The 134,344-nt window shown below is 31.5% G+C and overlaps 8 protein-coding genes and 2 long non-coding RNA genes across 14 annotated transcripts; 9 read left to right on the plus strand and 1 right to left on the minus strand.

Annotated features, from left to right (window-relative positions):
• Positions 1-588: 588 nt before the first annotated feature.
• Positions 589-1,475, plus strand: LOC133038989 (NAC domain-containing protein 35-like). Its single transcript, XM_061117722.1, has 2 exons — positions 589-1,011; positions 1,101-1,475. The coding sequence occupies exons 1-2, from the start codon at positions 589-591 to the stop codon at positions 1,473-1,475; spliced, it is 798 nt and encodes a 265-aa protein (XP_060973705.1).
• Positions 1,476-14,422: 12,947 nt separating this feature from the next.
• Positions 14,423-15,303, plus strand: LOC133038990 (NAC transcription factor 29-like). The gene is made up of 2 exons (XM_061117723.1): positions 14,423-14,839; positions 14,929-15,303. Exons 1-2 carry the CDS (start codon positions 14,423-14,425, stop codon positions 15,301-15,303), a joined length of 792 nt encoding a protein of 263 aa, XP_060973706.1.
• A 212-nt stretch (positions 15,304-15,515) lies between these two features.
• LOC115725537 (uncharacterized) lies at positions 15,516-19,651 on the minus strand. 2 transcript variants are annotated; one of them, XM_061116866.1, is made up of 13 exons: positions 19,499-19,651; positions 19,235-19,353; positions 19,078-19,155; positions 18,163-18,303; positions 17,830-17,874; positions 17,583-17,749; positions 17,388-17,466; positions 17,227-17,312; positions 16,926-17,055; positions 16,664-16,796; positions 16,426-16,580; positions 16,137-16,335; positions 15,516-16,031 (listed from the first exon to the last, which is right to left on the minus strand). In XM_061116866.1, exons 3-13 carry the CDS (start codon positions 19,117-19,119, stop codon positions 15,799-15,801), a joined length of 1,410 nt encoding a protein of 469 aa, XP_060972849.1. In that variant the 5' UTR covers positions 19,120-19,155; positions 19,235-19,353; positions 19,499-19,651; the 3' UTR covers positions 15,516-15,798. The 2 variants fall into 2 exon arrangements, with proteins under 2 accessions (XP_060972849.1, XP_060972848.1); XM_061116865.1 differs by having other exon boundaries at positions 15,516-16,034.
• A 1,442-nt stretch (positions 19,652-21,093) lies between these two features.
• On the plus strand, positions 21,094-22,042 carry LOC133038704 (replication protein A 32 kDa subunit B-like). Its single transcript, XM_061116870.1, has 3 exons — positions 21,094-21,296; positions 21,604-21,714; positions 21,813-22,042. The coding sequence occupies exons 1-3, from the start codon at positions 21,195-21,197 to the stop codon at positions 21,921-21,923; spliced, it is 324 nt and encodes a 107-aa protein (XP_060972853.1). The 5' UTR covers positions 21,094-21,194; the 3' UTR covers positions 21,924-22,042.
• Positions 22,043-39,688: 17,646 nt separating this feature from the next.
• LOC115695706 (replication protein A 32 kDa subunit A) lies at positions 39,689-44,098 on the plus strand. The gene is made up of 10 exons (XM_030622773.2): positions 39,689-39,911; positions 40,216-40,326; positions 40,425-40,522; positions 40,615-40,656; positions 41,183-41,260; positions 41,803-41,875; positions 41,993-42,052; positions 42,134-42,213; positions 43,553-43,621; positions 43,754-44,098. The coding sequence occupies exons 1-10, from the start codon at positions 39,810-39,812 to the stop codon at positions 43,836-43,838; spliced, it is 798 nt and encodes a 265-aa protein (XP_030478633.2). The 5' UTR covers positions 39,689-39,809; the 3' UTR covers positions 43,839-44,098.
• Positions 44,099-64,216: 20,118 nt separating this feature from the next.
• On the plus strand, positions 64,217-67,793 carry LOC115695698 (AP2-like ethylene-responsive transcription factor AIL5). 4 transcript variants are annotated; one of them, XM_061116872.1, is made up of 10 exons: positions 64,217-64,544; positions 64,626-64,806; positions 64,924-65,025; positions 65,120-65,202; positions 65,658-65,666; positions 65,938-66,026; positions 66,108-66,181; positions 66,296-66,346; positions 66,454-66,530; positions 66,658-67,793. In XM_061116872.1, the coding sequence occupies exons 1-10, from the start codon at positions 64,412-64,414 to the stop codon at positions 67,401-67,403; spliced, it is 1,545 nt and encodes a 514-aa protein (XP_060972855.1). In that variant the 5' UTR covers positions 64,217-64,411; the 3' UTR covers positions 67,404-67,793. The 4 variants fall into 4 exon arrangements, with proteins under 4 accessions (XP_060972855.1, XP_030478627.2, XP_030478626.2 ...); XM_030622767.2 differs by having other exon boundaries at positions 64,629-65,025; XM_030622766.2 differs by having other exon boundaries at positions 64,218-64,544; positions 64,626-65,025.
• A 16,208-nt stretch (positions 67,794-84,001) lies between these two features.
• On the plus strand, positions 84,002-86,858 carry LOC115724432 (cyclin-A1-1). Its single transcript, XM_030653716.2, has 10 exons — positions 84,002-84,465; positions 84,609-84,945; positions 85,035-85,174; positions 85,260-85,352; positions 85,442-85,575; positions 85,666-85,741; positions 85,840-85,916; positions 86,001-86,184; positions 86,274-86,408; positions 86,492-86,858. Exons 1-10 carry the CDS (start codon positions 84,241-84,243, stop codon positions 86,561-86,563), a joined length of 1,473 nt encoding a protein of 490 aa, XP_030509576.2. The 5' UTR covers positions 84,002-84,240; the 3' UTR covers positions 86,564-86,858.
• Positions 86,859-88,738: 1,880 nt separating this feature from the next.
• Positions 88,739-91,039, plus strand: LOC115724636 (pentatricopeptide repeat-containing protein At2g35030, mitochondrial). The gene has a single exon (XM_030653968.2). The coding sequence runs from the start codon at positions 88,997-88,999 to the stop codon at positions 90,911-90,913; it is 1,917 nt and encodes a 638-aa protein (XP_030509828.1). The 5' UTR covers positions 88,739-88,996; the 3' UTR covers positions 90,914-91,039.
• A 5,969-nt stretch (positions 91,040-97,008) lies between these two features.
• Positions 97,009-98,726, plus strand: LOC133039038 (uncharacterized). The gene is made up of 3 exons (XR_009688579.1): positions 97,009-97,408; positions 98,011-98,076; positions 98,479-98,726. It is a non-coding gene; the product is annotated as an uncharacterized LOC133039038 (long non-coding RNA).
• A 7,728-nt stretch (positions 98,727-106,454) lies between these two features.
• LOC115714898 (uncharacterized) lies at positions 106,455-108,791 on the plus strand. The gene is made up of 3 exons (XR_004011143.2): positions 106,455-107,482; positions 107,573-107,643; positions 108,367-108,791. It is a non-coding gene; the product is annotated as an uncharacterized LOC115714898 (long non-coding RNA).
• Positions 108,792-134,344: the final 25,553 nt, after the last annotated feature.

A 134,344-nucleotide genomic window follows, 5' to 3' on the forward strand; every position in this document is an offset into this window, starting at 1 on the left:
ATTAACCAAACATGAGTGGGGTGGAGTGCAACGTCGAGCTAGTTCCAACAATTGAATACAGTAATATAAGCCCATTAAAGGAGAAGAGAATGACATGACATCTTACTCTGAAAATTTAACAATTACAGATAATTGCACCATGGTTCCAAAAAGTAAAACAGCAAAATGATCCAAATGCTTATCGCACATTAAAATTATTTAATCTGTATCCCAAACAGGAATACGTATTATATATATTTAAATTTGTTGTGCCTGGGTAATGACCGAGTGTTTTTCTCTTTTCTCTTTTTTTATTGTTTTAAAAAATTAAAAAAAAAAAAGATATTTTCTATGAAAAAGATAATTATATTTAAATTTAAACCTAATATATGTTAAGGAAAAAGAAACCTATTCCTAATCAAATGAGAGTTTTTGTCCTATATATATATAACTAACTAAGACATTAAATGAAAATGAAAGTGAAGACTGAAGACAGTGAAGAGTAGTACGTGGCTAATTACTTAATTACATTACTGATATTAGCAAAGCAAGCTGGTTCTTTCTTCTACCAATCCAAATCACAACACACAACAAATTAACCAACCATCAATGGAGACTATGACTTCTGTTCCTGGGGTCATATTTTCCCCAAATGATCAAGAGCTTCTTCAATTTTATTTGACTAATAAAAATTTTAACCCTCATTTACTCCCACTTAATCACATTCAACAACTTCATTCGATTAATGACTTTCATCCAGATGAGTTAACAGCCTTATATCCGCCCATCAACGAAAATGAGTGGTACTTTTATTATCCCAATAATAATAATAATAATAATAATAATAAAAAGAGGTCGACTCGAAAAGCTAAAGGTGGAACATGGCATGGAAATGCAACAAAGAAGAAAATATTTGATGAACAAAACAACGAAATAGGTGTTAAAAGGACTTTGGATTTTAAGGATTTAAATAAAACACTTACTTATTGGAAAATGACTGAGTATCAATTGACTCAATCTAATCACCCACAGGTAACTACCTACTCCTACTTAAATCACTTTATATTATTGTTTTTGCATAATATTTAAACAAGTTATTAATTTTAATTTATCTTTTGCAGCAATGCAATTGGATGTTATGCAAGATTTATAAAATGAAATCAAAGGAATTGAAGAATAAAATCGAAAACGAGTATAAAGAGCAAAACGCAAAAAGACAGAAATTAATGGAACCAAATAATGAACAAGGATATCAGAAGGAGGCCGTGACAGAAGAAGTAGTACGAACAGAGAATGAGGTTGTCGCAGAAGAACAAGAGCCAACCCTTGATGAGCCAATCTGTCAAAATAGGATCGCTGCAGCGACGCAAGACATTGATGAGCCAAAGCCGAAACCGAAAAAGCAACCGCCAAAGAATTCCCGTTATGATGTAGTATTGAAGGGTTTTTATGACCGACCATCAATTCGAAGCAAGACAACAAGAACATTCCGCTGATAAAATTGGCAATTTATTAACAAAACAAAAGCTAACCAATCACAATGAGAACAAGAGTATAGAGAAGCAAAGGGAATGAAATTTAATGTAGTAGACGATCTTATTAATTTTTTTGTTTCTTTTAACTTTATTATTGTTATTGAAATGTAATCACTAAGAAATTAATCATTCATGCTGTTATTGTTTGTTACTTTTCATCCATGTAAATCAATAGAAAAAAGAATACAAAAATTTTCATTACAGAATAATAATGTAAATTACAATATCTCAAAGTATTATCTCTACTGTAATAATTTTTTATTTTGTAACAGAAAAGGAAATTGAAACATAAGATTATATTACTTTTGTGACTCACAAACATTGGTACAAAAACATCATCATGTAAAATCCAATAACAAAATGGATTTGCCTTAATTTTGAGCTAATCATAATTAATTTGACCAAAACTATCAGCAAAGCAACAACATTCATTGGTTGCTTCTTAATTGGAAATGATCATTCAACAATGGCAGTAGTAGAAGTAGTAGTCCTCCTTTCCAGCAAGGACTCCAAAAAAGGTGAACATAATTTAGTGAGGGGTGGAAGATCATGACTTGATCCAAAACAGAGCCATCAGCAGAAAATGCAGCAGCTGTCATTGCCTTCTTTCTGCAAATGATCAAATAAAGAGTTTAAACTATAACCAAAGACTAAACAAAGCGATAGAGCTGGACATATTTTAAAAAAATCACTTCAGTCTTCAAAACAAAGGACACAATGGCAGAATTAACAATAAAATATAGAATAAAGCAAAGAAAGAGCATACTTGTAGGAACCCACAGAGTGACACAGCCAACCAGAATTCTTAACAGTCTCACCAATATTCTTCTTAATCTCATCATGAGAAACCCATATCTGCAACATCACAAAATTAAATTGTATCATGCTAGAAGGTTCTCATTAAAAAAAACTACAATATTTCAAAACAACAATAAAAGCCTATTCATCATCATCTCCCTCAGCGGACTGAAGAGCTTCTAGTTACATTCATCCTGTGCCAGGGCATGGTAGCAATGTCCTAATTCTTTATTGATATAACTAATCCAAAAACTAAAAGCCTCTCCAATTAAGGCTACCAAAATGAGACAATGAGATGGAAAATCCTTAGTAATCAGCCTCAATTCTTTATTTTCTTTTATTTTTTCGATAAAAAATCAACCTCATTCTTCGATCAACTGCAATTTGTATATTTTGGAAAAGATTAATGGTACAAAAGTGTAATATATTATCCCCATTACTCTTTATATTAATGTACTTTGACTAATATTTACATTTGACCTGGTCAATCTTATGTTAATAATGGGCTCCAAGACTTTATTGTCATGTTACTATTTTTTTTTTTTATATATATAAAAGAATACTATTAATGTTTTCTTTAAAAAAAATTGTGTATAAAATTTAAAATAAATGCTAAGAGGCACCGGGGGTATTTTTCTATATGTATATTGTTATTGGTCTAATTAAATATCAAGTCTAATAAATTATTTATATATATTTTTGAACAATTATATTTTTTTTTTATCATTTAGTATATTACGTTGTTTGGTATATAGTACTATAGTATATGGTTTTGTTTTAACCGTATTTTAATTACATATGATTTGGTTGACTGCGTTTAGAATTTTTTTTTTTAATCTTTTATCTTTTTTTAAAAAAACCATTAATTAATAATTATCCTAAGAGTAGAAAAAATATACAAAAAATAAATTAAAAGGCAAAAAAGATATGTAGTTTGAAAATTTCTGTTAAATTTATATAAACAAAGCATCTCCAACAAATAGGTAACATAATTAAAAAAAAAATTAAAATAACCAAATATTTTACAATTAATTTTGAAATTATAGAAAATTAGTACCATAGAGAAACAATGGAAATGGAGAGAAACACAATGAACAAAACCCTAGAAAAACATTCACCGACAGAGAAAGAGATCGCGAAAATAATAAAAAAGATGAGTTTTGATCTGAGACAGTGGTTGGCCGGGAAAAATAACGTGGTTACTAATAAAAATAATAATGATGTTGAAATGGTGGCGGTGGTGAAGGGCGGTGATGATGATGAAGATAATAATGATAAGAATGAGGAAGCAAAAGAGTTAGATGTGTCATTTTTTGATGGTTCCATGTCATTTGTTGAATCGTGTTCTTCTTCGTTGTCAGTGGTTTCATCTACCAAATCATCTTTTTCACTGTCGCGCGCAAGCGGTGGCTGCCACCATGATTAAATCTGCTATACTTCGAACACTTGGGATACCTCAAGGGTTTCTTTTAGATTTGTATTATATATATAGTTAGGGTCTTTTTCTTCTTTTAGTTTTTAACCATCCTCGTAGGGTTAGGGTTAATACTACTTGTGTCTAAGGATGTAATACTATTAATTACTATGAATCTATGGTTCATAATCATAGGTTTATTTCTATATAATAAGATAAATATAGTTTAAAATAAAATATTTATATCATATTTAATTTTTTAGCTATATAATTGGTTTATTTTTTTTTTTAATATTTTAATATCATGGCCACAACCAATGAAGGGGCAGATCAAGCCATTCAACTCGAGCCAAACAAATTAATTAACAAGCCATTTTGAAATAAATCATTTAATTAAAGACTCCAACCAAACCCTAATATTTAATTTTTATACACTATAATTTTTTTATATATAATTTGACTAAAAAGGACTAAAATATTAGTGACAAAAAATCAGAATTTGTTGTAACTAAATATAATTTTAATTTGTAACTAAAATAAAATTAAAAATAATTTATATCTAAACACGTTGACTAAAAAAGTTATCATGTTTTTTAGTGATATATGATATGATTTAAATATCTTTTTAATTATTGTTTTTTTTTTTTTTTTTTGAAACAAAGCTAATTCAAAAATTAATTGATGACTCCAAAATATTCTATCAATGCACTGATGCTCGATTGGTTGAGCAAAATAAGTATATTTAAAATAAAATAAACTAATTTTGAGAAAAAGATGTTATACTCTTCAATTTCAAATGTGTTTTTGATAATAAAATATCACGAAATTTCAAATAATATCAATTAACTAATTAAATATATATTATTATAACTGATTCTATATATGTAGCTAATTAATAACATAAATTTTTTTATTTAAAAATTACTCAAAGCCATCTCTGTCAACAATACCATGGCAAAAAATTATCACTTTCATAAAAAAACTAAAAATGGAGAAAGGGCTGATTCGTTTTCAATTTTACAATCTACAAATCCAGAATTTTTGAAGAAAATTATGGCAAGGTCAAACTCAACATCATCAGATTTTGACAAAGATAATTTTAGAAAGCCTATTGCAATTCCATTTAAGTGGGAGTCTCAACCTGGAATACCGAAAATACCCTCGACGCCACCTTTTTCGAAGTATGATTATTTGGACGACGACAATGATGATGATAATGATGATGATCGAAACATGAAGGAGGAGAATGGCTTGAGTTTGAGTTTATCTTCTATTAATGATCAATCTTTTTCATTACCATTATCGCGAAACAATAATGTTGTTAACGGTAATAGTAATAGTAATAAAAACAGTAATAATAATCTATTATCGTCTTCATCTGATGTTGCTATATTGAAAACTAGTTCAAAGTATCAAACTATCCCTAGAGGATGCATTAGAGGCTTACTTTAGATATTCTTTATTTTTAGTATTAGATTAATATATAAATGTTATTTTTTTGCTATAATTGAGCACAATTCATATTTATAATATTTTAATTTTATTTGTTATTTTGAAATTTTATATTTTATATTTTTTTTTAAGCGGACAAATTTTATATTTGTTTCAATATTTTTATGGTAACATTATTTCACAATTTATTATACATGAATTTAATCAAATTTATTTTAAAAAATACGTTAATATTAAAAACTAAGGTTGGGCTTCTACTCAGATTTGCCCTTTGGTGAACTTTTGCTGTTTTACCTCAAACCATATTCCATTAAGAACTTTTGGTATGGTTCTCATTGAAAATAGTCTAAGGGCATATCTGTAGCATTATTTTTGGAATGACAAATCTGTAGCTAATCTCGGGAGATCGACGATAAAGATTTAGTTCTTTCAATCTTACTCAAATTAATAGTTGCTTTGATAGGGCTAGTAGCTAGTAGTGCGTGGGGCTTGGACTTAATACCAGGTCTCTGTTTTTTTCTTTGTTTTTTGATGCAGAGATAGTCATGAAAAATCAATTTTGGTTTAGACCATTCCTCCTCATTTGAAATCAATTCAAATTTTGTAAAATTCTTCTGTAATAATAAAAAAATAACAAGCAAGGGGACACCAAATGGTGCTAGAATTTAGTTAGATACTATATATAGACGATTAAGTAAGTAGATAACAAGGAGTTGTATGTAAATTTCATCACAATATAAAAAATCATACCTTTTTGGACTATACATCCACTTTGTACTATATCATAAGTTCACATAATTATGCATGTAAAACTTTATATAGTCAAAGGCTATTCTTCATAAACTTTATATAGTCGAGGGGAGAGGGAGGAAGAAGATTTCCATTTATGGATCTGTTTGGGGCAAAAGGAAAAAGGAAAGTCTCAGATTTAGGAAACACAAAAAACGTATAATCAATATAAAAATGTTAATAAAATGTATTTATGAAAAAAATAAAAAGTGTTTTATAAAGGTGGAAAACACAAATTAAAAGCGTAAAAACGTGAAAAAATTAGGAAACTAGCGTGTTTTACTCTTTTTTTTTTCTTTTTTAATTGTTTTAAAAAATAAAAAAATAAAAAAGATAGATATTTTTTATGAAAAAGAAACCTATTCCTAATCAAATGAGGGTTTTTGTCCTATATATATATATAACTAACTAAGACATTAAATGAAAATGAAAGTGAAGAGTGAAGAGTAGTACGTGGCTAATTACTGACATTATTCTTTCTTCTACCAATCCAAATCACAACACACAACAAATTAACCAACCATCAATGGAGACTATGACTTCTGTTCCTGGGGTCATATTTTCCCCAAATGATCAAGAGCTTCTTCAATTTTATATGTCCATTATTGCAATTGTGTACACAAGAACTCCAACAATGTTGTTACCGGTGTTTGCCTAGCTACTACATTTTGTTGAGTTAAGTGTTTTAGTTGTATTTGAGTTGTTTCACGATTGCATTGTAGTTCATCCATCATTATCAGCACTAGTTCAGCAAAAGTGCAATCTCTTGATATTAATTCTCTACTTATTTCGTAATCAACATAGTACTTATTGTCATCTCAATGACCATTGTTTTGTATCAAAATTTGCAGAGGTTCCATACATGAAACTAGCGTATCAGTTTTTCAATATTGTTAAACAACTATTTTAATACACGAGAACAACATATAAACAACTGTTCCATAACAGTGATCAATATATGACCTTAAATGTATCACTATTTTTTCAAATGTGAATTATTTGCACCAATTTATTTAGATCAACAAATTTTTGGTATGAATTTGCTTTGATCTGCTTCAAAAACACTAAATAACAACCTATTATGAAGAAAAATATTTAAAGTATTAGTACCTTATATATATATATTTTTTTTTCAGATGATTTGAAGTAGTTAAATAGTGCATAATAAATTTGAACAAAAATCAAAAACTGTAACAGTCCCAGGTAGGTGTTAGCTAATCTTCCTTCAAAAATTTCTTCCCAATCTAACACACTAATAATAATAATAATAATAATAATAATAGTTGTGATTAGCAAATAGATAAGAAATAGAAATGCAAGATATTATTAACTTGTAGCACTACAGAATATAATCAAGAATTAATTTTATAGAAAAACAGTTTAAAGAAAACTATTGTGACATTCAATGAAAGAAAACAATTAATATTAATAAAACATAAAAACAGAGACAAATGTGAACACCACTGCAATTCTAAAATAAAATAATAGTTCAAGTGTCAAGCCATGTACTTAACACTCTACTTATGTTTTTGAAAGAAGAAGCTCATAAATCTAACTAAACCAAAATTTTGACTATCGAAACTGTAGGATTTTTACTGTTTTAACCCTACACCAACAAAGCTTATAATATCAGTCTTAAGGTCAGAATTGACCTTTCCTTGTCTAAGTAAAACTTAGACCAATACGACCCCGTATTAACCCCACGACACCAATCTTGATGTCGTATGAATCCTTTGATTCAAAGACTCAATAGAAGAGTCTAGAATCCCAAACACTCAGACACTTTTCACTCACACACTCACAAACTCGAAACCCTAGCAGAGCAAGTTCTCTCTGAGAACTTGCTCGATTCCAAACCCTAGCACCCCAGAAAACCCAGAGAAAAATCACACACACTTAGATTTAGATTTAGTATAATGAAAAACAAGAGTGAGGGAGAGAAAACACCAGATTTGTTTCAGAGTTCACCCCAAAATTAGGGCTACGTCTCTGTCAAGCTCGTCTCAGAGATTAGCTTGATATCCACTATCAACAATGGTGCAGTACAATGATTTTGGAGCTTCCTGTCACAAAATCGATCAGGTAAGACTCGATTTTGTTGCTTTTACAAGTTTATTGTTTTCTCTCTTTCTGTTCTTTGAAAACTGAATCTGACTTTGTGTTCTTCTTGTGCATGTACTTCTCCTTGCTCAATAATCCTCACCACGAGAGTTTTACTCTCAGATCTGGACCAGTTCTCTCTGGATCTTGGATATGAGAGCTCGAGGCTAGGGTATAACCTTCATCTCTTCTCACTTTCTCTCTGTTCTGTATTCTGTGTTGTAGATCTAGGTTTTTCTGCTTTGATCTGTGTATTTATAATGTTGTAAAGTCGGTTGATCAAGATCTTAGGAGTTAGTTACACTTTCAGTTGTAACTAACTGCTAAGATTTGATCCACTAGAGGCGAAGCCACCCTAGGACTGTTTTTGTTTACTTGTATTTTATTTCCTTTTGCTGATGTGGATATATACTGTAAAGGAACTGGTTATAAGTGGATTTTAACCAACAATTTCCACCTGAAATCCTCTTATAACCAGTTCTGATGTTTGTTTGTTTATCTCTGAGAGTCATAGCTTGATAGGTCCTACTTTTAGTCTCCTTTGTCGATTCTTAACAAGTTCATACAATGTATGAACTTGTTAAGAGTCACAATTTTAGTTCCCATGTCTGCTGGGTTATCCTCAGTAGGCACCTTCTCTATGTCTATCTCACCTTGTGTCACTTTGTCTCTGATGAAGTGATACTTGATTTCTATGTGTTTTGTTCTGTCATGGAACATAGGGTTCTTACATAGAAATATGCAGCTCTGGCTGTCTGAGTACACAGTAGGTACTCCTTTAAGTAGATTAAGTTCTTTCATTAGCCCTTTTAGCCATATAGCTTCCTTTATAGCTTCAGTTGTGGCCACATACTCAGCTTCTGTAGTTGATAGTGCCACAACAGGTTGAAGTTGAACTTTCCAACTTACACAGTTACCTCCAATTAGAAAGAAATAGGCAGATGTAGATCTCCTATTGTCTCTGTCCCCTGCATAGTCTGAGTCACTATAGCCTTCAATTATAGTGTTAGCTTTCTGTCTATTGTAGGTTAATCCAACCTTAGTTGTCCCAAGTAGATACCTGAATACCCATTTCATGGCTAACCAGTGAACTTTTCCTGGATTAGCCATGTCTTTGCTAAGTACACTCATAGCAAATCCTAAATCAGGTCTAGTACTTACCATTAAGTACATTACAGACCCTACAGCATTAGAATAGGGTACATCCTTCATAGTTTCAATCTCCTTCTCTGTCTTAGGGCATTGTTCCTTAGAGAGAGTATACTGGCTAGTAATAGGTTGCTTAACAACCTTAGCATCTCTCATTGAGAATTTATCTATGATTTTCTCAATGTAATCTTCTTGTCTAAGCACCAGTTTTCCTTTATCTCTGTCCCTTAATATAGAAATCCCAAGGATCTTGGTAGCATTTCCAAGATCCTTCATTTCAAATTCTGTCTTAAGTAGAGCTTTAACCATATCAACCCTAGTCCTTTCTTGACTTATAATAAGCATGTCATCTACATAAAGTAGTAAGTAGATGACATCTTTTATAGAGTCTCCTTTGTAGTACAGACATGTGTCATGGTAGCTTCTGTTGAACCCATGCTTTAACATAAAAGCATCAAACTTTCTGTTCCATTGTCTAGGAGCTTGTTTGAGTCCATACAAGGACTTAACCAACCTGCAGACCATATTCTCCTTCCCTTTAATCTCAAAACCTTTAGGCTGTTCCATATAGATCTCTTCTTCTAGGTCTCCATGTAGAAAAGCTGTAGTAACATCCATTTGATCAATTTCCATGTCAAACTGATTAGCTATAGATAGCATTATCCTTATGGTCTTGTACTTGGCTACTGGTGAGAATATCTCATTGTAGTCAACTCCCTCTTTCTGTGTAAAACCTTTGGCTACTAACCTAGCCTTAAATCTTATAGGTTCACCTTCAAGTATCCCTTCTTTATGCTTGTAAACCCATTTGCAGGCTATTATTCTTTTCCCTTTAGGCCTTAGAACCATTATCCAGGTCTTGTTCTTCTTTAGAGATACCATTTCTGAATCCATGGCTTTAAACCATTTCTTTGCATTAGGCCCTGTCATAGCTTCTTCATAGGTTTGAGGTTCTGTACTTAGAGATTTCATAGCAGTCATGAAGGCATATGCTATGTCTTCATTCCAGATATTGAAACTGTACTTAGGATTAGGTTTAGGTGTCCTCTTTTCTCTGTCTCTGGTCAATTGGTAGTCATCTAGAGCTTCAGTGGGTTGAACAACTTCGCTCATCTCCCCGTTGCTCTTCTCCTTCGCTCCTTCTCTGTTGGAGCTTTCGATTGTTCCACCCGATCCCGATCGTGTTCACTTCACCGGTTCCACCTGATTTATATCAGGTTCTTCTTGGTCATCTAGCTTCCATAGAGTAGGGTCAAACTGTATAGTACCTGCATGGTTAGTGTCTACTGTACCTGCAGGATTAGTTTTAAGCAAACAAGGAAATTCATTTTCTTTGAAAATAACATCTCTGCTAATTATAGTTTTGAATCCACCTTTGTCTCTTAGCCAAATTCTGTAACCCTTAACTCCTTCAGGATAGCCTAGAAAAACCCCTTTAATAGCTCTAGGTTCTAGCTTACCAATACTTTGGTGCACAAATGCACTACAACCAAAAACTCTTAGGTTTGAAAGATCTGGTGGTTTACCAGACCACCTTTCCTCAGGTGTTTTGAATTCAATAACACTTGAGGGACATCTGTTTATTAAATAAGCAGATGTCATAACTGCTTCTCCCCAGAAACCATGGGACAAACCAGATTGTATTAGCATACATCTGGCTTTGTTCAGAATGGTTCTGTTCATTCTTTCTGCAACACCATTTTGTTGTGGTGTTAGCCTAACTGTTCTGTGTCTTTGAATACCTGTTTCTCTGCAAAACATGTCAAATTCATTGTTGCAAAATTCCAGACCATTGTCTGTCCTTAGGTTTTTAACCTTTCTGTTAGTAAGATTTTCAACAAGTGTTTTCCAATGTTTAAACCTTTGAAAAGCATCATTTTTATTTTTCAGTAAGAAAATCCACACTATTCTAGAAAAATCATCAACTATAGATAGAAAATAGGTATTACCTCCATGAGTTGGAGTCTTTTCAGGGCCCCATAAATCTGAATGTATATAATCTAATATACCTTTAGATTTATGTGTCCCTGTTTTGAACTTCAGTCTATGATGTTTTCCAAGTATGCAATGCTCACAAAATTCCACTTTGCTGATTTTGTCTTTGCCTAGTAGTTGTTGTTCATTCACAATCTGTAAACCTTTTTCTGCTAAGTGTCCAAGTCTGTTGTGCCATAGTATAGCTTTAGCATCTTCAGGACTTTGTAAAATGTTGTTCTGTCCAACAGTATTGTTGCTTCTAGCTATAGGTTCCCCAATCATGTAGTATAGGCCTTCTTTCTTAACTCCTTTGATGATAGTCATAGATCCTTTGCATATTTTCATTTGTCCATCTTTGATCTTGCTTTCTATTTTTAAATCATCAAGCACACTTAGTGAAATTAGGTTTCTAGATAAATCAGGTACAAATCTTACCCCAGTTAGTGATCTAGTGACCCCATCATGCATCTTAAATGCCACTGTTCCTGCCCCTTTAATTTCACAGCTTTGGTCATTCCCCAGAATCACTTTTCCCTTAGTTGAGTCCCTGAAATCAGTCAAAATAGATCTGTTATTAGTCATATGAAATGTACAACCTGAGTCAAGTATCCAATCATCTTTAAAAGATGATCCTGCAACATAAACTTCCCCATTTTCATAACAGTCACTAAAGTTTGCATTTTGGTGATCTGTTTTGTTCTTAGGATTTCTGGACTCTGAATTGTAATCAGTTCTTTGTCCATTAAACTTGTTCTTTCTGTTTTTATTCAAGAAATAGCAATCTTTCTTGAAATGTCCAGGTTTCCCACAGTTGTAACAACCATCTGTGTCTTGTGGCCCTTTAGAATTAGATCTACCCTTGTTCTGTCCTCTGTTTGGACCCCTGCTATGGCTTTGACTCCTCCCTTTTCCATGCCAAGACTTCTTCTGAGTAGATCTGCCTCTACTCAGATTTAGTTCACCATTAGAGCCACCATTCCTTTCTGATTTCATCTCTAAGTCCTTAGATTTTAAGGCAGAGATGACCTCATCAAGAGTGATTGAGGTCCTTCCATACTTAATTGCTGTTTTAACTTCTCTGTAAGTTTCTGGCAATGAATTAAGTATGATGATGGCTTGGTTTTCATCACTAAGAGCCTCATTCTCCCCTGAGTTTGCAAGCTCAATGTGCATCCTCAAGAACTCATCAAGATTTTGATCTAAGGACTTGGATTGGTTCATTTTGAACCCAAAAATCCTTTCCTTAAGATAAATCTTGTTTGTCAAAGATTTCTGTTGAAATTGCTCTTCTAGCTTTTTCCAGATCTTTGATGGAGTCTCTTCCTTATCTACCAATCTTATTATTGCATCTGATAGATTGAAGATTAGAATTCCAGTAGCAGTTTCTAGATATTCTTCTTGCTGTATTTTAGAAGTTCCTTCTGGCCATTCAATAGGTTCATCTAGCACCCTTAGTAGTTTCTGTTGAGCTAGAAGTGACCTAATTTTCCTTCTCCAGATCCTGTAATCCCCTGTACCATCAAATTTATCAATGTCAACTTTTATGTTACTCATTTTAATAAAATTGATAAGGAACAGATAGAGTTTTAGAATTTCTCAGTTTTGTAATTCTGAAATTTGAGTTTTGAATCTGAGTCTTGATCTTCTTGCTGTTTGAGTGTTGTTCTTTTTGTCAATCTTTCTTTCAAGATTTTCTTGCAAATTCCTTCCTGATATTTTTCTTGATTCTTTGTTGATCTTCCTTAGCCAAACCAGGCTCTGATACCACTGTAGGATTTTTACTGTTTTAACCCTACACCAACAAAGCTTATAATATCAGTCTTAAGGTCAGAATTGACCTTTCCTTGTCTAAGTAAAACTTAGACCAATACGACCCCGTATTAACCCCACGACACCAATCTTGATGTCGTATGAATCCTTTGATTCAAAGACTCAATAGAAGAGTCTAGAATCCCAAACACTCAGACACTTTTCACTCACACACTCACAAACTCGAAACCCTAGCAGAGCAAGTTCTCTCTGAGAACTTGCTCGATTCCAAACCCTAGCACCCCAGAAAACCCAGAGAAAAATCACACACACTTAGATTTAGATTTAGTATAATGAAAAACAAGAGTGAGGGAGAGAAAACACCAGATTTGTTTCAGAGTTCACCCCAAAATTAGGGCTACGTCTCTGTCAAGCTCGTCTCAGAGATTAGCTTGATATCCACTATCAACAATGGTGCAGTACAATGATTTTGGAGCTTCCTGTCACAAAATCGATCAGGTAAGACTCGATTTTGTTGCTTTTACAAGTTTATTGTTTTCTCTCTTTCTGTTCTTTGAAAACTGAATCTGACTTTGTGTTCTTCTTGTGCATGTACTTCTCCTTGCTCAATAATCCTCACCACGAGAGTTTTACTCTCAGATCTGGACCAGTTCTCTCTGGAACTTGGATATGAGAGCTCGAGGCTAGGGTATAACCTTCATCTCTTCTCACTTTCTCTCTGTTCTGTATTCTGTGTGTAGATCTAGGTTTTTCTGCTTTGATCTGTGTATTTATAATGTTGTAAAGTCGGTTGATCAAGATCTTAGAGGTTAGTTACACTTTCAGTTGTAACTAACTGCTAAGATTTGATCCACTAGAGGCGAAGCCACCCTAGGACTGTTTTTGTTTACTTGTATTTTATTTCCTTTTGCTGATGTGGATATATACTGTAAAGGAACTGGTTATAAGTGGATTTTAACCAACAGAAACCCGCCATTTGTTCCTTTAAGAAGTTCATTGATACCAATGTCAAATCTACATATAAATAAATAGAGCAGAAAAGAGTTAAAAAACAAAACAACTCCACCCACCATACGAGATTTGGTCAACTTAAATGGGTCTGTAAATGGGTCAGCTCAGACTGAATACAAACCAAAAGATATTTGTTGTGCCTGCCTGGGTAATTACTCTTTTTTCTTTTTTACTTGTTTTAGATATTTTCTATGAAAAAGATAATTATATTTAAATTTAAACTTAATATATCTTAACCAAAAAGAAACCTATTCCTAATCGAATGAGGGTTTTTGTCCTATATATATATATATAACTAACTAAGACATTAAATGAAAATGAAAGTGAAGACTGAAGAGTAGTACGTGGCTAATTGCTTAATTAATTACTGATATTAATTGGAAGAAGCAAGCTGGTTCTTTCTGCTACCAATCCAAATCACAACACACAACAAATTAACCAACCATCAATGGAGACTATGACTTCTGTTCCTGGGGTCATATTTTCCCCAAATGATCAAGAGCTTCTTCAATTTTATTTGACTAATAAGAATTTGAACCCTCATTTACTCCCACTTAATCACATTCAACAACTTCATTCGATTAATGACTTTCATCCAGATGAGTTAACAGCCTTATATCCGCCCATCAACCAAAATGAGTGGTACTTTTATTATCCCAATAATAGTAATAATAATAATAAAAAGAGGTCGACTCGAAAAGCTAAAGGTGGAACATGGCATGGAAATGCAACAAAGAAGAAAATATTTGATGAACAAAACAACGAAATAGGTGTTAAAAGGACTTTGGATTTTAAAGACCTAAATAAAACACTTACTTATTGGAAAATGACTGAGTATCAATTGACTCAATCTAATCACCCACAGGTAACTACCTACTCCTACTTAAATCACTCTATATTATTGTTTTTGCATAATATTTAAACAAGTTATTAATTTTAATTTATCTTTTGCAGCAATGCAATTGGATGTTATGCAAGATTTATAAAATGAAATCAAAGGAATTGAAGAATAAAATCGAAAACGAGTATAAAGAGCAAAACGCAAAAAGACAGAAATTAATGGAACCAAATAATGAACAAGGATATCAAAAGGAGGCCGTGACAGAAGAAGCAGTACGAACAGAGAATGAGGTTGTCGCAGAAGAACAAGAGCCAACCCTTAATGAGCCAATCTGTCAAAATAGGATCGTTGCAGCGACGCAAGACATTGATGAGCCAAAGCCGAAATCGAAAAAGCAACCGCCAAAGAATTCTCGTTATGATGTAGTATTGAAGGGTTTTTATGACCGACCATCAATTCGAAGCAAGACAACAAGAACATTCCGCTGATAAAATTGGCAATTTATTAACAAAACAAAAGCTAACCAATCGCAATGAGAACAAGATTATAGAGAAGCAAAGGGAATGAAATTTAATGTAGTAGACGATCCTATTAATTTTGTTTGTTGCTTTTAATTTTATTATTGTTATTGAAATGTAATCACTAAGAAATTAATCATTCATGCTGTTATTGTTTGTTACTTTTCATCCATGTAAATCAATAGAAAAAAGAATACAAAAATTTTCATTACAGAATAATAATGTAAATTACAATATCTCAAAGTATTATCTCTACTGTAATAATTTTTTGTTTTGTAACAGAAAAGGAAATTGAAACATAAGATTATATTACTTTTGTGACTCACAAACATTGGTACAAAAACATCATCATGTAAAATCCAATAACAAAATGGATTTGCCTTAATTTTGAGCTATCATAATTAATTTGACCAAAATTATCAGCAAAGCAACAACATTCATTGGTTGCTTCTTAATTGGAAATGATCATTCAACAATGGCAGTAGTAGAAGTAGTAGTCCTCCTTTCCAGCAAGGACTCCAAAAAAGGTGAACATAATTTAGTGAGGGGTGGAAGATCATGACTTGATCCACTGAATATACTCTCCCACGGTCTCTCCGAGGGTCTCGAAGGAGCTGTTGCTTCCCACAACTCATCATCCTTGCTCTTCAACTCAAACTCGGGTAGCTCACCATACACAGATGCATATCCAAGTTGTTCTACTTTATACCAAAAATCATTAAATTAGTTAAAAATCATTAAATCTTATAGTAAAAACATGTTTTATAAAACAGAGTAGAAAGAAGCAAGGAATTAATGTCCACCTGTTTCCTCAATGGTAGCAAGGTTTTGTTGTCCAGTTAGGCTAAGTTCATGTGTTTCGCTACTCTGCGGGTCAAATACAACAAATTCGTGATCACCATCTACATACACAAGCAACTCTTGAGATGATGGCTTGCCTGCTTTGAATATATTTTTAGTTTGATTATTTGCTTGAATAAAACCAAGTCCTCCCCCCTTGGCCTGCAATTTATTATATCAAAACTTGTGTTACCAATCTTCACCAACACAATTATAATCAAAACTGAGATAAGAAGACAATAATAATAGTACCTTCCTTACAGACCAAGTAGCCACAGGAAGTGGATCTGTGACATTGAATAATAAGATTACCCCATCTCTTCCTTTAAGTACTGTTGTCTCATTATTACACGATTTACTAACAACAAGAACTGCAAACATTGATGCATCAACAGCACAAGCTACATCTACAGAAAAAAAAAACCAAAAACAACAATATTAATTACCACACACACAATACATATTATCATTGGAGAGCTTGTGTCCGTACCTTCTACTTGAAGCTTGTATGACCAGGATACAGAGAGTTTCGACATACTACATACTGACAGCTGTGGTTGTGAACCTTCGGACACACTCACAAGATAGTCTGATTTTCCAGCAAACGATAGAGACCTAATTGGCTGCAAATACAGATACAAATACACACAACAATATAAACATGTGGTGGTTGGAAATTTTGCAAGCATGCCCCAAATTTCAGACCTTCCAACAAACAATCAAATGGCAAAGAGAGCGAAATGAAAATTTACCTTCTGAATTTCTCCGAGTACAGCAACAAGGACATTGTGTTCAGGGTCCCATAATGTGATAACAGTTTCTGCTGCAACCGCCAAAACAGAGCCATCAGCAGAAAATGCAGCAGCTGTCATTGGCTTCTTTCTGCAAATGACCATATAAAGAGTTTAAACTAAAACCTAGGACCAGAAAAAGGCATTACTACAAACAAAGTGATGGAACTGGACAAATTTTTCAATAATTACTTCAGTCTACAGCACAAAGGACAGAAGGGAAGAATTCACTATCTATAAATAAAGCAAAGAAAGAGCATACTTGTAGGAACCCACAGAGTGGCACATCCAACCAGAATTCTTAACTGTCTCACCATTCTTCTTAATCTCATCATGAGAAACCCATATCTGCAACATCACAAAATTAAATTGTATCATGCTAGAAGGTTCTCATTAAAAAAAATGCAACATTTCAAAACATACCTTGAAGTCGCCACCATTTGATGTGCTAACAGCCATTCGGCGACTAGGATGGAAAGCAACTGAAGAGACACCAGCATCCCTGTAAAACAAGATGTGCATATATTTTACATATAAATAAGAAATTAAACATTTACAATGAAATAAACTTTTCATATGCAATATAATCAGAATCATAAAGTTGAGCCAGGTACGAACCTGTGAGGTTCATAAACGATTGTGGACAAGCTAAAATTTTTATTCAATGTATCAGATTCCCAAAACTTAAGACAAACAAGACTCCCGATTCCATCTTCAGGAAGCTTAACATCAGAAGTACACACTGTAGAACCATCTTTGGAAATAGCCACTCGAGTTACTCCCATCTGCAACCCCAACAAAAAGTTAATCAAACAAACGATAATATGACTAGCTAGAAAAGCAATTAAGCAAATCAACAACTTACAGTCACTTCATCTACAGGTTGATGATTTCTCTCACAGACTTGAATCTGAAATAAATCAAAACTGACAATAAGTCTTATGCATTGCCTGTGACCGACAATCAATCATATGTAAGGCACCTAAATTTCCTGGATATAATAAAGCACCAAATTCTATTATTCATAAACAGTAATGCTTTTGTTCTTTTTTAATAAAAATAAATAAAGGCTAAGAAACAAATTGGGGTTATGCATGAGGCACCCTAACCATTACAAACCAAGAAAAATGAAGATCCTTCATTAGGGATAATTGACATTTATTAATTGAAATATCACAAAAAAATAGATTGGGCTCACCTCAGAAACTTCACGGTCTTCAAGCAAGCTGTACAATTGAACGCAATAGTTCTCTGCTCTTAATGCAACCAATCCAGCAGAGTAATCAAATGCAAAATTGCTACATAAACTCTCATTTATCTCGGGATGTGAGACGGGAAGCTGGAAAACACAAAAGACAACTCCTAAGCTTAATATCATACTTAGTTCTCAACAATAAATTCAGTAAAAAAAAATGTAAAATGAAAGGGAAAAGCGTGTGCACTTAGTGAGAAGAAACAATCGTTTAGAAAAAATATTAAGTTCAGCTATGCATTTCTGATATAGAAGGCACCATATATCTTTCGATAATATATTTTTATATGAATATATATTTTAATATTGGAACTCTCCATTTCAAAAAAAAACAAATTGAAACAAAGGCTATTCAAATGTTGTCATATCATTGGCAGATCAAGAACTCTTCCAACAATAAAATCCTATTCATCATCATCTCCTTCAGCGGACTGAAGAGCTTCTAGTTACATTCATCCTGTGCCAGGGCATGGTAGCAATGTCCTAATTCTTTATTGATATAACTAATCCAAAACTAAAAGCCTGTCCAATTAAGGCTACCGAAATGAGACAATGAGATGGAAAATCCTTAGTAATCAGCCTCAATTCTTTATTTTCTTTTAGTTTTTCGATAAAAAATCAGCCTCATTCTTCGATCAACTGCAATTTGTATACCTGGGTGTTGTGGTCTAACAAGAAATTGGAAATACCAATAAGTTTCTAGAAGTTACTGTTTATGTGCCTTTAACAACTCAATACATGAATTATCCTTCTAAACACTAGGAACACTACATTAAACTTGAAGTAAATCAATTGGAATAATACAAAGGTCAATCACAATTTGACATGTTCAAGGAATTCAAATGGATAATAGAAACCAACCTTGATCCCTGATATAGACTTCAAGATTTCCATTGAAGGCATTTTCAATATATGAACGTGATTATCTGCACAAGATATCTACAAAACCTTATTTTAGTATTGTGCGCCCTTACACATAGCACAATTTTATATTTCAATTTACTTGAAATTTCCTTACAGAGGAAAGTGTGGGATCTGGAGAATCTGTGAAATACAGAAGCGGAGATCCAATCCTTGGTAAAAATTTCTTTTTCCCTGTTTCTAGCTGCCAGACAACAAGTACACCTTCCCTACCACCTAGATAATAAAAGTGTATCAGAAACAAGGTATATACAGCCACGTAAAAATAATAACCCATAAAAGAAACTGATTTTTGAATATAAATAGTAAGATAATTGTCACATACTATTGCTCAGCAGTCATTATAGTAAGATTTGTGCACCTGAATATAAATAGGATCCATCAGACGAGAACGACAGGACATTAACTTGAGAAGGGTGCCAATGCGTGGAGCAACAATATCAGAATGTGCTCGTAGAGCCAACCCTTGCTGCCAATGAGAAGGAGACTATTACAGCGTGGCAAGAGATTGATGAGCTAAAGCCAAAACCCCAAAAGGTGCCGCCAAAGAATTCCCGTTATGATGTAGTATTAAAGGGTTTTCGTTTTCGTGACCAACCATCAATTCGGAACAAAACAACAAGAACATCCCGCTGATGAAATTGACAATTTATTAGCAAAACAAAAGCTAGCCAATCACAATGAGAACAAGATTATAGAGAAGCAAAGGGGATGAAATTTATTGTAGTAGACGATCTTATTAATTTGTTTGTTTCTTTTAACTGTATTATTGTTATTGAACTGTTAAGTGTAATCAGTAAGAAATTAATCATGCATGTTGTTATTGTGTTTGTTATTATTCATCCATGTAAATCATTCATGCTATTATTTAATTAAATAAAGATTTATTTTTTATTTATATATCAAATAATTTTAACGTTAAATGAAGTAGCAAAAAACGATCAAGTCAATCATCCGCTTTTTACTGTCATGATCCAAGTCATCCACGATTATATTACTGTTTTCTTATCGTTTAACCTTGGATCGACTTCTCTATATAAGTCGTATCAGAACAACAAAAAATACATCCTTTTCAACATCAAAAAAAAAAATTCTTTCTTCCTTATGATTTTTCTCAGAGCAAAACATATCATATACAAAGCCTGTTTTATCTTGGAGACGTCGTGGTTGTTAGACTGTCGTGCGCACAAAAATTTGTTCGATATATTGAGTTAACTTTCTCTTATGGAAGTCCAAGTAGTTCCCACAATTATTGGACATAATTTGGATGAAATCCTGTCTACCTACAATGGAAGAAACGTGATTAGCTCCTTCTTTCTTGGCTCTGATTGTCCATGATTAAAGTCGTTGTTGCTTCGGTTGCCAATTATTATACCTCATTTGCAGTATGGAGAGCTCTTGAATAGAAATTCTCAAGTTAATCCCTCGCACGATTACTCCAACTCAAAGGCCAAATTTCTCATGTTTAGAAAAGTAATCTATCTATTATTGATTATGTTGACAAAATACAGTCTCTTACAAATGCTTTTGCGATTGATGGCTCTTCTCCAAGTAATTAAGACATTGTACTTCAATTTTTAAATGGTCTTGAACCTGATTTTGATATGATGATCTTTGGCATCACCTCTCGAAGTGACTCCTTGCCTCTTGAAAAGGTTCAAGCTTTGCTTATGTTTCATAAATGTCGCTTGGAGCATCACAACAATATGATTGATCTATCATTGAAAATGAAAGCTAATCTTGTATTAGGTACACTTAGCTCGGGATACAATTTAGTACATGTCAAATTTGAGGGTACAATTTTGTATATTTTAAAATTTAAAAATATAATTTAGTACATATCAATCATCATGTGAGTAGAATTGAATAAAATTTATTAAAAATCTTTAAATTTAACAATCTCAATATATCAAAAAATACAATTTTATAGATGTGAAAGTTGTGTTTAAGAATCCTAATTAGCCCTCATTTAAAGGTTTTGTTTGTTCCTTGCTCGATAAGCCGAAACCGAAGCTTTCCCCATTTTGTCGTGGTTGAGGGTTTATACGTAGCTAGCTATGTACGGCAGCCAATTCGATGGTAACGCCGCCTTCTCCGGCGGCGGATTCATGCCTTCTCAGTCCGTTCAAAATCCCGACTCTTCATTCTCTCCCGCCAAGGTGACCTTTTCCTCTATCTCTCTCTAACTCTCACTTAGTCTCTGTTTCGTTCTATATAGGATGGTGTGTTGTTGTTGCTTTACATTTGTAAAGAATTTCTACTATTTCAACTCTTTTCTCAACTGCACTCGTACAGGTTTAGGGCTTTGTATGCTGTAGTGTGTTTGGTTGCTGTAAAAATCAAGAAATTGATAGCTAGTTATATATTGGAGCAATTTTGTTGAACTGAAATTAGAAGAAATTGAATGTGGGTGGAGATGCTGCTGCCTAAATTCATAGTTTGATAAGCTTTTGAATTCTGTTGCAGAATCGTGATGTTCAAGCTTTGCTTCCCGTGACAGTGAAGCAGATAAGCACTGCATTTGTTCCAGGAAGTGAAAAATCAGAATTTGTTATTGATGGTGTGGATGTCAACAACGTGGGTTCATTCCCTGATTTTCATTTTTCAATTTTTGTTATAATAAAGTTTTATTTTTAGGGTGTTTTTATCTTGGATATTGATTTCTTTTTAATTAGGTCAAGCTAGTGGGAATTGTGAGTAGCAAGGTTGGAAGGATTACTGATGTCACTTTTGTGCTTGATGATGGGACTGGACGTATTGATTGTAACAAGGAGGAGAATGGCTAGTTTGAGTTTATCTTCTATTAATGATCAATCTTTTTTATTACCATTATCGCGAAACAATAATGTTGTTAACGGTAACAGTAATAGTAATAAAAACAGTAATAATAATCTATTATCCTCTTCATCTGATGTTGCTATATTGAAAACTAGTTCAAAGTATCAAACTATCCCTAGGGGATGCATTAGAGGCTTACTTTAGATATTCTTTATTTTTTCTATTAGATTAATATATAAATGTTATTTTTTAATTTTGAGCACAATTCAATCATATCGTTAATAGAATAAATTTATTAGTGCTTGCAAAGTTAATGTTCATATTTATAATATTTTAATTTTATTTTTATTTTGAAATTTTATATTTTATATTTGTTTAAGCGGACAAATTTTATATTTATTTCAATATTTTTATAGTAACATTATTTCACAATTTATTATACATCAATTTAAACTAAATTATTAAAACTATAATAAAATTGATAATTATATAAAAATATTAATCTTCCTTCAAAAATTTCTTCCCAATCTAACACACTAATAATAATAATAATAGTTGTCATTAGCAAATAGATAACAAAATACAAATGCAAGATATTATTATTAGCAGCTCTTGTTTGATAAAATCAGACTTTAAGAAGCAATCTATAATCAAGAATTAATTTTATAGAAAAAAAGTTTAAAGAAAACTATTGTGACATTCAATGAAAGAAAACAATCATCAATATTAATAAAACATAAAAACAGAGACAAATGTGATAACTTTACTGTCAGCTATTGCAGATTATTAATTTTTATTTCAGTCTGTACAAATGAATTGATATAGCAAAAATGAGTAGAATATTGTTGCTTTTCCTTACTATACTATTCATTGAAACAATAACAGTATCAATACGATATGAACCATGTTCTTCAATATTTACATTAACCTCGCCACTTCGAGCTTTCCATCTATAACCACACACTAATCAAATTTAGCAAAAAAAAAAAATGAAAAACAGAGCATAATATAAAGAAAGGTTTTGTGTCTCTGTATATATATAGGAAATTAACCAAACATGAGTGGGGTGGAGTGCAACGTCGAGCTAGTTCGAACAATTGAATACAGTAATATAAGCCCATTAAAGGAGAAGAGAATGACATCTTACTCTGAAAATTTAACAATTACAGATAATTGGACCATGGTTCCAAAAAGTAAAACAGCAAAATGATCCAATGCTTATCCCAAACAGGAATACGTATTAGATAACTCCGATATAGAATCTACGCACGCTCACCGCGGATACGGGGAGCCAATTGAATGTCCTTGGGCATGATCGTCACTCTCTTGGCATGAATGGCACACAGATTGGTTTAAGGCAAGAACAGCGTGGCTCTGAAACCTCAAATCAGTCTACAACAAATACAATATTAGTTTAAGGCTGAAACAACTTCAAACTGAACTGATAAATAAGGCGCTGGAATGCCAATTTCCGGATCAAGAGCTCACTGCTCTTCTGCTACTTCCTAATTTCACTATTAACCAACAACCCTTTTTAAATAGTCTCTCCAGTTGGAACTACTCAAAATTCAGTAACATACTCATACATACACACACACACACAAACTAGAAGTATATTGTATTTGTATACAAGTTAACAATTTGGAATGAACTCAAAATAAGTCAAAAACAGAAAAACTATTGTTAGCCTACATTAAAGAAAATATTGAACCCACTTCTTGTTCTTCTTCACAACCACCCTTCATCCACACTCATCCTTTGATTCTCTACTTTGTTCGAGAACACAAAATACAATGCTAAGTAATCATGAGAACACAAAATTATTATCAAAGGAACTGATCTTACTAAAAATTAGAAGCAAAAACAATAGAAAATTCTAGAGAAGGCAACAAATATATATATTTAAATTTGTTGTGCCTGGGTAATGACCGAGTGTTTTTCTCTTTTCCTTTTTTTTTTTTTATTGTTTTAAAAAATTAAAAAAAAAAAAAAGGATATTTTCTATGAAAAAAATAATTATATTTAAAATAAAACTTAATATATCTTAACGAAAAAGAAACCTATTCCTAATCAAATGAGGGTTTTTGTCCTATATATATATATATAACTAACTAAGACATTAAATGAAAATGAAAGTGAAGAGTGAAGAGTAGTACGTGGCTAATTGCTTAATTAATTACTGATATTAATTGGAAGAAGCAAGCTGGTTCTTTCTTCTACCAATCCAAATCACAACACACAACAAATTAACCAACCATCAATGGAGACTATGACTTCTGTTCCTGGGGTCATATTTTCCCCAAATGATCAAGAGCTTCTTCAATTTTATTTGACAAATAAAAATTTTAACCCTCATTTACTCCCACTTAATCACATTCAACAACTTCATTCGATTAATGACTTTCACCCAGATGAGTTAACAGTCTTATATCCGCCCATCAACGAAAATGAATGGTACTTTTATTATCCCAATAATAATAATAATAATAATAATAATAATAATAATAATAATAATAATAAAAAGAGGTCGACTCGAAAAGCTAAAGGTGGAACATGGCATGGAAATGCAACAAAGAAGAAAATATTTGATGAACAAAATAACGAAATAGGTGTTAAAAGGACTTTGGATTTTAAGGATTTAAATAAAACACTTACTTATTGGAAAATGACTGAGTATCAATTGACTCAATCTAATCACCCACAGGTAACTACCTACTCCTACTTAAATCACTTTATATTATTGTTTTTGCATAATATTTAAACAAGTTATTAATTTTAATTTATCTTTTGCAGCAATGCAATTGGATGTTATGCAAGATTTATAAAATGAAATCAAAGGAATTGAAGAATAAAATCGAAAACGAGTATAAAGAGCAAAACGCAAAAAGACAGAAATTAATGGAACCAAATAATGAACAAGGATATCAGAAGGAGGCCGTGACAGAAGAAGTAGTACGAACAGAGAATGAGGTTGTCGCAGAAGAACAAGAGCCAACCCTTGATGAGCCAATCTGTCAAAATAGGATCGGCTAAGCCGACGCAAGACATTGATGAGCCAAAGCCGAAACCGAAAAAGCAACCGCCAAAGAATTCCCGTTATGATGTAGTATTGAAGGGTTTTTATGACCGACCATCAATTCGAAGCAAGACAACAAGAACATTCCGCTGATAAAATTGGTAATTTATTAACAAAACAAAAGCTAACCAATCACAATGAGAACAAGAGTATAGAGAAGCAAAGGGAATGAAATTTAATGTAGTAGACGATCTTATTAATTTTTTTGTTTCTTTTAACTTTATTATTGTTATTGAAATGTAATCACTAAGAAATTAATCATTCATGCTGTTATTGTTTGTTACTTTTCATCCATGTAAATCAATAGAAAAAAGAATACAAAAAATTTCATTACAGAATAATAATGTAAATTACAATATCTCAAAGTATTATCTCTACTGTAATAATTTTTTGTTTTGTAACAGAAAAGGAAATTGAAACATAAGATTATATTACTTTTGTGACTCACAAACATTGGTACAAAAACATCATCATGTAAAATCCAATAACAAAATGGATTTGCCTTAATTTTGAGCTAATCATAATTAATTTGACCAAAACTATGAGCAAAGCAACAACATTCATTGGTTGCTTCTTAATTGGAAATGATCATTCAACAATGGCAGTAGTAGAAGTAGTAGTCCTCCTTTCCAGCAAGGACTCCAAAAAAGGTGAACATAATTTAGTGAGGGGTGGAAGATAATGACTTGATCCACTGAATATAGTCTCCCACGGTCTCTCCGAGGGTCTCGAGGGAGCCGTTGCTTCCCACAACTCATCATCCTTGCTTTTCAACTCAAACTCAGGTAGCTCACCATACACAGATGCATATCCAAGTTGTCCTACTTTATACCAAAAATCATTAAATTAGTTATAGTAAAAACATGCTTTATAAACAGAGTAAAAGAAGCAAGGAATTAATGTCCACCTGTTTCCTCAATGGTAGCAAGGTTTTGTTGTCCAGTTAGGCTAAGTTCATGTGTTTTGCTACTCTGTGGGTCAAATACAGCAAATTCATGATCACCATCTACATACAGAAGCAACTCTTGAGATGATGGCTTGCCTGCTTTGAATATATTTTTAGTTTGATTATTTGCTTGAATAAAACCAAGTCCTCCCCCCTTGGCCTGCAATTTATTATATCAAAACTTGTGTTACCAATCTTCACCAACACATTTATAATCAAAACTGAGATAAGAAGACAATAATAATAATAATAATACTTTCCTTACAGACCAAGTAGCCACAGGAAGTGGATCTGTGACATTGAATAATAAGATAACCCCATCTCTTCCTTTAAGCACTGTTGTCTCATTATTACATGATTTCCCAACAACAAGAACTGCAAACATTAATGCATCAACAGCACAAGCTATATCTACAGAAAACAAAAAACAAAAACAACAATATTAAGTACCACACACACACAATACATAATTACATATTATCATTGGAGAGCTTGTGTCTTTACCTTCTACTTGAAGCTTGTATGACCAGGATACAGAGAGTTTCGACATACTACATACAGCCAACCAGAATTCTTAACTGTCTCACCATTCTTCTTAATCTCATCATGAGAAACCCATATCTGCAACATCACAAAATTAAATTGTATCATGCTAGAAGGTTCTCATTAAAAAAAAAACTACAATATTTCAAAACAACAATAAAAGCCTATTCATCATCATCTCCCTCAGCGGACTGAAGAGCTTCTAGTTACATTCATCCTGTGCCAGGGCATGGTAGCAATGTCCTAATTCTTTATTGATATAACTAATCCAAAAACTAAAAGCCTCTCCAATTAAGGCTACCGAAATGAGACAATGAGATGGAAAATCCTTAGTAATCAGCCTCAATTCTTTATTTTCTTTTTATTTTCAATAAAAAATCAGCCTCATTCTTCGATCAACTGCAATTTGTATATTTTGGAAAAGATTAATGGTACAAAAGTGTAATATATTATCCCCATTACTTTTTATATTAATGTACTTTGACTAATATTTACATTTGACCTGGTCAATCTTATGTTAATAATGGGCTCCAAGACTTTATTGTCATGTTACTATTTTTTTTTTTTTATATATAAAAGAATACTATTAATGTTTTCTTAAAAAAAAATTGTGTATAAAATTTAAAATAAATGCTAAGAGGCACCGGGGGTATTTTTCTATATGTATATTGTTATTGGTCTAATTAAATATCAAGTCTAATAAATTATTTATATATATTTTTGAACAATTATATTTTTTTTTATCATTTAGTATATTACGTTGTTTGGTATATAGTACTATAGTATATGGTTTTGTTTTAACAGTATTTTAATTACATATGATTTGGTTGACTGCGTTTAGAATTTTTTTTTTTTTAATCTTTTATCTTTTTTTAAAAAAACCATTAATTAATAATTATCCTAAGAGTAGAAAAAATATACAAAAAATAAATTAAAAGGCAAAAAAGATATGTAGTTTGAAAATTTGTGTTAAATTTATATAAACAAAGCATCTCCAACAAATAGGTAACATAATTAAAAAAAAAATTAAAATAACCAAATATTTTACAATTAATTTTGAAATTATAGAAAATTAGTACCATAGAGAAACAATGGAAATGGAGAGAAACACAATGAACAAAACCCTAGAAAAACATTCACCGACAGAGAAAGAGATCGCGAAAATAATAAAAAAGATGAGTTTTGATCTGAGACAGTGGTTGGCCGGGAAAAATAACGTGGTTACTAATAAAAATAATAATGATGTTGAAATGGTGGCGGTGGTGAAGGGCGGTGATGATGATGAAGATAATAATGATAAGAATGAGGAAGCAAAAGAGTTAGATGTGTCATTTTTTGATGGTTCCATGTCATTTGTTGAATCGTGTTCTTCTTCGTTGTCAGTGGTTTCATCTACCAAATCATCTTTTTCAATGTCGCGCGCAGGCGGTGGCTGCCACCATGATTAAATCTGCTATACTTCGAACACTTGGGATACCTCAAGGGTTTCTTTTAGATTTGTATTATATATATAGTTAGGGTCTTTTTCTTCTTTTAGTTTTTAACCATCCTCGTAGGGTTAGGGTTAATACTACTTGTGTCTAAGGATGTAATACTATTAATTACTATGAATCTATGGTTCATAATCATAGGTTTATTTCTATATAATAAGATAAATATAGTTTAAAATTAAATATTTATATCATATTTAATTTTTTAGCTATATAATTGGTTTATTTTTTTTTTAATATTTTAATATCATGGCCACAACCAATGAAGGGGCAGATCAAGCCATTGAACTCGAGCCAAACAAATTAATTAACAAGCCATTTTGAAATAAATCATTTAATTAAAGACTCCAACCAAACCCTAATATTTAATTTTTATACACTATAATTTTTTTATATATATATAATTTGACTAAAAAGGACTAAAATATTAAAATATTAGTGACAAAAAATCAGAATTTGTTGTAACTAAATATAATTTTAATTTGTAACTAAAATAAAATTAATAATAATTTATATCTAAACAAGTTGACTAAAAAAGTTATCATGTTTTTTAGTGATATATGATATGATTTAAATATCTTTTTAATTAATGTTTGTTTTTTTTTTTTTTTGAAACAAAGCTAATTCAAAAATTAATTGATGACTCCAAAATATTCTATCAATGCACTCATGCTCGATTGGTTGAGCAAAATAAGTATATTTAAAATAAAATAAACTAATTTTGAGAAAAAGATGTTATACTCTTCAATTTCAAATGTGTTTTTGATAATAAAATATCACGAAATTTTAAATAATATCAATTAACTAATTAAATATATATTATTATAACTGATTCTATATATGTAGCTAATTAATAACATAAATTATTTTATTTAAAAATTACTCAAAGCCATCTCTGTCAACAATACCATGGCAAAAAATCATCACTTTCATAAAAAAACTAAAAATGGAGAAAGGGCAGATTCGTTTTCAATTTTACAATCTACAAATCCAGAATTTTTGAAGAAAATTATGGCAAGGTCAAACTCAACATCATCAGATTTTGACAAAGATAATTTTAGAAAGCCTATTGCAATTCCATTTAAGTGGGAGTCTCAACCTGGAATACCGAAAATACCCTCGACGCCACCTTTCTCGAAGTATGATTATTTGGACGACGACAATGATGATGATAATGATGATGATCGAAACATTAAGGAGGAGAATGGCTTGAGTTTGAGTTTATCTTCTATTAATGATCAATCTTTTTCATTACCATTATCGCGAAACAATAATGTTGTTAACGGTAATAGTAATAGTAATAAAAACAGTAATAATAATCTATTATCGTCTTCATCTGATGTTGCTATATTAAAAACTAGTTCAAAGTATCAAACTATCCCTAGAGGATGCATTAGAGGCTTACTTTAGATATTCTTTATTTTTAGTATTAGATTAATATTTAATGTTCATATTTATAATATTTTAATTTTATTTGTTATTTTGAAATTTTATATTTTATATTTTTTTAAGCGGACAAATTTTATATTTGTTTCAATATTTTTATGGTAACATTATTTCACAATTTATTATACATGAATTTAATCAAATTTATTTTCAAAAATACGTTAATATTAAAAACTAAGCACATTTACATTTTATTTTGCAAAAATACGTTGGTTGGGCTTCTACTCAGATTTGCCCCCATCCGTGTGCTAGCGTTGGCACGAAACAGAGCTCGAGTCTCCGTTGCAAGCATCCCGGAGGTTCGCAGGTAGTGTCAAAATTGTTTGGTGAACTTTTGCTGTTTTACCTCAAACCATATTCCATTAAGAACTTTTGGTGCCTCGATCTTCTGCCCAAATGTCTATTCATGAATGAGCCACCAGTGGTAAGTTCTTATTTTATATTTTTATTTGAATTTTAAAGATAAATGAGTTGACACTGTTACTTCTTTTTTCTTCATATTAACCTTAATAGTAACTAGATTTTCAAAGCCAAACCAGATTTATAGCTCGGGAGATCGACGATAAACATTTAGTTCTTTCAATCTTACTCAAATTAATAGTTGCTTTGATAGGGCTAGTAGCTAGTAGTGCGTGGGGCTTGGACTTAATACCAGGTCTGTGTTTTTTTCTTTGTTTTTTGATGCAGAGATAGTGATGAAAAATCAATTTTGGTGTGTTAGCTTTTGAAGTTTGAGTCTTTATGACTCAGTACAAGTACTAGCTTTACATTAATTGTAAACAAATGGCAATTACAGTTAGTTAAATATGATTTGTAGGGTTTAATAGAAAAAAAAATGTCAATTCTTGAATTTCAATTTCTAGTTTGACAAAAAGCAATATTGTTATTACTCTATTACATGTTAGAGTTGCAAATTCTATGATGCAAAGTAAATTTGAAATAATTTACTCAAATGAGTTTACAAGAGAAGATGGTCTAGCTGACAAGATTGAGGCTTTGGCATAGTTTGAAGAAGTTGATTTCACAAATCTTGTGAAGAAAGCATCATTTAAGTACAAGTCTCCTTTTGATCTCCAATTCTAGTTCTTCCACTGTTTATGAGCTACATCTCTATGCTTTGTAATCTTATTAAGAAAAATTAGGAGCATTTTTATATTACTACTACTACTCAAATATTATTGTATTCAATTACTATCTTTTTAATTCTTTGTCTTTATAATTGTATTGTTGGCTGGCTATTACATGCTTCAATTATAATGAATAATTGAATTTTAATGAAATGTTGGTTCATATCATGATAAATTATTGTCCAATTTAGTTTCAGATTTTGTGACAAATTTGGTACTTAATTTTAATGCAATGTTGGTTCATATTTGTATGTGATATGACTTCCTCACCATTTTCGTTTTGTTTTTATTAGCACCCGATGCATAGCATATGATTTTTTTTTTAATTTTTGAACATGCTTGCATTCAGAGGGAGTCTCTTCTCAGCAGTTAGGGAACACATATTCCTTTCTTTATTTAGGGATTAATATGGGGTAACTCAAATTAAAATTGAAAACAATATAACCTCAAAAAATAGAAACAACATAACTTCGAAATAGAAACAATTAGCATTTAACCTCATATTGTTATAAAATAATATAAAATAATATAAAGTAGATGAGAAGAAAGAAGAAGAAGATGAAGAGAGAAAGAGAAAGTGAATGAGAATTTCTGAGTTGTTTATTCCAATAGGGTGAACCCCTATTTATACAAATACAAGAGTGAGATATTAAGAAACTAAAAAAAAGGGAAACTAAGGAAAAGAGGAATGTTGATTACAACTCATGGTAATAAATAAAAGATTTGGACATCCACATAATTATTAATATTTATAACACTCCCCCTTGGATGTCCATAATAGCTGCCTTATTGAAAACTTAGTCAAAGGAAAAAGAGTATAGTGTAAACTAACTCTCTCCCCCTCATTTGGGCATTTGTGGAGATCTTCTAATCGACGAATTTCGATCTTGTCTGCCGTCTTTTCAAATGTTGATGTTGGTAATAACTTTGTGAATAAGTTTGTAAGATTGACACTTGATTGAATATGTTGAACACCAATACGCATTTTCTTGAAGCGTATAAAGAAAAATTTCGTGGAATGTGTTCTAACTCTATCTCCTTCAATGTACCTCCTTTTAGTTGAACGATGCAAGCAGTATTATCCAAAGAAAATTGCTTGGGTTGATACTTCTTTATTGAGTGCAATCCATATGTTTCCCGAATATGCTATGCCAATGATCTCACTCACACACATTCTCTACTTGCTTCATAAAATACAAGTATGTTAACATGATTTATAGTTGCCTCGTTAAAAACCTTGCCAGAAAAACCCGGGGGGACAAAATCTGAGCTAGGGAAAAGAGTACAATATATATTTCATATTCATAATTATTTGTAAGTTGCCTCGTTAAAAACCTTACCAGAAAAACCCATTGGGACAAAACCTGAACTAAGGGAAAAAGAGTGCAACATGAATATGTCTCCCCCTCATGCACATATGATCCATAATTCTTTTGGTGATAATAGATCTCATAAGATTATTGTTATCACTTTTAAAATATCACCATATATAATCTTTGATCATATATTTTCTATAACTCTTCCAGAGTATGCATGGACTTCTAAATTATAGATGAGGGGTTCGTGGAACATTAGTCTTTATCCAACTAATTGTATCATTCATGTGTGTACACAACTTTGTTCATACGAAAATTTAAAATTTCAAGTAGATATGAACATAACACATTAATGGTACTACAAATTTTCATTTGTGACAATGATGGTACTCCAAGACCATATATTTATTCCATCTTGTTTTATGATCTTAATTTCCATATCAAATGACCATATATCTATAATTCTTGATACATATGAAGTACTTCAGGACTTCAATACTAATGAACAAACTTTATACATTAATATTTCTTGAAATACAAAAGAAATAAAAGTTTGTTCTTCAATTAATCAAAAACTCTTCAAGAGTCTATCACAACGTATAATTTACGTATTTATATTGCATAGACAACCATAAGTATTTTTTAAATAATAATTTACTTACATGTCTTTATTTCATACAAAGATCTCTGTCATATAGTGCGCGCGACTTTGAATTTATATCACTTAAGACATGTATTAAATTCTTCTAGAATTTTTAGATAAGGCTTATTTTAAATTCTCACTATATTAGGAGCTCCAAATAAATAACCTTTTGTTGCAACATTTATGTGACGCTTATAAATCCTCATAAAATATATTCCAGGCTATAATCAAATCATGATTATATTTTCTCAATATTTAAGCCTTACTTCAATCAATCTCATGTCTATGCAAACTTTGTACAACAATTCATTATGTACAAATACATATATGCAAATTTCTCATTAGAAATATTTATTTGCACACCCTACAGGTCTTACTTCACTTTATGTGAGTAAATTTGCCTGGATTGCGTCATAATATTTTGGCCAAAAATCAAAATGTATGTCGATGATTCTCGACAAATCTAATACCATGATCCTTGCTATCTCATGTTAGTTTATTGCATATGCAAACATTCAATATTTATTGTCGAAAAAAATTTCAATAAATGATAATTTCCTCCCATATTGACATAACTTATAGAGATCTCTTTAAATTACATATTTTTCAAATATGTTTATCATTTATAGGTACCTATATAGAATCACTTCAGGGATTCAATTATGATCAAATGTGTTATGTCTAACTTCTCTTGGGAGTCTTTTCGAGTACCGTTTTCATCACGGTTATCATTTTAATACTTTATAAGATTAAGGTATCTCCATGAGTACCTCTAGATTTAACAACTTCAGGGCAAATCAAATGAACATTTATTAATAATTTCTACATTGTTCATTTACGCTTCAGGCGTTTTCAACTCATTCTATCTCAACTTTGAATAATATTAATTTGCAGTTGGTATATATCATTTTGAACTATATTGTTCTTATATACTTTGTGCAAGGATCATTTTTCAAAAATTATCATCGATCCCAACTGCTTCTCTCCCCCTGATCGAGAGAATTTTTTAAAAATTGTGATATCTAATAATATTAATATACCTGTAGGGATTTCAGTATATCACAATGAATCAATATTTGTTTAAACTCATATATACTATATGACATTGAACTTCAGGTTCAATAAACTTCAGTTTCAAGTTCAATCCTTATGAACTTAATTCATTTCTAAGAATGAGTCATACGTGTATAATTAGAAATACATAAATTTACACATTTTGTAAATGCATGATTATATAATCTTATCACATCGATAAGAAACTATGCAATAAAAATCTAACAATGGCTCAAGATTGTTAAGAAAATATAATTTAAATATTTTCTATGTGCAAATATATGCACATTCTTCTTTTGAGCCTTATAAATAACAATGAGAAGAATCTTCTGGTTCTTCAACAAAATTTAGTCAAATTCTTTGACAATTTATTGCATATGATTGATCATGTCAAAATAATTCAATTCATGAACTTCAGGTTCACTATAATTTGTATTTCAATGAAACTTTCAAAATGTAATGTAAATTCATTACAACATAATCATTACAAGTTTCATTTTTATATACACGAATAATATAATTATATTATTCTCCAAAACATATACACTCTTCAGGAATCACTATCATCAATTCAATAATGTGTATAATTTAAAAGATACATGACAACTTCATCATGTTATTGTAATGGTCAAATAGATATCACCATAACATATCATTCATTTTTCCTGATATCTTTCTAACAAGTCGTCTAATTTATTAATAGACTATTCATCAGTCTAATTATCATGACTTGATATATTATATATTTAAATGTACAACAAGTACATATAATAAGTTATTTATTATCACTTTTATAACTAGATAAAAGTTACACATCTAGGTACATACAAAGACATTTTACTACTCAAAGTAGCAATTGTATGTAAAACTTCTTCAGGAAGCTTTTCAACTAATCATTTTGTGATTCTTTATCACTTTGATTATATTGGATCACTAACAAATATTAGTAAATTATATATCCACTTTTGGGAATATGCAAACTGAATTATATGGTAACTATATATTTACATATCATGTACCAACAATAGTTTGAAACTATTGATTTCAAGAAATAATAAAATATGTATATATTAATTTGCTTCTGGCATTACCAATATATGTGAAATCTATATTCTTTGAAATAGAATTTCATGTCTATTCATTCTCTTTAGGGAATGATATTTAAATATTCTAAATGTACAATAAATTTGTACAATTCACATTCCATTCAATAATCAAGTATACTTTTATCTTGATTATAAGTATGTCCGTACTACAGGTACGCGACCACTATTATTCAATTCCACACATGATATATAAATTTCATGCACTTTGATTATGTGTGGTATCTCATCTTTTAGTTGTTTCCACTTTTTCTGGAAATATTTGATTTATAAATAATGTCATTGATTATTTAAAATCATTACATTCACTTCGGGGAATGACGTTGAACAAGTAGAACATTATTATAAATTTCTTAAAAATTTATTACTTGTTCATTCATAAAATAATATAAGAAATTATTCAACAATTTCTTTTACGATATTTCAAAGAATATATGAATGCAATTTTTGCATAGTCTCCAAGATGTATGCAAAATTTAATCTTTAATATATGTCAGATTCAATAATTTCCAACATTGCAAGTAATAACAATGTATAATAACATGACTAATACGAGGAATCTTTAAAAGTAATTGACTTCAATTCGTATCATTCTCTGCAGGGAATGATGACCAATAAATACATGCCTCATGTATTTAAATAACATTAGTCATGCTCATTGTTATTCTTATACTTTGATGTTTCAATGCAATTTTCTTAACATTCTTTTTGGATATTCAAAACCCACTATAAAATTGCATCAATAATAATCATTTTTAATGATTCTTTAGTTGTATTCACATAAATACAATCATTTTTTTTTTTGACAAATATAAAACATTTACTTCAGGAAATGTTTGTCAAAATCTATATCGATATTAGATTACTTTTCATTGTCCTCAAAGAATACAAGAACATATATATAAATATGTATTCATCTCTTTCATTATATATCCATCAACTATATAATGAATATTACGTTTGCATAATCTTCAGGATATATGCAAGATTTTATTGAGGACGCATAATCATCAGGATATATGCAATATTTTATCGAGGATGCATAATCTTCAGGATATATACAATTTTTTTTTATCGATGATGCATAATCTTCAGGATATATGCAATATTTTATCGATGATGCATAATCTTTAGGATATATGCAATATTTTATCGATAATACATAATCTTTTGGATATATGTATAATTTATATAGATTTTCTCTATCATATCATAGGCACACATATATTGTAAATATTATGAATGATAAGAACATTATATATACATGAAATCAATAATAAATATATAAAAACATATATATACATATATAATATATAGATATATAGATAAAAATAAAATAAAAAAAAAAAGATCATTGAAATTGTTTCAGTCAGATGAGTATATATATAAATATATATTTAGTGTATCGTGACTTTGAAACAATTCAAGAACTTTAACAAAATACTTACATTGGATCTTAGGGAGAGACTCATGCTTGAAGCTTGGGCAGAGACTCATGCTTGAAGCTTGGGTAGAGACTCGTGCTGATAACGTGTTATAAAATAATATAAAATAATATAAAGTAGATGAGAAGAAAGAAGAAGAAGATGAAGAGAGAAAGAGAAAGTGAATGAGAATTTCTGAGTTGTTTATTCCAATAGGGTGAACCCCTATTTATACAAATACAAGAGTGAGATATTAAGAAACTAAAAAAAGAGAAACTAAGGAAAAGAGGAATGTTGATTACAACTCATGGTAATAAATAAAAGATTTGGACATCCACATAATTATTAATATTTATAACACATATATATATGTAAAATAGAAACAAATATTATAAAAATTGAAACAACTCAAATTAAAAATAGAAACAACTTAACCTCAAAAAATGAAAACAACATAATCTCGAAATGGAAACAACTATTATTTAACCTCATAATCTCAAAAATAGAAACAATTTAATCTCGAAAAATAGAAACCATTTAACCTCGAAATAGAAACTATAGTTTGTGAAATAAAGACAACTAGCATTTAACATCATATATATGAAACAAAAACAAATATAATTGTATCATGCTAGAAAAAAAATAAGTAGATAACAAGGAGTTGGTATGTAAATTTCATCACAATATAAAAAAATCATTCGATCTTTGTACTATATATCATAATTTTTCAAAGGATTCCAAAACCATCCGATCTTTTTTTACCTGTGAAGATAAGTTACACAACTCGTGAGTTTCACATAATTATACATGTAATTAATATCAATGTTTTGTTTATAACAAAATGTACCTGGAAACTTTATATAGTCAAAGGCTATTTTATATAGTCGAGGGAGAGGGAGAGGGAGGAAGAAGTGGGTTGGGGTTTCTGAGGAAGGGAAGGTATCTGTTTGGGGCAAAAGGAAAAAGGAAAAAGGAAAGTCTCAGATTTAGGAAACACAAAAAACGTATAATCAATATAAAAATGTTAATAAAATGTATTTATGAAAAAAAAAAAAAAAAAAAAAAAAAAGATAGATATTTTTATGAAAAAGATAATTATATTTCAATTCAAACTTAATATATGTTAAGGAAAAAGAAACCTATTCCTAATCAAATGAGGTTTTTGTCCTATATAAATATATAACTAGCTAAGACATTAATGAAAGTGAAAGTGAAATTGAAGAGTAGTACGTGGCTAATTGCTTAATTAATTACTGATATTAATTGGAAGAAGCAAGCTGGTTCTTTCTTCTACCAATCCAAATCACAACACACAACAAATTAACCAACCATCAATGGAGACTATGACTTCTGTTCCTGGGGTCATATTTTCCCCAAATGATCAAGAGCTTCTTCAATTTTATTTGAATAATAAGAATTTCAACCCTCATTTACTCCCACTTAATCACATTCAACAACTTCATTCGATTAATGACTTTCATCCAGATGAGTTAACAGCCTTATATCCGCCCATCAACCAAAATGAATGGTACTTTTATTATCCCAATAATAATAATAATAATAATAATAATAATAATAAAAAGAGGTCGACTCGAAAAGCTAAAGGTGGAACATGGCATGGAAATGCAACAAAGAAGAAAATATTTGATGAACAAAACAACGAAATAGGTGTTAAAAGGACTTTGGATTTTAAGGACTTAAATAAAACACTTACTTATTGGAAAATGACTGAGTATCAATTGACTCAATCTAATCACCCACGGGTAACTACCTACTCCTACTTAAATCACTCTATATTATTGTTTTTGCATAATATTTAAACTAGTTATTAATTTTAATTTATCTTTTGCAGCAATGCAATTGGATGTTATGCAAGATTTATAAAATGAAGTCAAAGGAATTGAAGAATAAACTTGAAAACGAGTATAAAAAACAAAACGCAAAAAGACAGAAATTAATGGCAGAGCATGAACCAACTAATGATTACGCAGTTGAACAAGAGCCAACTCATGAGAATTTAACAACATGTCAAGAACAAGGATATCAAAAGGTGGTCGTGCCAAAAGTAGTACGAGAGCCAACTCATGAGAATTTAACAACATCACAAGATCAACAATATCAGAATGTGCTCGTAGAGCCAACCCTTGCTGCCAATGAGAAGGAGACTATTACAGCGAGGCAAGAGATTGATGAGCTAAAGCCAAAACCCAAAAAGGTGCCGCCAAAGAATTCCCGTTATGATGTAGTATTTAAGGGTTTTCGTGACCAACCATCAATTCGGAACAAAACAACAAGAACATCCCGCTGATGAAATTGAAAATTTATTAGCAAAACAAAAGCTTGCCAATCACAATGAGAACAAGATTATAGAGAAGCAAAGGGGATGAAATTTATTGTAGTAGACGATCTTATTAATTTGTTTGTTTCTTTTAACTTTATTATTGTTATTGAACTGTTAAGTGTAATCAGTAAGAAATTAATCATGCATGTTGTTATTGTGTTTGTTATTATTCATCCATGTAAATCATTCATGCTATTATTTAATTAAATAAAGATTTATTTTTTATTTATATATTAAATAATTTTAACGTTAAATGAAGTAGCAAAAAACGATCAAGTCAATCATCCGCTTTTTACTACTATGATCCAACTCATCCACGATTATATTACTGTTTTCTTATCGTTTAACCTTGGATCGACTTCTCTATATAAGTCGTATCAGAACAACAAAAAATATATCCTTTTCAACATCAAAAAAAAATTCTTTCTTCCTTATGATTTTTCTCAGAGCAAAACATATCATATACAAAGCCTGATTTATCCTGGAGACGTCGTGGTTGCTAGACTGTCGTGCGCACAAAAATTTGTTCGATATATTGAGTTAACTTTCTCTTATGGAAGTCCAAGTAGTTCCCACAGTTACTGGACATAATTTGGATGAAATCCTATCTACCTACAATGGAAGAAACGTGATTAGCTCCTTCTTTCTTGGCTCTGATTTTCCATGATTAAAGTCGTTGTTGCTTCGGTTGCCAATTATTATACCTCATTTGCAGTATGGAGAGCTCTTGAATAGAAATTCTCAAGTTAATCCCTCGCACGATTACTCCAACTCAAAGGCCAAATTTCTCATGTTTAGAAAAGTAATCTATCTATTATTGATTATGTTGACAAAATGCAGTCTCTTACAAATGCTTTTGCGATTGATGGCTCTTCTCTAAGTAATTAAGACATTGTACTTAAGTTTCTAAATGGTCTTGAACCTGATTTTGATATGATGATCTTTGGCATCACCTCTCGAAGTGACTCCTTGCCTCTTAAAAAGGTTCAAGCTTTGCTTATGTTTCATAAATGTCGCTTGGAGCATCACAACAATATAATTGATCTATCATTGAAAATGAAAGCTAATCTTGTATTAGGTACACTTAGCTCGAGATACAATTTAGTACATGTCAAATTTGAGGGTACAATTTTGTATATTTTAAAATTTAAAAATATAATTTAGTACATATCAATCATCATGTCAGTAGAATTGAATAAAATTTATTAAAAATCTTTAAATTTAACAATCTCAATATATCAAAAAAATACAATTTTATACATGTGAAAGTTGTGTTTAAGAATCCTAATTAGCCCTCATTTAAAGGTTTTGTTTGTTCCTTGCTCGATAAGCCGAAACCGAAGCTTTCCCCATTTTGTCGTGGTTGAGGGTTTATCGTAGCTAGCTATGTACGGCAGCCAATTCGACGGTAACGCCGCCTTCTCCGGCGGCGGATTCATGCCTTCTCAGTCCGTTCAAAATCCCGACTCTTCATTCTCTCCCGCCAAGGTGACCTTTTCCTCTCTCTCTCTCTAACTCTCACTTAGTCTCTGTTTCGTTCTATATAGGATGGTGTGTTGTTGTTGCTTTACATTTGTAAAGAATTTCTACTATTTCAACTCTTTTCTCAACTGCACTCGTACAGGTTTAGGGCTTTGTATGCTGTAGTGTGTTTGGTTGCTGAGAAAATCAAGAAATTGATAGCTAGTTATATATTGGAGCGATTTTGTTGAACTGAAATTAGAAGAAATTGAATGTGGGTCGAGATGCTGCCTAAATTCACAGTTTGATAAGCTTTTGAATTCTGTTGCAGAATCGTGATGTTCAAGCTTTGCTTCCCGTGACAGTGAAGCAGATAAGCACTGCATTTGTTCCAGGAAGTGAAAAATCAGAATTTGTTATTGATGGTGTGGATGTCAACAATGTGGGTTCATTCCCTGATTTTCATTTTTCAATTTTTGTTATAATAAAGTTTTATTTTTAGGGTGTTTTTATCTTGGATATTGATTTCTTTTTAATTAGGTCAAGCTAGTGGGAATTGTGAGTAGCAAGGTTGGAAGGATTACTGATGTCACTTTTGTGCTTGATGATGGGACTGGACGTATTGATTGTAACAAGTGGTGAGCTTTCTCAATCTTTTTCCATGCTTTTGTTCTTATTGTTTGTGCATTTAGTTAAATTAATTTGAACTTGCTGCCTTGTGTTTGTGTAGGTTTCATGAAGCCGTTGATACAAGCGAAATGGAGGGAATCTCGTATGCAATCTTTGTCACCAAACTCATTTCATGCTCTTCCTACTTATATTTGCATTTTATGCTATTGCTAACTTAATCTTGATATTCAGACTTTCTTTTTTAGTGTGGTTTATTTGCTGTTGTAAATTGATTCTTAGAATTCTTAGAGACTGAATGAAAAAGTGAAAATGTATCATAGGATTCAGTTGAATAAAACATTGTGTTATCCTGTATCAGGTTTTATTGGAACAAGCTGGTTGAGAAGAACTTAAAAATTCTTCTATGTTTAAATATGCTTTTTGATCCTAAATAACATGGCACTTCACACATCTGAATACCTGCTGGACTTTTTGAAACTTTAAACTAGTAGGCTGAGAAGAATGTTAGATTTATTCTGTGTTTCAATGTGCTTCTTTTTTGTCCCCTAAATGCATAGAACTTCGTAAGTTTAATCAGAGTTATAACTGATTTGTCTGTGGAAATATGTGTGGATCAAGTTGTCATCTCTCTCTCACTCTCTTTAATTGATTTTCTCTCTTATATTTAGGGATGGGATGTATGTTTGTGTGCATGGACGTTTGAAAAGCTTCCAGGGTAAAAGAACCTTAAATGTATTCTCCATTAGGTAAGAATTCTTTCTTCCATATCATTTTAATATCATATTCTTAAAATATTTCTATTGGTCTTTGAGGAGAGCTGTGCACGGTAATATGATTTATATGGCTCCTTAGTGCAACAAGTTGGGGGATAGGCGATGTGTCTAGATGTGCAATTTTGCAAGGACTTTATGATTCATCTTAAAGTTTATGAGTGTTTGTTTCAACAATTTTTGAAAATGAACTTATTGTTTTGGTGTCCATGTTTCGGATTGCATGAGTTGGGATGCTTTGATAAAATTCATGCTGTGTAGCATCACTCTAAATATTTATGGAATATATTGAAACATGAAAGTAAGACGGAAGCCACTTTGGTGGCTCTTTTTCTTTTGCATTCATTCATGTATAGGAGTTTATATATCATGTCCATGCTACTTGCTACTTGCTACTTGCATGCCCCTGTGGTAATTCTGTTAGTGTCCATCTCCTTTTATATTTAAATTTATTTGTCATTGGTTTTTGTTTCTGGTTTCTTATTAGCTTTTCAGCACTATTTTTATGTTGTTTTCAGGCCCATAGAGGACTACGACGAGGTTGCATACCATTTTATTGAGTGCATATATGTTCATTTTTACAACAAGAAGGTCAGAGCATTAGTCTAAGACTCTTCTTGATTGAAAATTAAAACAAGGTTCTTGTGTAGTTGCTTCATTTCGATGTGGTCTTTTGCTCCAGTTTCTGATGCTATCTATTTGTAACAGAAAGTACAAGCACAAGGTAGTGCTCCTACTCAGCCACAGGCGGCTAATTCAATGCATCAGGTAAGATCTCCAATTGTGAAATTCAGGTGGTTGAAATTCACTGGTTTCGTTAACTTGTGCTTTGCATTTGTTCTTCTTCAGTCATTTGCACCGTACAGTGCTGATGGATCAAAGTCAACTGAAGAAATGGTGTTAGATATTTTGCACCATCCTTCATGTCTGTGAGTACCCTTCTATTAACTTTGAAGTTTGAACACTATATGTACACCTTGTATATTATGTTGATAATATGATTAGTTAGATAATATTGTTTCAAAAATTTTATTCAAGCTGTGCTGCACTTTCAAGAATGTGGTTTATCAATATTGTTTTTCATCTTGAACAAGTTTACATGATCTTTCCTTAAAATTGGCAAATCCTCTGTTCTTTTACTGCTCCTCAGGATCATACATGCTCTTGAATTATGCAAATTCAGGCAATTGTATCAGACTCAGTACAATATCGTTATTATGAAGAGATATTTTTGGCATCTTATACTTTAGATAGTAAATTATTTCTTTCTCTAGGCCCTTTACATTAGCAGCTGGTAAACAAGATATGAATGGGTTTGTAGGTACTATTTTCTAAGAATAGTCTAGTTAGATAATCACACTAGAATAAATGAATTCCCTCACAGATTTATTATTAAGTTCAGCAATTTTTCAATCCCAAGCTTCTTTCAAGAGGCTTGTTCTAATCTTTTGAGAGTATTGGGTCTCTCCCCATTAAGTCTAAACTCTCACTAATTTTCTCCAAATCCTCTCTAACAGATCTCCTAGGAAAATATACTCAAAACATTTGCCACATGAGCGGCTAAAAGAGAATACAACTCAGCCAATCAATACACTTTACAACTGCAAAGTACATGAACTAGCTTTTCGTAAGCCTAAACAAGTTATCCAGACCTTTTATTTGGCAAACAAATCGGAGCTGAGGCTTATCAAAGTTACTCGAGCAAATTAGAAGCTATTGTTGTTTGAGTTTAGATTATTTTAGGCTATGGTGAATGCACACAAAGGATGCCTCAGAAAGGCTCTATATTTTCGCTGGAATAAATCTGAAACCTTAAGGATGATGTATGAACATGAGTTTGATATTCTGAAACCGAATATCCACTAATATTAAAGCAACTCTTTGTCCTAACTAGACTTAGGAATCATATACATCAAAGAATGATAATGACTTTAGATTATCTATGTCACTCTATCTTGTCATAGTATTTTTAACAAGATTATTCTCTGCAAAGAGATAATTTGTGCTATATAACCACTTGGGTAGTATATTCAAGTGTCCTTGGACATAGAGATGTACAAGTCAGGGAAGGTGATGAGCAATTACTCAAATTAGTGCTCCTTTTCCAGGCCTTTCTTGTATTCTATCTCCCAACCCCCTATATGTCAGGCTTTAAAGCTGAAACCTTAAAATTGCATCAATACTTTTGTTTGGGGTATTTTTCTTTCTTTTCTTGCTAAATCACAATTGTGTTGTATTCTTAACTGTTTACATTGAATTACGATGTAGTGCAAGGGAAGAGGGAGCTAGTGTGAAGCAGATGCTTCAGCAACTGAAAATTCCAGAGATTAAGCTCAAGTCTCTCTCTCTCTCTCTCTCTCTCTCTCTCTCTCTCTCTCTCTCTCTCTCTCTCTCTCTCTCTATACATCTTGGTTGGTTAAAATAACATCATTATCTCAATCTGACAATCTGATATGATATGGACAACAGGTTAGCCATTGAAAACCTTGTGAGGGAGGGAAACATATATTCAACAGTTGATGACGACCACTTCAAGTCAGCCATAAACGGTTGAGTAATGGCGTATCAGAACACTCACTGACTGTTATGACAACCTCAGACTGAATTAGGTTCTCTTTCTCTCTCTCTGGATTCTTTGTCTGTTTTAACACTTGTTTGTATAGTTGACAATTACAGTTGTGTCACTACTGAGCTCACTATATTTTGGGATTTGGGTCAACATCTTATGCGGCTTATTAGATAGAAATAGAGATATTATCAATTTACTGCCTTGTTTTTCACCCTATTTTATGAATGAAATCATTTTTCATTAAAGGAACCAACACTTTTTGGTATTGAGTTGAGTGTAGACCAAAAACAACAATCTCAATTAAAGGAACCCAAAATGAATTTCATATGATCTTATTCCACTTCATATTCATACTTTAACAACTTTTTAAGCATGATAGAAGTAGCCGCAATCCATCCAAATTTTCACACATTGATCCTCTTTTTTTGTTTTTAGGTTTTTATTTTTAATAAAAAATATATTGTGTATCAAGAGTCGAGACAATTAACATTTTTATGGAACAAAAAGTTTATTCACATAATTTCCTTAACAAATGTAATCTCTTCACCCTTCAAAAATGAGTCTCTCACATCGTTGTTATTTTGGATATCTACACCTTATAGTTTGGGCTACTTACAAGGAAAAAAAAGGGGTGAATTGAAAAGTATCTCTTTCATTTATTAATTAATTAAATTTACTTCTAATTTATACTTAATTAAAACATACTTCTTTTTATATGTACTGTACTTAAAATACTCTAAGATAAGTCACATAGAGAGTATTTTAAAATGTTAAGAGCAAAATTAGTACAATATTTTAATAAAGAGGTAAAAATGATGGACTTTAAAAAATAAGATAAAAATAAAAGACAACAATATAAAAGAGGTACAGAATCTAATTTCCTCGAAAAAAAAGTAGTTTTGATATGCATATAAAGTTGATTGTACTAAATATGATATTAAAAAATAATAAAAAAAAAATCTTAAAACTATGAGATAAATCTACTATAAAAAAACTAAAAAATTTATGTAAATTTTATTTTTATATAACCAAAACTAATTTTTTGATGAAGAAGTTAGTTTCTTGATGAATTAATTTTTCGATAAAAAACAGGTTTTCATAGATAAAAAGGAATATCATTAAAAAAATAATTAGGCTAATTAGCAATTTTTTTCTCCGAACTTTGACATATATTAAATTATGTCTCCTGAACTTTGTTAGATTTAAGGACTTTTTATAAAAATCTTCTTTAATTATTATAAAACACATATAAGTTTGACCGTGGAAAAATTATGAAACCCACCCAATTTCATCCATTAATTACTATATATATATATATATATATAGAATTATTCTACTTTGTTTTCTAGTGAGTTTATTTATATATTTATTATTTCTCTATTTTTGGGTATCTTATGTTTAGTACTTTCAAAATTTTGGTATTTAAAAAAAAATAGTTAAAATTATTTGTAAATTTTTAAAAAAATTTAAATAATTTATAATATTAAAAATAAAATTTAAATATTTTATAGTGTACGATTGCTTTTTTTTATTGGAAATAAATATTTAAATTTTATTTTTGATATTATAAATTATACAGATTTATTTAAAAATTTACAGATAAACTTAAATAGTTACTATGCAATTATAGAAAAAAAAATATTAAACTGAAAAAAAAAATTAAATATCAAAACAAATAAAAATCTACTAAAATATTCTTTTTTAAATTAAACTTTTATTAACAAGAACCAGAGTTTAATACAAATCAATAAAAAAGATGAAAATTTCTCAATTTAAGCTAATTCACTATCCACCCTAAGTGCATGCACAACTAATTCATGAGAAACAGACATGAACTAGGGATGCATCAGGAAAACTGAAAAGCAAACTTTATAGCAAAAAAACTAAAATCCTAGTTCATTACAAAAAAAAAAACTAAAAAAGCATAGCTCATTACAAAATAAAGAGCGTTTTTAAAAAGCAGAAATCAAAGCTAAACAATCAGACTTTACATAACTAAAAAGAAGAGCAACGTGTAAAACCAATCCAGCACTACTACTAAGGCTAATGCTCCTGCTTGGCTGACTGAGAAGTAACCAATAAGTTTAGATCTTCTGCAATGTGAATTTTTCACCTTTGAAGTATAGATAAACAATTTACAAAATACCAAAAACAGATAAATGAGGTAAGGATTACTAAAATACTTCTTTTAGAGGAGTGTATTACATAAATCTCATGTTATTTTTTTATATTGTTAAAAGAGGATCCAAAACATAAAAATATAAATAAAATAGAAAATGGCAATTGCTAATGCAAACACAGTCCCGCCGAACTCTCTGCCTATCTTATTGCTTTTAGTTTCACTTTTTTTATTTATTATGGTGGCGTTTGGTAACACTTTTTTAATTAGTTTTCTATTTTTAAAAGTGAAAAAGTGAAAATATTTTTCAAAAACATGTTCTATAAAACTGTTTTTACTTTTTAATTTTATAATTAGAAATCAAAATTTTAAAAACAAAAAAAAAAGTCACTTTCAATATTTTTTTAAACAGTTTTTTTTCGTAATCAGTCTTTTGGATTACGACCAGACCCGGACCAAATCTCCTCCCCACGGCCCTGGCGCTGAACCCGGCTTCTGATCTCAACCCAAATCCGACCCCGGACCTAGACCCGACTTAAATAAAATAAAAAATAAAAATGAATTTTACAAAACACACTTTTGTTTTCTGTTTTTAAAATTGAAAAAACAAAAATTGTTACAGAACGCATTTTTTGTTTTTCAAAATTAAATTTTTTAAAAACAAAAATTTTACTTTCATTTTGTGATTAAAAAATTGAAAAACAAAAATATTACCAAACGGTACCTATTATTTATAAATAGTTATTCCCAATTTTGATTGTTAATTTGTCATATTATTGGATTGGATTTGTTTGATCAAATTGTGACTTAGTCCAAAACCAATTTTTAACTCTTTTTCCCAATCCGGGTTTTAAGGCTATGCTATGTGTGGCGTGCTGCCCCATGGCACACCCACACTAGGGCCATTTTGTAACATGAGCATGCCTTGGTGCTTGATCATTAGTCAAGTCTCGCACCAAGCACCTCATTGGGGTATTTTGTAACATGAGCATGCCTTGGTGCTTGATCATTAGTCAAGTCTTGCACCAAGCACCTCATGGGGGTTGGGAACCTTTTGTTGTTTAGCTTTCTTTATTTGTATTTCCTTCACATATGTCTACAGAGCTAAAATCATCTATGTTCCTGGAAATCCCTTAAAACCCCAATAAGCTCTTTAGGGGGGGGTGACCAGGTGACTTATGAAGCACCTTGTCACCAGCATGATAGGGGCCCAGCTGTGTACTCCCTTGCCCTATCAAGGCCATATATTAATAAAACGATGTTTATCCATGCTTCTTGTGTATGCTTCTATATGGTCTTTGTGATGCTTGTTTGTTGCCTTTGTTGGGCCATTGCGTGCCATTTGTCTATATGTTTGCTTGTGGGTTGTGTGAGATTGGTCCTTGGGGGACGCTTTGTGTTTGCTTGCTCATGCTTCTTGTTTGCACTCAACATGTGCGAGACATGTAGTGTGCCTAACCTTTGAACTTGTTTGCCTGCAGACGCGTTTAGGCTGACTTGCTAGCTCGGTGTGCCAGCAGGTGCCGCACGTTCCACCTACTTGGGGGTGTCCAAATAGGCGGCCCGTGACAGTTGGTATCAGAGCCAAGAGAAAAGGGAAGCTTGGTAACACGACATAATGGTGAGCAACACCCAAAGGATTCAAGAGCTTGAGAGGCGCATAGGGGAGTTAGATGGCCTGGACGAGAGGGTCAGGGATCTAGCCCCTAACAATCAGAACTCAGGGCCAACAGTGACACAACAACAAGTTGCCTCGTTGGCTCAAGACTATGCAAACTTGTTGGCCAGGGTAGCTGCGATCGAGAGAAGAGATGCTGCTACCGGAACATCAGGTGCACCTCAGATGGAGGATCGCATCAAGGCATTAGAACAAGCAATGCAGGGCATGCGGTCGCTATCACCGTACTACAAAATGGGCGGTGCATTACAAGACTCTCTCAATGATACGATCGAGGATTGTAATGTGTCCGTCACCGCCATCCGGAAGAATTGGCGGGGATGTCAACCAAGCTAAATCTTACCATGATAGCGACAGAGCGTGCAAATGCCGGGGGCACGGAGGTATGGAGTATGGCCGACCGAGAGCACCCGAGCCCAAATGCTATGGAGGGGCGAGGGATGCCAAGGAGCTCCAAAACTTTCTGTTTGACATGGAGCAAGATTTTAGGGTCGTGCGGACCAGACTGCGAAGAAGCCAAGGTAGCAACAGCTACCATGTATTTGTCCGGGGACGCCAAGTTGTGGTGGAGGACGAAATATGAAGATATTCAGAATGGTAAATGCACCATCGACACTTGGGAAGATCTCGAAGGAATTAAACGCCCAATTTACGCCGAGAGAATGTCGCCACCCGGCTCGACGTCGGCTTAGAGAGCTAAAGCAAGTCGGGACGATCGAGACTATGTGAAGAAGTTCTCTGGATTGATGCTCGACATCAAAGATATGAACGAAGTCGACAGACTTTTCTACTTCCTTGAAGGACTCAAGCCATGGGCTAAACAAGAGCTGCAAAGGCAGCGTGTGGCAGATCTCGCCCTTTGCTCGGCTGCAGCTCGAACGATCGGCCCGACTACACCTCTGAGAATTCGCAGCCAAAGAAGACGAATCCTCAGACCAGTGCCAACAATGCCGCAAGCAAGAAGTCAGGAAAGCAGTGGCCGAGTAAAAGTGGGGGAGGAGACAAGAGGACTCCTGAATCTAGTTCCTCCTCCAAAAGTGATGCTGCAACGGGGAAGAAGCCCCTTAAGTGTTGGCTTTGCCAAGGCCCACATGGTGGCGGCCGCTTGCCCCCACCCGATCCCAAGCTGAGTGCCATAAAGGCATCCATTGCTCAAGAGGAGCAAGGATGCGGGGAAGAGGATGAGGATGAAGACTGCGCGCACATGAGCGCTGTTCGATTAATGGCTGCTCTTAAGAAGCATGGCGTCGGAGGGAAGAAAGCCCTTGGGAAGGGGTTGATGTTTGTGGAGGCCACTTTAAACGGTAGAAGGTGCCAAGAGTGTATCGATTGACACCGCGCAACACACAACTTCATCTCGTAAATTGAAGCTAAGAGAGTGGGCCTAAAGCGGGAGAAAGATGCGGGTCGCATGAAGGCGATCAATTCCAAGGCCATGGCCACAAGCGGAGTGGCCGAAGGTGAATGTTAAGATTGACGGATGGGAGGGACAACTTGACCTCGTAGCGGTTCGCATGGATGACTTCGATGTGGTGTTGGGAATGGAGTTTCTAGCAGAGAAGGGGGCCATTCCAATTCCAGCAACAGGGAATCTCCTGATTATGGGTGAGAATCCTTCAATGGTACCCGCCAAAGTGAGATGGCCCCGTAAGTCAAGGCTGCTATCGGCCCCTACAACCGAAAAGGGGCACCGAAGAAGAAGAGGCCAACATTTGTCATCGCTCCCACCGTGTACGACGAAAAAGTGGAAGAGTCCACTCCACCTGTAATCAAGAAGGTGTTAGATGAATTCAAGGATGTGATGCCAGACGAGCTTCCAAAGAGACTGCCTCCTAGGAGGGGAGTTGATCACCAAATTGAGCTGGTGCCAGGTGCAAAGGCCCCGCCTAAAGCAAGATATCGAATGTCTCCTCCGAACTTAAAGAGTTGAAGAGTCGGCTAACGGAGATGCCGGAGGCAGACCATCAAACCCTCAAAGGCACCTTTTGGTGCCCCCGTGTTGTTCCAAAAGAAGAAGGACGGGACCTTGAGACTATGCATAGACTACCGCGCCCTCAACAAGGTGACTGTGCGCAACAGATACCCCATTCCCTTGATCGCGGATCTGTTTGACCAGCTAAGTGGAGCGAAATACTTCACGAAGTTGGACTTGAGATCAGGATACTATCAAGTTCGTATCGCAGAAGGGGATGAACCAAAGACGACTTGTGTTACTCGGTATGGGGCGTTTGAGTTTCGCGTCATGCCGTTTGGGTTGACTAATGCGCCAGCCACATTCTGTACACTGATGAATGAAGTCTTCCATGATGTCTTAGACAAGTTCGTGGTGGTGTACTTGGATGACATCGTGGTCTACAGCGCCACTTTAGAAGAGCATCAGGAACACTTGACAACGGTGTTTCGGAAGTTGAGGAAAGAACAGTTGTATGTAAAGCGCGAGAAGTGTTCTTTCGCTCAGAAAAGTATCAAGTTCCTGGGTCATATTGTGGAACACGGGAAAATCCGTATGGACATGGAAAAGGTGCGGGCGATCCAAGAGTGGACGACCCCAACCAACGTGAAACAACTTCGCTCGTTTCTCGGTCTAGCCAATTACTATAGAAGATTTGTGGAGGGCTATTCGAGAAGAGCGACACCCTTGACAGAGTTATTAAAGAAGGGTGTTACATGGACGTGGTCTGAGAAGTGCGAAGAAGCTTTTCGAAGTTTGAAAGAAGCCATGGTCGAAGATCCTGTATTAGCCCTGCCTGATGTATGCAAGCCTTTTGAAGTACAGACTGATGCGTCAGATTATGCTTTAGGAGGGGTACTCGTGCAGGAGGGCCACCCCGTGGCATTTGAGAGCCGCAAACTTTCCGAAGCAGAGAGGCAGTACACTGCGCAAGAGAAAGAGCTCTTGGCAGTTATTCATTGTTTACGGACGTGGAGGCATTACTTGCTGGGGTCAAAGTTTGTGGTGAAGACGGACAATACGTCGTTAGTCATTTCCTCACACAGCCAAAACTGACTCCCAAGCAGGCCAGATGGCAGGAATTCTTGGCAGAATTCGACTTCTACTTCGAGCACAAGGCTGGACGTCTTAATCAGGCAGCTGATGCCCTTAGTCGTAAAGCCGAGTTGGCGGCGCTAAAGGTGTTAGCGGGCATGTCAGCTAGCCAAGTGGGTACACCAATCAAAGAGCGCATCAAGGAGAACTTGGAGAAGGACCCAGTTGCAAGGAACATCATGACTCTCGCAAGAAAGGGAAAGACAACTCAGTTTTGGGTAGAGGATGACCTCTTGTAGGCCAAAGGTGGGCGGTTGTTCGTTCTAAAGGCAGGCGATCTAAGGAGGACGCTGCTGAGTGAGTGTCATGACACGTTGTGGGCGGGTCATCAAGGGTGGCATAGGACACATGCCCTTTTGAAGCATGGGTACTATTGGCGCGAATGCGGGAAGATGTGGTGGACTACACAAGGACCTGTCTCGTCTGCCAACAAGACAAAGTGGAGAGGCATAAGACGCCAGGGTTGTTAGAACCTCTATCGGTCCCAAACAGACCATGGGAGAGTGTCTCGCTTGATTTCATCTCAGGTTTGCCGAAGACTGGGGACTTGAATGCAATCTTGGTGATTGTGGATAGATTTTCAAAGTATGCAACCTTCATCCCGGTGTCGAAGCGATTGTCGGCGAAGAGACAGCTCAACTTTTCTTCAAGCATATTGTAAAATACTGGGGAGTACCCCAGAATATAGTAAGTGACCGAGATCGAAGATTCACAGGGACCTTCTGGTCCGAACTATTCAAGCTTCTTGGGTCACAGATGAACATCTCCTCGAGCTACCATCCACAGACAGATGGGTAGACAGAAAGATTCAATGGGATGTTGGAGGAGTATTTGCGGCACTTTGTCAATGCCAACCAGAAGAATTGGCCGCAACTACTAGACGTAGCTCAATTTTGTTTCAACTCTCAGAAGAGTTCTTCATCAAACAAGAGCCCTTTTGAAGTTGTGAACGGACAGCAACCACTGTTACCCCACACAGTGGATGAATACCACGGACGGAATCCGCGGGCCTTTAATTTTACAAAAGACTGGAAGAAGAACACAGAGATTGCCCAAGCATATTTAGAGAAAGCTTCACGAAGAATGAAGAAGTGGGCAGATCAGAAACGCCGACCGCTGGAGTTCAAGACAGGTGACTTAGTGTTGATCAAACTGCGGCCAGAACAATTGAGATTCCGAGGGGACAAGGACATCAGACTCGTACGCAAATACGAGGGCCCCGTTCCGAGTCATCTCCAAAATTGGCCTAGCATCCTACAAAGTCGAACTACCTTCATGGATGAAGATACACCGGTCCCGCACGTCGACAACCTCAAGCCGTATCATGAAGATCCGGAAGATCCAACGCAACCGGCCTACCGGGGACGACATCGGCATTCAACGACGCGAAGCGAGAGAACCGAAGAAATCCTTGCCGAAAGAACTGCTCGTGTGAAGAAAAAGAAGAGAAAAGAGTACCCGGTCAAATGGAAAGGCCTTGCCGATGACGAGATCGACTGGAAAAGGCGGAGGACTTGCGGCGGTTTATACGAAGATTGAAGATCATGCAGCAGGTTCGTCGAGGACGCCGAACAATTAAGTGGGGGAGAATGTGGCGTGCTGCCCCATGGCACACCCACACTAGGGCCATTTTGTAACATGAGCATGCCTTGGTGCTTGATCATTAGTCAAGTCTCGCACCAAGCACCTCATTGGGGTATTTTGTAACATGAGCATGCCTTGGTGCTTGATCATTAGTCAAGTCTTGCACCAAGCACCTCATGGGGGTTGGGAACCTTTTGTTGTTTAGCTTTCTTTATTTGTATTTCCTTCACATATGTCTACAGAGCTAAAATCATCTATGTTCCTGGAAATCCCTTAAAACCCCAATAAGCTCTTTAGGGGGGGGTGACCAGGTGACTTATGAAGCACCTTGTCACCAGCATGATAGGGGCCCAGCTGTGTACTCCCTTGCCCTATCAAGGCCATATATTAATAAAACGATGTTTATCCATGCTTCTTGTGTATGCTTCTATATGGTCTTTGTGATGCCTGTTTGTTGCCTTTGTTGGGCCATTGCGTGCCATTTGTCTATATGTTTGCTTGTGGGTTGTGTGAGATTGGTCCTTGGGGGACGCTTTGTGTTTGCTTGCTCATGCTTCTTGTTTGCACTCAACATGTGCGAGACATGTAGTGTGCCTAACCTTTGAACTTGTTTGCCTGCAGACGCGTTTAGGCTGACTTGCTAGCTCGGTGTGCCAGCAGGTGCCGCACGTTCCACCTACTTGGGGGTGTCCAAATAGGCGGCCTGTGACACTATGCCCACCTTCTTATCCTTAAAAACTATTTACATATATTTTTATTTATTTTATTTAACAATTATTTTATAAAATAATATTAATCCTAATTTTTTTTTTTTGGGAGTTATATTTACACCCCATAAAATTATAAATACACCTCATTATTAAAAAAAATATAAACTTAAATAATTTTTAAAAGTTACTCTTAATATTTTTTTAAAATTTTTTCCTCACATTATTTTATGTTAATTTCAATACTTATTTTGATTTTATTTTTATAATTTTTTCTAACTCATGTATATATTTTTTTTATTTTTTTTTTAAGAAAATTTCATATAATTTTTTATTTTTAATTTTTTTATCATAATTTTTAAAATGTAATTTAATTTTGTTTGATAGGTATATTTTCTAAGAATATAAATTGAAAGAAAAAAGTTAAAAATACTTAGTAAAATTAAAGATATAAATTTTATATAAAATAAAAATTATTAAAATGGAGTGTATTTTGAAATTTTTGGGGTGTAAATAAAATTTCCCTTTTTTTTTTGTGGGATATGACACATTTTAGAATATCTTTAAAATACCCCCATTTATATTACCGCCTCCCCACTCTCTTCTTCTCTCTTTGTTATAAACAAAAAAAAAAAAAAATTAAAGTGGGCATCGGCCCATCGGGTATTTTACAATTAGGATTAATATTATTTTATAAAATAATTGTTAAATAAAATAAATAAAAATATGGTGATTCTACAATACACTCCCCTAAAAGGGATGTACTGATACACCCTTGACTTGTTTCGGTATCCTGGAAAAAATTTTAGTCTAATTATTTTTCATATTTATGTACGTTATAACTATTTCAGATAACCTATAAAATTTTGAGAAATTTTGAATAATTTATAATATAGAAAATAATGTTCAAACAGTCTATTTTACACGCGTATAAAATAAAATAGTCACGCGTGCAATACACTGTTGGAACGTAATTTTCGGCGTGTTAAACTTTTCCAAATTTTTTAAAATTTTGTAGAATTTCTTAAATAACTATAACATACATGACCATAAAAAAATTGACTAAAAAATCATTTCGGGTGCTAAAATAGATAAGGGTACATCAATATATCTATTTTAAGGAGGTGCATTGTAGAATTTCCCGTAAAAATATATGTAAATAGTTTTTAAGGATAAGAAGGTGGGCATAGCATAGCCTTAAAACCCGGATTGGGAAAAAGAGTTAAAAATTGGTTTTGGACTAAGTCACAATTTGATCAAACAAATCCAATCCAATAATATGACAAATTAACAATCAAAATTGGGAATAACTATTTATAAATAATAATAAATAAAAAAAGTGAAACTAAAAGCAATAAGATTGGCAGAGAGTTCGGCGGGACTGTGTTTGCATTAGCAATTCCCATTTTCTATTTTATTTATATTTTTATGTTTTGGATCCTCTTTTAACAATATAAAAAAATAACATGACATTTATGTAATACACTGCTCTAAAAGAAGTATTTTAGTAATCCTTACTTCATTTATCTTTTTATAAGTTAAATCCTTACCTCATTTATCTGTTTTTGGTATTTTATAAATTGTTTATCTATACTTCAAAGGTAGAAAATTCACATTGCAGAAGATTTAAACTTATTAGTTACTTCTCAGTCAGCCAAGCAGGAGCATTAGCCTTAGTAGTAGTGCTGGATTGGTTTTACACGTTGCTCTTCCTTTTAGTTATGTAAAATCTGATTGTTTAGCTTTGATTTCTGCTTTTTAAAAACGCTCTTTATTGTGACTCAAAAAAAAAAAAAACGCTCTTTATTTTGTAATGAGCTATGCTTTTTTAGTTTTTTTTTTTTTTTGTAATGAACTAGGATTTTAGTTTTTTTTGCTATAAAGTTTGCTTTTCAGTTTTCCTGATGCATCCCTAGTTCATGTATGTTTCTCATGAATTAGTTGTGCATGCACTTAGGGTGGATAGTGAATTAGCTTAAATTGAGAAATTTTCATCTTTTTTATTGATTTGTATTAAACTCTGGTTCTTGTTAATAAAAGTTTAATTTAAAAAAGAATATTTTAGTAGATTTTTATTTGTTTTGATATTTAATTTTTTTTTTCAGTTTAATATTTTTTTTTCTATAATTGCATAGTAGCTATTTAAGTTTATATGTAAGTTTTTTAAAAAATTTGTATAATTTATAATATCAAAAATAAAATTTAAATATTTATTTCCAATAAAAAAAAAAAGCAATCGTACACTATAAAATATTTAAATTTTAGTTTTAATATTATAAATTATTTAATTTTTTAAAAAAATTTACAAATAATTTTAACTATTTTTTTTAAATACCAAAATTTTGAAAGTACTAAACATAAGATACCCAAAAATAGAGAAATAATAAATATATAAATAAACTCTATAAAAAACAAAGTAGAATAATATATATATATATATAGTAATTAATGGATGAAATTGGGTGGGTTTCATAATTTTTCCACGGTCAAACTTATATGTGTTTTATAATAATTAAAGAAGATTTTTATAAAGCAAAAGAAAGAAGAAGAAGTGAAGTGGGTTATTTTCTTTTGTATGAATTGAATGAAAAAGAATCATTTCTCACGTTCACTACCAATTTTAATATTATTACTTCATCATCAACTCTCACATGACCTTCTCTTTTTAATAATGTTATCTTATTAATTAATTCTACTATTTCTCATTTTAATTTTATTTTATTTGTCATGATTATATTGTTTTTTTGATTAATATTATATTTGGTACATTCTGTGTGTGAGTTTATAAAATTTCAAATCATTTGAAACATGTGTCTCTTTATGTAGACATGTGGGTCCTATATATATATATATATATTTATATATATATATATATATATATGAGATTGATGTAATTCTCTTAGCCATATGAATATGATTGATTAAACTTTTGTTTTCATGGGACCCTACCTACCTTCAATATTAATTATTTTGAATCAAAATTATTCTTCTCTTTGTTGAGTTTCTCTATTTCTTTTAAAAAAATAAATATTTAGAGTTGAAAATTAAAATTTATTAGTTACTCAATGAGCAACCAAAGTATTTTTAAAGTACATTTAGAAAGTTATAATATAATTTAATTTGTATATAATGGGACATGTTTATCAAATTATGTAATTACATTATATCTGTATAATTACATTGTCTATTTTTCATAATCCTGTGAAAATTTACACTGTATAATTATTTTTATTTAAATACTAACTACTAAAAATATTATTTTTTTTTCTCTAATTACTAATCTTATATATATAATTTGATTAAGTAAGAAACAATTTATATAGCTAGATCAGATATATTGTGGTCCACAGTATAGAAGTTGCTCCACTGCGAATAGGACAAAAAAAATAGTGATAAATAATGAAGAATATTATAGAGTGATTAAGAAGTAAATAAATAAATAATAATAATAATAAGTGAGATACTTTGTGTTAAAAATAAAATAATGAATGAGCTTGAGAAGACCACACGTGCCATGGCATTGTTCACGTGCGTCACAACTTCTGCCGTGAAATGAGATTCACCACACAAATTAATTATATACACTACAAGTCTACAATATTCTTTATAACTTAATATTATTGTGCTTAGGAATCTCAATCAGGCCGGGCCGGTATTACTTTGACCCGACCCGAAATAATATGTATCGGGCTGAGCTGGGCCGGGCCGTGAGCCTGATAAAAGCCCTAATCATTCGGGTCAAAGTCGTCCTGTTGGGCTCCCGAGGGCCAAACCTGGCCCGCAAAAATAATCCAAATTGTTAATCCTAATTGTGTTGGGTTGTGAGAAAAAATAGTTGTAGCAAAATTATAAAAAAAAAAAGAACTAATTGAATATTTAGTAAATTTTAAATTTTAAAATATTGTGAAATGTTAAGATTCTATTATAATAACAATAATGTTATAATCTGGTTCATTATAATTATAATTATGAAAAAATTATAGTACATAAATTTTTTATTTTATATATAAGTTTTTAATTATTTTCTCTATAAATTTGTATGCATTTGGTAAAAGTAATTAATAATATTTTTAAATTATACTTTTATTACTTGTAAGAAAAGTTGTAGTTTATAAAAAACGGTAGCTTGATGTAGTTTGTTAATGATAAAAATAAAAATATAAAATAATTTTTAAATAACTATAACATACACGATCATTAAAAAAAAACTCATGATTACCAAACTAGATAGATATCGATTGGAACACACTTTTAGAGGAGTGTACTTTCCTATTAGTATATAGAAGTAAAATTTATATGAGTTTTAAAATTTTGGTTAGTTAGCAATTTTTACTCCTGAACTTTCGAGCTTTACCTATTTCGGATGATGCTTCTCAATTCATTGTCTTCAAGGTTTGGTGTAATTTAGTTAGAGAGTAAACGTAATTTGAATTTGGAGTGTAAAGGTTGTTTGCTGAACCACATTCTATGATCACTTGACATTATTTTGTGTATTGATATATTCTTGTTCGAATTTTGGTCTCCATATAGAAGATATTTGCTCCATTATAATTCTTTTTAAGAAGATAAATTGTCAAGATTCTACCTAAATTCTATCTCAAAAAATTTTTTGGATTATGATACAGGCTTGTCACTCAGAGAGCTGCATAGCGATGGTAAGAAGATAGAGAACATTGCTTGCCAATCTACTGTTCGAATTAAACAGTGTTGTGGAAATAATGGAATATGCTCTCATGAGGTTCTTCGAGATGGAGCAACTAATTCTGATTTCAAGATGGTTAACGATAAATTTACAAGAAAGGTGATATTCTTGTGTTCTTTTAGACATGAACTAATGTCTAATCCTAAAAAATACAAAAAGTACCAACTGTTTTGGAACCTTTTATATTTAGAATGGAATTTTAATGGAATCTTGTATTGCCTAACTAACTTTTATCATGTAGACTACTACTACACTACTTTATTTACTATACTACTACTACTATTTTTTTTGGTTTTTAATGGTTGAACATATTTTGATTTTCAGTGTTCACAAAGATCTTCAGGTATATTTAAAGTCAGTTAAAAATTAATACAACAATATATAAGACCCAACATCACTATTCTCTCCAAAGTACACCATTAAAACCACATTTTTTTATGAAACATGCATCATTTAAACTCTCATGGTGTTGCAAAAGTGAACAAGACCAACACAAGCATGACATTGTCTCTTTTGAGAAAGGAAATATAACAACCGCAGAGCGCAGCCGTAAATAGGTTACTCCGCTATCTATGAATTGAATGTTATTATGAATTACATAGTTCAAGCTTCCATCAGTTATGACCTAAAATCTATGACCTAAGGTGAGGTCTCCATAAATGTATGGATCATAGGATCATAGGAATGACTTTGAAGGATTCCATAAATGTATTCACCAAACCAACCAACCAACATATATATATTTTAAGAACTAATTATATAATTAATAAATATGTTCACATGCTCTAGAAGTTTATAATGACGACCCTAAATATTATACCTTACCTAATTTGGATTAATGTTTAATAATATATTTGATTGTTTCCTTATTAATTGTTTCATATAAATGTGATTTGTGGATTTTACTAATTATATTTTACGTCAACTACGTACTATTATTCATGATAAAACATATACGTACGTACACAATTGGTATACGTAAACAAATATTTGACAAATTATTCGGAATCAATTAAATAAAGATAATAATAATAATAAAGTATTATTATATATATGCCACGTCCAATTACCTATATATATATAACACCAAAATGTTAGTTTCCATATATATATATATATATATAAATATATATATATTATGTCTCCATATATAATGTTGTTTGTCAAAACTACACAAATATATACTATTTATATGAATTTTCCTATGCTATATAGGTTAGCATATATACAATTCTCATACACGCTAGGTAAGTTGATTTAGCATGTACATATATATGCAAACATATTCAGTCTTATTCTTCATTATATATATAAATATATATATAAATTTATACAATTTTTTTACCAGACCAGACAAACATTATATATATATATATGTACTTTTAGTAAGTATTTTTATAAGCGGGTAATATTAAAAAAAATTGAGTTTTTATATTTAATTTTTTTATATAATTAAGAAAATATTTCATTTTTACAGTATATATAAATTTGTTCCATTTATAGACTAAAAAAAGTTTTCCAGTTAAAAAGATAAAAAGGAGTTGAGTTTGATTTAATATTTTGTATATAATTAAACATATTTTTTATAGTGTAAAATTAAATATTTTTTAATTAAGTAATTAAATTAAATATAAAAATTAATTTTTTTTTATAATTTATTATTAATTATTAAATTAAAATTGAATTAATATTTTAAAAATTAATAATTATAGTTAAATTTATTTAATAACTATTTATAAATAATATTCGTATTAAAAAAAGGGACAATGACTAAGTGTATCCTCATTTATTAATAATTAGTAAAAATTTGATATCTACTTAATGATATATGTATGCATAAATAGTAATAAGCGACATATTAATAGAAATATAAACTTGATCCATTTGAGTTAAGCAATAATATTATAGGGTGATTTTACAATGCACCCCCTTAAAATAGATGCATTGATGCACTTTCTACTTATTTTGGCATCTAGAAAAAAATTTTATTCTAATTTTTTTCATATTCATGTACGTTATAGCTATTTAAGATATCCTACAAAATAATTTAAGAAATTCGGAATAATTTACAATATTATTAAATAATGTTCAAACAGTCTATTTTACACGCGTATAAAATAAAATAATCACACGTGCAACACATTATTTGAACGCAGTTTTCGACGTGTTAAACTTTTCTGAATTTCTTAAAATTTTGCAGGATGTCTTAAATAAGTATAATTTACATGACCATGAGAAAAAATTTGACTAAAAAATTATTTCGGATACTAAAACAGATAGAGATGTATCGGTGTATCCCTTTTAAGGGGATGCATTATAAAATTTCCCAATATTATATATTAATCTTAAACCTAATTTGGGTAAGTAAGAGTCACACCCCAAATCTGTATCACATGATCAGATAACGAAGCAAGACTATCAATATATATTACTGTAACTAGAATATTATATAAAAAGGAAAACAAACACCTTTCATATAATAATTATTGATAATAAATTATTATAGCTAACTGTTGTCATAGAATCATACTCATCAACCTATATATATAGCTACCACACGTAATTACAATAAGTATATATATTAATTAGTATATGAGAGCAAAAATCCAAGATAATACATGCATGCATGTGTGTGTTACATATATATAAATGTATAAATATATTGCAAGATGGCATATAGGGGTTTGGAATCTTATGAAACAAGGTGACACGTGTGAAAGGAAACCGTATGTAAATTCACACGTGTCATGAGGATGACATGCAAGCATGTGGTCTCCATTAGGAAATCTATCCTGTTTGTGTGAATTACCAATTATACCCCTGGTTATTATCAGTTAACGCGGCTTGATCACGTGACTACGTATCTACAATACTACAACTACGACTATTTATGTCCTCCAATCTTTTTTTTTTTTTTTTTAATTTAAGTGTTTATATATTACAATTAGGGCCGGCTCAAGTATTGGGCAGCTTGGGCCATTGCACAAGGCCCACATTTTTTAAGACCCAATATTTTTTTTTTAAAAAAAAAGGCATATTTTTTTCTTTTTTTTTTCCTATTATTTATACATAAATAAAAAAAAATTAATTGAAAATTTATGAAGCAATTTTTTTTTTTTAAAAAAAAAAGCTAATAGAATTGTAGTTTTAATGTATATGGTTTTTTTTTTTTTTTTCTAAAGAGCTCAATTTTAAAATTTCGCACAAGGCCCCAAAAATGCTTGGACCGGCCCTGATTTACAACATGTTTTATATGGGACTCGAACTCAAAACCTCTAACACACCTACCTATGGCCACTTGAGCTCAAGTGATTATGTCCTCCAATCTCCATTACTCTTATCTTTGCTCTCAAATTTTGGATATTATAATTTATAATTAAGCTCACCCTACTCTCCTCTTCAACCAAAATTACTGCACTATTAACGGGTCAGCTTTGAGTTGAAATGGGATGTAAAATAATAAGAATTCTTAATTCGTCTTAACCTAAAATTGGCCCCAAATACTCCATATATTATTATATAAAAAAAAATTATTTTTAGTCATAATAAAATTTATTACTAAATTAATGTTGAAAAATTGTGAGTAATTATAAATTATTATTCTTATATTGTGACTAAAAAATTTGTGGCTAAAAATATTACAATGACTAAATGTATTTTTAGTCACAATACTTGTCGTGATGATCTAAAACTAAATTAATAACAATTTATATCTAATACTATATTTTTAGTCACAAGTAACATTTCATATTGAGATTAAAAGTCACATTTAATCACAAAAAATCATATTGTCATTAAAAAATTATCACCAAAAATAAATATTTTTTTAGTGAAAGTTTTTTTAGAATAAATTAGTTTTTTTTACTTTCATATTTGTAAGTTATTAAAAAAAAACTTTAATATTTGTAGAATTTTACCTTCTAAATTAGTATTTTTATTAAAAATGTTCTTCAAATTATAAAAATAATTATAAATTTCAAGTTTCGATCATATTTAGTTTATTTTTAAAATAATTTATTATAATATAGCTACAAGCTATATGTATAATTATATTATGAATTTATTTAATTAATTTAAACTAGTTGTAACTAAGTATAATAATTTTAAATATTCAAATATTAATTCTAAATTATCGCAAATAATATTAGATTAGCCTTAGATCAATTATCATTAAGAAACTGTCAGAAAAAAATAAACAAATGTAACCGAAAAAGTTCTAATTATTTTCAAAGTTTGAGGAGAATTTTTTAAAAAAAAAAGTTAAGAGGCAAAACTTGTATAGAGGGTAAAAATTATATTTATTTATATTTTTAATCATAATAATATTTATAAATTAACATTCACAAAAATATGATATATTCAAAATATATTATTAGTTTAAATAAATTATAATTTAAAGTAATATTAAATGTATTTTAGTTAATACTTATTATGAGTAAAATAAAAATATTAATTAATTATGAGTATTTTTTTTTGTTGTGGTAAAATAATATTCAATTAATCACATTAAAAGGAAAGAAAAAAAAGTTATATATAAGGTGTAGAGTGTAGACTCTTTTTATGTTTTGGTAAATAGAAAAGGGTATTAAACTTAAATAATTATTTAGTTTTATAATATAAATATATTGTATTTGATTAATAGTGATGAAATGATGAAATTTTCCGTAATGGTATGGTGATGTTGGGACATAGATTCTAAATGGTACAAAATATAATGATAGCATGTATATATGTAGGTCCTTAAAAGAGACCTATGATTTTTTTTGGTCAATCTTTGAATCAAATTTGAAAAAGGATATTTCATTTCAGTACATGCATGTCATGTCCATTCCCGCTAAATATATATACAATTTTTTATTTTTGTTTAGAGATTATATTATGAGCTAGTTTTTATTACAAAAATCACACTAAGTAGTTTTGTGATCTCTAATAAGAAATATTAGGTAATTAATTGTGTGAAGTCTGAAGATTTTGAGACTCTGCAATTTTATATTTATACAATTAAAACCTATAATGAATAGTTTGGTACTAATTATATCAATAAGATGAATTTTGTTTTGATTTGAGGTAATTTTTGGATGGATAAGCTTCTGAGAAATTTTTCCGAAAGTACTCTGTAATTAAGTGTGTTTGACTTAAAGTAATTTTAGAATAAGTAATCTCCTGAAAAAATTTTAAGAAATGTGTGGGTGAGACAAATCTAATGAAAACTTGAGGTGGGAATATTACATAAGAACAACAAATTATATATAAGTTGCCCTAGTTACATGTTTTATGTTTAATTAATGAGAGTGAAAATGGAGAAAGGAAAAGAAATTGGGGCCTGGGCCTAATGACTATGGATGATGATTTGATTGGTCAAAGCTAGTCAAAATGTCAAATATAAGAAAAAAGAAAAGAAAAGAAGAAAAAGGACACGCGGCACACACGTACGGGCCAAATGACATAATTACTTTTAATTTACCATTACCTTTATTAGCTGTTCTAAGGTATGGGACGACTTCATTAAGCTAAAATTAACTTTTGGAGTTTTTATGAATTTTGTCTTTTTTATTATTATTATTATTTTTAATTTTAATTGTTATTGAAATTATAATAATTCTAAACAGTAATAAAATTTTAATTTTTATACCTTTCTTGAAAATTTGATGGTTCTGAAAATAAAAAAATATAAATTGAAAATTAAATCCTAATCTTTTAACTGATGCTCTATATATTAAAGACCAATTTAATTTATTATCTTATTTTTATTATATTATTTACCAATTAACAATATATTTTTTTTCTTCACAACTTCAATACCTAAATATATTTTTTACGGAATAAAAAGAAAATCACGTATTACAGATTTCTTTTTTAATTTTTTAATAATTTTTGAGACTACATGTCAATTATAAAAATTTTGTACCTCAACTTAATTACTTTAATTGAATTATGGGTAACACTTTGAGAGTTCTTGTTTAAGATGAAACTAAGTTGGCCAAACAAAAAAAATAAAAATAAAAATAAAAATAAATTCCTATCACTACATAACACGTCATTTAAGACCTAAGTGTTAAGAGATTACAATGTGGAAGACAAACTTAATTAATTGATTAAATTTGTGTATTATAAGAGCTTAAAATGACATTAATAATAATAACATTACTTATTATAATAATTATACCAATCACTACACTAATTAAACTCTCTATTTCTCTCTCCATTCTTGCTTCCCTACATTCATACACATGACATTATACATATATCTATCTATTCAAATAATAAAAGCCTATATAGTTAAAGAAGGAATGAATCCATTTTCATACATATATATTTACTTTTTTGCTAAAATGAATAAATGGATGATCACCCCTTTATTATTTTGGTCAAGATCAAGAGAGAGAAAAGAAAGACAAACTCACCGCATAGTCATCCCATAAAAAGCTTCCACTTTGCCCCCTCTCTCTTTCTATTTTATTTTATTTTATTTAATTAAGTATTTTATGAAGTTAAAAATAAATAAATAAATAAACAAACCCTCGAAGCCCGTGTAACCTTCGGAACTATTCTCTTCTCTCTCTCTCTCTTCTTCTTCTTCTTCTCTATATATCTTAGGGTTCAAACTTCAACAAAAAAAAAACTCTTCACAGTTCACAACAACACACCTGAGACTGAGATTACTATATCTAAAATCCATGGTTTGATCATATATATTTCCAAAAACACAACAAAAAACGACAATGGATCATTCTTCTTCTTCTTCATCAACTCCTCATCATGACGATCACCATCATCAAAACTGGCTAGCTTTCTCTCTCTCCAACCATAACCCTCTCTCTCTCTTCCAAACCTCCTTCACTACTCCCAATAACCGTTAGTATTTCCTAACTACTTCTCTCATTTTTCTCATTTTATTTACTTATTTATTTATTTATATTTATATTTTTGTAACAGTAGAAGATCATCATCATCATCAAGATGCTTCATCAACAGATCTCGCCATGTTCACCGGTGCAGCACCGAAGCTGGAGAACTTTCTCGGCGGAGGACCCACCACCGCCTCCTCTCCAAATAGTAATAATAATAATCAGTTTAACGGCGTTGATCAAACGGCGGTAACGGAAGCTGATGAGCTGTATGAGTCGGAGCTTAAGACTATTGCCGCTAGCTTTCTCCATGGTTTCAACTCTCATATAAATAATAATAATAATAATAATATTATGAGTATTATTACTAATGATAGTAATCTCAGTTGCCAGCTGGAAGCGCCGCCGTCTGCGGTGGCTCCGGTGTCGTCTAAGAAGACCGTTGACACTTTTGGTCAACGTACCTCTATATACCGTGGTGTTACTCGGTAAATATATATATATTTTTAAATGAGAAAATTCATTTATTTATTTTTTTTAAAAAAATGTATATATTTTTTTTTAATAAAATTACTATTATAGACATAGATGGACTGGTAGATATGAAGCTCATTTGTGGGACAACAGTTGCCGAAGAGAAGGCCAGAGTAGAAAAGGGCGACAAGGTAATTTCTTTTATTATTATTATTATTTATTAATTATTTTAAGAGGGGGAACAGTTTTGCTAACGTGCGCCTTGATAACCGGGTCGGTTCGGGTCGGGTACAATAGGTCGTTATGTAATGACATAATGGTGTGATTGGGAAATGAGTCGGTGAATGTGACAAAGAGCTTTTGTCTTTATATATATCCCGGTTTAAATGGGAGTTATTTAAAATCCACGAAATATTTAATAGAGAATATTTTTGGTAGTGAATCAACGGTTCAGATTGGATCTCGAAAGATTGTTTTAGATTTCATCTGAGCCGTAGATTTGTTTATTTATTTATTTATTTATTTTTATATTGGGGAAATGATGATGATGATATGAGAAAGATTCTGATTTTTGTTTTGTTTGTTTTGTATTTTTGGACCAACTTAATCATTGGTGAAATGGATATGGAACTTATCTCATGATCAGTTTATTTGGGTAAGTAAATATTCTTTCTTTCTCTCACTCAATCTTTTCATTAATATTTCTAAACCTTAAAATCAAAAAATATATCCTAAATTAGCTATAGTGATTAATATATTTGTTGTTTAAAGAATCTTCTTTCAATATTCATTCTCAACATATATCATTATTATTTAGTTCAGATCGATTATAACCATTATTTATAAATGTACTTGTTCAATTTTACATAATCATTTTAAAAAAATATATGATATTAATTATTTATTTTACAAAATAATATTTATAGGTGGATATGATAAAGAAGAAAAGGCAGCAAGAGCTTATGATTTGGCTGCCCTTAAGTACTGGGGTCCTACCACCACTACAAATTTTGCAGTAAGAATATTTTACAATATATTAATTTTTTTTAATATATATTATATTTGAATCTAAATTTAATTTTGTTAATTAATTAAGGTGTCTAATTACGAAAAAGAATTAGAAGATATGACGAACATGACTAGGCAAGAATTCGTTGCTTCACTTCGAAGGTAAAAAAGAAACCCAATTTGCATTTTTTTTTTATATAATATGAAATAATAATAATAATAATTACATTATAAAGAATTGTAATTAATAATGATTTTTTATTTATTTTTTCTCAGGAAAAGTAGTGGATTTTCTAGAGGAGCTTCAATATACAGAGGCGTCACAAGGTATATATTTTTATTATTATTATTAATATTAATGAAAAGTATTAAAATAACTTTATTAGTAAAAAATAAAATCCCACTAATTAATCGATGATTAAATTAATTATTAGGCACCACCAACATGGTCGATGGCAGGCAAGAATTGGAAGAGTAGCAGGAAACAAAGATCTCTACCTTGGCACCTTTAGTAAGTTTATATATATAAAACATAAATTATAATGATTTTTTATTTATTTAAATATATTTTAAAACTATACTCTTACTACATTATTATTTGCTAACTACATTTTTCTTTTTTTAATTTTTTTTAAAAGGCACACAAGAAGAAGCAGCCGAGGCATACGACATCGCGGCGATAAAATTCCGAGGCCTAAACGCCGTAACAAACTTCGACATGAGCCGTTACGACGTTAAAAGCATAGCCAACTCCAATCTCCCCGTTGGAGGAATGTCAAACAACACCAAACTTTCCAAAACCTCACCCGAACGGGCGATTGACAACCTATCATCGCCCGCGTCATCCCTCGTCGCCTTCTCCTCCTCGGCCACCAACAACAACAACAACACAACACCCCAACAACAACAACAACAACAACAACAAATCTCCTCCAATCTAAGCTTTACTCTTCCCATCAAACAAGACCTAACAACAACGACAACATCGTCAACGGATTATTGGTCAAACATTTTCGGTTTCCAAAACCCTAACCCTAGTAGTACTACTAGTACTACTCCTTCCTTATTGTTGGGCCATAATAGTCACAACCTCTCGGCCACAACAACTAATGCAACAACAACTACAACAACAACAAGTAATGGAGGGTATTATGGTAATTTCATCGAGTCAATTTCTAATAATAATAATAATAATAATAATACTAACTTGGGTTATGGATCAGGATTAAGTAGCTGGATTAGTAATAGTAATCATAATATTAACGGAGGGAGTAGTAATAGTAGTAATGTTCATAATCATCTTCATCATCATCATCATCATCATGAAGTTGTTCATGCGAAACAACCTAGTCTTTTTCAAACACCAATATTCGGCATGGAATAATAATGATGATGATTTTTCTCGCACACTTGTTGGAAAACTACTGGCACGTGGGAATCTGTGGTGTTTGAATTTGCATGGAAAAGGGAGCTAGGGTTGTTGTTGTTGTTATTGTAATAATAATAATAATAATATGGTGGAAACTGACAATATTCATCATAATATTATTTTTCATGAGAGATGAGAATGTAGTAGTGAAATAGTACTAACTGAAGTTGGGTTCTTTTAGGGACCATGTTTTTACTTTTTTATTTTATTTTTTGCTTTTTCTTTTTCCTTTAGTTTCATTACTAGATCTAGTGACATTATTATTATTCTAGGTGTTAAGGAAAGGAATCCTTTTTGTAATCCTTAGTTTTTTTTCATATATATTATATAAATGCACCTTCTTCATTTATGTTGTTTATTAATTATCCCAAAAAAAAAATCAATGTGAAAAAAATTCGATTTTTTATGTTATATATTAAATAAAAATGTGTAAAATTTAATATTAAATTGTATTAATAATATTACTCTCACACCTAAGTTAGCATGAGTTATTAATTAATTCATTCATTAGTTTGACTGACTTGAAAAAATAATATATTAATATATAATTGTAATATAACACAAGATATAGAAAAGAAATATGATAATAACATTGGTACAATATTAATGATAATGTACAATTTATCATAAGATAATAATAATAATATAATATGGAATTACAAGTAGTACTGGTGGCCCTATATCTTCAGATTTGTGAGAGTTGTGAGGAAAAATGAACTATTTAATTAATTAAGTGTGAGTTGTATTAGTTGGATTCTTCTTTAAAATTTGTGATATTAATTTCATGAGTAATATTTTTACAAATGCACTCGAGTGTATTGACTCTTTTCTTTTTCTTTTAGAATATTTATGCATGCATATATGAAAATTTACAATATTTATATCAAAATAGTTTAATTACTTAGGCGGGAAAGAGGTATAAATAAGTGGTAGATCATTTTATAAATGGGACCAATATATATATAAAGACAGAGACAAAGTTATAACTCATAAGGGCGTGCATCAAGTACATATAATCAATTAAAGATGAATATGCATATATGGTACCAACTTAATTATAAGTTTTTCTCTCTTCAATAAAGTTTTCATTCATATAAAAATAAATAATAATTAATTAATAAACCTTAATTAGTTTGCTTTTGCTTGGAATATTTAATTATATTGATTGATCAAAGCTCCTTTTTTATTATTTATGCACCACTAATTATTATTGGTATATATTTTCAGTATATTATATTGAATTAATATAGGTCAAAAGATATAGTAATGAGCAATGATTGATACTTGTATTTACACTTAAAAAAAAAAAAAGTAATATTTCAAAATTGAGTAATAATAATAATTAATTAATGAAATAATTCATGCAACCTTACTTAATCAATTTAGTCATAAAAGGGCGTTTTAAACTAGAAGAAATGGAAGCTTTAGCTCTAGCTAGCCTGGAGTCTCAAAACTCTTCTTCAACTTCAACCTTTAGTGCATTCAATTGAAACCGATTCTCTTTTGGTTGTTCATGGTTTGAAGAAGTTAGCTATTGATCTCTCAGCTTTTTATGCCATTCTCAATGATATTCACTTTTTTGTGTTTGATTTTCCACGAGAATAGATCTCTCATGTTTTTAGATTTGCTAACAAACGAAACCCACTTTGTTGGCTAAGTTTGCTCTTATGGACTACAAAAAATCTTACTTTTAGTCACAACAAAACTTGTGACCAAAAGTAATTCCTACGTTGTGACTAAAAAGTCCGTGGCTAAAATTATTAGTCACAAAAAATAAAATTTATTGTGACTAAATGTGTTTTTAGTCACAATACTTGTTGTGACTAAAACTAAATTAGTGACAACTTGTAACTAAATATTATGTTTACTTACAAGTAACTTTTTTGTTGTGACTAAAAGTCACATTTAGTCACAAAAATGTTTTGTTGTGACTAAAAAGTTATCACTAAAGATGGTCTTTTTTGTAGTGGGTAGATACGGAATATATTTAATTGGAGGAAATTCCACCTTCACTAATATGTAATTTATTTTCAAATTCATATAATAGTCTTTTCTTAAAAAAAAATATAATGTATATATATAAAGATCTAAATTCATTATATATTATTATATGATAGATCTAATTACTTCTCTTAAAATTTGAGATAAAGTAGATAGAGTTTCATCTGAAAAACTAATTGACAATAAAAGGAATAGTTTATTTATCATATATATGATAATTTATTTCTACACACTAACAGTTGAGATTAACTCTAATAATTTTAAGTTTCTTATAATTACATAATTCTGTTACTGTACAAAAGAATAATAATACTAAATATTAGAATAACTACAAATTAAAGAGGCAAAAAAAAAATACATTATTTACTAATTAACGATGTACATGATTGACTAATTAATAAAAAAAAAAATTAAATGTAATTAATATTATAAGTGGAATATATATATCTTAAATATATGACGAACAAACAAAAAATACTATAAATACTATTATACTATACATTATTTAAACAAATGTGAATTAATATATGTATATATATTACTGACTATATTTATATATAAATAGGAATCATGTTAATCAATGCTATAAATATATATATATTAAAATAGCATAAGTTTTAAATGCTATAAATTCTGTAAATTATAACATTAGAAAGCTAAAGGAATATTTGCAAGAACTTTTATAATTATATATGCAATATATATAATTAAATAGGGCTCAACTCTTGCTGATCCATCGAGTCAAAGCTTTTGACCAAATAAAGTGAAAGAAACCAAAAAGCAAAGATAACAAACTTTAAAAATAATAAATAATAACAATATATATATAATGGGACAAAGAGCAAAACACATCAACATTATAACTTGTTGTATTTTGTACGTGAGCTTTTTTCTTTTTTTGATAGATTTATATTCACACCAATATGTGAGCTTTTTTCAATATTAACAACTCATGAGTTGAGATTCATAAACCTTTTTTTTAGAAAAAAAAAAAAAAGAAAAGAAAGAAAGAAAGAAAGAAAGGCTGTGTGTTTCTCTTTCTGTGTCTCTTGCCCTTTAATATATATGTGTATATATATATATATGATGGTGTGTGTCATTACAATTTACTTTTGTTTTTATATATTTATAGCTTTCGGCGCCTATATATGTATGAGATCCACAAGGGCCACTAATTTAACCATTTCTTCCATTTTTCTTTGACCATTAATATTGTTTTGACTAGAATCATAGATATACAATTAATTCTTCATTAATATATGGCAATAGGTGTGAGTTTTATTAATTTCCTACTGTTAATATAATTAAGGGTGCGTTTGAAAAGCGTTCAAACCACAATGTAATTGGATTTGTGTTTAATTGGAGGTAATTACACAATTTTACATGTTTGTCTGATCATGTAATTACACTGTAACTGTGTAATTGGAAGTAATTGAGAGGTTCCAATTACACTCTCCAATTCTCATGGCCCCCCATGAGAATTGAATGTAATTACTGTGTAATTACTAAAAACTTTCCATATTAAACATTAGCTATTAAAAAATATTATTTTCCTATGTAATTACTAACTATTTTGCCAAACAAGATATTAAGAATTCATGTGTAATTACCACCTCATATCCAAATACACCTTGCATTTTAAAATATAGTGTAATTACTAAACTGTGTAATTACCACCCTAGTAATTACCCTACTTAGTAATTACACAGTTACTTTCAAACACACCCTAATTAATTCGATGAAGAAACATGACTTGTAGCTATATGTTCAAAAATATTAGTGTAAGAATATATATATATATATATATATTCAAAAATAGTTTAGAGAAATTAAGAAAGAATTTTGACCACCGGTTTATAATTAGTAAAAAAAAAAACCTTGATTTGAACAAGAACTCCTTTCACAAAATTTTGTAGCTATTAATGATGAATACATGCATTTTGATAGAAATTAAGATACTAATATTTCCATATGCATATATTTAATAAACATTTTATCTATATATATAATATATAATATTCTAAAATCAATATATTTATATCTAAGTCATAACAACTATATATATTCATGCTGTAATTGGTTTTGTTCTTCTTGTTTTAATATTATATAATAATTTATTATGAATATTAATCGTAACTAATACTTTGGGGAATGTAATAGATAAATCATGGGTACGCAATATTGCCTATTAATTAATTAATTAATTACAGAAATAATATTGTAAAAATGAAAAAGAAAAAATATATTCTTCATTGAGATATACATACCAAAACCCCTTTGATTGATTGTACGTACTTATGTAATCATAAATCTCTTTTCTTGTTTGTCTTTTTTTTATACAAGCACATGCCATTTCCTGAAAAGGCTACCTTATAACAAACAAGTATATTAATCAAAAATATATACTCTAATACATAATACCTTATAATTAATTAAAACAAATAATAAATATGTTAATGTAAATAATTATAATAATCAAACATCAATTTGCATATGTGACTAAGCATTGACTATTGTATCTTAAATTATTCAAAAATAATTAAAATTAATGTGGAATTAATACTTAATTACCTATAACTATATAATACTGAAAACATTAATTATATAAAAAAATGTGTTATAATAATCTCTCAAATATTGAAATAAGGACAAAAATAATACTCAATTAATTATTCCCTTAATTATATTATAGCTTTGGCTTTTGTTTTACTCTCTTATATTCTCTTTAAACTATATATAGGGTAGTAGTAAGTAATGGGGGACCCTTTTCTTTTCATTATTTTGGGAGTTTAGTCTCAATCCTTGTTTCCCTTTTGTCGGCCACACCACACCACACCTTCATTATATATACACACAAATATATATATATATAAACCTATATAAATACTCCTTCACTTAACTAATCTTCTTTGACCAAGGCTTACACACGATTAATTAATATATATATACATACATATATATAATCAAACAATATCTTAGTTACTCAGTTTCCTTATTAGCTAGTGACCACAATATTTAAACCCTTATATGATGAAACATATACACACATATATAATTATTATATATACGAGTGTTGTAGTGTGTAGTACATAATATACATTATATTAAATGATAATATATATAGGGTTATGTCTTGATGAATATGAACAAGAACTCGTGGATGAAGCAAAGCACATCACTAAAATTATAATAATTATAGTTATCTCAAAGTGTTATATATTATTTTATAATATAATAAGTGTAGATTAAAATGTAGTAATATATATTATTATGTGAATAATATGTATTAGGTGTTTGGTAAATAAATTGTGTAACATATAATTTATTTAACCTAAAATTGTAACCTACACTTTATAACATGGAGAAGAGTTACAAAATTAATTGCTTTTGTAACTTCTTTTGGTTGATCATAATATTGTGTAATAAAAGAGATGTTACACAATTTGATGATAGGATTCAAATGGTTTGAAATATAGTTGTTACAAACTATATTAATGCTCATTATATGAGAGAAATGAGATGGTGAGTTTGAATTCTAAGTGTGATCACCTAAACACTATATAAAGGAGTCTAATGTGCTCATTTGAGAGAGATGAAGTTTTCTATCAAAAAAAGCACATTGCTAGAAAACCCTAAGACTTGATAATTCCCAAAGCTATTTCCTAGAGAGTTCCCTTAGTGCTTAGAGATAGGGAGAAATAAGCTTTTGGACAAAGGTGTAATACCTTGTTCAAGTCATGGTGATCCCCACTAATCTACACTCAAGGTTGTGAGTGAGTGTTTATATATATTATTCTCTTGTTATATATATACATATATTATATTACATGTGTTGTAATATTCTCTTTTACCTTTCATATATATATGTAATATATATAGTGTATATATATGTATTGTAACATATATTTAATCAATCTCTTATTTTAATTCTTGTATTATTTTACAATAGAGTTGTAATAAATCTTGATTTTCTTCCATTGTTATAAAATCTCTAACACAAAGTACCCTTTTGCTCTTTGCTTTCTTAATTTTCCTAGCTATATACTACTTTACCTATGGAAATTCTCTATGTTTTTTTTTAATCTTTTTTAAAGTAATTAATGGTGTTTGATTGTAATTATATATATATATATTTAGTAATGTTTATGGAGTTTGATTATATATAATAATAGTATTGTTATTTGGTATTAATAGTAACTGGCCATTTTTATAGACATGAGATTTTATAAATAGTTAGTGATATTGTTTAAGATCATCTCGAATGGATAGTGTATATTTTGGGTTAAATTTGACTTAAAATATATCACAAAACTATATTTGACCCAATTTTTATATTTGTGCTCTAATGCACAAGGTACAAATTAACTATAAAAGTCAATAATATCACTAAAACTTATTGAAAATATACAAATAATTAATTTTATTTATATTATTTTAATAACTTATAAATATAAAAAAAAAATTATTAATGAATAGTATTAATGAGTGGCAAATAGGTAATTAAAAAATGTGATATTTATTGTGAGCTAAATTTTGGCACATGCTATTTTTGAAGACATTGCATTGTATACTCATTTTATTTTATTTTTTTTAATTTTTACCTTCATTTCTATATTCTTTAAGATAGACCTACTTTTATAAATAATTCTTATTATACCCCTTGGGTTAATGTAAATCATGTGCTACACTTAAGTGGAGGGTAAAGGTATATTAGACAATTCACTCACAAAAGTGAGTAGATTTTAATGAAATATAATATAATGATATTTTTTATTAATGAATACAAAAAAGAGGTATTCATCACCTTATCCCGCTATCTTTTGTGCTAAATTTGGCATAATTTTTAGCTTATGCTAAATTTAACACACATTTTATATCACAATTGAAGTTAATTTTCAACAAAATCTATAACCTCTATAAAAGTGAGAATAATTTTAGGCTTTTACTATGTAAATTACACAATTAACCTTCATCAAATATTAAATTACAAACTCTTTTTTTTTTGGATGAACAACAAACTATTAATATTTTTTTATGCTTTCAAAAATAAAAAAATTATATTATAACCCTCTAACTTACATCTAATTAGGAAAAGGATTTATTTATTATTTTATTAAATAAAAATAAATAAAAAATAGAAGTTTACTTATACATGTATAAGTGTATATAAAATATTAATTTTTTTTTTTTTAAAAAAAAAAACTAAATATTTATATCATGCATAAAAAGTGAAAATATTTTTGGATATCCACTAATTGAATTACATAATTAGCCTTCAACACATATTAAATTACAAAAAAAAAATTGATAAAACAAGTAGCACATTACACTACACTACTTCTTAAGGTTAATGCTAAATAAGTTTGTCATCCAATTGACATTTTGTCTTATGTGAAATATTTGTAGAGGTGATTATTTTATCAAAGTCTCTCAATTACAAATATAATTTTAAATTAATAAGGTTTCTTTATTCTTTTTTAAGTGAATATTTTACCTTTGATAATTATATAATTAATATATATACTAATAATCATACCATATAATAAATGAATTTATTGGTGTATATAATTAAATTGAGACAATATTTATCTATAATCTATAACTGTAATAAAATTGTTAATAATTTTGGAGTTCTATTTACATATGTATACTTCATTATTAAAAAAAATTAAACTTAATAAAAACTTTATGTATTATTTATTTTATAAAATTAATTAGGTATTTTATGTATTGATTATTTTTCTTTTAAAAAAAATCTAAAATATTCTATTTTACAAAAATAAAATGTGTGTAAAATATCCTAAATATTTTTAAGAGTCACAAAATTAATAAATAATTTTGGCCATTGTTAATTTACAAAAAACAATGAAGACTAAGAACATCTCAAATGGAGATGCAAATAAGTAATGCAAATATAAATATAGCTTATTATGTCAAAAGTCTACTCCAATGGTGTGTCAAATTGTGATACAAATATCTCACATAATAAAAAGTGATCTAAATTTGGATCACAATATAGTATAATGTAAAATTTGCATTACAATAAATGCTATGATTTTATAATTACTATTATGCTATTTTTAATATTTTATTATAAAAGTTTAATTAACATGTTTGCATTATTATTTTATATTTTTAATAAATTGTTAGATGAATATTTAATGATATATTATATTTTGCATTAAAATTTATAATAATACATTGGACCATAATAGTAAAAATTGATGCAAAAATGTCACAAAACCATTATTTGTACCAAATATAAATTAATTTTTACATCTTTCATTGAAGATGGTAAAAAAAAAATCAAAAATTTATTGAAAAAATATTTGAACTTTCGCACGTTAGACCCAACTAGTATTCTAAAAAATAACAATATACTATAGTTATAGGTCTCTAGAGATGCTCTTAGAACTATTTTCTTTATTTATATATAACCTATTAATTACATTAATAATAAAGAGAGGGCTAGTTAGTGTTTTTTAGCATTAATTTTTCTTATATTAAATAATTAAGGCCACACGTGCAGGCTGACTCAGAAACTCAGCAACGCGTGCGGTTGAGTATGTTGGAGACTTGGAGGACTTATATATATTTATGATCCTTTCATAAAAGACAAATAAAAAAAAATTATAAAATTAAGTCTAATCTTATCATAACTTAATTACTTTAATAAGGTAGGGCTTTAAATTGATGAATATATATTATATACATTATACATATGTACTATGTGTTTATATAGCTGGCTATATATATGCATGTTAAAATAATGAATAATGAGAAATGTTAAAGGGCAAGTTGTGTTTAAGATTATTACAAGGTATCATAATTATATTATTATAGAACATCACTAATTATTAGTTTTATTTGATTAAATTTTTAGTTTTGTTTATAGCTAAAAATATAAGTTTAATAAAAGATTTGACTTATATTTTAACTATTTTGATAATTATATAAAAGTTTTTTTAATTAAAAATTCTTCTAATGGTGTTTAGATATTATAAGAAAAAAATTAAATAAATTAGAAAGTATGTAAATTATTCTAATTTTAAAAATAGTTTCTTAAAAGTAATTTTAGAAGTACTTTGTAAATTAAGGTCTTCTAAATTAAAATATATATATTTTTCTATCTAAATTCTCTCAAAAGTATATTTTTAACTGTACCAAAATAAAATTTAAGGCGATTATTTGGTACGTCGTATTATATTGTATTGTATTATATTAATAATATTTAATATAATACTATATATGTTTGGTATTGACTTGTATTAATAGATTGTGTAAAGTTATAATATAATATTAATAAACTAGACCCCAACACCGACTCCGGGTCGGGTCTGGGTCCTGTCCGATCTGGATCTTATCCGGTCCGGGTCCCAGATTGGGGTCTAGGGTTCGGGCTCCAGTCTGGGTCTGGGGTCCAAGTCTTGGGTCCGTCTTCGAAGTAGCTGGGTCTGGATTCGGATTATTACTTTAATGTAGTTTTGTTGTTATATTGTTTAAAGAAAATAGTGTTTTATGTAAGTATATATCTAAAATAAATAGGTTACTAGACATGTTAGGGGCCCAAATGAAGCCCAATAACAAGCCCATGGTTAAGATTTGCTTCAGGCCATCATCTTATGACAACATATATGGTGCTCATCATCTTCATATAAATATAATAACACTTTGAAGCTTATAATTTATTATTTTATTTATTTTTTAAAAAAGTTGAAGCTTATCTTTGAATTTTGAATTGGTTATATTTTTAATTGGAATATTGAGTAAAAAGATATTTCATTCTATTTTTAAAAAAAAATTAAATTTATTGTTAATTACTATTAATAATAAGTAGACATCGAAGTTAGCTTTATCATTGTATATTGATGACTATACATCTATATATGGTGTTTAACAAAGAGGCCGAAAAGTTGGGCCACGATGGTGGTGATGGACTGGGCTTAATACCAAAACAAAAAAAAAAAATTACACTCTATACCTTTTTTATATTGTTCTCTTTTATTTTTACCTTCTTTTTTAAAATCTATCATTTTTACCTCTTTTTTTTAAACATTGTACCAATTTTGCTCCTGTCACTTCAAGATACTCTCCATGTGATTCTCTTATGTAAGGGTATTTTGGGTACAATACATATAAAAAGAGGTATGTTTCAAATAAATATAAAATTAGAGGTAAATTTGATTAATTGATGAATAAAAAAGGCATTTTTCAACTTACCCCTATCATATATTGCTTTTAATGCCCTTAATCCCTATGATCTCTTTAATCCCCCTCTCCATACCTTCGATCGTATTATTGCTAAAGGAAATAGAAATTTTAGCATATTGACTTGTTGACCTAACCAAGAGCAAAAATGATCCAAACAATCCCATAAGCCCCTGGCCTCCTTAGTTGTAGCTTTACCAAGCAAAATAAGATCATCTGCAAATAAAATATGAGAAAAATTTAGCCCATTTCTGTTGAGTTTTATACCTTTAATGGTCCCATAACTTAAAGCAGCTTCAAAAAGTCTAGATAGAATTTAAGTAGCCTAAACAAATAGATAGGGAGAAAGAGGGTTACCTTGTCTGAGGCCACACTTTGGGAAAATCTTACCCACAGAACTGCCATTTAAGCACACATTTAGCGTTGTAGTTGTAATATACTAAGAAACCCATCTTATGAAATGGTTTGGCGCTTGAAAGGTCTGCAATACATGATCCACAAACTCTCACCTAAGTTTATCGTAGGCTTTAACCAAATCAATTTTGATTGCGAAGAAGCCTTCACCTTCCTTTTCCTCTTGAGCGAATGGATAATTTTTTGGATAAGCACATTGTTGTCTTGGATGTTCCTTCCTGGTACAAAAGTTGTTTGGGTTAAGCATATAATATGTGGAAGGATCGATTTAATTATATTAGCAATGATCTTCTAAGTAACATTGTAAAGAGAAATATGCTTAAACTGGGAAACTTTCATAGGATTTGAGACTTTGGGGATGAGCACCACATTCGTATCATTGATTCCTCTATGCATAACCCCAGAAGTGAAGAATCCCAAAACTGAGTCACAAAATTCTTTTCCCACTGAATTCCAATAATACTTAAAGAAGAGGACCGACATGTCATCAGGCGTTGGGGCTTCATCACCACTCATAAAAACCAAGATTTGTCTGATTTCCTCTCTATTTAGGACCAAGGATAAGTCATGTTGCTCCTAACTAGAAAAGTGGTCCTTAACCAAATCCTTGAGGATAGCAAGATGAGCATGGTTAGTCCCAGCAAAAATGCCACTGAAAAAGTTAATAAACTCCGACTTAAGGCTACGATCATTGTACCAGTTCATATTCTTATTCAAAATACTTTCAATAGTGTTTCGTCTACTTCTAATAGTAGTTGAGATAAAGAATTTTTTTGAGCATTTATGACATTTCTTTACCCACGAGACTCGCGATCTTTGCTTCCAATACAACACATTCCTTGCCAACACATCATTTAGAGATTGTCTCAACTTGCACTCCACATTCCAGTCCTGAGTACCCGTAGGTAGAGCCTGAGTTTTTTGGAGACTAATCTCAAGGTTCTTAATGGTGGAGTCCAACTTGTCAAATTATTCTCTATTCCATTTGAGGATGGCAATCCGAGTCACGCCAATTTTTCTAAATATTCTACTCGGGGTCCACCCATAGTCAACAGAGCTCCACACATGATTAACCACTATATTACTACGAGTGTCCTTAGTCCACCAACTCTCAAATTTAAATTGTTGCTTGGAATTCGACACAACCCCACTCGAGTGAAGACAAGGGGGATCTATGATCACAACTACTTGTAGGGAGGGAGTAAATAACTACTCTAGGAAATACACTATGTTAGGCTTAAATTAGTTTAAGTTTCGGGTCATATTTCGGTTAGTTTTCACTCTTTGTTTCTAGTTTTAGGGCTATATTACGCTTGATTCTTTTGTTTCAGGTCCTCGGGCATTTAAAGAAAGTATGTACAAGAATTTTGGAAAAATAGTGAAAGAATCGAGAAGAAAATCCAAGATTGGTGTCGCTGCTAGTTCCAGTCGCGACGGGGAATTTGCCAGTCACGACGGGAACTGGCAGAGACATCCCCAAGAACTCAAATTGTAATCTAGTCGCGACTAGGACTCTGCCAGTCGCGACGGGAAAAGGCAGAAAGAATTTTGAGACAGATCTGCTTAACCCCGTCGCGACGGGGACTCAGAGACGGGATTTTTGGGCAGTTTCGTAATTTCACGAATTTTAAAGATGAGAATTGGTTTAAATAGATGGAGTTCGTGAAAATTAGGGTTCATTCAGAATTGGAGCCCTAGAAACAAAGGAGGAGGCTAGAAGAGCGGATTGTGGCGACTCGGATCAATTGCTTCAACTAGTTCTTTCTATCTCTTTAATTTTTCTATGCTATTTTCTGTTTCAATTTTAATTATGGATTTGATGATGGATGTTATGAACTAAACTCCTATTTAGGGAGATGATGATTGTTGATTGAATTTATCCTTAGTTAATGATAATTGCTATTTCTCCTTTCTTGATTGTGAAATTTATTCATATTTGTGTTAATTCCATGTTTAAGCTTGATCACCTTTTACATGTTCTATGATCTCAATTCAAAATCTGAAAAGTGAGAATTGAGAATGCTAAAATTGGATAAACTAGGTTTTGATGTGAAACGAAAGTATTTACATAGCCTTAGTGACAATTAGATTATTGCGTAATGCTGATTATATGTTAGTCTAATTCAGAGGTGATTAGATAACATGTAATTTAGGACCTAAAAGATCTGAAAAGAGTTAGGTTAATTTTATAATCTGTCATTCACATTGAGAAAGAGAGTAGTAATTAGCATTAACAATTGGGTAATTAAATCAACATGATTATTTTCCCTAATTTCTCATCCTTAATTAAACAAGTTTACTGCTTTCTTTAATTTTCTTGATTATCTTTATTTCAAACTCTATTAAAATTATTCTTATCTGCCAAATAGAATCATAAATCTAGTTTAGTGGTATTCAGTTCAATTCCCTGTGGTTCGACCTCACCTGTGTGAGTTTACTACTTGATTACGTACACTTGCGTATTGATCATAATTCTCGTAACACACTACCAACTTTCATTTACCAACACCTTATCCAAATTCGACTTAATTACCATGCCACGACCCTTCTCGATGATTGTCTCAAGTAAGATTGTCACCTTTGATTGGCATGTTAATGAAGCATTAGAGTTCATAAGCTTACTAATGATCGGGATAAAAGGATCTTTCTCCCATGCACCTTCTCTTAATTTCCTCAAGACTCAATACAAAATTAACACCCCAACTTCTTTTACTAAGAAATATAGGCGAGTTTAATTATATCAACCGCATACATTATCATATAAAACTATAATTTCTTCACATCATATGGAAAACATATGTTATAAATTAGCTATATTTCCATTATTATTAAGTAATAGTTGAATTTGTGGATATAAACATAGTTAGTGGTTTTATATTTTTTCTCACAAAAAAAGAAGTATCAAGTTCGAATTCTCCTCTATGGAAAAAAAAAAAGTAACAACTGAACTTGTTCATGGATTTTGGTTTAAATTCATTATATTGGTACAATACTCATTATTTACTATAAGCTAGCTTTTGTTCTATAATTTAACTTTAAGGTGCCTAAAAAGATGTGCCAGACAAAACGCTGAAAAATATGAGACCCTTAAAAGTTGGGCCATAATATTGTCGGGATTCAAGTGATGATTTGGGCTGAAAGAAAAATTGGTAATTGGGCTTAAAACAAATCTGATTTTTCAAATTTTAATTTAAGTTGAAAAATATGAAGAAAAAAAGTGTAGAGTTGTCCTATGTGTAACTCTATTTAAAGAAAAAAGAAAATATTGAAGAGGATAATTTTCCTACTTATGAAAAATGTTGTAGCACAATAACAATTATAATAATATCTATAGTCAATAATCTTAATTGTTGAAATAAAAATCAAGCACTCATATATGATGTATGATTATATATACATTTGATACAGTTGTTAAATGTATAATTATATAAATACATACTTGTAGACGAAAAATTATAGTGGTATTTATGCCAGAATAATAATAATAATAATAATAATAATAATAATAATAATAATAATAATAATAATAATAATAATAATAATAACCTCTTAGTTAATCTCTTTTTAGAAGTGCTACCATTATTTTTCTGTTTCAATCTCTTAGTCAACCTCTACGCTTGAAAATACAAGTTTTCAACTTTTTTTTTTTCACGGAGGTGTTTGTTATGCTTACAACATCATCCCTCTAATTTTTTAAAAAAATTTGAATAGTTTACAGTGCCAAAAATACATTTAAATTTTTTTGAAGACGCGTGGTAAACTGGAATATTAGGAACTCTGTTTTTGATACTGTAAACTATTCAAAAAAAATTCAAAAATTTACAGATGATACTGTAACTATAACGAATACTGTTATGAAAAAAATTGAAAAAAAAAATATTTCAGCATGTAATTTTAAACGTGAAGATTAACTAAAAGGTTGTAATAGGACGTTATAATTAACACTCCTCTAATAATAATTATGATGTTTGAAAAATGAAGTAGGTAAAAAATTATATTGAATAATTTTATTTTTATATAAATATTGTTGTTATGTGGTAAAATTATCCTATAGCTATGGAGCATGTGAGAACTACTCAATTTGTTGGCCCCTCATAAAAATTGAGCTGATTCTATCACTATTCTAACGATCACCATAATAATTTTAATTTATAATATTCACCAACTATTTTGTAAGTGATCCTAATATCATTTTAAGAAAACTATGGCTAGTTTAGAGAGAGAGAGATGGGAAAGAGAGAGATCATGAGTTCAAACCTAAAATTTTTAAACTATTAATTAATTATAAAATATTATTATGCTACATTAAAAATAAATTTATTATTTTAAAAAATAGATGAATGATGAATGATGAAACTAAAGTGGAGGGAGGCACAATTAAAAAAGAGTTACACCACTATAAATTTTGTATTATTGAATTTGTGTGTAATTGGAAGTAATTATACAATTTGACATGTTTGTCTAATCATGTAATTACACTGTAACTGTGTAATTAGAAGTAATTGAGGGGTTCCAATTACACTCTCCAATTCTCATGCCCCCCATGAGAATTGAATGTAATTACAAAAAACTTTCCATATTAAACATTAGCTACTAAAAGAATATTATTTTCCCATGTAATTACTAACTATTTTGCCAAACAAGATATTAGGAATTCATATGTAATTACCACCTCATATCCAAACACACCTTGTATTTTAAAATATAGTGTAATTACTACACTGTGTAATTACCACCCTAATAATTACCATACTTAGTAATTACACAGTTACTTCCAAACGCACCTTTAGTTTTACATGAGTACTCGCTATTCTACCAAATTTTTCCAACAAAAGTATAATAGTGATTCTATAGGGGCTTAGAATTGTAAAACATATTCATATAAATGACATAATAGTAATTACATTGCAAAATACATTGTAAATACATTTAAAACAATAGTCATTACCTATTCATAGTAAATATGAATGGGTAATTACATTGCAAAATACTGTACATTCTAAATACATTGTGTTTGGAAGTAACTGTGTAATTACTAGGTAGGGTAATGACTAGGGTGGTAATTACACAGTCTAAGTCTAGTAATTACACTATATTTTAAAATGCAAGGTGTGTTTGGATATAAGGTGGTAATTACATATGAATTCCTAATATCTTATTTGCCAAAATAGTTAGTAATTACATGGAAAAATAATATTTCTAAGTATAGGTAATGTTTAACATGGAAAGTTTTTAGTAATTACACAGTGTAATTACATTCAATTCTCATGGCCCCATGAGAATTGAAGAGTGTAATTGGAATCCCTCAATTACTTTCAATTACACAGTTACAATATAATTACATGGTCAGACAAACATGCCAAATTATATAATTACTTCTAATTACACACAAATTCAATTACATTATGGCTTTCCAAACACACCCTTAAAACATATTCATATAAATGACTTTTTTTTTTTTTTCCGAGTAAAATTCTTATAAATGACTTAGTTGTTAATACATAGTAAATATGTATTAACAACTAATCAATATAAGATCTCATACTATAACAAAACAACACATTTTTCTTCATAGACAATGAATTAGGTCTTCTTTTTAACTCCATAATCTATCAATCAATTCACATCGAATCTTTTAATCAATTGAAGTAAATTTCAAAACAAAAAACAGCACATTTTTCTATACAAATTAGTACTACCCAATAAATTAGTTCATACATACAATACATACACATTTTATAATTTGCCCAATATTATTTTTTGAGTTGGGGCAAGAAAGAAGGCAAAATTTGTGCAGTGTTGTTGACTGGTTAACAATTCAAATTCAAAAATCCTAAAGAAACATAATCTGACAGGCTGGTGACTCACAGTCACTCACTGTCCAATTAAATTCAAAGGAATTCAAATATATATATATATTTATCTATATCTATAGAGGAGCGTTGGTTAATGGGCCCCACTAGAAGAGCAACGGTTCAAATTCAAATTATCCCTCTTTTTTCTCTTCCTCTGTTCTAAAAACCCTTTCTTTTTCTCACTTTTTTTTCTCAACAACCAAACAAACTCTTTTCTTATTCTTCTCTCAATTTCGAAAGAAATTCGAAGAAGAGAAATTGACCCTTTTGAGTTTCTTCAAAGGAAATTGTGAAGTGGGGTTTGTTTTTCCACGATGTCCTCTCAGAATCGTCGTTCGTCTTTTTCTTCATCGACGTCGTCTTCTTTGGCTAAAAGACATGCTTCTTCTTCTTCGCATTTGGTTGAAAATGTGAAGAAGGTTTCGGGTTCTTCTGTGTTGGGTGCCCCAAAGAAGAGAGCCCCTCTCTCTAATTTGACCAATCGAAGTAATAATAATAACAATGAGTCTCGTAATGCTTCAAAGACAACTCTTCCTTCGGTTCGTATTTTTTTTTCTTTTTCTTTATTTGAATTTCTTGTTTGTGGGGTTTTACTAATTTTTCATAATTCGATGAGAAAACGAATAAAGATTTGAACTTGCTATTTGGGTATTGAAAATTTTTGTTTAATGTCTCTGTTTAGGTACCATTGGGAACCAAGAAAGTGGAACCTAATAATAATGTGGGGGTTTCTGGGAACAAGATGCTCAAATCCTCCTCAAATGTCAAACCTAGTTCAAAGGTTATTACATCTAAACAAAAACTTGATGAAGCTCCTCCTCCTCCTCCTCCCATGGCCATTACATGTACTAGTATGGATGTTTCTCCAACTCAATCAGAAAATCTTTCTGTATCTTTGGATGAAACAATGTCTGTGTGTGATTCTTTTAAGAGTCCAGAAGTGGAATATGTTGCAGTTGATTCTATTAACAAGAAGACATTTAGTAATCTCTACATTTCAGAACATTCCAAGTCAACAGGTTTGTGCCAATCATCTCTGCATTTCATTTTACTTGTATTGTGATGTTGTTTTTTAAGTACTGAAATATGTCTTTTATCTTTAATGCAGATAACATTTGTAATAGAGATGTGTCTGTGGAGATGGAAATAGATGATGATCAAATTGTTGATGTTGATAGTAATTTCATGGATCCCCAATTGTGTGCTACCATTGCTTGTGATATTTATAAGCATTTGCGTGCATCTGAGGTTTGAACTCTTTCTTCATGTTGTTAGCATTGTGCATTGAGCTTATTTCTTATGCTGAGCTCTGTTCAATTCATTGGAATTTCAGGTTAATAAAAGGCCTTCAACAGATTTCATGGAGAAAGTTCAGAAAGATGTTACTCCAAGCATGAGGGCAATTCTAATAGATTGGCTTGTAGAGGTAGCTAGCTTCAACAAGTCATAGATTGGTGTAGATTTTACTTGTTATCTTATTAAGTTTGCTGAAATTCCATTTGTGATTGATTTCAGGTGTCTGAGGAGTACAGGCTTGTACCTGATACATTGTACTTGACAGTTAATTACATAGACAGATATCTTTCTGGAAATGTTATGAATAGACAACGATTACAGTTGCTCGGTGTGGCTTGCATGATGATTGCCTCGTAAGAAAAATTCTCACTAATCTCAAGCACATTACATGTACTGAATTGTATGTGTTATGATATTAACATGAAAATTGATTATGTTTCCAGAAAATATGAGGAGATTTGTGCACCCCAAGTTGAAGAATTTTGTTATATAACTGATAACACCTACTTCAAGGATGAGGTACTGTTATATCTTTTGTTGTAGTACTTCCATATTCATTCATACTAATCTTCTTACCTAAAAAACAACATTAACATAAAAGCATTTCCTTCTGACAGGTTTTGGAAATGGAATCTTCAGTGTTGAATTACTTGAAGTTTGAAATGACAGCCCCAACAACTAAATGTTTCTTAAGGTATATAGCCTAAAAGCTTTTCTCTGTCTTTCATCACAAGTTATCTTTTCGGTATTTGTTGTATTAATGGTGGTTGGTTTACAGGAGATTTGTTCGTGCTGCTCAAGGAATCAATGAGGTCCCATTAATGCAATTCGAGTGCTTGGCTAACTACCTTGCAGAATTATCTCTTTTAGAGTATAGTATGCTATCTTACCCTCCATCAAAGATAGCAGCATCAGCAATTTTCTTAGCCAATTTTATAATCCTCCCATCAAAGAGACCTTGGGTATGTCTTCATCAATCCAATATGTAAAGTTTGTTTCTTTTTTAACACTTGAAAGTAAAATCTCATTAGTTTTGTTTCCATGATAACAGAACAACACCTTGCTTCATTACACACAATACCAACCATCAGACTTGTGTTCCTGTATTAAAGATCTTCATCGCCTTTGTTCGAATAACAACAACTCCAGTTTACTTGCCATTAGAGAGAAATACAGTCAACATAAGGTAACAAATAGTTTTTCACTTGTTATAACTGTTATGATATAATTGTATCTGAACTAACTAGTCTTCATTGATTTATGTTACAGTACAAATATGTAGCAAAGAAGTATGTCCCTCCTATGATACCTACAGAGTATTTTCATGACCAAAGCCACTAGAACTAGATGTTGATGTTCCAATAAACTGTTGGGCTTACTTTTGTGTTGGTGAATCTGGTGGCAGCTGGGCTGGTTGTGGTCTGATTTTTTCATCCATTGGATGAAACTAATGTTGTATAATCTACTTTTTGTTCTCTTGTCTTTAGGATAGTATGTGCCAATAGTTTTTCTTTTTCTTTTTTCTCCCTGAAAATAGCAACGGGTAGTTTTTCTTAGTGTGTAGAAAACTATTGGCTTTGTTGTAGCTAACTCTATCAATGATTTCAGCCCCCAGCAATGGCACTTTTCACTCTCACACTGTTGTGATTATGGTTTGAGCATTCCATAAAGAGTTAATTTATAGTACTATTTCATTTCATCATGTAATCATAACCACTTGATAGATTCAATAGAAAAAATGAGTTGAAATCATAATAATATATCTTTGTCCTTCTTCAAAAAGTAAACAAAAATAAACACATGAAAGAAAGAATTCATCAATAACTTTGACATTTACTAAATTGTGCTATCAAATTTTTTAGGCTCTTAAAATTTTTCCACAAATATTAAGTTGGATTTTTAATCAAAATAAACACGTGATAGAAAGAATCCATCATTAACTATTTAGTACAGCTGTGTAAAATTTGTTGGACCTATAAGCATTTGGAGAAATTATAATTCAAATTTTTATCACTATTATGTAAGCAATAGAAATAAAAAAATATAATTCAAAATATTTATGGTACTTTTGGTAACAGTAATAAAAATTTGAAAAAAAAAAAACAATGTAATTATTTTTTTAGAAAAATGTGTTTAGTAACTTTCATTATTATTACTTTTTTTTATTTAAGGAATGAGAATTTATTTTAAGGAAAGATTTAAGTTTTTCATTCAACAAAGAACAAAAGGACAGAGTCCATTACAAAGCTTAACGATAAGCAAAAGTAAATTAATACCAATAAGGGCGAGCAAACGACAATAAGGCGACCAATTGAAGCACAAGTGTCCATTGAAATCATAATCATTTTTAAGTATAGATGGAAGGTAAAGAACTAAAACAAGGATCCAAATCCTCAGATCTCTAACAAGAGAAAGTGGGTTGATGTCTGGGTCAAGTTCGGTCAAGTACGAGGATTGGGGTTCAAATCATGGTATGGACCGGGGGATTGGGGCAAGGTCTAGGTCCTAGGTCCAAGTGTGAGGGTCGAGGTTGGGGTTTTGGTTCCAAGGTCTTAGGTCCAACTTTTGGGGCCAAGGCCAGGTCTCTGTGTCGAAGTCCAAGGGTTGGGGTTGGGTCAAGGTTCATGTCTGGGTCTGAGGTTTAGGGTATGTGGTCTAGGGTTTGAGTCTTGGTCTGGAGCCAGTCTCTAAGTCTATGACCAAGTTTGGGGCTTGGTTCGGGGTTTGAGTCCAGACCAATACTTTTTATAATAATAAAAAAATATAAATTTAAGGGGGCAATAATAAAAATATATATGAATATAATAGATCAAATATTAATTTATGGGAAAAAAATAAATTTTTAAGAATATAAAAAAAATTAAATTATAAAAGTTTGAGTGGGAAGAATCACCACATAAACTGCATTCCCTCCGATCTTGCACAAAGTTCTTACGAAGTTACAAAGCTCAACCAAAAAATCTGAAATGGTTATCTTACTAAGGTCTAAATAAAACTTAACAAAAGCCTCATAATAATGAGAAGAAACTAAATTTCTCGGAGTAAGACTTAGACACCCTAACTTCAAAATGACACAAAAACATCTCTTTCAAAAGATAAAGAGTATACGAAAACATCAGCTGCTAGCCGTAAAGGCTACAACAAAACACAAGTCATCCTTGAGTAAACAAGAACAAACTCTCACCACAATATATTAAATTATTTCAAATTTATAAAATTGTATGAATATTTTAAATAACTACGATGTAAACTGTCATATATATGCATAAAAATTCAACCATTGAATATAAAAAAAGAGAGAATTTTTAAAAATATTATTTTTTAAATTTTATGGCCTAAATTTTTCAAATATGCTTGTGAAGTTTTAAAATTATAAAAATGCATATATATGACAGTTTACAAGAAATTAACTTCACGATAACTAGAAATTAATGATAAATAAATTATAAAATAACAAAAAAAAAACTAGAAAAACAATCTCGACAACTATAAATAAATCACAAAACAACTAAAAAAATAATTATTTTTGTTACTTAAAATGTATTTTTGTAAATACAAAAATTCAATGAGTATTAAGTAAAATTGAGTATTTTATAAATTTTTGCACCCATTTTCTTTCTTGCACTATTGAAGTTACCATAAGTATATACGTAGAAAAATAGAGATATGAAATAAATATATATATTGAAAATTTTGGGTTTATATAAATACTAATACTACTACATTCATTGTCCTTAATAATTTTCTCCCAACCCAAACAGAAACACAATTGTTATGAAGAAATGTATGACAATGAGACCAAAATATCTCCTTTGGGTCTTTGCTCCGATTACCAAACATGACACTAGAGTTATGCATTTCTCTACAGACTGTATTAAGAATGCCCCAAAAATCACATTGCCCAGAAAATATTATAGCCTCAACTCTGATGTTGCACGGTCAAATTGGTTGATTACTAAGCTAAGTCGAAATGGGAAAATTTACGATGCACGTAAGGTGTTTGATGAAATGCCTGAGAGGGATGTTATAACTTGGACCACAGTGATTACTGGGTATGTCAAATGTGGGATGATTGATGAGGCTAGGAAGTTGTTTGATAGGATTGATGCTAAGAAAGATGTCATCACTTGGACAGTTATGATTTGTGGTTATAAAAAGATGAAAATGGTTAAGGAAGCAGAAAGATTGTTTCTTGAGATGCCTGAGAAGAATGTTATATCTTGTAATACTATGATTGAAGGGTATTCAAGAAATGGTCAGGTGGATTTAGCTTTAGATTTGTTTGAGAAGATGGAGGTAAAGAATGTTGTTTCTTGGAATACGATTATCACTGGTTTGGCCCGAGTAGATAGGATTGAGGATGCTTTAAGGATATTCAATTCGATGCCCGAAAAAGATGTTATATCATGGACAACAATGGTTGCTGGTTTATCTAGAAATGGGATGATTGATGATGCTCGAGAAGTTTTCGATAGAATGCCTGTTCGGAATGTGGTGTCCTGGAACACAATGATTACAGGTTATACACAGAATATGAAGTTGAATGAGGCCTTTGAATTGTTTGAGATGATGCCTGAAAGGAACATGACTTCATGGAATACAATGATTACTGGTTTTATTCAAAATGGTGAATTAAAGAAGGCTTGGTACTTGTTCAGCGAAATGCCTTATAGGAATTCAATCTCTTGGACAGCAATGATCACAAGCCTTATACAAGATGGACAAAATGAAGAAGCATTGAAGATGTTTTCTAAAATGGTGGCAGTTGAAGGTTTGAAACCTAATGAAGCAACTTTTGTGAGTGTTTTGAGTGCTTGTAGTAACTTATCCGGTCTCGGTGAGGGACAACAAATACATCAGATGATAAGTAAAACGATCAATCATAACGATTCTGAAACATTGGTATCTGCCCTGATAAACATGTACTCAAAATGTGGAAAGTTAAGCACAGCAAGAAAGATTTTCGATGATGGTTTGACAAACCGAAGAGATTTAGTCTCTTGGAACGGCATGATTGCTGCCTATGCTCATCATGGTTTCGGGTTAGAAGCAATCAAACTGTTCAACGAAATGCAAGGCTTCGGTTTTAAACCCAATGATGTCACCTATGTGGGGTTACTCTCAGCATGTAGTCATGCTGGTTTGGTTGAGGAAGGCTTACTTTACTTTGATGAGCTTGTTAGAGATAGAACAATACAAATTAGAGAAGATCATTATACATGCTATGTTGATCTGTGTGGAAGAGCAGGGAAGCTTAAACAAGCATATGATTTCATTGAACAGCTAGAGACTAATAAGGCATCAGCAACAGTTTGGGGAGCTCTTCTTGGTGGATGTAATGTTCATGGTGACATGAATATTGGGAAAATGGCTGCAGAGAAACTCATTGAAGATGAGCTAGAGCCACTTAGTGCTGGCACTTACTCATTGTTATCTAACATCTATGCTTCATCTGGAAAATGGAAAGAAGCTGCTAAAATGAGGTCAAAAATGAAGGAAAAAGGATTGAAGAAGCAACCTGGTTGTAGTTGGATTGAAGTTGGAAATAGGGTGCATGTATTTGTAGTTGGTGATAAGTCTAATAATCAATGTAATAAAGTTGTTTATTCTTTGCTTAATGATCTTCATGAAAATATGAAGAAGGTTGGGTGTGTATCAAATAATGATTTGAGAATGGATGAAGAAAGATGAGGGTAGGTAGGTGATTAGTGTATTGTATTTTCATAAATTTTAGCTTTGGTTCATATTAATATGTGGGATATTTTCATAAATACTTAAAAATGTCAAAAAGTTTACAAAATACAAATTTATATTTTTTTTTAATTTACAAATTTTAATATTCTATTAATAGAGATATGGACAGTTGGGTTTTCATTGTTTTCACGTTGGTGCTACATGAAACTAATGTGAAAACAATGATGTTTTCTGGAAAAAAAAATGTTAAGTAGGATTTTAGATTTTTACCCTTTAAATTTTGACGTGTAACAAATCATGTTCTCTGAATATTTAAGACTATTAAAAATTCTCTTTGAACTATTGCATTTATTGGATTTAAGAATTTTTGTTCAATTTTACTAAATTTGTGATTGTCCATGTACTAAATTATGCTTTCCAAATTTTGATGTCTGTCAAATTATGTCCCTCTTTGACATGTACTAAATCAAGCCTCTTGAGTGTTAGATTGTCCTTACTAATATTGGATAAAAGTTCTTAAATCCAACAAAACTTTTAATGACCTTAAAAGTTCAGGATGCTTAATTTGGTATATGTTAAAGTTGAGGGGGTAAAAATCCTAATCAACCGAAAAAAAATACAAGTAAAAAACTTATATATAAATAAAAATTGTAATTTTAAGCAGTAAAAATCCCTTGTTATATTGCTAACTATGTAGAAGGCTGAAAGGACGGGTCACAAATGTTAGTGGTGGTCTGGGCTTACTATTTGGGCCAGAAATCAAAAATTAGTAATTGGGCCTAAAAATGTAGAGGTATAAGTGAAAATCTTTTTTGTTTTTTTTTTTCTTTCTAATGAAGTTGTTGATAGATGATCATTAATTCTCTATACTCTTGGAAAATGTTGTCTCAATAATAATAACAATAAAGGGGAATTTGGAAAAGTCATGAGAGGAGTGGATTCTGACAGATTGAATCTATGTCTTATGATCTGGTTTAAGAATTAGAAAAGGGTTTCAAGTTGAATATCTGCTGAATTAGGTGACTTTTTTTCTTTCTTTTTAGTGTTAAAATTGACTGAGTCTTGTCTATGTTAGAATTGAAACAGGTCTGACTTGGTCCAATCTTGTTATTATAACCTATTATAGGATAATATTTGTGTGATAATATTCCAAAGACCCTTATAATAAATATTCCCAACATATATATTCATGTAGTACATTCATTGACCAATTCATCATCACTTTGTTTGAAATCTCATCAAACTTAACAAAAAAAAAAAACAAATTTGTTCTTTTTACAATAAATGATTTTTAACTTTTATTTAGATATAATTAGGCTTCTTTTCAAAAAAAATAAATACTCTAGTTTATGGCTAACAATTCTAGAGAAACTTGATGGGTAAATCATTTTAACTTCTAGTATTTTAAGTGTGAGTATCTAAACATTTAGAATTGTGTGAATCAATTTTTATATATTTTTTTGAAATTGTGGTTTAATTAATATTAGTTACATATTATTGGTACTATGTGTATACATATATGTATTTATTGGTGTGTAGATTATAATAATACTTTTTCTATAACAAAAAATAAAAACCTTACTACCAACAAGGACAAATAATTAATATCCTAATTACTATAGAGTTTTCATATATATTATATATATAATGATATGATTTTGTTCTGTTATTGTACTTTTACAAATTGTAATCTGTGATGTACGGTAGCCGTCAGATCATGGAGTTATTTGATCTGAAGGCTGAGATTAATCTAGGGGTAATTAGGGTTAAAAAGTAAAAACATACCCTAACGTACTATCATCTAATATACTACCGAATGCATTGCGTGAAAGTACATCACGAGACAAAATCATATCCATATATATGACTTTGTATGATCCTATCTATTTATTTTTCTTAAAAGTTAAGGATGATTTATATATATATGTATATCACATGCATGTATTCAAGTTAATAATTATCTACAAGTTGTTAAGAAATTAAGAAAAACTCAAGTAATTGTCAAGTACGTACCACAACACATGCATATGACATTTGATATATATATTAAGATATGTCATAGGACAAAAATATTTTATTTTCTTCTTCCTTAATTAATATATCCACTTATTTTTATCATTCATCAAGAGGTGGTGTCCCTAATTTTATTTGTTTTTATATGATTCACAATACTTTTGTTGAGTACATATGTATATTAATCATAGTACTATCACTATGTGATCATATAGATAGAATTTTATAATAATTGAAATAAAAATGAAAACAAAGTTTGCAATTACGTCCTTATTATTAGTAAAGCCAGTTGTATTGTATGTAAAACAAAATAACACATTTTTCTATATATATAGCTAGACAAATTAGGTAATTAGTCATGTTTCCTTTCCCCTTTTCTTATCTCTTTTTATTCTTTTAAATTAAATATTTTTATATGAATAAATTTTAATGTCGTTAAAAATTTATTTTTAATTATTTAGATTATTGGATTTAAATATTTTTGTTTAATTTTAGTAAAAAAAAATTTAACATAAATCATAGTTCAGATATGATTTGGTACATATCAAAATTTAGTGGACATGATTTGGTAGATATCAAAGTTTGGGAGCATAATTTAGTACATGGACAATCACCGAATTAGTAAAATTAAATAAAATTAGACAAAAATTTTAAATCTAACAATCTCAATAATTCAAGAAAAAATTTTAAACAGAAAAATTCAAGAGCATAATTTAGTACATATCAAAGTTCAAAAGGCAGAAATTCTCATTATCCTTTTTATATAGAAAATTTTACATAATAGACCAAAAATTTGAAAAAAATTACAAAAGTACATCAATACGGAAAAAAAAATTATTTTTATTCTTTGAATTTTTTTATTTACAAAATGTCTCTTCAGTAAAAATAATAAATCGTTTTTTTGTTATTGTATAGTTTATTTGTAGTTTTATTATAGTTCTCATGATATTATGTTTTTGGTTGTTTTATAGTTTATTTATAGTTGATTTATAGTTATCGTGTGGTTGATTTTTCGTTTTTTTTTTTTTTTTGTTGAACAAAATATATTTTTGTAATTTTAAGACTTGAAAAATATATTTTTATAATTTAAAATTTTAGACTGTAAAATTATAAATAAATATTAAAAAAAATATATTTTTAAAAGTTTTCCATTTATTTATACAACGGCCAGGTTTGTAAATTTGGTAAAATATTGAGATTATTTCACAAATACACAAAAACAACAAAAAAAATTACAAAAATACGGTTTCATGAAATTTCAAATATTTTTACGATTATTTTGATTTTATGTACAGAAAATACGGTCATTTTATGTTGTATTTTTTTTTTAAATTGTTGTTATTTTTTTATTATTTGTATGTTATTTTTTGTTATTATTTTCATGTTACTTTTATGTATTTGTTTTTATTATATTTGTGTTATTTATATAGAAAACTGTAAAAATGTAAAAAAAAAAAATTCTTTACACATAAAAATATAATTTTTTTTACAAAAAATTGTGCCTTGTAAAATATTTTCAATTAATAATGGGAGATGATCTCAGATGATCTATTGATTATTTCTTTCTTAATTTGGTAACCCTTTATTGACAAGCATCCAAAACTTAAAATAAAAAGAGCACAAATAATTACAAAAGGGTTAGCGTCTATTACACTCAAAACTTACTCTTTTGGGCTATCTTGTAATTAATACACTTTCTTTTTTATACAGAAATGCACCATTATTTTTTGTACTCTATGTGATATCTTGTCAATCTCTTATTATAATCTCTTAGTCTATTTCTATACTCAAAAATATATATCAAAATATTTCTTTTCAAAAAAAAATTCACGATGATATTTGTTATAGTTACAGCATCATCTATGTCAATTTTTGAAAAATCGAATAGTTTACAATACCGAAAATAAGTTTGAAGTTTTTAAACACCCATAGTAGACTGTAATATCAAGAACACTATTTTTCAGTACTGCGAATTATTGAGAATTTTTCAAAAATTTACAGAGATGATATTGTTGTAACTATAACGAAAATCTCTATGAAAAAAAAATTAAAAAAAAATATTCCGACATGTGATTTCGGACGTGGAGGTTGACTAAGAGATTGTAATAGGAAGTTGTAATTAGCACTCCTCTAATAACTTTTAGGGAGTATCGCTAACCAATCGCAGAACGATACCTCTAAAAAATGCTAGGTACCACTATACTAATATTTTTTTTATTATATGTACCTAAAAGTGTTCAATATTATACTAAAGCAGCCTACTATAAGTAATTTATAATTTTATATATTATTAATTAAATTAAAATATGTAGGAGGTAATATTAAATTATACCAATATATTATTATACTATCTTTGGCTTTGACACCTTAAGAAATGATCTAGTAAAACTACATCACTTATGAATTAGTAGTAGTCGTGTTGTAGTTTCTATCCTTTTAATTATAAAGAGATTTCAAATTAATTTTTCATGAGTACTCTTAGTGAGCTGGATTGGAAATTATAAATAGATTATTAGATTTGATGAGGATATAATTAATTATCATATTATGTGGTACAATGTAAAGATTAAGAACATGTAATAATATATTTTAGGAAAAAAAATGAAAACACAAATGTAATTAGGAGGAGTTTATGTAATTGTTTCCTCAAACTCAAACCTGTAAAATCCAAACTCGAAAACTCAAAACTTGTAAAAAATTTAAACTTTGTATACATTTTTAACAGACTAAAAATTTGTTGGTTGAAAATTCATCCGCTTCTACATTTATTTTATTGCGATTCAAATTACTTTATTAATAAAAATAAAAAAGAATTGAGATATCTTTATTTATATCCTTATGGCTACTTTAACTTTACAATTTATTACAGCTACACACCAATTTATTAAAATTAATTTGCTCTCTCATTTAATTTTATGTGAAGATCAAGATAAGAGTGATGATCTTTCCTTTTGTGGAATAGTTTTGGCCTATTCAAAGAAAAGGTTTTGCTTTATTAGGCTTTCACTTTGGACTTACTAGCTAGTTGTACTCTCCATATTTACATTATTAACTTTTCTTTTCTTTGCATACTTTGCATCAAAATTTATCTCACTTCGATCAAAGTGCCTTTTGTTTATTTCACAAGATTCTTCTTTTTTTTTTTCTTTTCCATTTGTTCTCTCTTTTAAAATGCTCAAAAGTTTATATATAATTATTTAGATAATTGTTAAAAAATATTATTAGTGTTCAGTACCTTCTTCGGTATCATATTGCTATTAGTGTAATTAAGTATCAGATCTCATATAATTTTAGAAATAATTTTTAAAAATATCATTAACCGATCGTGTGACGCTATCTACAAAAGATGTTTAGCACTACTGGTACTCAATAACAATATTCAATTATTTATACAAAAAAATGTTAAAAAGACACCAATAATGCATAACGCTTTTTAAAGTGTAATATTATTATTTGTGCAATTAAGTATTAGAATCTATATAATTTAATATATTAACTTTTAAAGATATTGCTAACCAATTACAAAATAATACTTCTAAAAAGTGCTAGACACTATTAATATGTGTTGAAAATACTCTTATTTATTTATATATTGTGATCTTATGTGAGTTAATTACAACATTATAACACAACCCCCTTCATGACCTAACTTTTATTTTTGCTTTATGACATATATAACAGGAATCTAATTACTTGTATGAATCATAATAATTAGCTTCATCAATATATAAATAACGTTTAGTTTCTATTCAAAAGAGATAAATTTGGAAATCTAAAGATATGTTATGATTAAAGTCACCATTGAGAGGTCCATTTTAATTTCTTGAAGAATTTGGCATAACTAGCTATAGCTAGCTCCATTTTGTTGGTTAATTAGTCCATCTATTTAATACTATACATGTAAAGACCGCATATGATTAATACTTTGAATTATTAAATAATTAGGGTTTATGTATGAGATTTTATTATTATTAATAATATTATGATTATGGGAATTTATTTGAGTGCATATATATTTATTATGCTATTTATGTAATTTCTCAATTTCTGTGATTGTGTTCGGAAGCTGTAGAAAGCGACGTTGGGCCTATAGAGAGTCGCATTTTATATAATTTAGAATTTATTCGGGGTATCTTTGTTAGGTTTTAGCGGTATTGGTATTTTCGGGATTTAGTAAATGACCATTCTACCCTTGTAATGTTTTAATTGTTTTTTTTAGTGAAAGGGGCAAGAAGGTCTTTTTGCAAGACTTCTTTTGTCCTATGTTAGCCATTGTGTTGGCTGTGAGTAAGTTATTATTAAGAAAAGAATAAAATAAATAAGAAAAGAAGAAAGGAGTGAGTTAGAGAAAACTTAGCCTTGAAGCTTTCATGTTCATCTCTCCCTTTCCCTCTCATTCGATCCTTCAAGCCAGCAAGAAGGAGAGTTTTCTTGCTGAAATCTTTCTAATCTAATTGAGTTTTTGAAGTTCCAATCAAGGTATTTCTTCTTGCTATTCTTCTTTTAGGGTTTCTTTAGTTTAAGTTAAGTTTTGTATTTTAATATGAGTTTCTGTTGCTGTATGAATTGTAAGAGTTTGAGTGGGTGTTCTGGAGTTTGTTTGTTGTTGTGTGAGTTGATTTCAGCTAGGATTAGAGGTTGATTTAAGCTTGGAGCAAAGTTTGAGTTTATGAACTCAAACTTAGCTCTCTAATGGTGGATTGAAAATCTGTGCGAATTGCTGAGTTTTGTTGATTGGGATTGATCTAATATGATATTTACAGGTGTTCTGGAAGTTATTGTGAAGTTTGGGGTTGATTTGAATTAAGGGGAAGAATTTTTGGGTTCCCAGCTCAGAACCGGAATTCCGGTTCCTGGGGCCCTGTTGCATCCGGTCGACCGGTTGGTCCCAGGAACCGGACTTCCGGTTGGGAACCGGCCTGCCGATTGGGGCTTTTTCCCGAGCCCTAGTTTTTCCCGTTTTTAAGTAATTTAGAGTATTGGCATCCTTTTTATCGATAGGGTTAAGCTTAGTTTGTATTTTAAATCCCCGATAAGTGTTTTAGCGAGTCTCTCATCGGTTTTTGAACATATTGGTTTAGGGCCCTGTAAAAACGTCGAGCTGCACTTCCACTCAGGCTGACCGGCACACTTGAGCACGGAACGAGGTAAGATAGCGTAAGAATATATATATGAATGTATATGCTTGTTTTGAATGTTATACTACTAGCACTAATGTAAAATGATTATTCAAGTGTTAGTATAGTATTGCATGTTAATGGGGTTACGGTGTTACCAACACGAGTACCCAGGGTACGTCGTGTTCGTGGTACAACACTTAGTAATTCCCGGGAGTACAGTTAAGGCTCTACCAACACAAGTACAGAGTTGGTACTTTAGTGCATTTGGTATAGTAGTCGTACTACCCTTAAGAACGTTCTTAATCATTTGGTGAGCTTCGTTGTTAAGCTCAGGGCAGCTTAATCATAAAGCTGGCAGCTTGCTACTTTTATATATTTCTTGCATATCTTATTGAGTCTGTTGACTCATCAGTTTGCTACCTTGTGTAGGTAAAGGAAAAGCAAAGCTGGAGGAACAGTGAGGCGGGACTCGGCATGATTGTACATATCGCGGCAGTGCAACCTGGAGGGTTTCGGTTTACTAGTATTTTGGAGTCTGTATTTTGAGGATGCTTGTCCGCTAAACTTTTAAAAAAAAAATAATATATATGTACATATTAGTAAAATACTTTTAACTTGTATTTTGATACTCGGGATCCCGATCCATATGATTATTAATATATTAATCATTAAAATTAGATTTCGGATTTATTATTATAAAATACGGGCGTTACAATACACATGTTAAAAGATACTAGTAGTAGTGGTATTGAGGTAAAGAGTTATATTTTTTGATATTATTAACATTATTTGTTATCTAAGCTCTCTCAAAATATTTCTTTATCATGTTACAGTTTTAATGTTACGGCTTATAAATTAGTTAAATATACATTTTTTTACTAAAATATGAGATCTTTTTTATTGTAAGAAACTCCTCCTCCTCTCATATGTATAACTCTAATCCAATCCAATTTTGATACTTGAAAAACTAGAAACCATTCGCAAGGGGAGACGTCACACTGGTACCTTAGAGCATTTCTAATGGAATATAAAAAAGATGATCATTTCAGTACACAACAAAAATTACTATTTTAATAGTATTTTTAAAAAATGTGCTAAATTTGTCAAATGCTAAAAATTGTATCAAATTTAGGACAATATATAATATTTTGTCAAATTTAGATCACAATAAATTTTATTTTTTATTTACTGTAATATCACTGATTATTGTGATTTATTGACTTTTACAAGATTTTACTCTTTTTATTTACTATATTACTATTATTTAAATAATAAAAAAAATATTATTTGTATGTTCTCAATATGATATTAAATGACCATCAATAATAATTAATCTTTTTTATTTATTTTACATCTTGTGCATTAATACACAATTATAAATAGTGGTTCAAATATATCACAAAATTACTTTTTTTTTTACCAAAATTAACGAGCTAATTAATACATTCCAACTTAATTATAAGGTTTGGTGGTTGATGATCACCTAGGGTGATCCGCACCTTTCCTTTTCTTCTCTCTCTCTCCTATTGTATCTATATAAAATAAAGAGAATTGTTAAAAGATACTATTCGTGCCTAACATCTTCCTCGATAACATTACTACTATTAATAAATATCGAATTCCATATAACTTAATTGTGATCATGACGCACATGAGATTGGGGGCTATCTCTCGGTTGTGTAGTCATGAATTAGATCATGGAACCACTCCATAAGGGCTAGCGGAGAAGGGTTGAAGCCATCATGAATTGAAGAGTTTCTTACATACCACTTTTGCCAAGAAAGAACCATAAATAGAGGGTAATCATACTTGTAATCCTTTTAAATTCGAGACAAAAAGGTGATGGATCAGCTTCCACACCATTTTTGAGTTGTTTTCAAAGACCAGCACACTTTCAAAATTTAATGATAGAAGGGCAACACCAAATTGCATGAGCAACATTTTTGGATTTTCTCGAATTGCATCTATTACATCTTTTATCGACCTTCAAACCCTTAAAGGAGAGAGTAACATTAGTGGGAAGCCAATTATGACAAAATTTCCAAAGGAAGGACTTGATTTTAGATTCATTTTCTAAAGATCGAGCCACTAGTGCTCAGTCTTAGACATATTGGATGCTATGCTTTTGTTTCAGCTTTCTCATACATGACCAATTTGTAACCGCTCTTAACGTTATATTCACTGTTCTCACATCGTTCCCATCACACCAATTCTCTAACAATATATCATTTACTTATAATACCTTTGGCCACAAATTTTTTAGTCACAACATAGGAATAATAATTTATAATTAGTCACAATTTTTTTAATTTTAGTCACAAGTTTTATATTGACTAAAAGTAAAATTTGTTATAGTGTGTGTTTTGTAAAAGTTTACTCTCTGTTTTATTAAATGATAAAATAAATTTTATACTTTTTAAAATAGTACAAATAGAAACTTGAGCTCAATTTTCAACTTCTTTTAATATAACTAATTTGTGATTTTTCTAAACTTACTAATAAGGAGAAAATTATTATGCAATGATAAATAATTAATTTTTAAGTTGTTTGATAATTTCTTAGTGAACGAACAACAATATGATATACATATAGTATGTTTACCAATAAGTAATCGGAATTAATGATAAGTTAAGTATTCTATTATATTTATTTACTTAGATTATTAAAATTAGAAAGTAAAAAACTTGATTAAATAAATGATGAAAGAAAGGGAATACTTTCCCTACTAATTTTGTAAAAAATGTCATTAAGGGTAATGGATTTTATTTATTTTTCAATCTTAAATATATAATGATATTTTTGTCTTTTTAAAATATATCATACAAAATAACTACTATTATATATTTTAACTCAAAAAGGTAATTTAGTCAATTTAATCATTTCGATTACGTTTCTTAAAACAAGATAAATCACTATTATTCTATTTTAAAAAAAAAAAAATTAAGTAAATAATATATTACAAATATTAATTTCGATTATTTTTTTTTATTCCGTGATATTTCTCCATTAATTTATTTTGATCCTGAATATTGTATAGTAAACCTACTATAAATATTGAAAACTATGCAATTATATAATAATTTAATATTAATGTGATGAGTTTGAACTTATATTGGTGATAATTTGGTTGAAAATATGATTATACCATTACCACGTGTACAATTATCAGACCAAAACTTTGACCCTTCTTCACTTTCTCCACACACGGTTTTGTAAAATTAATTTCTAATGGTGTAATAATTTGGTGGTCTTCATTAATCCATAAATACATATTTTAATATACATATGAATAAGAATATGTAACCATATTATAATTAAATTTACAAAAATATATTGGTAAAAGTAATATTTCTTGTAGTACTCGTACCGATCGAATATATTATAAGTAAAATAATATGAATTAAATTGAATAAACACTTACTAATCTTAAACGATCAGATAAGAAGTCATGTCCAGTAAATTCTGTAGGAGTTGTCTCTCTCATACATTTTAGTTGAAGAAGAAAAATAGGTTTTTAATTAACTTTTTAAAGTCAATAATTATATATAGCACTTGAAAAACCCTAAACATAAATTGAGTGATTTAATTTATAATGGAACTAAAATAGGTCTGTCCTTAATTAGCTGAGATCCAAGTTTTTTTTGGTATTATCTTTTTAGTATACATTTGGCTATTACGTACATTTAGAAATGGAGATATAATATATTACCAAATTCAATTTTGCATATATCTATTTATAAATATTATGGTATTGATTAGACTATATTTAATATTGTTAGTTCTATTTAAATTCGATTCAATTATATATTAAATGTTAGATTTTACTATTCAATTCAATTCAATTGATGTTAGTCATCCAATTGATCTAATATTTATTGGATACTGGATAGAATTGATTCTCACTACAAAAAATTTTACTTTAAGTCACAACCAAATTTGTGACTAATTATAAATTATGATTCTTATGTTGTGACTAAAAGGTCCGTGACTAAAAATATTAGTCACAAAAATTAAAATGTGTTGTGACTAAATGTATTTTTAATCACAATATTTGTTGTGACTAAAACTAAATTAGTGACAATTTATAATTAAATACTATGTTTTAGTCACAAGTGACATTTTGTTGTGACTAAAAATCACATTTAGTCACAAAAAATTATGTTGTGACTAAAAAGTTGTCACTAAAAGTAGCAATTTTTTGTAGTGTCTATTCATTAAATGTATTTCATGTATATATTTATTGGTTTAATTCTAGTTTATCTAATATTTTAGATTTAGTATTTTTTAGATCAGATTGGATCCATCCAATATTTAAGATCCAATATTCATTAGATTGTATTAGATTCATCCAATTTAAAATAAAAGATAAAAATTTAATATTAATTTTTATATATACATATACATTTTACATAAAACAACATAAAATTTAATTAATCATCAAAACTAAATTGAAATACTAATAAGGAATTATTTCACAAATACACAAAAACAACAAAAAAATTACAAAAAATACGGTTTCACGGAATTTTAAATATTTTTACAGTTTTTTTATTTTATTTACAGAAAATACGGTCTTTTTATGTTGTACTCTTGTTAATTTGTTGTTGATTTTTTGTTATCTGTATGTTACTTTTTGTTATTGTTTTGATGTTATTTAGATATTATTTTCATATTACATTTATGTAGTTTTCTTATTGTTTCTATGGAAAACCATAAAAATGTAAAAAAAAAAAATTCTTTAAACGTGAAAATATAATTTTTTTTTTACAAAAAATAGTGCCTTATGTAATTATCCCTACTAATAATTAGTTTTATTGGATGTTAGACACATTAGATTTTGGGATTTTTACACCACATACTAAAATTTCTAACTTTTTTACTTTTTTACTGTAGGGCAAATTTTTTTTTTTTAAAAAAATACTGTGTTTTTTTAAAAAAATAATGTGTAAGTTTTATACTGTGTACTGTGTTAAGTTTTCACGATTGTTTCACAATTATTTCTAGTTGTTCCACTGTTGTTTTAATTGTTCTATTTTGTTGTTTTACGATTGTTTTATAAAAAAACAGTATTTTATAAAAAAAAATCAGTATGATAGTAAAATTATAAACTTTTTGTCAAAAATTCAATATTTTTGTAACAACCCCTTAAATTTTTAGATACATCATTTAACAACTGATCCGGTCAAATTAAATATATATTTAAAAATAATATCCAATTTAATTTAATCACAAATATGGTCAATTATAATTGAATGATCTATTATAATTAGATTGGATCAATTTATTTACAGTTTTAATTATAAATACATATAGGCTTTGAAAATTAATGAAAGGGAAAGATCACAATAATATAAATTATATATAATATTATTATATATGAAAGTTGGAAGTATGTGCCGGCAGCAACATGATAATCATATTATACATACATATACTATTGTTCTTATATTTTTTTCCTTCATTATCTCTTCATCATTTATTATGTATTATGTTATAATTTATATTGCATTGTTATAAAGTAGTAATAGTGTCTAATAATACTATAATCATTATAATCATGAGATGATATTTTATTAATAACTAGTGATACTTATAATAAATATTAAAATAAAATATATAAAGTCTAATATTTAATTATGTTGTAGTATTGTAGTATTGCTACTTAGTACTTACTACTACTCTCTTACAATTTTCTTTTATGTTATATGGTACATGTTTCACTCAACCTTCATAAAAGCTACACATCTAGCTAGTACAAATTTTTGAATTTAAATTTTATCAATTACTATTTTTTATCAACTACCTACCTTTCCTATTTTTTTTATATATATAACTTTTATTATATGCTCCATCTCAATTTTCATATACCTACTCATCCATCTAGTTCAATAGAACATTGTTATGAGATATTTAAGGAGCTTAGCACTACGATGAAGTATTATTTTATAATTAGTACCAATAGAGATTAAAATAAAATAAGTGGAATTAGATATTAAATTGCACCAATAGAGATACTACACCTCACAAAAGTGTTACACACCATAAATGTTTTTTAGCCTTTTTCATTTCAATTATTCACACTATTCAAGACAGAATAAAGATAGAAAATAGAAATAAAAACTAAGCGTAGGAACTCTCTTCAAGGGGAAGCCAGACTAAGCATAGCTCTTTAGGAGGAAGTTAGAGGTATAGAACCAATAGTCCTGAAAATCATGTGTATACTTCACGGAGCTAATTAGACAGGCTACTTTCTTGGAGTAGCGTTCCAGCCTGTAAAAGTCTATCTTCTCCTTATGGCCCACATGGGCTGAGACTTAATATTGTAGAAGTACAAGATTTCTTCCGATGTTGGTGCAGCTTTTTTGTGCTGAGCACAAAAGATATACCACCTAGATATAAGGCGATGCACTTGAGGGATAAACTGAAAAGGTGCCATTCCGGCTACTGCAGAATTTGACAAAGTAACACCTTAACAGAAGGTGTGCGACCATCTCCACATGGGCCCAGCTCCAGATGACGAAGCCCCCTTCCGCGCACTTGCTTGGCTGCTCTCCATGAATGGAAAGCCTATTCCATTACAATCCTGAAACACTCTCAAGCCCTCGCAAGATCTCGTACTTCCTAAGATTATTGTAAATCCTAAATTTGTTCATATATTGGTCCATCTCCCATGGATTATTATTCAGCACCAATTTTGGAGCGCTCTTGTTCTCCAAAACTTCTTCTTCCAATTCAACCTCTTCTTTTTGAATCTTCTTAGACATAATTTCTATAAAAAGAAAGAAAATCAAGCAATTAGTTATCTAAACTACCTGATATATATATATATATATAGAGAGAGAGAGAGAGCATGAAAGTCCTCCCCCATAAACTGCTTGAAGAGGTCCATACAAGATTTACTATCCAGAAATAAAAACCTTCAGGGGTCATTCGTTCTAAATAGGAAATCAGGAACATCAAGATGACGAATTAAGAAGAAATTTAAAAGGTACCAAGAACTAGAAGGATTCTGGACACGGAGAAATTTTGCCAGCACTTATGCAACAAAACAGTCATTCCCATAAATTTCTAGTGCTAAAACCTAAAGACAATATAGTGTCTTACGCCTAAGACTACCAAGAATATCAATCACAAGCTTAAGAAATCCTTACTTCATTCAGAACAGAACATGTAAATCCTACATGCAATAGTAAATCTAAAAAACACAGTTAAAAGGCGAAAGGGTAAACCAATGCATATCTCTTGGTGGAATCGACAACATTAAACTAAACATCACTGGGTCTAGTCGAGGTAGTTAAGCACACCTTTTGCGAAGATGAGCGGCAAAGATAATCAACAAATCAAATTCTAAGTTAAAATCTATAGTCGCAATTACTTTTGATGTAGCACTCGAGATCACTGGGGGTGAAAAGTTTGGAGATTCTCGAACCCTAATCCTTGAAAGAAGTTGGATACAAAGCTCAAAGTCACGCTCCAGATTAGTTTGGGTTGTTTCGAATCTGGGTTTAGTTTTAACTTTCAAAGTTGCAGAGAAATTTAAATTCTAATGGCTGCAAATCTCAAAATTGGAATAAAAAAAATAGTAAATAGAGTCTTATAAGGGTATTTATACTCGAGGTGGCTATCCGTGTGAAGAGGAATGGACAATCCACAATCACATCTTCAAAAGCACAAATACATCAAACGGCTAAGTAGTCCAGCAGTCAAACGTGTCAGACAATTAATATACTCTGGCATCGAGGTGTAAGTCAATGATGAAAATGCTTTTTTAGTTCTCACGCCAAAAAGTGAACAACCATCAAAATAAAGGTGTAACATCCTCGCTACTAATGGTTCTTATACACGAGTATGTCACTTTGGTTACTTCATAAAATGACGACTAACTCTATAAACTAACAAGAGTATTTTCAGCGTGTTTTGTCCTCACTCGTACGCTTCTTAGGAAAACTTCCCAAGAGGTCACGCATCCTGAAATTACCCTAGGTCAAGCACGCTTAACTGTAAAATTCTTTCGTGATGGGCTACTAGAAAATAAGATGTACCTTGTTGATATAGGTGGTACCAATCAATCTATTTAAGTTTTCTTCACAAGTTACTCAATATTTCCCCTTACGGATTACGGGACTACTGCCTGTTACAAAAAGAGTAAAAAAAATTTAACATTAGTCAAAATACAGGGAGTAAAAATATTAATTTTTAACGGTAAAAGAAACGAAATCTAATAGAAGAAATATGATTATGTAACTGTTATATTTTAGTGAGAATTTCTAACAAATCATATATTTTAAGAGTACCATCAGATAGTATCAAAATTTCAAGAAACAAACTTACTAATTTGTAATAACCAAAGTATTTGTTATTACTTTTTAGTATGTTAGTCTAGATATGTCGATGTGGAATTAGTTGATTGCTTAGAATATTTATGACAAATGAATTAATGTTAGTTTTCAAAGTTATAAAAATTGTGATACTTTTGTAATCATGTGTATCATTAGATGTTATTTCTAATTTATATATTTGGCAAGCTTATAATGATGTGTGGCATATATGTATAGTAAATATGAAGGAGATAAGACCCTATCTTTGAAAATAATTTTGGTAGTAACTAAAAGAGGGTTTTGAAGAAAGTAAATGGGCACATGGGCGTGTGATTATAAGCCTTTGACAAAGTCTTTTATTTTATTTTACTTTTCTCTCCAATTAGTTAGATTGATCTTGCTTGGGTGGGACGTTTGCTTACATGAAGGAGCAACTTTATAGCTTTGGCCCACTTGACCGAGTAGTGTATTACACGTGGGAGTCTAAGAGAGTTCTCCTCTCAACAAACTATTTGAAGACTATGTATATCAATTTACTTGACCGAGTAGCAAGGAAGTTTTAAGGAGTATGAAGTTTGAAATTAGTTTTAAGTTGTTGAGTTAATTGTGGTAGCGGACCATTCTCATGACATGGGTGTAGTGGACTGTGATCTTAGAGCCTATAAATATATCTTTATTTCTCACTCACAAAGACCAAGCTCTCAAGTTACCCTCATAATCTCTCGTCCCAAGGTTTCTTTAATACTGAAGATATCATTCTCATTTTCTTAGTCACTATCATTCTCAAGTTACCCTCATAATCTCTCGTCCCAAGGTTTCTTTAATACTGAAGCTATCATTCTCATTTTCTTAGTCACTATCATCCACACCACAAATATATTACCATATTGTCTCCATCTCACTTGTTGATACATAGTTTGCCTTTATATTTCTTAAGTCTTAACCACATATTTCCTCAAGTTTTATTCATTCATTTCTCCAAGCCATTACCATACTACCATCGCCTCTCTTATACATATCTACACATATATATAGGGTTCATCACATCCTTCATTATTTCGACGTCACTATCTCCATCAAGTTCTAGTGCTCTACTAGATTTATTAGGAACTAAGGTATCATTTTATAATTTTTAGTTTGTAGATTCAAGGTTAAAGTTTCATATATATATATGATAAATTCTAATTAATGAGTATAAAATTTAGGTCTTTGCGTAAGACAATTATTTTTCAAGGATCACTCTCATTGCAATCAAAGCTAGTACTCCACATTCGAGGTAAGGAAATTAAGTAGATAACATAAGTTTTCTCTATGTAATAACATTCATAGAAAGAGTGGGAATAGTAAAAGAGAAGTTAACTAAGGTCTTCTGCCTGACTCTTTATTGTTTGTTATTTATTGTACTGTATAATATATATTTAAATAATATGTTTATAAGATTCATGTTATTTATGTATGTTTACAGTATTAGAGCATGGCCATTGCTAAAGGTATATATTTAAATAATATGTTTATAAGATTCATGTTATTTAAGTATGTATGTAAATAGTGTGTTTATAAGATTCACATTATTTAGTTATGATTGTTATGTTATTTAAATAATGTATAGTAGTTTTGCATTATTTAAATTAGGCAGATTATAATTTATGTGACATGATTTGACCGAAAAGATAATGGTTAAATACTTGAGCGTTGGGTCTATATGGTAGATAGGGGGCCATTTAGTAGTGGGTACGATTTTACTGAACCCAGCCCTCCGCCATTTAGTCCAATAGCTCGAGTTTATTTGCCAAAGTCAGACTCGGGCGTAATCATTAATATGTGATTTAGCTTAGAACCTAGTTATTAGTGACTAGTGATATAATTAAGTTTATGTTTTGCTATCTGTTTAAATGTGTGCATGTGCATTTTAGCTAAGCTTTATTTTTATTTATGGGACTACCTGACACATTTCCTTACTGAGTTTAGTAGCTCACCCTTATCAAATTACCATGTGCAGACCAAGGTAACTGAAAGTTTAGAAAGCCGGTGGCGAGTGGAACTTTGGATGCTTGTGTGTGTGAACTCGCTGAGGGCCATATAACTGCGGGCGGTCTAGGGCGCTCTATTTATTTATTTACGTTATTAAACTTATGTCGCAATTATTTTAGTTATTAATTATTATGTCTTTGGTAAGAAAACTGGCCAGTTGTGAACATTTTCAAGTATTAAATAAAAATGCGACATTATGATTTTCCGCGTTTAACGCTTGTAAACAAAATTAATATTTTTATAAAAGTACGGGCGTTACAGTTTGGTATCAGAGCCACAGTTATATCGGTCCCGAACGTTCTCACGAGTTACACACATCAGCCAAAAAGTTTCCGCTTGCCACCAAGTAAGTCCATTATATATGCTTGCATTTTATGTGTATTTTTTTTTTTTTTGTAATTTCTAAACTTGCATTTTACTTAAAAAAAAAAAAAAAAAAAAAACCTTAGTACCAATATCCAAGTTTAGGTACTACCCATATGAAATATTTTTTTAATACATATAAGTATATTTCAAGTTAGTTTAAAATGAAATTTTTGGGTGAAATTTTAGAACTTGATGTTAGATAGCACCATATGACTCTTAAAAAAAAAAAATCATAGAAATTTTTCTTTAAGTAACCATATAAAAAAAAATGTGTGTCTTATTATTTTATGTGATTATTTATTTTATCTTTGAATAAATAGAAATTATTTGTGAACTAGTTATGCAAGTATGGGCATTTTTTTTTTTTGAAAATAGTGATATCTTATTCATGTTTATCTTCTTTTAGAGATTCTTAGAAACAAACAAGGAACATTAGGAAATAATGTCTCCAAGAAGATCAGTTCGAATCAACGGTAATAGAAACATCCACGTGGATGCGACTCCAGCACCCGCAAGGGGCGGAGGCCGAGGTGATGGTCGACGCGGAGGCCGACGTGGAGGCCAAAGCGGTAGGGGAGGTAGACAAGGAGCATCGGTAGCACCGGTAGATGAAGTAGCACTTGAACAACAACAACCTCCCAATGCTCAAGCTGAGATACTCCGGGAAAATGCTCGTATACGTGAGGAGCTAACTCAAGAAATTTCAAGGCTACGAGCTCAGAATGAGGAGTTACGCCAGAATCAAAATCCACCCGTTAGAAACCTAGCTCTTCAACCAGCTGCAATGAATCCAGAACCAATACAACGTTTTGAACCTGTGTACGAGCGATTCAGGAAACAACAACCACCAATATTCAATGGGAGCTCGGACTCACTTGAAGCTGAGGAATGGTTGCGCTCAGTGGAGTCCATATTGGAATATATGGACCTCAATGATAGGGAAAGAGTATCTGTCTTTGCCGCGACCTACTTAAAAAGGATGCACGGATCTGGTGGGAAGTAGTAAGACAGAGTCGCAACATAACAACTATGACCTGGTTGGACTTTGTTGATGTGTTCAACAGGAAGTACTACAGTGCCGCCATACTGGCTGCAAAAGAAGATGAGTTTATGAATCTGAGACAGAACAATCTCACTGTCACGGAGTATGCTAGGCAATTTGACCGTCTGGCAAAGTTTGCACAAGAGATCGTACCAACCGAGGCCCTTCGGGTCAAAAGGTTCTTGAAAGGGATGAACCCCATGATAAAAAAAGATGTGAAAATCATGGTGGGGACCAACACAGTTTATGCTGAGGTGTTAGAGAAAGCTCTCGAAGCTGAGTTGCTCGAAAATGATATAAAGAAGGAGAATGCTGCTAAGTGGGAAGCCCGAAGAAACAATGGAGGAAATCAAGAGAATAAGAGAAAACACGAGGGAAATCACGGTAATGATCGTGATAAAAAGGGGAAAGCAGTGGTCCAAAATAACAACAATGGGGTGAAAAGGTCCTATGTAGAATTCCCAATTTGCCCCACATGCAATAGAAAACATCTTGGGGAGTGTAAGATGAAGTCAGGGGTGTGCTACAATTGCGGGCAGCCAGGCCATCTGAAGAAAAATTGCCCAAAGGGACAAAAGAAGGAGAACCAAGCCGCTCCCGCTCGAGTGTTTGCTCTCACCAGAGGAGAAGCGGCCACAAACAACACTGTTGTCTCAGGTCAGGTTTCTATTTATGGATTGCCTTGTAATGTTCTCTTTGATTCTGGAGCTACTCATTCTTATATAGCTACTAGGTTGATTGATAGTATAGATAAGTCATGTGACCTACTTAGATGTGGTATTGTGACGGAATTACCCTCGGGAGAAACCATGCTATCAACAAGAAGAATGCGAGAGGTACCTATCATAATCGAAAGCAAAGAACTCATGGGCGACCTAATAGAGCTGGGAATAAAGGAATATGATGCTATACTTGGGATGGATTGGCTATCTAGTCACGGTGCGACAATCAATTGCCGAAAGAAACTGATCGTTTTTGAAACAAAGGCTGGGGATCGGTTTATATTCAAGGGCGACAAGCTAGCCCTTAGGACTCCATTAATCTCTTCCTTGAAAGCTAGTCAGCTAATGAAGGCGGGATGCATGGCATTCTTGGCCAGCGTAGTGGATCGAGCAATAGAGACGGAACTAAATGTGGAGAACGTGCACATAGTCTGTGAATTTCCAGAGGTCTTTCCAGAAGATCTACCGGGACTACCTCCAGACAGAGAGGTGGAGTTCATCATCGAATTAGCCCCAGGGACTAATCCAATTTCAAAGGCTCCATACAGAATGGCACCTAATGAGTTAAAAGAGCTTAAAATACAACTACAGGAGCTCTTAGACAAAGGGTTCATTAGACCGAGTTACTCACCTTGGGGTGCGCCGGTACTCTTCGTCAAGAAGAAAGATGGAAGTATGAGGATGTGCGTGGACTACCGTGAGCTCAACAAGGTGACCATCAAGAATAAGTACCCTCTGCCAAGGATTGACGATCTCTTTGATCAATTGCAAGGCTCGGCTGTGTTCTCAAAGATAGATTTAAGATCTGGGTATCACCAGCTGAAGGTCCGGAAGGAAGATATACCCAAGACAGCATTCAGAACACGGTATGGACACTATGAGTTCTTAGTAATGTCTTTTGGACTAACTAACGCCCCAGCAGCCTTCATGGATATGATGAATAGGGTGTTCAAGGAGTACCTAGATAAGTTTGTTGTTGTATTCATTGATGACATTCTTATCTACTCCAAAACCGTGGAGGAACATGAGGAACACCTGAGGATGACTCTAAGTCGACTTAAGGAGAACCAACTATATGCCAAATTCAAGAAATGTGAATTCTGGTTAGAGAAGGTGGCATTCCTAGGCCATATAGTTTCCAAAGAAGGAGTCGAGGTGGATCCTACAAAGATCGAAGCGGTCAAGAGCTGGCCAACACCTAAGACTGCAAGTGAAGTAAGAAGCTTCTTGGGTCTAGCTGGTTACTATAGACGCTTCGTTGAAGGATTTTCCAAGATCGCAACTCCTCTAACCAACTTGACTCGAAAGACGCAAAAGTTTGTTTGGTCAGAAAAGTGTGAGGGTAGCTTCCAAACACTTAAGGACAAACTAATAACAGCCCCTGTATTATGTGTTCCCAATAACAAGGATAAGTTTGTGGTGTATTGCGATGCATCAAAACAAGGGTTGGGATGCGTGCTGATGCAAAATGACAAAGTAGTAGCGTATGCCTCAAGACAACTTAAGGAGTATGAACAGAGGTACCCAACACACGATCTGGAGTTGGCAGCAGTAGTTTTTGCGCTAAAAATATGGAGGCACTATCTCTACGGGGAGAAATGTGAAATTTATACCGACCACAAGAGCCTGAAGTACTTCTTTACGCAAAAGGAACTCAACATGAGGCAGAGGCGATGGCTAGAGCTTGTGAAGGACTATGATTGTGAAATCCACTACCATCCGGGGAAGGCCAACGTAGTAGCAGACGCGCTAAGTAGACGCAGTTATGCCAGCTTGGCAATACTGGCACAAATGGAAATGCCACTACAACAAGAACTCCAAAGAAGTGGTATAGAGATCATTACACAAAAGCTAGCTAACCTGACCATTGTCTCGACGCTGCTACAAGAACTTAAAGATGCACAGATTGTTGATGAGTTCTTACAAAAGAAAAGAGCAGGCATGCCAGAGAAGGAGGCAGAGGATTTCTCCGAAGGTACAGACGGCATGCTAAGGTATAAGGGAAGAGTGTGTGTAGCCAACGACATAGAGCTTAAAAGAAAGATCATGATGGAAGCACACACTACACCCTACTCAATGCATCCAGGGTCAACCAAAATGTACAATGACTTAAAAACCTTGTATTGGTGGCCAGGGATGAAGAAGGATGTAGCTGAATTCGTAGCTAGATGCCTCACTTGTCAACAAGTTAAGGCTGAACATCAGAGACCAGCAGGGATGTTGCAACCCTTGGAAATCCCAGAATGGAAGTGGGAAGATATAGCCATGGATTTTGTGACAGGACTACCCCGAACAACCAAGCAACACGACTCAATTTGGGTAATTATAGACAGACTCACCAAGTCAGCACACTTTGTTCCAGTAAAGTCTACTTACAACGCGGAAGCGGTATGCCGACACGTACGTGCAAGAGATATTGAGGCTGCATGGAGTTCCAAAGACGATAGTCTCTGATAGAGGTTCAGTATTCACCTCCAAGTTCTGGGAGAGTCTACATAAGGCTATGGGGACGCGATTGAAATTAAGTACAGCATTTCATCCCCAAACAGATGGACAATCTGAACGCACCATCCAAATACTCGAGGATATGCTTCGAGCGTGTATATTAGACTTCACTAGCTCATGGAGCAAGTATTTACCCCTAATGGAGTTCTCCTACAATAATAGCTATCAAGCCACAATCAAAATGGCACCATATGAGATGCTGTATGGACGAAAATGTAGATCACCGCTTCATTGGGATGAAGTTGGAGAAAGATGCTACTTAGGTCCAGAAGCAGTTAGAGAAGCTTCAGAAGCAGTTGAAAAGATACGACAAAGGATGCTCACCGCCCAAAGTAGACAGAAAAGTTATGCTGATTTGAAAAGACGGGAGGTTGAGTTTTCCATAGGGGACTTAGTGTTCTTGAAGGTATCACCTATGAAGGGGATTATGCGTTTCGGAAAAAGGGGAAAGTTAAGCCCAAGATTTATAGGTCCTTTTGAGATACTGGACAGAGTTGGTCAGGTAGCTTACCGTTTGGCCCTACCGCCAACATTAGCAGAAACGCATAATGTTTTCCATATTTCCATGTTACGTAAGTACGTACCTGATCCGACACATGTGCTTAAATACGAGAACTTGAACTTGCAGCAGGACATGAGTTATATGGCACGCCCTGTGCGCGTGATAGAAAAAGGAATAAAGGTCTTACGAAATAAGACTATACCCTTAGTCAAAATCCTGTGGAGTGATAGTTCTGACAGAGAAGCGACATGGGAGTTGGAAAGGGACATGCAGAATCAGTACCCCGAGTTATTCTCAAGTAAGTAAATTTCGAGGACGAAATTCCTTTAAGGAGGGTAGATTGTAATAACCAAAGTATTTGTTATTACTTTTTAGTATGTTAGTCTAGATATGTCGATGTGGAATTAGTTGATTGCTTAGAATATTTATGACAAATGAATTAATGTTAGTTTTCAAAGTTATAAAAATTGTGATACTTTTGTAATCATGTGTATCATTAGATGTTATTTCTAATTTATATATTTGGCAAGCTTATAATGATGTGTGGCATATATGTATAGTAAATATGAAGGAGATAAGACCCTATCTTTGAAAATAATTTTGGTAGTAACTAAAAGAGGGTTTTGAAGAAAGTAAATGGGCACATGGGCGTGTGATTATAAGCCTTTGACAAAGTCTTTTATTTTATTTTACTTTTCTCTCCAATTAGTTAGATTGATCTTGCTTGGGTGGGACGTTTGCTTACATGAAGGAGCAACTTTATAGCTTTGGCCCACTTGACCGAGTAGTGTATTACACGTGGGAGTCTAAGAGAGTTCTCCTCTCAACAAACTATTTGAAGACTATGTATATCAATTTACTTGACCGAGTAGCAAGGAAGTTTTAAGGAGTATGAAGTTTGAAATTAGTTTTAAGTTGTTGAGTTAATTGTGGTAGCGGACCATTCTCATGACATGGGTGTAGTGGACTGTGATCTTAGAGCCTATAAATATATCTTTATTTCTCACTCACAAAGACCAAGCTCTCAAGTTACCCTCATAATCTCTCGTCCCAAGGTTTCTTTAATACTGAAGATATCATTCTCATTTTCTTAGTCACTATCATTCTCAAGTTACCCTCACAATCTCTCGTCCCAAGGTTTCTTTAATACTGAAGATATCATTCTCATTTTCTTAGTCACTATCATCCACACCACAAATATATTACCATTTTGTCTCCATCTCACTTGTTGATACATAGTTTGCCTTTATATTTCTTAAGTCTTAACCACATATTTCCTCAAGTTTTATTCATTCATTTCTCCAAGCCATTACCATACTACCATCGCCTCTCTTATACATATCTACACATATATATAGGGTTCATCACATCCTTCATTATTTCGACGTCACTATCTCCATCAAGTTCTAGTGCTCTACTAGATTTATTAGGAACTAAGGTATCATTTTATAATTTTTAGTTTGTAGATTCAAGGTTAAAGTTTCATATATATATATGATAAATTCTAATTAATGAGTATAAAATTTAGGTCTTTGCGTAAGACAATTATTTTTCAAGGATCACTCTCATTGCAATCAAAGCTAGTACTCCACATTCGAGGTAAGGAAATTAAGTAGATAACATAAGTTTTCTCTATGTAATAACATTCATAGAAAGAGTGGGAATAGTAAAAGAGAAGTTAACTAAGGTCTTCTGCCTGACTCTTTATTGTTTGTTATTTATTGTACTGTATAATATATATTTAAATAATATGTTTATAAGATTCATGTTATTTATGTATGTTTACAGTATTAGAGCATGGCCATTGCTAAAGGTATATATTTAAATAATATGTTTATAAGATTCATGTTATTTAAGTATGTATGTAAATAGTGTGTTTATAAGATTCACATTATTTAGTTATGATTGTTATGTTATTTAAATAATGTATAGTAGTTTTGCATTATTTAAATTAGGCAGATTATAATTTATGTGACATGATTTGACCGAAAAGATAATGGTTAAATACTTGAGCGTTGGGTCTATATGGTAGATAGGGGGCCATTTAGTAGTGGGTACGATTTTACTGAACCCAGCCCTCCGCCATTTAGTCCAATAGCTCGAGTTTATTTGCCAAAGTCAGACTCGGGCGTAATCATTAATATGTGATTTAGCTTAGAACCTAGTTATTAGTGACTAGTGATATAATTAAGTTTATGTTTTGCTATCTGTTTAAATGTGTGCATGTGCATTTTAGCTAAGCTTTATTTTTATTTATGGGACTACCTGACACATTTCCTTACTGAGTTTAGTAGCTCACCCTTATCAAATTACCATGTGCAGACCAAGGTAACTGAAAGTTTAGAAAGCCGGTGGCGAGTGGAACTTTGGATGCTTGTGTGTGTGAACTCGCTGAGGGCCATATAACTGCGGGCGGTCTAGGGCGCTCTATTTATTTATTTACGTTATTAAACTTATGTCGCAATTATTTTAGTTATTAATTATTATGTCTTTGGTAAGAAAACTGGCCAGTTGTGAACATTTTCAAGTATTAAATAAAAATGCGACATTATGATTTTCCGCGTTTAACGCTTGTAAACAAAATTAATATTTTTATAAAAGTACGGGCGTTACATAATTGTTCTTATAAAAATCTCAGCCATCGAATTTAATGCTTGTGTGGGGAGTCTAGGTGGCAAAAGGTAGGTTAGATTCCTAACTCCCAATTGAAAAGAGTATGTGCTTCTTATTTTTTTTTTTTATTTCTTTTTTAATCAAAAAAAAAATAATATTTTTCTATATAAAAAAACTAATAATATTTATATAATAATACATGATATGATTTTGTGACCAATATTTTTAATTGTCGGCTCTCAATTATCATAACTATATAATATGAATTAAAGAAATATTATATTTAATTAATATTGTGTTTTATGTGTTGCTTTGTTGGGCAAATGTCACTTTCGAGTTCAATTTATAAATAATTTATAATTTGATTGGGAGACTTCATTAGGATTGTCCAATCACACACCGACCCATTTTAAAACCAATCAAAACCACAAAATTTATATATATATATATATATATATATATTTATATATATATATATTTAATTTAAATATGTAATTTTATTATGATAAAGTTCATCTCATCCAATTTGTACTATTTTATTGATAGTATATTCGATCTGTACTAAGTGCAGATTTCATATTTTAAATCTAATCAAATCTATATAGTAACTCAAATTCAATCCAATTCGCAAAAGTATATTTTGAATTAGTTACTTTTTAATATTAAATTATTTAATAATTATTAAAAAAAATTCTCTTGCATAACTAACAACAAAATAAAATAAATTATTATTGTTTGTCTTCAACAATAAATAAAATAAAAAATAATAAATTCAAAGCAAGAAGAAAAAAATTGTATGTATAAAGATATTTAATTTTGTTTTAGATTATATTTTTCTTATAAATAAGAATGAAATATATATTTGAGTTTGTAAATATATTTATATCATATGTATTAGATATTATATATCTAATTTTTTAAAAAATATATAAATATTTATGAATTAAATTAGATTGGTTACTTTTACATGTCAATCAACATATATTCTGCACAATTACAAATTTTAAATTTGTTAATCCAATTCAATCTGTACGTACAAGTACGAATATCTACGCACTTTGCAAATGGATTAAATTGGATTGATTATTTTACAACGAGTATAAGCTAACACTTAAAAACACTTGAAATATTACCATTGTAAGATAACTCTCCATCTAGCTCTAGTGCTTTCTTAGCAATATTATGAGTCATTGTATTACTTTCTCTCTTATCATGAGCTAAAGAAGCATAAGAGATACAAGATAAAGAGTTCTTAATACAAATTATGGCATCATTCAAAGAGTATAAGTCCATATAATAATTATTCCTTTAGAATCTGTTTCTATTTATTAGTAATTTGTAATTAGTATAAAAGTCTATAAATATGTAATTATGTAATTATATTATAGAAAATGGTATGAGAAAATAAAATTTCAGTTTAATTGGGAGATTGGTATTGTCTCGAAAAAAGCATTTGAGAGTTGTGCTGTCTCAAATACTTAATTTATATGAGGTTCGATACTTAATTGCACCGAGAAGGATCGAAGAGGGTGTTAGACACCAGTAATATTTTTTAGCATTACTCTTTTATGTGTGTGTAATTAAATTAGTAAAGTAATCATGGCCGTTTACTTAAAAAATTTTAATTAGTGGAATTCAATTCATGATTATTTGCATATTATAATACAAATATATTACGTTTTTATTGGAATTAATCCTTACATTTTAGGCTGATGAATATGAATTATTTGTGGTTGAAAATTATAACTTTTTCACTATAAAATTAATTTGGTAAACTCCCAGAATAACTTTGACCCACCTTTTTATATTATTAGAAAAAATGTATTTAATATTATTGGGTGAGATTTTCACGGAATATATACCCATGAATAAAATGAAAGTATATGATTGACTTTGTCCACTTATTCAAGCTTAATTAGTAATTTTTTTTTATTGAATTTTGACATATATCAAATTATGTTCATTAAACTTTTTTTGGCGATTATTTGATTTAAGGACTTTTGTCTAATTTCATTCATTTTTTTGTTTCCGTGATTGTTTATGTAAAGCCCGCTTAGTTAATTTGGAAATTAGCAGTTATTTATGTTAATCAGGAAATTATTTATAGATATTTAAATAATTTATTATTGATATTTATGGAATTCAGATATGCATAATTATGTCATCAGCAGTTTTTATATTTCGCATTTCCGGTGTCCGGTATTTTGGAACGCGGCGTTTGGCTCAGTAGAAATCACAACTTAGTATGTTAGTATTTTGGGGACGGGTTTTAGACATTGGGAATGTCGGGAATGGCCGGGAATTTAGAATGTCCCAAAAATACCCCTTTAGTATGATTTATGTGATTTTATGATGGAGGGGCAAAATGGTCTTTTTGCCCCATTAGTGTTTTGTCTTATATGAGTTTATTAAATGAAATAAATGTTTATTTATTTAATTGCTTTTGGCTGAAATGGATTTGATAAATGGTTATGTTAAGTGGGTTATTTTATTTACTTCATTTTCACACAAAAACACTTAGAAAAGAAAATTGAATTTTTCCAAAAACACTCTCTTTTCCTCTCCACTTTCGGCTGAACCTTGGGGGTGCAAAGGCTGGATTTTCTTTGGTGATTCAAGCCCTAATTTGCAACTTTATTGATCTCTTGTTGTGGTATGTGTTTCCTAGTTCCTTTCTCTTTAAATTTCTTGAAAAAAATGATGAAAAGTGATGAATGCATGCATGATTTTAGTTGATTTTGGCTGCTGTGTTTTGAGGTTAATTTGTGTGATTCAAAGCATGTTTATGTGATGAATAATTGAGTTGTTTGAAGCATGCTAGATAGGATGTTCAAAGCTTTTGGTTTCTTTGTTAAAAGTTATGAAATTTGAAAGAAAATGTTATGTTTTGTTTCTATGAATTGCTGGATGTTTCTGTTTGTTTGCAGAGGTTATATTATGCTAGTTTAAGGGGTTTTAAGCTAGTTTGATTGCTTGTTTAGGTGGTTTGCTCAAGCTTGAGTTTGGAACTCAAAGCTTGAGCTCCAATGGCAAATTTTGTATTTGTGGTTTCTGGGTAGGTTTGTTGCCTTGGATTTGTTCTTTAGGGTATTTAGAACAGTGCGGAAAGTTTGGGACCAATTGGGGTCGAATTGGTCAAGTTATGAGATTTTATGGTTCTTTGCTGCGAGGAACCGAATTCGGTTGAGCATCCGAATTCGGATGGGGGTTCGAATTTCCCGAACCGAATTCGGTTGGGCAACCTATGCCGTCATTGGGGATTTTTCGTAACCCTAGTTTTCCTCGTTTTTGGGTTTTTAGGGGTATTGCCATGCTTTTTATCGATAGGGAAACTTTTAGTTTCAAGTTTTAGTCCCCGGGAAGTGATTTAGCGTGTCACTTATAGCGTTGTGATTTTTATGGTTTAGGAGCCGATGTCCGTTCGGCTTCGGTTCCGGTCGGGTTGGCCAAGCACACACGAAATCGGAATCCAGGTAAGATTAGTATAACAGTATGCATATGTAGATTACATGTTTAGCGTGCATGGAGGAAGCCTCGCTAGATTACATTAGATATGTATTTAGGCTTCGAACCACCCAACCCCGTCACGTCGGTACGGTGGAGTATGACCGACGGCGGAGTATGGCCAGGTTCGACCGATCAGTGACACTTGGTTGGTGGTTCGGTCTTATTGACCTATCCCGTCGGTACAGTGGAGTATGACCAGGCGGAGTATGACCGGTTCGACCGATCGGGAGGATACTTGTCAATAGTACCGTCCCCCGAACGTTCAAAACTCGGTACCATGTTGGACATGGCGGTAGTGCTCGGTACCATGTTGGACATGGCGATGGCGGGACTCGGTATCGTGTTGGACACGGCGGTCGGTTTTATGTATGATATTATTATGCTTTTCTTGCGAGTCCGTCGACTCACGGTTTACGTTCATGTGTAGGTAAAGGCAAGGCTGGGCGATGGACCGTGACCGAGCATATGAGATTGTACATGTCGGGGCGGTTAGGCTGGAGCGTACGATCCTCGGGACGACGGGGCTCAGAATTTTTGTAACTGTCGTTAGACGACTTTATTTTGATGTAAAAGTTGAACAGTAAAAACGTTTGTAAATATTTTTATAAATCGGGATCCCGAGACTTTTTGCAAAATGGTTTATAAGTTTAATGAAAAAGCAAAATTTTAATTAATCACGTTTTTCCATAAACCTCGTTGATTAGCAACGAGCCGCACAAGACGTTTAAAAATCACGTAATACGCCTAAGATAGTTAGGGTGTTACAATTTGGTATCGTAGCCGCTGAGGTTGTCTTAGAAGATCGTCACGACATGTACAATCATCATCGGCGATTAGCTCGGTTCACGGTTCGGTAAGCCTTTATTGCTTTAGTAGTTTATTTTATTCGGTTATGAAAAAAGAAAAGCACATTAGGAAGCATGTTAGTAGCACGATAGTAGAATAGGCGCATGTTTCATTTCTAATTTCTAAATTAAGCGGCATTAGTAAGCTCGCCTTGAATACGACCTGATATGCCAACTCTTGGTTTCGCAGGCGGTTCTAATTAGATGGACGCCAGGCGGACTACCAGGAGTCGGGGCAACTCCGTGGGGTCGAATCAGGGAGAGGGAGCTCGGTTTCCCCCACTGCTAGGGGCGAGGTAGAGGTCCCCGAGGCGGGGCTCGTGGTCGGGGTGTAGAGAACCCGCCACGGGCTGCCCGAGCTCCCGGCCGATCGGGGAGCCCGGCCAGGAGTTGCGGTTTGCGGAGATGCAAGCCGGATCGAAGAACAAGACCTCGAGATTCGAGAGGTTGAGACGGCGGGGTGCTCTGCGGTTCCGGTGCCGGTAGTTCCGGTGGCACACCTTTCTTGCCCGGGCCGAGATGGTAGTGGCGGCCCATAGATTGGAACCTTTGTATGAGCGGTTCGGAAGCAAGCACCTCGGTATTCCTAGGAGGTCCGGATGTATCGAAAGCCGAGCGGTGGCTTACGGTGATCACCGAGAATCTTGAACTTCATGGGTGTCACCCGTAACGACGCAGTGGTGTGCGCCACATTCCGGTTCCTGGGAGGATCCACGGTATGGTGGGACATGGTGTCTCGGATTCACGATGTCACCACCATGACACAGGAAAGGTTCCGGGAACTCTTCAACGCGAAGTACTATAATGAGGCGGTCGAAGCGCCAAGAGGAAAGAGTTCGTTCACACGACCCGGCGGGAGAACATGAGTGTCACCGAGTATACTACTCGGTTGTGGGTTGGCGAGGTTAGCCTCGGGAATTGTGCCGACCGACTTCGGCGGGAAGGAGAAGTATCTGGACGGGTTGAGTCCCAAGATCAGGCATGACCTGATGAGTACCACTGACGACAGCACCACCTATGCTCGGATGGTGGAGAAGGCCTTTGCGAGGCGAGGGCGCGGTGGGGTGTATGTCGAATCGGCCCGGTACTCGGTTAGTGGCGGAGCTCCTACCCCTCCTGCATCAGGCTTTAGCAGGGGGAGTAGTGGTTCGGCCATTGATCGGAGGAAGAGGGCACCCACGCGCTTCGGCGGCTCGAGTCGAACAAGAGGTTCGGGGGAACCGAACGAGAGGGAGTCGTCTGGTGGTAATGAGACCCGATTCTCCTATCCCGAGTGCCCTAGCCGCAAAGAGGCACCATCGGGGTGAGTGCAAGGGGCGGGGATGCTTTCATTGTGGCATGCCGGGCACTTCAAGAGGGAATGTCCCCGGCTCGGCCGGAGGCACCGAGAGCTCCAGCGATACCCACTCCAGCCAGGGTATTCGCTATCACGCAGGCTGATGCAGATGCCAGCCCATCAGTTGTTACAGGTCAGCTTTTCATTAACAACTCGCTTTATTCAGTGCTGTTTGATTCTGGGGCTACACACTCTTATGTGGCGGCCAGAGTCTTTAGTAAGTTGGGTAGACCCTATGATAGATATGAATCAGGGTTTGGAACCCTGTTACCTGGCGGAGAATTGGTTATCTCCAATAGGTGGATTAGGTCTATGCCGATCAGGATAGATGGTAGAGAGTTAAGCGCTGATCTGATAGAGATGAGCTTAGTCGAATTTGATATTATTTTAGGAATGGATTTCCTATCTAAATATTCGGCGAGCATTGATTGTAAGAGGAAGATGGTGGTCTTCCAACCGGAAAGTGAAGAACCGTTCGTATTTGTGGGTTCGGTTCAGGGATCTCGGATCCCGGTGATCTCGGCTATGTCAGCGAGAGAATTATTGCACGGTGGGTGCTTAGGGTTTCTGGCCGTGGTGGTGGACACCACTCGGCCAGACACCATTCGGCCAGAGGACATCAGAGTGGTTCGGGAATTTTTGGACGTTTTTCCCGAAGAACTTCCAGGGTTACCACCTCAGCGGGAAATTGACTTCGTGATTGACTTGGCACCAGGGGTGGATCCGGTTTCTAAAGCCCCGTATAGGATGGCTCCAGCTGAACTTAAGGAATTGAAGATTCAGCTCCAGGGGTTGCTTGACATAGGGTTCATTCGGCCCAGTGTGTCACCTTGGGGAGCCCCGGTTTTGTTCGTCAAGAAGAAGGATGGATCTATGAGGATGTGCATCGACTACAGAGTTGAACAAGGCCGACGGTAAAGAATAAATATCCATTACCTAGGATCGATGACTTGTTCGATCAGCTTCAGGGGAAGACGGTCTTTTCTAAGATTGATCTCCGTTCGGGTTATCATCAGTTGAGAATCCGAGAGGAGGACATTCCAAAGACGGCTTTCCGCACTAGGTATGGACACTACGAGTTTCTGGTTATGTCATTCGGACTAACCAATGCTCCTGCAGCATTCATGGACCTGATGAATAGAGTATTCAAGGATTTCCTCGATATCTGTGTGATTGTATTTATCGACGACATCCTCGTGTACTCTCAGTCAGAAGAGGAGCATGAGATACATCTTCAAATGGTACTGCAACGACTTCGAGAACATAGACTCTACGCCAAGTTCAAGAAATGTGAGTTCTGGTTGTCTCAGGTGTCCTTCCTAGGGCACATTGTGAGTAAGGATGGGATCAAGGTGGATCCCGGGAAGATTGAATCCGTCAGGGATTGGCCGAGACCGAAGACAGTGACAGAGATCAGAAGCTTCTTGGGATTAGCTGGGTACTACCGTAGGTTCGTGGAGGGGTTCTCCAAAATTTCAATGCCCCTAACCGAGCTTACAAAGAAGAATCAACGATTTATCTGGTCAGATAAATGCGAAGCTAGTTTTCAGGAGCTGAAACAGAGGTTAATTACTGCTCCGGTACTAGCTTTGCCTTCGGACAAGGAGAAGTTTGTAGTCTACTGTGACGCATCCAAACAGGGTTTGGGGTGCGTATTGATGCAGGCCGATCGGGTTATCGCTTATGCCTCTCGTCAGTTAAAGGATTATGAACAGCGATACCCGACTCATTATTTAGAATTGGCCGCAGTGGTTTTTGCACTGAAGATTTGGCGGCATTACTTGTATGGGGAGAAGTGCGAGATCTATACCGACCATAAAAGTCTCAAGTATTTCTTTACTCAGAAAGATTTGAACATGAGACAAAGGCGTTGGTTGGAATTAGTGAAGGACTATGATTGTGAGATCCTTTACCATCCCGGGAAAGCCAATGTAGTGGCCGATGCCCTGAGCAGAAAAGGTCCCGGGCAAGTAGCTAGCATGGTTCAGATCTCACCTCAGCTAGCAGAGGATATGGTTAAGTCCAGCATTGAGTTTGTGGTAGGTCAGCTTCACAACTTAACGCTGCAATCTGATCTGTTAGAAAGAATAAAGGTTGCTCAGACGACAGATCCGGAGTTAGTGAAGATCCGAGATGAGGTATTGGCTGGTCAAGCCAAAGACTTTTCAGTGACAGACAGTGGGATGCTTTTGTATAAAGCTAGGGTTTGTGTTCCGAGCAGTGTGGAACTGAGGAATGAGATTTTTGAGGAGGCTCATTCTACTCCATATTCTCTACATCCCGGCACCACCAAGATGTACCAAGACTTGAAACCGTACTTTTGGTGGAGCGGTATGAAGAAGAATTTGGTAGAATTCGTATCGAGATGCCTCACGTGTCAGCAGATCAAGGCTGAACATCAGAGACCGACGGGGGTTGTTGCAGCCTCTAACCCTACCAGAATGGAAATGGGAGGATATTACGATGGATTTTGTGGTCGGGTTACCTAGGACCACGGGTATGTATGACTCCATCTGGGTAGTGGTGGATCGATTTACGAAATCTGCTCATTTTCTGCCGGTCAGAACAACGTTTACAGTGGATCAGTTGGCAGAGTTATATGTCAGGGAGATAGTGAGACTTCACGGGGTACCGAAGTCTATAGTTTCGGACAGGGATCCGAAATTCACCTCCAATTTTTGGCAGAGTTTGCAACGGGCCATGGGTACGAAGCTAAAGTTCAGTACAGCATTCCATCCTCAGACAGATGGTCAGTCCGAAAGGACAATTCAGATATTGGAGGATATGCTGAGAGCCTGTGTTATGGACTTTGAGGGTTCATGGAATAAATACCTACCGTTGATAGAGTTTTCTTACAACAACAGTTACCAGAGTACGATAGGGATGGCACCCTACGAACTGTTGTACGGTAGAAAGTGTAGATCCCCTATCCACTGGGATGAGACAGGGGAGAGGAAATACCTAGGTCCTGAGTCAGTTCAGCGGACCAATGAGGCAATAGAAAAGATTAAAGCTAGAATGCTTGCCTCACAGAGCAGACAGAAGAGTTACGCAGATCCGAAACGTAGGGATGTTGAGTTCCGAGTAGGGGACCATGTGTTTTTGCGAGTATCTCCGATGAAGGGGATTAAACGTTTCGGGAAAAGAGGCAAGTTATGCCCTAGATTTACAGGACCTTTCGAGATTCTCGAGAAGATAGGTCAAGTGGCATATCGGTTAGCATTGCCTCCAGCTTTATCAGCAGTGCACAACGTATTTCATGTCTCAATGTTGAGAAAATACGTTTCAGACCCCTCTCATATACTCAGTTATGAGAGCCTTCAGCTTCAGTCAGATATGTCTTATGAGGAACAGCCAGTGCAGATCCTGGATAGAAAGGATAAAGTCCTTCGGAATAAGACTATAGCGTTGGTCAAGGTTCTCTGGAGAAACAGTAAGGTGGAAGAAGCCACCTGGGAGCTAGAATCAGATATGCGAGCTCAATTTCCAGAGTTATTCAGGTTAGATTTCGGGGACGAAATCCTTTTAAGGGGGGGATAGTTGTAAAGCCCGCTTAGTTAATTTGGAAATTAGCAGTTATTTATGTTAATCAGGAAATTATTTATAGATATTTAAATAATTTATTATTGATATTTATGGAATTCAGATATGCATAATTATGTCATCAGCAGTTTTTATATTTCGCATTTCCGGTGTCCGGTATTTTGGAACGCGGCGTTTGGCTCAGTAGAAATCACAACTTAGTATGTTAGTATTTTGGGGACGGGTTTTAGACATTGGGAATGTCGGGAATGGCCGGGAATTTAGAATGTCCCAAAAATACCCCTTTAGTATGATTTATGTGATTTTATGATGGAGGGGCAAAATGGTCTTTTTGCCCCATTAGTGTTTTGTCTTATATGAGTTTATTAAATGAAATAAATGTTTATTTATTTAATTGCTTTTGGCTGAAATGGATTTGATAAATGGTTATGTTAAGTGGGTTATTTTATTTACTTCATTTTCACACAAAAACACTTAGAAAAGAAAATTGAATTTTTCCAAAAACACTCTCTTTTCCTCTCCACTTTCGGCTGAACCTTGGGGGTGCAAAGGCTGGATTTTCTTTGGTGATTCAAGCCCTAATTTGCAACTTTATTGATCTCTTGTTGTGGTATGTGTTTCCTAGTTCCTTTCTCTTTAAATTTCTTGAAAAAAATGATGAAAAGTGATGAATGCATGCATGATTTTAGTTGATTTTGGCTGCTGTGTTTTGAGGTTAATTTGTGTGATTCAAAGCATGTTTATGTGATGAATAATTGAGTTGTTTGAAGCATGCTAGATAGGATGTTCAAAGCTTTTGGTTTCTTTGTTAAAAGTTATGAAATTTGAAAGAAAATGTTATGTTTTGTTTCTATGAATTGCTGGATGTTTCTGTTTGTTTGCAGAGGTTATATTATGCTAGTTTAAGGGGTTTTAAGCTAGTTTGATTGCTTGTTTAGGTGGTTTGCTCAAGCTTGAGTTTGGAACTCAAAGCTTGAGCTCCAATGGCAAATTTTGTATTTGTGGTTTCTGGGTAGGTTTGTTGCCTTGGATTTGTTCTTTAGGGTATTTAGAACAGGTCTGGAAAGTTTGGGACCAATTGGGGTCGAATTGGTCAAGTTATGAGATTTTATGGTTGCTGCCTGCGAGGAACCGGAATTCCGGTTGAGCATCCGGAATTCCGGATGGGGGTTCAGAATTTCCCAGAACCGGAATTCCGGTTGGGCAACCGGTCTGCCGGTTGGGGATTTTTCAGAACCCTAGTTTTCCTCGTTTTTGGGTTTTTAGGGGTATTGCCATGCTTTTTATCGATAGGGAAACTTTTAGTTTCAAGTTTTAGTCCCCGGGAAGTGATTTAGCGTGTCACTTATAGCGTTGTGATTTTTATGGTTTAGGAGCCAGTAATCCGCCGTTCAGCTTCAGTTCCAGTCAGGTTGACCGGCACACCTGAAATCGGAATCCAGGTAAGATTAGTATAACAGTATGCATATGTAGATTACATGTTTAGCGTGCATGTAGGAAGCCTGCTAGATTACATTAGATATGTATTTAGGCTTCGAACCACCCAACCCTGTCACGTCGGTACAGGCTGGAGTATGACCAAGAATGAGTATGACCGGCTCGACCGTCAGCCGACACTTGGTTGGTGGTTCGGTTATTGACCTATCCCGTCGGTACAGCCGGAGTATGACCAAGCGGAGTATGACCGGTTCGACCGATCAGGAGGATACTTGTCAATAGTACCGTCCCCTGAACGTTCAAAACTCAGTACCATGTTGGACATGGCAGTAGTGCTCAGTACCATGTTGGACATGGCAGTAGCGGGACTCAGTATCGTGTTGGACACGGCAGTCAGTTTTATGTATGATATTATTATGCTTTTCTTACTGAGTCTGTCGACTCACAGTTTACGTTCATGTGTAGGTAAAGGCAAGGTCAGAATGGGCGATGGACCGTGACCGAGCATATGAGATTGTACATGTCGGGGCGGTTAGGCCTGGAGCGTACGATCCTCGGGACAGCAGGGCTCAGAATTTTTGTAACTGTCGTTAGACGACTTTATTTTGATGTAAAAGTTGAACAGTAAAAACGTTTGTAAATATTTTTATAAATCGGGATCCCGAGACTTTTTGCAAAATGGTTTATAAGTTTAATGAAAAAGCAAAATTTTAATTAATCACGTTTTTCCATAAACCTCGTTGATTAGCAACGAGCTGCACAGTACGTTTAAAAATCACGTAATACGCCTAAGATAGTTAGGGTGTTACAGTTTATATACTAAACCATACTCTCTAGACTATGATATCTACTAATTCATGCCCCTCAAACTTTGATATGTACTAAATCATGCCCTTAAACTTTCATCAATGTTAGAATTTTTTTACTAAAAATAGATAAAAATCCTTAAATCTAACAATCTTAATAGTTCAGGGGAAATTTTTAACGGCCAAAAAAGTTCAAAGGCATGATTTAGTACATGTCAAAATTAAAAAAAAAAATTGCTAATTAGACATAAATCAAAGAATGGTATATTAAAAAAAATAAAATAAAAATAAAACTATTCGTAGTTATTTTCAACTCATGTCTTTGTTCTTACTTGGTTACTTATGATTGTAATTTTTTGTTTATATTTTATGAACAAATCTAGTAGTTGACTATGTAGCTATATATTTTTGGTAGGATACTTAATATTTTTAAAGTTTTCTACCGGTTAAAATGATGATATGAATACTTAGTTATTTACCACGTTAATATCATGTCGACTCAATTTAATAATTTTTCAAAAATATATAATTTTTATTTTCTTAATGTTAAATTAAGTAATCATATCATTATTTTGTATGTTTATGATAAAATTTGACAGAAAGATAATTTACATTATGAATATATAGTTCAGAAATTATTTACAAGAGATTGAAAAAATTTAAGAGTAAAATAATATATGTTATAATTTTAATTTTTTTTTATCATGAGCATATATAATGTTGGCTGATTTTCAAAAACTTTTATATTTTGAATTAAGTTTATATATAGTAAAGATAGGTGGTGATTATTTTTGTTGATAAGATAGAGAAGAGGATATATATGAAATCAATATATTGTTTGATAATTTTTTTTTGAAAGAAGTTAGAAAAAGCCAAAGCGCTTTCTTTCTCTCTCTTCAACGTTATACATTACATGCCACGCATAACGCAGCCATTTTCTCTCCATCTCTAACAATAAAAAAAAACAAAACTTTCTTTCTCTCTCTAACCCATTTTATAATATTCATAATAATAATAATAATTATTTATTATCATTTCTATATTAATTAATAATTATTATAGAAGAAAATAAAAATCTCAAGTTCAAATCATCATTCTTATCCTATTTTCTTTTTTTTTTTTGACAAAGTGATTAAAATCACTCATGAATTTACGACACCTACGTCCGCCGCCGGCGCTGGAACCTCCTCGAACCAGGATAGCTCATCGTCTAACCGCAGAGGATGCTTTGCCAACCATGAGCCGCGAAAATCTTAGAGCGAGCCCCATGGGACAAAACTGCTCCCGGAAATTTAGACAATAAAGCTATAACATCTTCAAACAATGCTCCTAACTCAATAAAATAATGAAGTTCCACCTGAAAAAAACATAAAAAATAGCATAAAAATTTAATTAGAAAACTATTCAAACTGAAGAGAATCAACCAACCACCAAACTAAACAACTAGATCTCCCTATAAAATACTAAACTAGCCAAAGTGATTACCCTTTGGCTAGTTACAACTAAATTATAGCATAAATAAAATATTATTTATTTATAGACTAAAACATGTCAAAATCCTTAATAAGTCAAATTATTTATTATTTTATTTATACCGTAAAACTATAATCTTTATTCAACCTAAATTAAACCAAAATTGTATTAATATCCTTAAAACTTAATATTACAATTTTCACATTCAAAAGTACCATTTTCCTATTACCACTTCATCATACATTTAATTAATAATATTAAATTAATATTAATTACTCCAATTCCGTATTATGACATAATGCTTCCTTATTTATTATTTAAATAGATAACCTCCTAATTATTTTACCATTCAAATTATTATAAAAACTATTCATATTAGTATTTTCCTATACAACTAATAAGGCAATAATCTCAATACTTCATTAACATTTACTTCCCATTTATTTCAATATCTTCCCAAAATAAAAAGTAAAATAAAACAAAATATTCACAATTCACAATTAATATCCCTATCTCCAATTTATTACAAAATCCCACATTTATAATTTATATACCGAAATTAATATTATGTTATCTATAATAAACTCATAATATATTTTATATACCCAAAATTAATATTATGTTATCTATAAAAAACTAATAAGGCAATAATCTCATATTTATATACCATAATTGTTAGCTATTAAATTTTATAATATTTTTAAAAATTCATGATATCTTGTAATTTTAATCAATTACCCTAAATAATTAGGGGCCAGCCATAAATCATGCGCAAAAACCTTAAAAGGCACCAAAATCATAAACAATGGCGCAACTCATCCATCAAATTTGTACTTCCATTTCTTCCATCAAAAAACTAATAACACTCATCCATCATTCTTATCCTATTATATATTAATGTTTTTTTTTTCCTAAAAAAAACGTCAAATTATGAGGTTATATATGTATTTTTTTTGGTATAAATTTTAATCAAATTTATAACATTTAACTAACTATATATTTTAAATGATAATGTTTGTATATATACATATATTATATATTTTTTTATATATAAAAAATAAAAATTATTAATTTTATATAATACAGTGCAATTTAAACCGTAATTATTAAATTCAAAATCACAAACTGCACTATAATATACAATTTAACAAAAATATAAATTATAAACGAACTGTAAAAAATTTAAAATCACATTTTTTATACGGTAAAATAGTTCAATGAATATCCCTCATATTATAACATATTATTGATAACCATAACAATATAAAAATAACCTAAGTTTTTTTACGTTTTTGCTAAGCAAAAATTATATTTTATAACCTAAGTTAATACGTTCACGATATTTATTTTTATCTATATTTTGGTATGAAAAATTAAATATGATGAAAATAGGTGTGTGGTATATCACGTGAAAATATATAATATGATGAAAATTAATAAACATAAATATGATGAATAATAATGGACATTGGCCACCTAAAACTAATTAATATTATTACTGTGGATTCCACAAAATATGTTGACCACCAACAATATTTCACCAAACATTTAGACTCTTCCTCTCTATTCAATTTCATATACATTAAGGGCTCGTTTGGAACGCCGTATTAGGTCGTATTGTATTGTATTATATTGAATTGGATTATATATCATATTTTTATATAATACTATGTTAAACTTTAATTTATACTAAAATAGTATATATTTAGGCGACCATCAAATTTAATACCACATATAGTTTTACATAAAAATATTGCATAAAATGCAATTCAATATAATACAATACAATACGACCTAATACGGGGTTCCAAACGAGCCCTAAGTTGTTAATTTCCACAATTTTTTTATTATTAGGGAAAGAGTAGTAATTAAAATATATTTTCTAAATTTTCATAATATATTTCACATTTAAAAATTTCCTTAATTAGGACCCAATAATTGTTAAGGTCTGCCTTGAAGATACCAGTGATACTAATATTTACATCAACCACGAATTATAATATTGTTATACATTGATATAATTAAGTATCTGATTCTATATATATATTATTAACAATTATTCCAAAAATACTATATCTTTGTAGAGTCGTAGTGGTAACGATGGTCTTACATTTTTATTCTTCGGTTCACATTGAAATTATTGGAACATTTTATGAATTATTAAAAAAATAAAAAGGTAAAATGTTTTAACAAAGGATGTAATTATTTTTTGATGAAACATTAATAGATAGCCATACAAGATTTAATGTGATTAAAACCACTAAAACACAATCTACAAACAATCATGATTGAAAAAGTATTAAGCCTAAAGTCACCATTTTGATTAATACCCTTCATCATAATTTGACATTAAAAAAAAAAAAGAAACAAATTATTTCATAGGGAAAGAATAAGTTAGATAGGTTGGTTAAAAGAGAAAAGTGAATTTATTAATTTTTCTTGCTAATATGATAAGAAAAGTAAACCAAAGTATTAATATTTAGGATAATTAGGGTTTTTGCCTCTGAATCTTGACATGTACCAAATCATGCTCCCTTAAGGTCATTGAAAATGCCTCCTGAACTATTGAGATTGTTGAATTTAAGGACTTTTTTCTAATTTTAGTAAAAAAGTCTAACATGGATGAAAGTTCATGGAGCATAATTTAGTGTATGTCAAAGTTCGAAGGGCATGATTTGGTAGATATTAAAGTCCGGGGAACATGGTTTAGTACATAAACAATCATTGAAATAGTAAAATTGAATAAAATTAGACAAAGGTCCTTAAATCTAACAATCTTAATAGTTCAGGGGACATTTTTTCAATAGCCTTAATAGTTCAGAGGGCATGATTTGATACATATCAAAGTTCAGAAGACAAAAATCCTAATTAGCCTAATATTTATTATTTATTATTAATACTAGTCAATGAAATAGCTCAAACTCACATGCTAATATTATTATTTTTATTTTTTTATGCAAATATTATAATTATTTATTTTATTTATATATTAATTATTGAGTGGCATGGGGAGCAGTATGATTGGCTAAATAAGAAATGAACAAACTTTAAGAAATCATGCAAACCATACAAAACCCTTCCTTTTTGCCTTATCTGACACTTATATACAATTGGCTCCATTTTCTTGAATTGACAAACTTGCCCCCTTCATTTTTTTTTTAGTTTGCCTCCTAAATTAATGAGATATGTATTATTTTTTTAACAAACTATTTAAGTATTACAAATTAGTTTTTTTTTTATTAAATAAATAAAATAATAGCATGACTACTTAATCAATTTTTATATCAGCGTTGTATGACTTAACATTAAAAAAAATAAAATTATATATTTTAAAAAATCATTCAACTAAAAATTAATTAATAATTAAAAAAATTACGTAAAACTAAACTAAAAAATTAAATAATTTTTTTTAATATTAATTACACACGTAATACTAATGTGATAACTTGCTAAGTACTCATGTCATCATTTAATTTACCATATGTGACAAAATTTGACAAAAATGACCAATTTATAATAGGGAAATTTCACTTTTTGCCCCCTAATAAAACCTCCAATATTAAAATTTAGACCATCCACTAATTTGTACAAATTAATTCCATTGATTATATGAACTTCCCATTTTACCTTTTTTCTTAAAAAATAAAAAAAAAATTGTTAAAAACTAAAAAAACTTCCCTCTCTCTTCCTCTCTCTCTTCCCTCTCGTACACCTCTCTCTCTCTAGAAAAAACTGAAAAAGCTTCCCTCTCTTGCTTCCCTGTCGAATGTTTATTTCTCGGTGGGCGATAATGGAAAACCGGAGCACACCCCAATCACTCAAAAATTTTACACCATTATAATGGATAAGTTGTGTTTTAAGCATTTTGTTAGACTTTATGTAGTTTGCGTTTGTTATACGTGTTGTATTTGTTGAAATTGGTATTTTTTGTTTGAAATGGTAGAGATATTGCAGATCTAGTTTTCTGTCGAAATCTGGGTTTTCCAGATATTATCGACAGTTTATCGATAGAATATCGATGCTATGTCGATATCCTTCTAAGAAAGGTCAGGGATGACCATTATCGACATGTTGTCGACAGTTTATCGATATCATGTTGATTAAAAAGCAAATTACTGTTTGTATATATAATCTAGAATTAGAATAAAACTGCCAATTACTGTTTCACAAAGCTTCTTAAAATATATAACCTTATTTTGTATATATTTTTATTATTAAAATATAAATTGGCATCAGCATATTAGCAATTTAGCATTATGTTCAGTTCAAATTAAACCCAAAATAATAGTAAATAAACAAAACAAATTCTTACGTTCTTTTTTTTTTGTATGAAAGAGATGCTTTATTAATGAAGAAAGTCATTCATTACAATTTCCACCAACTCGAATGGTAAATTACTAGCATCAAGAGTGCGATCTGACATGTAATAAGAGCTACGTGCAAGAAAATGCGCGGCCTTATTAGCAGAACGCTTAACAAAAGACAAATTAACATAAGATAACTCAGAGAGAAGATGTTGACAGTCATGGACCAACATCCCGAATGTAGAGGAAAGAAACATGTTATTGTTGATAGCTTGGACTGCCATTAGACAATCAGTTTCAACCTCGACAGAGTTCCAGCTCTTGGTTTTTATCCAACTAAGGGCCTCCTTAATTCCAATTAGCTCAACAATTTCAGGGGCAACACTACGAGATTTGCTTAAAGCAGCAGCTCCAAGAACAGCTCCAAATGTGTCACGAGCTAAAACACCAAAACCAAAAGAGTTGTAAGCTTCAAAATTTAAGAAGAAGGACTTTCTGTTAAATATATATATATATATATATATTTAAGAATATTAATTATATAATTATAAATTCAGTATGCTTAATTGTTCATACACTAAGTTGAAATTATATTAAAAGTAACTTATTCCCTGATCAATAAAAAGTAACTTATTATATACACTAAGTTAATAATAAAAAATATTTTTTTATAAAAATAATAAAAAAAAATATAATTGAAATTGCATAAACATAATAAATACATGAACTAGAACCCATGTATTTAACAAAAATACACTTAAAAAAAATAATATATGTATAAGGGTTTATTTTTTTAAAAAAATTTCATTAAAATAGTCTAGGAGTTAATTTTTTCAGAGCTCGCAATGCACATAAAGATACTAGACACTATGAGTATCTTTTAGTATTTCATGATATATAAAATGTATTATCACTATAAGTATAATTTAACATGGAATTTCACTT

This window comes from Cannabis sativa, chromosome 6, assembly GCF_029168945.1.
Source record: "Cannabis sativa cultivar Pink pepper isolate KNU-18-1 chromosome 6, ASM2916894v1, whole genome shotgun sequence".
In the NCBI taxonomy this organism is placed as follows: domain Eukaryota; kingdom Viridiplantae; phylum Streptophyta; class Magnoliopsida; order Rosales; family Cannabaceae; genus Cannabis; species Cannabis sativa.

Bases quoted from the DNA above. Each gene is read 5' to 3' on its own strand.
- LOC133038989 (XM_061117722.1), top strand. From the start codon at position 589: ATGGAGACTATGACTTCTGTTCCTGGGGTCATATTTTCCCCAAATGAT. The intron at 1,012-1,100 runs GTAACTACCTAC...TATCTTTTGCAG, and splicing joins CTCAATCTAATCACCCACAG to CAATGCAATTGGATGTTATG.
- LOC133038990 (XM_061117723.1), top strand. From the start codon at position 14,423: ATGGAGACTATGACTTCTGTTCCTGGGGTCATATTTTCCCCAAATGAT. The intron at 14,840-14,928 runs GTAACTACCTAC...TATCTTTTGCAG, and splicing joins CTCAATCTAATCACCCACAG to CAATGCAATTGGATGTTATG.
- LOC115725537 (XM_061116865.1), bottom strand. From the start codon at position 19,119: ATGCCTTCAATGGAAATCTTGAAGTCTATATCAGGGATCAAG. The intron at 18,304-19,077 runs GTTGGTTTCTAT...TGTGTTTTCCAG, and splicing joins AGTCTATATCAGGGATCAAG to CTTCCCGTCTCACATCCCGA. The intron at 16,581-16,663 runs GTACGGACACAA...TTTTTTCTGTAG, and splicing joins ATACAAGCTTCAAGTAGAAG to ATGTAGCTTGTGCTGTTGAT.
- LOC133038704 (XM_061116870.1), top strand. From the start codon at position 21,195: ATGTACGGCAGCCAATTCGATGGTAACGCCGCCTTCTCCGGCGGCGGA. The intron at 21,297-21,603 runs GTGACCTTTTCC...ATTCTGTTGCAG, and splicing joins CTTCATTCTCTCCCGCCAAG to AATCGTGATGTTCAAGCTTT. The intron at 21,715-21,812 runs GTGGGTTCATTC...CTTTTTAATTAG, and splicing joins ATGGTGTGGATGTCAACAAC to GTCAAGCTAGTGGGAATTGT.
- LOC115695706 (XM_030622773.2), top strand. From the start codon at position 39,810: ATGTACGGCAGCCAATTCGACGGTAACGCCGCCTTCTCCGGCGGCGGA. The intron at 40,327-40,424 runs GTGGGTTCATTC...CTTTTTAATTAG, and splicing joins ATGGTGTGGATGTCAACAAT to GTCAAGCTAGTGGGAATTGT. The intron at 41,261-41,802 runs GTAAGAATTCTT...TGTTGTTTTCAG, and splicing joins TTAAATGTATTCTCCATTAG to GCCCATAGAGGACTACGACG.
- LOC115695698 (XM_030622766.2), top strand. From the start codon at position 64,412: ATGGATCATTCTTCTTCTTCTTCATCAACTCCTCATCATGACGATCAC. The intron at 66,182-66,295 runs GTAAAAAAGAAA...ATTTTTTCTCAG, and splicing joins TTCGTTGCTTCACTTCGAAG to GAAAAGTAGTGGATTTTCTA. The intron at 66,531-66,657 runs GTAAGTTTATAT...TTTTTTTAAAAG, and splicing joins TCTCTACCTTGGCACCTTTA to GCACACAAGAAGAAGCAGCC.
- LOC115724432 (XM_030653716.2), top strand. From the start codon at position 84,241: ATGTCCTCTCAGAATCGTCGTTCGTCTTTTTCTTCATCGACGTCGTCT. The intron at 84,466-84,608 runs GTTCGTATTTTT...GTCTCTGTTTAG, and splicing joins CAAAGACAACTCTTCCTTCG to GTACCATTGGGAACCAAGAA. The intron at 85,353-85,441 runs GTAGCTAGCTTC...GATTGATTTCAG, and splicing joins TAATAGATTGGCTTGTAGAG to GTGTCTGAGGAGTACAGGCT.
- LOC115724636 (XM_030653968.2), top strand. From the start codon at position 88,997: ATGAAGAAATGTATGACAATGAGACCAAAATATCTCCTTTGGGTCTTT.